Source organism: Pygocentrus nattereri, chromosome 15 (assembly GCF_015220715.1).
Source record: "Pygocentrus nattereri isolate fPygNat1 chromosome 15, fPygNat1.pri, whole genome shotgun sequence".
NCBI classification, from domain to species: domain Eukaryota; kingdom Metazoa; phylum Chordata; class Actinopteri; order Characiformes; family Serrasalmidae; genus Pygocentrus; species Pygocentrus nattereri.
Genome location: NC_051225.1, coordinates 28,683,896 through 28,828,074, shown reverse-complemented (window position 1 = coordinate 28,828,074; position 144,179 = coordinate 28,683,896). Strand labels below are relative to the sequence as shown.

General features: G+C 39.2%; 8 protein-coding genes and 1 long non-coding RNA gene across 12 annotated transcripts in view; 3 read left to right on the top strand and 6 right to left on the bottom strand.

Moving 5' to 3' along the window:
- Positions 1–5,466: 5,466 nt before the first annotated feature.
- Positions 5,467–17,929, bottom strand: opn6a (opsin 6, group member a). The gene is made up of 6 exons (XM_017725658.2): positions 17,780–17,929; positions 16,116–16,321; positions 10,145–10,244; positions 9,196–9,300; positions 7,470–7,693; positions 5,467–6,145 (listed from the first exon to the last, which is right to left on the bottom strand). Exons 1-6 carry the CDS (start codon positions 17,901–17,903, stop codon positions 5,633–5,635), a joined length of 1,272 nt encoding a protein of 423 aa, XP_017581147.1. The 5' UTR covers positions 17,904–17,929; the 3' UTR covers positions 5,467–5,632.
- Positions 17,930–33,378: 15,449 nt separating this feature from the next.
- On the bottom strand, positions 33,379–41,603 carry eif4a3 (eukaryotic translation initiation factor 4A3). Its single transcript, XM_017725661.2, has 12 exons — positions 41,317–41,603; positions 39,738–39,810; positions 39,528–39,594; positions 39,349–39,411; positions 39,089–39,221; positions 38,053–38,133; positions 37,798–37,939; positions 37,293–37,431; positions 35,940–36,055; positions 34,272–34,379; positions 33,972–34,099; positions 33,379–33,580 (listed from the first exon to the last, which is right to left on the bottom strand). Exons 1-12 carry the CDS (start codon positions 41,468–41,470, stop codon positions 33,564–33,566), a joined length of 1,221 nt encoding a protein of 406 aa, XP_017581150.1. The 5' UTR covers positions 41,471–41,603; the 3' UTR covers positions 33,379–33,563.
- Positions 41,604–45,049: 3,446 nt separating this feature from the next.
- rpl37a (ribosomal protein L37a) lies at positions 45,050–47,554 on the bottom strand. Its single transcript, XM_017725680.2, has 4 exons — positions 47,452–47,554; positions 46,431–46,559; positions 45,332–45,414; positions 45,050–45,220 (listed from the first exon to the last, which is right to left on the bottom strand). Exons 1-4 carry the CDS (start codon positions 47,500–47,502, stop codon positions 45,157–45,159), a joined length of 327 nt encoding a protein of 108 aa, XP_017581169.1. The 5' UTR covers positions 47,503–47,554; the 3' UTR covers positions 45,050–45,156.
- A 17-nt stretch (positions 47,555–47,571) lies between these two features.
- On the top strand, positions 47,572–49,437 carry LOC108444480. Its single transcript, XR_005131493.1, has 2 exons — positions 47,572–47,939; positions 49,081–49,437. It is a non-coding gene; the product is annotated as an uncharacterized LOC108444480 (long non-coding RNA).
- A 938-nt stretch (positions 49,438–50,375) lies between these two features.
- On the bottom strand, positions 50,376–66,911 carry pfklb (phosphofructokinase, liver b). The gene is made up of 22 exons (XM_017725662.2): positions 66,652–66,911; positions 65,332–65,405; positions 65,152–65,229; positions 63,913–64,102; positions 61,832–61,997; positions 61,645–61,689; positions 60,853–60,961; positions 59,692–59,787; positions 59,512–59,604; positions 59,240–59,365; positions 58,025–58,089; positions 57,879–57,942; positions 57,199–57,345; positions 56,879–56,949; positions 56,475–56,562; positions 55,844–55,996; positions 55,227–55,391; positions 54,923–54,984; positions 53,508–53,619; positions 53,138–53,237; positions 52,041–52,146; positions 50,376–51,395 (listed from the first exon to the last, which is right to left on the bottom strand). The coding sequence occupies exons 1-22, from the start codon at positions 66,731–66,733 to the stop codon at positions 51,248–51,250; spliced, it is 2,340 nt and encodes a 779-aa protein (XP_017581151.2). The 5' UTR covers positions 66,734–66,911; the 3' UTR covers positions 50,376–51,247.
- Positions 66,912–68,213: 1,302 nt separating this feature from the next.
- On the top strand, positions 68,214–72,673 carry cfap410 (cilia and flagella associated protein 410). Its single transcript, XM_017725679.2, has 7 exons — positions 68,214–68,388; positions 69,996–70,014; positions 70,117–70,163; positions 70,292–70,521; positions 70,828–70,975; positions 71,381–71,477; positions 71,718–72,673. Exons 1-7 carry the CDS (start codon positions 68,312–68,314, stop codon positions 71,865–71,867), a joined length of 768 nt encoding a protein of 255 aa, XP_017581168.1. The 5' UTR covers positions 68,214–68,311; the 3' UTR covers positions 71,868–72,673.
- orc2 (origin recognition complex, subunit 2) lies at positions 72,180–83,582 on the bottom strand. Its single transcript, XM_017725678.2, has 17 exons — positions 83,400–83,582; positions 83,152–83,255; positions 81,370–81,519; positions 81,100–81,186; positions 80,589–80,681; positions 80,419–80,450; positions 79,499–79,556; positions 79,216–79,406; positions 78,173–78,271; positions 77,882–77,991; positions 77,545–77,677; positions 77,030–77,126; positions 76,161–76,307; positions 75,788–75,959; positions 74,570–74,631; positions 73,749–73,867; positions 72,180–73,106 (listed from the first exon to the last, which is right to left on the bottom strand). Exons 2-17 carry the CDS (start codon positions 83,246–83,248, stop codon positions 73,023–73,025), a joined length of 1,731 nt encoding a protein of 576 aa, XP_017581167.2. The 5' UTR covers positions 83,249–83,255; positions 83,400–83,582; the 3' UTR covers positions 72,180–73,022.
- Positions 83,583–90,335: 6,753 nt separating this feature from the next.
- ldb1b (LIM-domain binding 1b) lies at positions 90,336–126,724 on the bottom strand. 3 transcript variants are annotated; one of them, XM_017725664.2, is made up of 11 exons: positions 126,234–126,724; positions 100,947–101,049; positions 99,565–99,609; positions 98,919–98,994; positions 97,552–97,654; positions 97,239–97,411; positions 95,975–96,097; positions 95,792–95,875; positions 93,746–93,869; positions 93,309–93,457; positions 90,336–92,218 (listed from the first exon to the last, which is right to left on the bottom strand). In XM_017725664.2, the coding sequence occupies exons 1-11, from the start codon at positions 126,259–126,261 to the stop codon at positions 91,988–91,990; spliced, it is 1,239 nt and encodes a 412-aa protein (XP_017581153.1). In that variant the 5' UTR covers positions 126,262–126,724; the 3' UTR covers positions 90,336–91,987. The 3 variants fall into 3 exon arrangements, with proteins under 3 accessions (XP_017581153.1, XP_017581154.1, XP_017581155.1); XM_017725665.2 differs by lacking the exon at positions 126,234–126,724 and adding an exon at positions 112,276–112,432; XM_017725666.2 differs by lacking the exon at positions 126,234–126,724 and adding an exon at positions 106,586–106,878.
- Positions 126,725–141,423: 14,699 nt separating this feature from the next.
- The window catches only part of si:dkey-93h22.8 (uncharacterized protein LOC449943 homolog), a 10,324-nt gene continuing 7,568 nt past the window's right edge, over positions 141,424–144,179 (top strand). For both annotated transcript variants that reach the window (XM_017684921.2, XM_017684920.2), the window contains exons 1-3: positions 141,424–141,537; positions 142,899–143,024; positions 143,451–143,600. In XM_017684921.2, coding sequence (XP_017540410.2) covers positions 141,451–141,537; positions 142,899–143,024; positions 143,451–143,600 — 363 coding nt within the window. In that variant the 5' untranslated portion in view covers positions 141,424–141,450. The remainder of the gene's footprint in view (positions 141,538–142,898; positions 143,025–143,450; positions 143,601–144,179) is intronic.

The following is a 144,179-nucleotide window of genomic DNA, read 5'->3' as shown; positions in this document are numbered from 1 at the left end:
TGGTTCTATGTAAAACCATGGGTGCTCAAAGAACCGCAACTCAGTTTGTGAAATAACTGCCCCAGTCAAATGTAAGAGCTATTATTGTGAGATGGAAATATCAAGGAGCAAAACACCTAAGCTATGAAGTCAAATCAAGTCAAGAGGCTTTCATTGTCATTCCGTCTATGTAAAAGTACACAGCGGAGTGAAATTACGTTCCTCCAGGAACAAGATGCAACAAGTAACAAAAAGTACAAAGTGCAAATGTGCAGACATAGTGTGCAAACAAAAAATTACACTAGACACAATATAATAAATATGATAAATAAGACAGACATTTGACACAGTAGACAGACAGGACAGTGCAGCACCGACACAGCACACATTTCTGGACATGGGTGGTGAGAATAAGGTGCAGAGATATTTAACATACTGTGATCCATGAATCTGGCAGTCAGATGACATACATAAACACATGAAGTGGTAGACAACATATATAGCCACAAAATAGTGTGGCTGACAAATGCTGAACTCTGTAGTGTCACTCACTACAAAGTTCCAATCTGCCCCTGAAAGCAACATCAGCACAGGAACTGTGCGTTGGGAATTTTGTGAAATGTGCTTCTATAGCTGAACTATATGCCCAGCATTACTATGCGCAATGCCAAGCGAGCACTGGAATCTGGAGCAGTATGAATGTTCTCTAGAGTGATGAATCACACTTCACTATCAAGCCAAATCTATGCTACCTACCAGAATGCATAGTGCATCAGAGCAGTACAGCAGAGTTTGGTGGAGGAGGGATAATGGTCTGCGGCTGGTTTTCAGGGTTTGTTAGGTAAGGGTAATGTTAATGCTACAGAAAACAAAGACATTTTAATATGCTTCCAACTTTCTGGCAACAATTTGCGGAAGCGCCGTTTCTGTCCCAGCATGACTGAGCCCCTGTACACACAGCAAGTTTTGTAAAGACATGGTTTGATGCGTTTGGCCTACATAGAGGCTTGACCTCAACCCCACTTAAGACCTCTGGGACGAATTAGATCATCTATTGTGAGCCAGACCTTCTCATCCAATATCAGTGCCTGACCTCAGAAATGTTATTTTAAAATAAATGAACACAACTTCCCCTAAACACACTCGACCATCAGCTGAATGCCTTTCCAGAAAAGTAGAGTCTGTTACAGCCACAAAGTGAAGGCCGACTCCATATTAATGTCCATGCTTTTGGAATGGAATGTCCAACAAGCAGAAATAGGTGTGATGGTCAGGTGTCCATACATACTATTGGCTATATAGTGTTTGTCACTGTGACACAGAGCTACAGATTCTGTCATTTCCCTACAGAAAGTGTCATGACATAACTTGCTTGCCTGAATGCCTGAAAAAAAGTTTGTCAACTTGATATGTAAGTTGACAAATGCAACCTTTCTGACAAATCACACCTGTTGGAATAAGTGTTTATACATCGTCTACATCAGTTGCCATGAAGGGCTGAGGAACACTGAAAGTTTTCCTCACTATCTGCAAAAGGAATATCTCTCACTATTATGTCTAGCATATCTGAACATCAGCAATCACGTGTCTGAAGTTGCAAGAGGAAGTTTTCACATGGCTTCTACACTCCTAATGGCTACAGTGTTTTCCTTTGAGGGATTGTGGTTTAAATTAGTGTCTCTAGAAGCTTCTATTTGGCTTTGTCTTCTCTACAGTGTTCTGTCATTCAGCAATGCCAACATAAAGTGACTGAGCAGCAGAAGCAACTTGAACAGCACATGGCACGTAGCAATGGTACCCTTTGAGAACATTATGAGCTTCCTCTTTTCATTCTTCTGCCAAAGAGAATCTACTGAATGGACACTGTATGAACCATTGTTTTCTATTGATTGGTAGAATGCAGGGTCATGTTTCCCTGTTTTCTTGTTATATTTCTGAGCATTCACTCAAGGTTCACTGAGTTATTGTAAGAGCTAGTCACTGCTGCATCACAATCGATACAGAGGTGAACTCAGAGAACTGCAGCACTATGTTTTTTCAGACAAAAATCAAATTTGCACAATCTAAATCTCAAATGTAATCAATCAGTCAAGACATCAATGGTGTCCAACCTTTCCTTCTGTAGGTTTGTACGGGAGCTACATGGCTAATGTTGCTAAAAAGTAATGGAAGCTTATAATCATCAGGCGAAAACCGCATGCCTAAATCACAGACTTCCCTCAAACTGTGTTGAGTTGTTAATTAATGCACTTATAGGCTTATGTGGTTTCTGACACTGTATGACACAAAGTATATCCCATTACTAGTCATAATGACTAGTCATAATATGGGATAGGAAAACTAAAAAATAGCACCTATCAACAGTTCAGACACTGTAGCATCACATTGAGAGGCCCTTTACAACTACAGAAATGAATGAATGAAATGAGCTGTCTAGCTAACTACAAGTCGCGCTCAAATGTTTACATGTTCCATTACCGAATGCTACAGCAAGCTAACAGAACAATCACAGTATATTTCACAGCAGCATCGCACTTTTTATCCACTATAACATGAGTAGAACATGATAAGATTAAACCTCAAATCACTACTGAAGGACAAAACAAATGACCAGAATGTCTATTACAAGTAGCTAGAAGATTCAAATGGCACCACTGGTAGCATGCTACTAGCATAATATTGAGATTCCTATAAGGGTGCTTATAGAAACTAGCATTATTACAGTGGTGTAAAAGTCAGATCTAAACAGGCTTCTTATGAAGCATTGTTCTATTGCCACATAATGATGTGTTTACAATTTCACTGTACATGACAAGTGTTTTACAGTAACTTCAAATATCTCTTGTTTTGGAGTCAGACCTTCCTACTCAAGCCAGTATTGTCTGTAATTTTTAGAGATAACAGTGTCAGCAAATTTAAAAAATCATGTCTGAACATTTTTGGGGTTTTTTGTCTGTTGGTTGGTTGGTTGGTTGGTTGGTTGGTTGGTTGGTTGGTTGGTTGGTTGGTTGGTTGGTTGAACGGATGCTTTAACCAGCAGAGCTTGGTTCATTTCATATGGTGGCAACCAAGGGTGAAAAACTATAGAGAAATTATGCTTAAGTAAAAGTCTGGCTACTGAGTCAAAAATCCTATTAATTAAAAGCAGAAAAATACATACTTGAGAGTAAGTGAAAAAGTATCTATTTTTAAACATGCAGTGATGTGATGCAGTGACTCATGTGCAGTACTGGTCCACACACTAAAGGTTGTGTGCAATCTCATTTTACCCAGACATGGTTTTGGCTGGAATTTTGAACTTGTGTCTCAACTTAAAGAAAGGTGTTTCATTTTGGGAGTGAGATGTGAGCCATCAACCAGTTGGTTATCATTGTGAAAAATATATTTTTTATTTGCACTGCTCAAAAAAATAAATTAACACTTATATAACACAATATAACTCCAACTAAATCAAACTTCTGTGAAATCTAACTGTCCACTTAGGAAGCAACACTGATTGAAAATCAATTTCACATTATTGGAAATTATTGGAAATTAACAAGACACACTCAATAAAGGAGTGGTTCTGCAGGTGGGGACCACAGACCACTTCTCAGTACTCATGCTTTCTGGCTGATGTTTTGGTCACTCTTGAATGTTGGTGGTGCTTTCACACTCGTGATAGCATGAGACAGACTCTACAACCCACACAAGTGGCTCAGGTAGTGCAGCTCATCCAGGATGGCACATCAATGCAAGCTGTGGCAAGAAGGTTTGCTGTGTCTGTCAGCGTAGTGTCCAGAGGCTGGAGGCGCTACGAGGAGACAGGCCAGTACACCAGGAGAAGTGGAGGAGGCCGTAGGAGGGCAACAACCCAGCAGCAGGACCGCTACCTCCGCCTTTGTGCAAGGAGGAACAGGAGGAGCACTGCCAGAGCCCTGCAAAATGACCTCCAGCAGGTCACAAACGTGCATGTGTCTGCACAAACGGTTAGAAACCGACTCCATGAGGATGGTATGAGGGCCCGACATCCACAGATGGGTGTTGTGCTCACAGCCCAACACCGTGCAGGACGCTTGGCATTTGCCAGAGAACACCAGGAATGGCAAATTCGCCACTGGCGCCCTGTGCTCTTCACAGGAAGCAGGTTCACACTGTGAGTGTGAGACCATATGAGACCATATGCTGGTGCGGTTGGCCCTGGGTTCCTCCTAATGCAGGACAATGCTAGACCTCATGTGGCTGGAGTGTGTCAGCAGTTCCTGCAAGATGAAGGCATTGAAGCTATGGACTGGCCCGTCCGTTCCCCAGACCTGAATCGGAGTGAGCACATCTGGGACATCATGTCTCGCTCCATCCACCAACGCCATGTTGCACCACAGACTGTCCAGGAGTTGGCGGATGCTTTAGTCCAGGTCTGGGAGGAGATTCCTCAGGAGACCATCCGCCACCTCATCAGGAGCATGCCCAGGCGTTGTAGGGGGGTCATACAGGCACGTGGAGGCCACACACAATACTGAGCTACATTTTGACTTGTTTTAAGGACATTACATCAAAGTTGGATCAGCCTGTACTGTGTCTTTCCACTTTAATTTTGTGTCTGACTCCAAATCCAGGCCTCCATTGGTTAATAAATTTGATTTCCATTGATGATTTTTGTGTGATTTTGTTGTCAGCACATTCAATGAGAATATTTCATTCATTCAGATCTAGGATGTGTTATTTGAGTGTTCCCTTTATTTTGTTGAGCAGTGTATTTATTTATTTTTACAGTGTTGGTTCAAATCTCAAGACTGACAGGTATTTCTGGTTAGGCCCTTGTAGAAGGCACTACTGTTCCAGGTGGTGCTGTGCTGCTCACAGACTGGGCATAGTTAGACAGCAAAATGCTAAATTTTTCTTATAGTATCAACAGATTTATAACACATGAGAAATATGAGTATATTAATATTTTTAAATTAATGTCTTTATATCATGATAACGTCACAATATGCTTTGTCAAAGCATGTCAAATATATCATTATGTTTCATTGCAAAGAGAGCATAATTATTCATGTTATAATGAAGTGCAGTATGTGAAATGTAGAAAGAAAATTTTTTCCAATATAATATATTTTAAATGTGGCACGTCTGATGTTTTTTCACAGTTTATCAAACCTAGATATTATGTTGCATATCATGTATCAGGAATATTCATGATGTTATAAATTTGCCATACAAGTCATCCAAAATAATACTGAAGTATAGTAATGTATAGGATATTACCCTACAGTATATTTATAGTAACTATATAATTATAGTAAGTATAATTACCTTGATGTCAATTGTTCTCTTTTTTCTGCAGTAATGCTGAAGAACACCAGTGTGACTTATACTGCAGACACAGGGAAAGCCTTCGTAAGATGGGAATAGATTTAAATCGTCCATTTTCAACAGCTAGAACTTGAAAATAATTCCAAAAAGGTTTCTGTATGACATGAATAGAAAAGATGGATGGAGAGAATGAGGTAAACCTGGAATAGAACCTTTATTTTCACATTTTAATGCTTACAGACATCTCATACAAAAATATCCTTTCTGATCTACATCTCAAGTAATTCATTTTTGTCTGGGAAAATCCAATTATTGTTCATATAAAACCTGGAAAAAGAAAATTACAAATGAAACAAGCATCCTACAGTCTGTCACACTCATACTCTGAAGTGTCGGATGCCTGGGGCACCTCAATGAAGAACACCTCCTGATTGGCAGGTGGAGGTGTCGGGGGGCGGCTTCCCACCCCGGAGTCAGGGCTGGGGGCAGGGTTGGGTGGTTCTCTACCAGGCTGGGGCTTCTTTTCCATGTTTTGGTGGGCTGGACCATGCCTCTCCTCTCCCTCAACTCTAGGCCTGTGGCGCAGAACATCCGGGGATGGCCCGTCTCCTTTCCCCTTGATGTGTTTGTAGCGTTTGAGCCGGACTCCATCTTTGCCCTCTCTGGCACAGGGCAACAGAATGCTCACGTCCTTGCGGAATTTGGAGCTGAGGCCGAAGTATATGAGGGGGTTGTAGAAGCTGGCCGACTTGGCGAAGAGGCGGGTGAAGATGCTAGTCAGGCTGGGAACATGAAAGCCCCAGGCTGACCACATGGAAACTACAGCATACGGTGACCAAGCCAGGATGAAAGCGGTGCAAATTACTATAGACACCTGAAATACAGAGAGTGCCAGACAACTGGATTACTCCAACAGAATTCAAAGAAAAATTTCCATTGGATTAGGCCATTTATTTCTGGATTTTTGGGCACAGGTTAGTGAGAATTTACTGCTTACTTCAGATATATTTGATTAGTCAAGATTCACTACATAGCCAAACGTATGTGGACATATGTGTTCCTAATTATTGAGTTCAGGTATTTTGGCCACATCCATTGCTAACAAGTGTATAAAATTGAGTATATATAAACAAAAACTGTCAGCAGAATGGGTCATACTGAAGAGCTCAGTGGCATTAAACATGGCACTGCCATAGGATGCTGCCTTTGCCCCAAGAAATTCATAATTTCTGCACTGCTAGATCTGCCCCGTCAACTGTAGGTGCTATTATTTTGAAAGTTATTATTTTTTAGCTAAAATTGAGTATATATAAACAAAAACTGTCAGCAGAATCGGTCATACTGAAGAGCTCAGTGACATTAAACATGGCATTGCCATAGGATGCTGTCTTTGCCCCAAGAAATTCATAATTTCTGCACTGCTAGATCTGCCCCGTTAACTGTAGGTGCTATTATTTTGAAATGGAAGTGTCTTGATATTTGCTTTCTACAGTCTGAAACTTGCCACCGTTCTGTTCCCAGTGTCTTTGTTTGTGACAAATTACATGGTCTCCCTAAGTTTGGCTAATTTAGTTAACGATTAAGTCAAGTTTATACCTCCCTAATTAGCATTGGGCAAACCTAAATCACCAAACACTCACAGTCACAGTCTCAAACTGTCTACAGCTGTTAAGTAATCCCAATTAGACTTTCATGGTTTCTAACACCACATGTTTCTGTATATCATATAACTAAACAGTAGTAGCATCTTTACTATTTGTATGCTTTTGTCCAATTTTGGTCCATTTTATGTCCATATGGTGTTAGAAACCACATAAGTCTATTGACACAGTCTGTGGTGAGTGTGTGATGATTTGGCATGCAGTTTGTATGATGCTATGTGCAGTTAGCATAATGCTAATTAGTGTGGCCTCCATTACTTATTAGCCACACTGAACTCACTGTTGCAGAAAAACTAAAAAAGCAAACTTCAGACACCAAACATATCTTGACTGATCAACTACATTTGGGATAAGAGAAACTTGATGTAATTTTCTCTGAATTACTGCTTTTAGTAGATGTTTAGGTCATTTTGTATAAATTTTTTTATTAATCTATCTGCTTACTACGTACTTACTATCTGCTCAGACACATACAATATCCATGTCTCACTTTATTAAATAGAAGAGGAAGAACACTGATGAACAAATTGCACTCACAATGGTGACGTCCCTCTCAATCTTCCTCTGTCTGTCTGTCAGGTCGCCCTCTGCAGACATGGCGTTTCCTCTCTTCACCGTGTTGATGATGGACACGTAGGAGAAGAGCATGACCAGCACAGGGACGACGAAACAGAAGATGAGGATGGTGATGATGTAGGATTTGTGAATAGTGGAGTAATTTGCTTTAGCCCAGTCAATCTCACACGTACCATACCCTCGATCTGTAGAAGGACACATTTTACAAAGTCACTTAATTTCAAAATAAATGAAAAGGTATACAAAAAAGCTAAAATATCTTTATTATTAATATTAAAATATCTCTAATATTATTTAACCCCCTGTTGTAGGCATCCCTCAGTTCATCATGCACTATCATGCATTTTTCTTCAATAACATGGACAGAACATAGTTCGAAATGTATATCATTTGCACATTTTTAAAAAACTTTAAAAAAAAACACAAACTGAACTTTCATTTTCATAAGTGAGCATGCAAGTTATTATTTATTCAAAGTGATTTAATTGTGTTTAAATGCCATTTTTATTATGGCAGTTGTAGATGATTTTTTGATATGAGGAAATGCTGCAGCTTCACAGCAGCCTCACTCTTCTCCTTTCACATATCATTGCTCACTAGCAGCTCAACGCACTCACAACATTTCTCACACAGAGAGACGACAGTGTCCTAGTTAATCTCACAACAGAGTTAAGAGAAAATAATATGTAATTTTACTGTATTAAAAAAATCTCTGAATCATTTTCCGCCAGTGCATTGGCCACCATGGAGCCTGCAGAAACAGGTTAAAGTTATGCAATATGTTGAATACTATTTAAGTCAGAATAAAAGTAATCAGGAGAAAAGTTCCTTTCTACTTCCCACAATCATCATATTTAAGCACAGCAGGGATTCAGCAGGGCAGGCCAGTTCTGTATTTGTGCCACTTTTAACTTGGATCCATAGTGAAGGCCCATATACTGCACAGGCTGTGTATTACCTCACTGGGTAGACTGTAACTATGCAGACATAATTCCTTTTTATTGTGAGGAGTCTGGAGGTCATAAGCATAAACTGGAACATTTATACATTATATGGCATACTTACAATGTACAGACATGAACTCATTAGCTGCTATATTAGAAACCACTACCTTGCTGGTGTACAGTTAGATATTGCAGTTAATCTCTTGCCATGTGCAATTTGTGTTGTGTTCCATTTTTCAGAGAAGGCGTGTTCTATCCTAGACTCCAAGGGCTGATTTCTATGCTCATATGTGCCCACTAAACCTGGAAACAGATTAGTTGAATTAGGTATGTCTTTAAACTGTGGCCTCCAGGACTACAAGTGAATTACCCCATACAAAAAAGAAATATATGGGCGTACATTTTTATATGTGAAAAAAATTGGCCATTTATAAACATTTTCAAATGTATGTAATAAATACATTTTGCATGTATTTCTTTTCTGTTTAGGCCCACTACAGACATCATCAGGGCTCAGTTTCTCACTTTATATTTTGGGTGGTTGACCACTCTCAACCTAGCAATGACAGTTGATATATCTGATATACTCACACTACCACCACAGACACTACCATGTCAACACTGCCATAGAGGAGGTCTGTAGTTGTACACCTGCATAGTGGATCTATAAGGTAGACTTCTGATACAGAGAATAGGGAGTACAGATAGACATTGTCCAAACACTGTCCCAGTGTCATACTGACCTGTGTAACTTCCCCAGCCCAGCAGCGGTGCCCCAGACCAGAATACAGCTCCAAACCATATGAATATGATACATATACCTATAGTGGCATTCGTTATACAGTGTGCTGTGAACAGAAGGCACAGTCATTAAAGGTAGTCACAAAGCATGAAATTATGCTGCCATATATACTGTAATGTGGCCAACTCTGAACTGAACAGTGCCTCCAGAATGACTGAAACCCCTAGATTTTACAGGAGAGGGAAAAAATCCTTCATACCTGTTGATGTTGTATGCTTTTAGAATTCGTCATGAAATGTTTACATTTTAATTACAACCCACAGCATGTTCTTAAGATGATGCAATAATGTCTAAATGAAATGCTGAAATTTGTTCATAAAATTTTTAGTGATCAATAATTGAGAAAAATGTTTTGCAATGTTCTTTTCTTTCTTTTTATTTTCTATGTTTATTTTTAATTTGTTAAATTATTTCGGTGTATTTTCAAATCAAATTTTTCAAAGGTTTCGCCAAGGGTGCCAGTAATTCTAAAAGGACTGTAGCAGCAAACACCTGCATTACATTTGCTGCCATAATAAACTAATGAATATATTTTTCCTTTTTTTATTTTTTACACATTTTAAAAAACTCAGTGTAAAAATTTCTCTTCAAATACTCTTTTGATGCAAGATTCAACCACTTGTGGGGGTCTGAAGCTCAACTGACATTACAAAACGTTCTTCCGCACATGGGAAGCAATTACATAGTTCCACCAGAGAGGTCTCCAAATCCCCAAATCTTACATAGTGTCGCTTTACAAATGTTTTTCCTTCTCCTGCTGGTTTTGGAGGAAAGAGGTTTCCTTATGACAGCAAATGCATGTTCATTTAGTTAACGTTAATTGAAATTAATTGTACCAGGAGCTGCCTACTTGGCCAATTTAGTACAAAGCTGCTAATTCCTCGCCTCACCTTTGCTTGGGTGGCATCCCTTGATGTATCGGGTGATGCTAATGGTGGTTAACGTGTTGATACTGCCCAGGCCAAAGAGCAGTGTAAAGAAGCCATCAACCTGTAGAAGGCACAAAAACATCTATGAGAGATAAATAACTGAATGAGAGATTTTCATTCAGCAGCCAATCCAAAGGCAAACCAGTAACTCTATTAGCATGTCAGCACTTGTAAGCATACAGATTTTTTTAAATACAGGGTTATATTATTCTTAGAAAACTCAGCTATTTTAAATGGTCTTATTTGTTCAAAAGCACTTCTTGTGCTGTTTGTTGGGCCTCTCAGTTGGTTGTAAAATTTATCTCCTGAAATAGATGATTCAATTATGCACAAAAAGTAAAAGCGCTTGGTTCTTAATGGACTGTTTGAGCATGATTCAGAAACACATTATAATTGTGCTCTCTGAAAGCTGTGATCCAGTAAGCCAATTTAGAGACTGCCTGATGCTAAATGTATGGGGAATGTCCCAGGTGTCTCACATCTAACAGTGCTGGGAAAAATTGTGTATTTAATAAACCAACAGTTTATTATATTTCTTACATTTTTTAAAGAGACTTAGTACTGTGAAGAAGTCAGGGACCACCTTGTTTATTTAATTTCCAGCCAAAATGGTCATTAAATACAAGATATTCACTTTTTTGAATCAGGAAAAAAACTATTACTTAAAGATAACTATAATAAACAAAACATAGCAATAGAATAATAATAGAAGACAACTAAATATAAACTTTTTTTCACTATTTTGTGTGTCCATGCTTTGGCTTTATCATAGCTTCTATACTTTTTAAGGAGATGCACTTTCAGCTTTTCAAAGAAATTTGTAGGAATGTTTTTCCATACCTCTAAAGTTCAGTCTTAGAAGCTCGCTCAATTTTCAACAATCAATGTTAATCAATCCCTCCCTCTCTCTCTCTCTCTCTCTCTCTCTCTCTCTCTCTCTCTCTCTCTCTCTCTCTCTCTCTCTCTCTTCATTTTAGCCCCTGAGTGACATCTGTCTGAGTCACCACATGGGAGCCAGCAGATTGCTAGAGTCACCAGAGATCTCTGTTGGCTGATCTGCACCGTTTTGACCACCAGGGAGTTTCATGCTGTACAAAGCTGTGCAAACCTCACCTGCATGAACTGACCCTCCTGCTGCTGCATAAACTCAGACTATCTAATTAACCATAGCTCTGCCTGTTTTTCCCCGTTTTGTATTCTAAAATTCTTGCTATCCAGTGTCAACTAGAGGAAGATGGGTTCCCTTTTTTGGGTTCTTGGATGCTCTAAAGCACTCTTCCTCCTGCTCTGAGGGAGTTTTTCTTTGCCACTGTCGCTCATGGGGGCTCGGATACGGATTTTTCTTTTGTGACAACACCTGTTATAAAAAGCACTATATGAATAAACTTTGACTTGATATTGTTTTGTGATAGTTTTGTTGTAACGTTTTGGCCTAAAATGTATTTTTAGTACTATTACCCCAGGATTACTTTCTCTCAAAACCACATTCAATGTGCACAAGCTAGTGCGCTTTTGTTGTTACTAGCCTAGCGAGGTAGATACCAAGGTAGAAAACAATTAGCCACAACATCAGGACATCTGCTACCTGTAAATGCAACCGAAAAACACGCACCGTACTGTATTTTCTCTATTTATTTTTTGCATCCTGGTAGAGTGCAGTTCACCACCATTCTGAACAATCAACCAGCAAAGTGCAATTGTGATCTATCACAACTCCTCTGATGAATAAATTGCTCACATAAGCTTTGAGTTTTGCTGACACCGAGCAGCGCAACACCCCAAACAACAGAAATGCGTGCAGGGCGGAGAGGTACATGCAGGGCGTTGTAAGGAAAAGTAGTTTCCAAAGAAAATGTATTTTCTGGAATCTAGCACTGTTTTACCATTAGCAGCGGGACATATAAAACCTTAAAAGACCCATGTAAGCTCACTGGTCATTTTGAATAACAAATGAAATGGTCATATTTGTAGTGAAGATCTGAGGACATTTGGTTCCTAGTACTGGTGAAAATATCTGATTCTGTAAATTTCTCTAGAAAGGTACGTTTCACACCAAACCACTCTGAGTGATTTTGTTTAGATCTAAACCATCCATCCATTTTCTAAGCCACTTCCATCAGGGTTGCAGGGGGGTGTTGAAGCCTGTCCCAGCAGTCTTCGGGCGAAAGGCAGGATACACCCTGGACAGGTCGCCAGTCCATCGCAGGGCAGACAGACAGACACAGACAGTCACTCACACCTAGGGGCAATTTAGCATGTCCAATTGGCCTGACTGCATGTCTTTGGACTGTGGGAGGAAACCGGAGAACCCGGAGGAAACCCCAAAGAACATGCAAACTCCACACAGAGAGGACCCTGTTCACCCCGCAGGGGAATCGAACCTAGGCCCTCCTTGCTGTGAGGCAACAGTGCTACCCACCACGCCACCGTGCTGCCAGAACGGATTTAAAATGAGAAACATGAGCTATTTCCTCTGTAAGTGGCATAGGTCTGTCATCACAACAAACAAGATAATCAGCATGCAGTGGGGATGTGAATCCTCTCAGGAGGCTTAATGGCAGATTGACTGATCAAGTCTAAGCATATTTGCGCTCTCTCTGTCCAACACACGACCTCTGAATCACCCAACTGAGGCTATTCTTTTCCTACAGTATGTAATCCTCCCTAATTCAGACTCTCTGCCACCAGACACTGACTGCTAGAGCATATTAACAGATTAATCTGCTTATTTGCGCAATTCAGCAATTTGCTATTAAACATCAATTTCAAATTCAATATTGTAGAAAAAGTGCAGTGTAAATCAGCCAGGACACAACTTTTTACACTTCCTATTCACAGGTGGGCAACAGAAATTCAACTAAAATCAGTAGACCATAAATAACAATTATAGCTGTGGAATTAAAGGGGAAGTACAATGATATTTTAAAATTTCTGCAGAATTGAGATATAAAGAAAAATTTCAGATATAAACAAAGTCTTTCTGAGTTTAATGTGAGATGCTGCATTCTATTGAAACTTACTGAGTCAGAATTGTGCCCAGTGGAGGCAATGGGTAATAGGAACAAGGTGTCTAAAGAGTTTAATTCCACTAAAAGCTCAAGCACAAAAAGTTATAGCATGAAATGGTTATGAATGCACTGCCTAATGCCTGAGACATTGTTTTACTATTGTTTTGAAATAAAAGTTTTAGCCTAAATTGTATTTTTTATCTTAGAGAAAGATGTAGGGCAAAATAATGTAAATAATATAAGGCAAAGTTGTCTAAAGAAAACTGTTTTCAAACTAACCTCTTTTTTACTATTACAAATAAAAACTCAGAACACACATATAGATTTACTGGTGATTTTATATGTGTGCTATAGATATCAAGATCCCTGCTTCATATCAATGTGACATGTCTGGGCCCCTGGAAAGAAACTGTTTGGGCCTTGTACCTGAAGTCAGAGAACCAAGATATCGGATCAAGAGTTAAATCCGATATTTGTACTTTTGTAGATAATCGCTGTACAGTGCACACATCAAATAAAGTTAGTACCAATCTTTTTGGGTAAGATACTCTAGGTCGCTATTTACTTTTACTTTACTTTTAACTGCTGGAGTAAAATTTTGTAAAATGTTTTACATTTTTCAGATGTGTATATGTGGTACAGTTCTATATATACACATAAATCATAATCAGACATATATTTCAGATTATATATACATACATGTGTACATATATGTAAGTGTCAAATATTGGACAAATGTGCTTAATATCTGGAGCATACATTATAATTGTTACTATGCCTGCTTGCATTTAAATTATTTAATTATTTAAATGTTTCAGTGAACAATATTTAATTTTACCTCATGTTTTATTGATTTTATTGCATTTTTACTAACTTTCTCTTCATTAGAAAGTATTTGGAAGACACAATGGAGATATGTGGCTTAATATTCTAATTTAAAAGTATGACATTTAAATGTATTTCATATATGTTGAGCTATGTACATTTGTATACATATGTAGAGAGTCTTTTGCACATGTTTGGACTACCAAACACCTTATATTATATTACATGTTGTTAACAAATATATGTTTTCTATCATATAACTCTATGTTAACCATATATGTTATAACTACGTATATGTTTGTATATGTTTATACATTAAATATATGTTGCTTCTCTCAATTTTGAACACAGATGCTGCTAAAGACCGAGTTTATACCAGAAGGCCCAACATGGTCAAAACTGAATCCTTATGGGCAGCCCTGCATATCACCACCACTGTGAGTTGCCGAGTTTCTCTATAATAAATAATTTCACATCAAACCACACTGAGCGACTTTATTTACATGTCTGCAATTAAAGTATGCAGCAATTTTGTAAAATTGGTCAAATTTGCCTTTAATGATGTTCAGATATTACATTTGTTATTTTAAAACCTTTTTTACTATTCAGCTCTTCTGATACACGGGTGTTATGGTGTAGATGCCAAGCACTCAAGCTCAGAACATCTGCTAATCACTTTTTCACAGATCGTATGTACAGAACGAAAAAAGCATTACTCACTTTGATAAATTACACACAGAGCTACTGACAAATTACCTATCCACCGGTAAGAACTGTAATCTCAGGGTTATTCATAGAAACGTCATTATTCACTGATCCATTCTGCACCTTTCAATGAGCACAAAGTCCCTTCGTCACTTTGCTTTTAACAGGTTGTGAAATTAGGATGCATTAGCACTGCCAACACCACACCCTGAGTCAACTTAAAGACGTGTTAAAGCACAAAAAAGGACATCTAGCTTTCTCTTTAAATGAGACTAGCTGTGCTAATGCCTTATTAGCAGAGCCATGAATTGAGAACCATCTGAAAGTAATGACAATTTTTGTCCAAATCCAAACAAAACATCACTTTGTCTGGTCTTTCTGAACAATCAGCTTCAGACAGCAAGAAAAGGCCTTTGATGTTTCTGAAAACCAATAAGGCCCATATCCTGCATTTTCTTGTATTTTTTGATCCTCAGGGGTCTGTTTATGAAATTTGTGAAAGGTCTTACATCAAAACTGTTATAATCAACTTCACCAGGCCATTTACCAATTTTTCTTTATCGCTTAGAAATAAACAGGCTGTTTTTGTTACTTTAAGACTGATATATTTAAATGATCTTTGTTCTGATTGGCTGTTCTGTACTGCATCTTATTCAAAAAGCAATCTGGGCTGAAACGCTCTTTATAGCTTCAATGTGAGTAGGCGGGGTTAAGATGTTTTAAGCTGAAAAGGCAGAAGAATGTAAAAGAACGAGTGACATCCAAAAAACAATTTCAGATAGCATAGTTTCAGTATATGGACTGTCCAGACTGGGACAGTAAATCCAAAAAGGGCTGTTTATTATTTTTCCGTTTATGGACCATATAGGCTTGGGAGTGAATAGGTTTGAAACTTTACTGGTGTTTGCAAAAAGTGTCAAATTCTTTCATTTCTAAAATGCAGGGAAAATATGAATTTGCATGGTATTACAGAGTTTGATGTAGTATGTAAAAACTGTTTCAAAACTACTGATTTTTAAATTTGTAGTTTTTTTATTTCACAAAAAAACAACATATTTTCACACACATATATATATATATATATATATATATATAGCCTATTCAGCCTATAGCAGTTTAGTTCCATGCATTCACTCTGAAGTTATAAGGTGTTTCAGTGCCAACTGCCTTTTGAATGAAACACAGCACATGGCAGCCAATCAAAACAGAGCTCAGTCTTAAAGACACATTGAGTGATGTAAGGTTGGAAATTGGTCAAGTGAAAATGAACTATGACAGTTTTTGCTACATAAAACACAAGTGTCATTAAGGGAGCTCAAGGGAAAAATGTATATCAAGAAATATGTGCCATATGGCATCTTCTGATCTTCATGCTTTAGCCCACAGCGTCATACCTGGCAGGTCCACACGGATGTGATGAGGTAGCCGTTGTCCCGAAACACATTGAAGATTTCGAGGATCCCGCGTGAGTATCCAAACACGGATATGCTGGCGTCAGATATGGCCAGGTTTAGAGTGAGGTAATCTGTGGGCTGCAGAGATGTCCTCTGCTTAAAGAGGATGAAGATCACAATGCTGTTTCCAAACCATGACAGCCAACCTGCCAAATTAACAACACAAAATATTGAATACAAATATACAGAAGAACGCGACTCCAGGGTTATTTTTTCTCTTTGTAATATAAATAGATAATTATTTGTGAAAATGTGTCCTCTTTATAGAACTTCTGCACATTTTAATGCACAATTACTGTTTGCCGAATTTCACATATTGTGAAAAATACATAAAATGTGGCCTATGAAAAAGTTATAGCACATTTGATATGTTTTATTTTTTCCAATATGTTAAATTCAGGGGGGAAAAGATATTGTTTACAAAAATTGGCAGAAAAATGTCCTACTTATTTATGTTCTGTGTAGAGTGCAGTGTGATTTGACCAGAGATGCTCAAGCTTTTGCATATGACTGTAACTTACATATTAGTTTGGCATAAGTCAACAAATCCCAAAAAATGATTAATGCTGAAAACTGAAACGATCTATAATAAGTTCTCTGAGATAAAAGTCAAATAACAAACCCTTTACTGTTCTGTAAGCCAAACCCAGAGAGGGCCATCAAGCTCCAGTCATTGTTCACAAGAACCACAAATAAGCTGCATGTCTTCCACAGTACGCGCCTGAATGAAGAGAACCCCGAAGCTTCTACTGCTCTAACACTAATTACCTGAAAGCTGCACTACAGGTAATCCAGAGCATAGGAAGGATTCAAATGAGCATGACCCTGTGACTCTGAGATCAATTCAAGGTCTTAAGAATCTTTTTTCATCAGATAAACAGCACTTAAAACTCTGATCTTTGAGAGAGAGGAGAAAATCAAGCTGCTTCAGATCTGTAAAAATCTAGAGGTGTTTCTATCTATCCTTTCACTGTGAAGCTGTTACTGAGAAAAGTACAGACAAAAAAGGAAAAAAATGTGCAAATCAAACAAAGAAGCTGCTAAATGTCTCTAAACAATTGACTGACCACCAGAGTCCAGACCTCAACAATACTGAATGTGACTGGGATTACTATGATTGTGACAAATGCAACTGATAGATAGATAGATAGATAGATAGATAGATAGATAGATAGATAGATAGATAGATAGATAGACAGACAGACAGACAGACAGACAGACAGACAGACAGACAGACAGACAGACAGACAGATAGATAGATAGATAGATAGATAGATAGATAGATAGATAGATGCACTGAATCTGTTTGATTCACATATGTTCATCGTTTCATAAACTATTACCAGATACTTTTACTCGATACTTTTACACTGTGCTGCTCGTTTATTCGTGTATCAATAATATACACAATTGAATTAAGTAGCCTTAAGAAATCAGCTGTTGAAACTGAAGCTGTTGGCACTGAAACGGCCGGCATGTCACAGCATACAGTCGCTCAAATATCATATTTACCCTAAACTCATCCAAACAAGCATTTCTAAAGAAGATCAATCGACCGGGACGAAATCGGCGGAAAAACAAAAGCTCGATAAGCTGAAACCCACCCAGCAGCAGCAGGTAAACTCCTATAATGGTCTCGCCCTGGTCGGAAAGCGGAGGGTCTTTGCTGGTCAGGGTGAAGTTGTTGTTCCTCCACGGAATGTTCACCTGTGGCGGAATCAGAGACATGCTGACAGCGTGAGCCTCGGCGCTCCTCGGGCATGAATGACTGAAGAGTGGAGGAGGCGATGAGCGGCTGTTAAAAGCTCCTGAGCCGTTTAGGACACCCTGCTGCTCACACACACACACACGCACGCACACGCACACACACACACACACACACACACGCACACACATATACATATACACACAGGCACGCACGTAGTGTGTAAATCCCCACTATAAATACCTGCCTGCAGCCCGAGAGGGTGACGTGAAGCCTCGGTAATCCAGCTAACCCCCGCCAGCAAGTGCAAGTCCAGTGACAAAGATTAGAGTGGACAGTGTCGCAGGTCAATAGAAAATATTATGCTACCTGTGCAGATCAGCTGCTATAAAGTTCGATCAATATCGAGTTTCAGAAGCGAGTCTTTCACTACATACGCAACAAATCGCTGTCCGTGGTGCTGAAGTGCAGCACAGACGTTGAAGACGTAGATTTAGAGATGTAGAAAACACAGAAAAACTGTATGGACAAAAGTATTGACACCCAGGGGCTTTTATGACAATCCCATACTAAATCCATAGGTATTAATAGGGAGTCGGTGCCCTCTTTGCAGCTATATTTTACTCTTCTAGAAATCTTTCTACAAGATTTCTCTGTTCTGCTTCATCCCAAAGGTGTTTGATGGCGTTATGGTCAGGATTCTGTCCAGTCAAGTTCTTTCACACCAGACTCACCCAAACATACCTTTACAGACCTTGCTTTGTGCACTGGGGTTCAGTCGTGCTGGAACAGAAAATATTCTTCCCCAAACTGTTCCCGCAAATATGGAAGCGTAGAATTATCCAAAATGTCTTGGTCTGCTGAACCATTAAGATTTCCTCCCACAGGAACCCCTGAGAAACAGCTGCATAGTAACTCCATTATCCCTCCTCCACCAAACTTCACAGTTGGCACAATGCAGTCAAGCAGGTAACGCTCTCCTGGCATTCGTCAAACCCAGACTCGTCTATCACTTTAACTGAGCTACCTGCCCCACCCACTTTTGATAGTGTGCATTGGTATTATGGTTGGTAAGAATGACTTCCAGCACCACATAGAGGAAAAGCTGAATAATTGTATCACTGAAATATAGGCTAATGCTGCTGAAATTGCAAAAATAATTATGCATACAATTATGTGTGTGTGTGTGTGTGTATATATGTATTTTTTTTTTTTTTTTTTTTTTTTTTTAAGTAATTTATATATTTATATACATCTTTGTTTAACAAAATCCTGGAGAGTGAGAGGATGCCTGATGAGTGGAGAAGCAGTGTACTGGTCCCCATTTTTAAAAACAAGGGTGATGTGCAGAGCTGCAGTAACTACAGAGGTATAAAGTTGATGAGCCACACCATGAAGGTTTGTGAAAGAGTTGTTGAAGCAAGGCTAAGGCGAGAGGTTCAGATCAGTGAGCAGCAATTTGGTTTCATGTCCAGAAAGAGTACCACAGATGCAATTTTTGCATTGAGAGTGTTGGTAGAGAAGTACAGAGAAGGTCAGAAGGAGCTACATTGTGTCTTTGTGGATCTAGAGAAGGCATATGATAGGGTGCCAAGAGAGGAACTGTGGTACTGTATGTGGAAGTCAGGTGTAGCTGAAAAGTATGTTAGGGTGGTGCAGGACATGTATGAGGATTGTGAGACAGTATTGAGGTGTGCAGTTGGAGTGACAAATGGTTTCAAGGTGAAGGTAGGGTTACATCAGGGATCAGCTTTGAGCCCCTTCTTGTTTGCAATGGTGATGGAAAGGTTGACAGATGAGGTCAGGCAGGAGGCTCCATGGACCATGATGTTTGCAGATGACATTGTAATCTGTGGTGAGAGTAGAGAGCAGGTGGAAGAGCATCTGGAGAGGTGGAGGTTTGCACTGGAGAGGAGAGGAATGAAGGTCAGTAGAGACAAGACGGAATACATGTGTGTGAATGAGAGGAAGGCAGGTGGAAAGGTGAAGATGCAAGGAGTAGAGGTCGTAAAGATGGATGACTTCAAATATCTTGGGTCAACCATCCAGAGCAATGGACAGTGTAGAAAAGAGGTGAAGAAGAGGGTGGAGGCAGGATGGAGTGGGTGGAGATGGGTATCAGGGCTGATGTGTGACAGAAGGATAGCAGCAAGAGTGAAAGGGAAGGTTTACAAGACAGTAAACCTGAGCTGGAGGTGGTGGAGATGAAGATGCTGAGATTTTCGTTGGGAGTGACAAGGATGGACAAGATTAGAAATGAACAAATCAGAGGGATAGTGAAGGTGGAGCAGTTTGGAGATAAAGCCAGAGAGGCCAGGTTGAGATGGTTTGGACATGTGCTGAGGAGGAATAGTGGATACATTGGTCAAAGAATGTTGGAGATGGAGCTGCCGGGTAGAAGGAGAAGAGGTAGACCTCAGAGAAGGTTTATGGATGTAGTGAAGGTGGACATGGAGATGGTTGGTGTAAAAGTAGAGGAGGCAGTGGATAGGGCAAGATGGAGGCAGATGATCCGCTGTGGCGACCCCTAAAGGGAGCAGAAGAAAGAAGAAGTACATATATTTATATACATCTTGTTTCCTTTTGTCATGTATAATGAATAATTACCTTATTTTATGTTATGTTCTTACTTATCACTCAAAATGAAAAACAGTAAGAATAATTAACTTTTCTTCTTCTTTTATCACTATAAGCATGATCATAAAAATCTTACACATGCAGTGCAAAGAAATGCTCTTTTAAAAATTGCCTGGTAATGCCCTCTCAATTATTATTACTTAATTCTATTCACTGTATTTTTATTTTATTGATCCTTTAGAGAAAAATTGGTCAACAGTCTGTGTGCTTGTCTTGTCTGGTGTTCAGTATGTTAGCCATCCTACATGTGTGCACTCACCAAGACAAATTCCTTGTATGTGTAACACCTGTGAAATAAAGTGATTCTGATGATGGGTTAAACTTCAATAAGTGGCTCTTAGAGCTTGATGTTGTCTGATATGGAGTAAGTATGACAGTTATACATAGCAATATGATATTTCCTCTTGAATTACAATAAAAGGAAGACACTGATTTATAGGACCAAAAGTTTGTAGGCACCTGCTCATCCAGCATTTCTTTTTAAATTAAAGCTACTGGTTGTGGGTTTGTCCCTCTTTGCTGCAGAAACAGCCTCTACTCTTCTAGGAAGGCTATACTAGATCTTGGAACATAGTCGTGAGGATTTGATTGCATTTAGCCACAAAGCTAGAGAAGTCAGGGACTGATGCTGATTGATTAGTTCTGGATCACTCCAATTTACCCTAAAGGTACTGCATGGAGCTTCATCACTTCTGAGAATGCAGTTCCACTGCTCCACAGCACAATGCTGGGGGGCTTTGTACCACTCTAGCCAATGCTTAGCACTGGACATAACCTTAGGCTCATTTGCAGAGCAGTGCAAAGAGAGTGCAGAGCAATGTTGCACCTTAAAGAGTAGCAGAATTCACTAATTATAAAGGGTGTCTAGATACTTTTGGGCATATGTATTTTTATTATTCAGTGTTAATATGTTTTGGGTCATTCCAACGCTACATTAATAGGATCACTGAGCTAATAAGTGGAGGATGTGGGAAAGTGCTCAAGGCTTTAGCATAATCCTTGCATGTATTTGATTCCTTAAGGTTCCTAAGGCTGGCACAAAAGCATGCTGTAGGCACTCATACTGGAAAAAAATAAGCTAAAAGGAATATTTCAGCTTTTTTCAGCCTTATCAGTATTTGCTGCAGCTGTAGCATATGGTCAGTTACCATAATGTTAAGACGTTTCCTTGTTCTTAGAAAAGACTTGAAAACCCATTGACTCAAAATTCTCTCACAACAGAGGTCAATGGGCAGGTGCTTCAGCTTCTAGGTTCAGGGAAATTGTATTCTGTGCTCACTGACTATGCTACAGATGTGCAGATAACAATGGGGTAAATTCCCATAAAACAGCTAATGGAAGAAAACCCCAACGAATGACTGTAGTGACGACTTGGTGCTGATCTTTCCTGCTTTTTAACATGCTACTGTAATGATCCACAGAGGACATCATTTACATGGCCCTGTGAGTCATGTGGTGACGGAAGAAGGTTCTGTTCCTGTGCCAGTGAGGTTTGGTGAAGCGCGTCAGTGCGCTCCATGTGTGCTTTGGCATCGTCTCAGCTATCAGTAGTCCAATTGTAGCTCATTATTTTAAAAGCCTCTTCCAGCTTCCTAGAGAAGTAGAGTGCAGTGTTACTTTGGTGTTGGTGTTGTGGTTTTACAAAAATACTCTGGTGAACATCTTACAGCCTACATTATAGGAACAATCTGAACCTAAACGATCAATCACAAAGCTGCTTTGCTGAGTTTAGTCAGTCTATACTGAGTTGGGGGATTAAAGCGATGATGATCGGCCAACAATAAAACATAGACAACTTCTCTTTAGCCCCAAATGTAGACGATCAGCCAAGCCATATTTGGTTTCGGAAATTTGCATCTTCACTTTTGCACTGAAACTACAATGCCAATGGAGTTAACGAGAAGCGGAAACTTACAACCAGTTTAGTGTCATGCTATCTGTTCTAAATCATTTCTGATATTGCATGACATACCGTTGTCTATGGACAAAAGTACACTGCATACGGTACTGAGCAAAGACTATGTTTTTGTTTACATTATTTTCTGTAAAAACCAGTACTGAAAAGTAAACGTTAAATTATTCATTTTTCAGTATCAGAAAATGTGTTTATAGTCTTTAGTGCATTTAGTGTCCACTTAGTGCCCACCATTTACCTTTACTACAGCTTTCATTCTTTTCATTCTTTTCTTTTGTTAAAGAAATCTGCAGGGATGTTTTTCCACACCTCCAGTCTCAATAGTTGGTTGTGTTTTCTGCTTCTCACAGTTATAATATAATAATTGATTCGAACTCCAGTTTTGGAAACTCCTGTTTTAACTTTCCTTTTCCTTTGACTTTCTCCTGCCTTATGATGATGATGATCTTATGTCTAATGACCTCAGAAATTTCTCTTTTAGCCTGTTTAGATCCACATGAATGAGAAATTAATGAGGAAGCTGAAGGTGAATTTGGGTAGCTGCTTATGTGAATGTTAGCATCTTTTTGAAGGGGAGCACAATGTCAGTGAGACCCTTAGGAACAGCTTTTATTGTTAGAACATGGCTATAACAAGTTGGGTTTAACACAGGAAGGATGGATGAGTTAGAGTAGCTCTAGTGTGAACAAAAGTACAAAAAAATGAACAAAAGCATGGACAAAACAAATACTGATAGATATGACTTTTTTATGTGGTTTCTTGCTTTTTCTGACACTGATGTACTGAACGGTTGCTTTGCCTAGAAATTTAAAAAGTGTGGCCTCTTTCAGTCTGAATTTTATCAGTACTACAGTCCACTTTTATAAATACTCACTTTTATACACTTTTATAAATTACCTTTTAGCTACTTTGGCAAAATTAGCTACATTGCAAACCTATGAAGCAAATTTCAGAGACTGAACAAGTTATTTTAGTGTAAATTTGATGTTTGCCTAAACATGGTCTGCAAAGCGGGCTCAGTGTAGCGTTCCTTAGCTTCTGATAGACATCTTGTTTTCTCTCCTGCTATTTAGCGCATAGCTAATCCTCCACTCACTGGGCAGGGCACAGCTCAAGGCTGCTGGGTTATTGTGGGAGAAGATAAGAAGCCACCCGTGGAGAGAATGTGGGAATGGCCTGAGCTGAGATACTGGGCACACACTGGACATGATCAGTAATGAATGACGCCACTGGAGAGCACTGGACTGAGGGAGGTGGTGATTACATTTGTGTTAAGAGTGTGGGGGCAGACAGGCAGCACTTATAGACACACTGAATGAATCACTTCAATAGCCAAATACACTTGCAATGTATGAAGAATATGTCTTGGTGTAACTGGTGACAATACATTAATAGTGATTATATATACACAGCAAAGGGAATCACATAACTATAGATTTCCACAGCATGTAAATTAAATATAGAGAGCATTTATATACAGTAAATCAGGCAGGACATATAACTAGGACTATAAAGTGGGACATGACTAATTAAAGATGTACAAACTACAGTCAATGTTAAATCAAAGGCGCATAACTAATTTTTTGTTTTTTCTTTTCCCACATCAGAGAATGAAATAGCCTGTTGAAAGAAGCTTCTTGAGTGCTGTGTTTTACCCTATTTCTTACATGTCTGTAAGTGAACACAAGGTGAGACAACGTTCTCTGGAAAGGGACTTCAGACTGTATAGGGAGTAGTGAACACTTCGCAGAAAAGTTTAGCCATCCGTCGTTTCACGTCTCTTGAAAATTCGTGTTTGATTATGACCCTGCATAATCATCTGAAGCATGTTTTGAATGAAGATGTTTATCAGCTGAAGTTCTCTTAAACAACATCCTGTGCCCAAGTGTGCAGGGGATGTAAGGGTACTGCTTGGAGACCTTAAATGGAATTAATGTCAAGAGCATCACTAGAGCCAAATAATCAATGGGAAAATTTTCAATACATAAATTACAGTGTTTTAACATATCAACTTTAAACTATACACCACAAATGTTATGATTGAGTGATTTCACTACATTTCCCATAGTGCCCCAGGATCATTCCTGCAAACATGTTTAGTTTCTGTGGTCAGGCTGAAAATCACGTGTCAGACTCCAGTTCTCCTGGGCCAAAACACTGCAGACTTCACCACACTGTCTCTTTAAACACACCAGATTCAGCTCATCAGCTAATTAGCAAGATCTTCATTAACTGAATTCAGAGCGTTAGATGGAGAAAATGCTCATTTGCACAGTACTTTGGCTTAAAGGGCCCAAGTTTGACATGCCTGCTGTACAACAACTAGTGTTGTAGTTCATGCTAGCAGAGTCAAGGCCGAGATCTGGGCAGATCATGAAGCAGTTCAGACCAAGGCTTTGTGGATTAGTACTACAACACTACAGACTACATGCCAATTGTATGACTTTGCTTTCACAACAGTAGTTCATGCTATCTATTTATTCAAATGAAATAATTCAATAATTAAAGGGGGATTAAAGTTGTTTCACACACAGCCTAGTAACCCCAGTTTTAAACTAAAGAAGCAAAACTTTGTTACGAGACGTGATACCGAATACTGTTTTAAATGATATTTGTTCTATGAATGCCAAGATCAAAAAAAAATTATGAGGAAGATTTTTCCCATTTGAGGAGGTGGACTTAGCAAACACACTTGCTCAAAGCCTCACATGGAGTCAGCACTGCAAGGAAAAGCAACTCTCCCTCCTTTCCCTCACCTAAGGAACTGAGCCAGTGGTGAACAGTGGTCCTGCTGTCCTCTATGCTAATAGGAACAAAGACTTTTTTTACCCTCCGATGCACTCTGAATGAGCCTGACACTCAGGAGATGGATCACACTGGGCAGCTCATATCCGTCTGCTGGATAGAGTGCATAATTACTAAAGCAGGGAGGTAAATTGCATTAATAAAACAGTGACCATCACACATGCCACATTGGAGCACTCATGTCATAAATCTGGATTGAGAGAATTGTAATTTTTTTTTGACAACAAAATGAGTAATGTATTTTCACATTATTTCACTACGCCAGAAAATCTTGCTATGATTCAGCCAAGCTTTGCAATCCTGATAGAAGACATTTCACTGCTGTCTATTTATTGTGTATCTACACAGAGTCAATTTAATTATTCACAAATCAAGCACTGGGGACTCATGACTCATCAGCTGCTGCATGAACCGAACCCATACAAAATAAATAAATAAATGAGTCAATCAAACTTGAAAAATTTCCCCTTATCCAAATGTATTCAATTAGTCAAGCAATGTTAGATTCTTTATATTCACAGTGGAGCCTTTTTGCGGGGGTGGGGGGTGAGGGGGAGGGTTCCCAGGGCCATTCATTTGCTGTATAAATAATATCTGACATATATGGACATTATGGTTTCCAAATAGATTCACTTAGTAAAATACACTCTCGCTATTTCAGTGATCAAGAATGGCAGTCTGTTGAGTAATATTCCATGTCATGTTAACAGATTAATAGATTTAATAGTTTGAAAAATGTTCCCATCTAAACCAGACCATATAGTAAAGACCAGCATAACTGGACACTGGCAAAACCAGTATATGTTATGTTTTGCTGGTCAACCAGCATGACCAATATAAACCAACAAAAACCAGCTTCGGAATTTATGCTGGCCTGTGCTGTGTTTTCAGTAGGGTTAGCTGGAACTTATTTTTTTAACTATAACCTTTGGTTACCCCCTGATCCTAACCATGGCTATAAGACATGGCTGCCAAATCCCAGTCCTGGAAATCTACCACCCTGCAGTTTAGTTCAAACCCTTGTCCATCACCCCGGATCCAGGTAATGGAGGCCTTCAGGGGCATCTGAATAATAGAGCCAGGTGTGGTGGATCTTAACTCTTCAGGGAGATAGACTTCCTGGACCAGGACTGGGCACCTCTACCATAAGAACTCCCTTAATGTATGATTTATATCCCTGAAGTATGATATAAAGATCTGAAGGAACAAAGAATCCTCCCATACAATATGTATCTTGGAAGTGTATGACCACTAATTAGTATTGGGAATTGTTTACTTAAATCATGACACACTGGTCAAAGTGGTTGGAAAAAATGACTTAGGTGATTTCTGACACTGTATGACATGCTGTTATCTACAAAACTGGGTAAAAGTATAGCTTAATTATTAAGGGTTGCTAAGTGACATAGGATAGCTAAGTTTGTCCTTTTATAGATAACAGAATGTTTGGTGTCAGAAGCCACATAAGCATGTTTATTTGAGAGTATTTAATGACTGAACAGGGTTTGGGTCAAATGTGTGATGATTTAGGCATGGAATTTGCATGAAAAGTCTTCAGTAAGCTTCTGTTAACTAGCTATATTAGCCTTGTAGCTACAGAGAATCTTTCAGACACCAAATGTCGTGGCCAGGGGTCGACAACCCAAATGCTCAACAGACACTCCAAATGTTAAGACGAATGCAAATACAAAAAAATCTAACCAACGTGGGACCCACAATATTTTATGTCCATTTTACTATCTTGGCTGTGAATGTCTCAGTATGTGCTAATGTCATAGTATATGCTAAAAATATAATACAAACACAGACTTATTTTGCTCTGCTTTAAGCCTAAGCTAGCTAGTTTCTCTCAACGATCAACCTTTCACGAGGCTGAAGTCGCTTCTCATCCACCAGCTTCTCCAGCACCAACTTCTCTGTTCCACTTTAAATGGTGCAGCACAAGTTCGTACAAGAAGCTTCGGCTTCTTGACTTTTTAGCATTTGACAGTTTCTGGTTGCAGATTTAATGTATCAGAAAACCAACAGAGTGCTTATACACGCAAATAAGTCCATTCCTCTCCAAATTCTCAATGTTTGTCTTAAGTCTCTCTTTGCCTTTCCGTTAGCTAGCGTACTAGTCAGGCAGGACTGTTAGCTACCTGCATTGCTATTGTGACCAGCAGTTTACACGCGAGTCTTTAGGGTTAAAGGTTAGTAAATTAGCTACCAGATATAATTAACTCCAGCGTTTGAGACCATTTATTGTTAAAACTGTTAGAATGATCAGCAGAGCTTTATTTTACTGCAGAGGCAGATTATTTTATTTTTTCCTAAAAACCTAATAGACCACTGTAGTCGTGCGTCATTCTGTAGTTATGCCCATCGTGGGACATTTTCTCAGGACATTCGCCAGCTTTTTGTTTGAATTTTCCTGTTCCATCTTAAATAGCACAGCAGTCACGTTCTGAACTGCTGCGCCATTTACGGTGGAGCAGGAAAATTCAAACAAGCAGCCGGCGTAAAAGATGCTGACCTCAGCTTCATGGATGAAAGGAATGATATGGGGAGGTTTCACTGTTAACGCTTAATAAATGAGTAACATTAACTTGTTTTTGCTGTTTCACCGAACTAACAGGTCAGTATTTTGTCTTGCTTGCTAATGTTTGTGATAGTTACTCACAGCTGCTGTGCCATTTAAAGTGGAACGGGAATATTCAAAACAAGAAGCTGTGAAAAAGAATCTAAATTCAGCCTCGTAGTTTTAACATGGGTAGTATTTTTGATAAGGAGTTTTAGCCCATCAAACTATGTGCTACAGTAGAACATGTCGTCAGAGCACCGGCACAGCCTTAATTTCTTGTGGCTTATTGATCTCAAATTGATGCGCAGTAGCTTTAGCTCTCATGTAGCAATATTAGTATTATAGCTCTTTACGACCTCGTATTTCGGAGGATCCCGTGGTATTCGGAAGAAAAATGTACACAAGACAAAACGTATCGAGTTCTGAAGATTTTTATTTAATACAGGGTGCGATAAAGGTGATTTTTCAAAAACCCTATTCATTCTGGCCATGGGGCTTAGACCCGGAGTTCCTAATATGAGCATAAGGAGGACTACAGAATGATGCATCACTACAGTGGTCTATTCTGTTGTGGAGCCGCAACAATACGACAGCCGCATGCGACGACCCCTGGTCTTGGCAGATTCACTATAGTTAAGGTAAATGGTAGATTGTACTTCTTGGTAGATTGAACTTCTGCTTTCGATTAAATGGCAGCATTGTAGCAAGACAGTATGGTTAGTTTCTGTCTGTTCTGGGAAGGAATTGGGGTTCTAATGGCTGCTTTTGCTGTCAAGCTTACTACAAACAAACCATGTGCTGGGGAACACAAATCATTCAGTCAAAGGCAATCGAGCGTTCACGTCTACTGTTAAAAGTGGGGTTAATTAACATTTATTATATGACTAATAGTAACCTCTACATAATAAAAAGGACTATGTTCAGTTAGAAATCAAACTGAGCTGAATGCAGTATATTTGAATGTTTTATTAATTGCATTTTACACAGTTTTGGTTGAATAAAATTAGCTGTGATACATTGAGAAGAATTTACTTATGTTTTATGAAGAACAACAATGATGCAGAAAATTGATAGATGTTACTCTTTGGGAGATCATTGGTTTTAATCACTTCACACTTTTGTTCCTCATGGACACCAGTGACTAAATGTTTCAGGGGTTGCAGTCCCCCAACTTCCCAAAGGTAAGACCTTTTTAATTATTGCTAGGAAACAAGTAAATTGCTGTAGCAGTTGCCCATTCTTTTAGGTTACTGCAGCTACCAAACATGCCAAATTTCCTGTGCTGTAAGTGAAATTTAAGCTAGAAGCTAGCTAATTTTAGTTTTGATTAGCCTAGACACCTGGCTCTGGACCTAAACTACTGACTTTGCTGTTGTACGGATAGAGGCGAGACTCTCTGATGTGTTGGCAAAAGATATACTGGAAGATACCACCTGTATTGAGGAGAGCAGAACACACCCGTATTGAGCTCCAAGCCGTCGCCAACGTTTCACCGCGAAGGCGATAACTGCGCGCCTAGAGCCGATTCAGGAAATTTCGAAAGGATTCAAAATTGCGTTTGGAGAATAATTTATTGGCAAATTTGTCGTAGCAGCTTCTTTTCAATCGAATATTTACTCAAAATTGTGTAAATTGTGAATGGTGAACTCAATAAGCCAATAAGACAAAAATAAGACAATAAGCATCACTTGCTAACAGTTAGCTAAGTTAGCTCGCTAGGGAGTCACAACTTTGAAATGACTGCTGTAACAAAATATTTTTAGCTAAATTACACATTTAAAGTGAGACGGTGTCGAATGTATGTTATACTAAAGTAATGTTTAGACATGTTAAAGAGTTGCTAGCTAGCGAAATAACTTAGCTAAGATAGTGTGCACGAGCTTAGGCCAAGTTAATAGCTCAGTTGGACGACCAGTTCACTCCGGCTAACCTGTGCTGACCATGATGGGCTCAAATCTGAACGGGAGACATCTAGAGACTGACTGGCGTTTGAATGATAGAAAAGCAGAACCTAGCTAACTACTGTCTGTGATGTGTGGGGCTGTTAACTTGGTGGCCAGCAGTCTAACAGTCTCACACCACAGAGCATGTTCGATGCTTCTTTCACACGGGTTAGAAATGTCCAGTGACTGGTACAGTTAAAGCATTAGTTTAACAAGGTCAACTGAACTTCTATTTGGCAACTAGCTGACCAAGTGATTTCAACCAAGTGATTTTACATGCTAACAATCCTGTATCACACTAAAGTTTGTGAAATCTGTTCTTCTCCTTATGTCCCTATTTTCATGCTTAACCATATTTCTGGTTCTTGCAGCTAACTTACCTACACGTTTCCTTTACGCTTTATTATGCTTTCATGTACCTTTCTCAGGCATTTTGCTGGTTTGTTTATGCTTATTTTTCTACGCTTTTAATCGTCTAAGATGAATATGTGTGTCTTTAATTGGACTTTAATTTAATTGGTTAATATTTAACCAAGAGTATTTCTGTTTTTACTCAAAATTACCAACACCTGTCTTACACAACGACTAAGAAGCTGTGTATTTTATCCACCCTGCTTCTCACTGATTACCAACTCCAGAATAAGCCAGAAAAATATCTCTAAGCAGCATGGTTACTACATTCAAGAGGCCCCTTTCCCTTTTTACAGGAGCAGGTATAATTCATGAAACATTCTCAGCACTTTAGTAACACTGATGTGGTGGTGGTGTGTTAGTGCATGTTATGTTTTTACAAGTGGATCAGACACAGCAGAGCTGTTGGAGTTTTTAAACATTGTGTCCACTTACTGCCCACTGTATTAGACACTCCTACCTTGTTAGTCCACCTTGTAGATGTAAAGTCAGAGATGACAGCTCATCTGCTGCTGCAGTTTGTGTTGGCCTAGTCCTTCATCAGTGGACTAGTCTCGGTCCAGCAGTGACACTGAGGTGAGTAAAACATTGCTGTATCTGATACACTGTACCACACTTATTATGTCAGTGTCACTGAAGTGCTGAGAATTAACCAATAATACTTGCTTTGTGGTGGTCTGGGTGGGTCCTGATTATTGATGAATGATGTGAAAGGGGACTAAAAAGTATGCAGAGATAAAGATCAGCTACAGTTTGCAATTACAGAACTACAAAGTGCACATATATATTAAATAGACCTGATTTAAAAAAAAGTAAATACAGGGCAGCATTACCTAATAAAGTGGCCAGTAAGTGGATACATATAATCAAGCACAGTGATGTAATTTAATTTGTATTTTTTGTTAGCTGTTACCTGCTTTTCCACTCAATATGTCTGAATTGTGTGCAAGTTGTATATACACTATATTGCTAAAAGTATTCGCTCGTCTACCTTCACACACACACGAGCTTGAGTGACATCCCATTCTTAATCCATAGGGTTTAATATGATGTCAGCCAAGCCTTTGCAGCCGGAACAGCTTCAACTCTTCTGGGAGGGCTTTCCACAAGGTTTAGGAGTGTGTTTATAGGAATTTTTGACCATTTTTCCAGAAGCACATTTGTGAAGTCAGAAACTGATGTTGGATGAAAAGGTCTCCACTCTAATTCATCCCAAAGGTGTTTGATCAGGTTGAGGTCAGGATTCTGTGCAGGACAGTCAAGTTCTTCCACACCAAACTCACTCATCCACGTCTTTATGGACATTGCTTTGTGCACTGGTGCGCAGTCATGTTGGAACAGGAAGGGGCCATCCGCAAACTGTTCCCACAAAGTTCGGAGCATATTGTCCAAAATCTCTTGGTCTGCTGAAGCATTAAGAGTTCCTTTGACTGGAACTAAGGGGCCGAGCCCAACTCCTGAAAAACAACACCAAACCATAATCCCCCCTCCAACAAACTTTTAACTTGGCACCATGCAGTCAAAGAAGTACCGTTCTTTGGCAACCGCCAAGCCCAGACTCGTCTGTCAGATTGCCAGATGGAAAAGCATGATTCGTCACTCCAGAGAGCACGTCTCCATTGCTCTAGAGACCAGTGGCGGCACTTTATACCACTGCATTCAACTCTTTGCATTGCACTTGGTGATGTAAGGCTTGGATGCAGCTGCTCAGCCATGGAATCCATTCATGGATCCATTCCATGAAGCTTTTTTTTTACAATGTACGCGGATTAAAACTCCATAGTGAATTAAGATGATTTAGACTTGGGGTCGGCTCCAGTTAATCATAGCCCGTTAGAAAGAATTCAGAGATGAACGATGAGTTTCAATGAAAGCATCTTAAGGTGTTCTCAATCCATTTTCTAAATTCATCTCTCAAGTCGGCTGAAAGTGACATCATTTTGCTTTTATAATACAACACATGCTTTTCTGAGTGAAAGCAGTGTGCTGGCGAAACAGCTTCAAAAAAAGGGAGAAGCCCGTTTTTAATTCAAATATATTCAGCAACTGGATGTGACCTCAAAAGCAAGGCCCAGCTACACTCATCTGTCTTGTTGCTGTATATGTAATTGTGAGTGGCTACCATTGCTTAACAACATACACCACTTCCAGGAGGATGACCAGGGTGCAGGTGTCAAGAATGAGGTTATTCATCAAATCAGGGTTACAAAATAACAGTGGTGGTGCAGCACAGATCTACAGACAACCCTAATGCAAAAGTCACCATGTTTCACCAGCTGCAATGAAAGCTTCTTTTATTGGACTTTGTGACAAATATATGTAAAAAATCTGAGACAATCCTTCATTTATGCAATTTGCAGCCAAACCAGCATTAAATAAAATTTCCAGGAGATATTTCTGACAACACTCAATATAAGATAATCCATTTGTATAACAGTATCATATAACTCAAAGGGGAAGATTTTTTTAAAGTATATTGATAATGTGACTCCAAAACTGTACCGGCTTTTGACTAGTGACTAAGTACTGCATGTGTGTATGTGTACTTAACTACAGGCTTTTGAGTTTCAACTCAATACATTTTTGATTGTTCTCTAAACAGACACACAAGTATAACTTGGATATGTTATCCATGGTAGCCAGCTTTATGATACAGAACTGACAATTCTAGATGAGGGTGAAAGAATTGTCATTTAATATTAGTATTATTTCAAAATATGTAACTGGTAGTCAATTTACAGGCAGGCTTTATAGAACTGATATTTAAGAACCTGGAGCAATGCAGCACAGCCTAATGAACTCATTGCTCATCACCAAACCTATTTAATCTACTGTTTACCAGTAGTAGCAACCTAAGACCAGCCACTGCATAATGCATTTACCTGCTGGACAAAAATACCACTACAGGATGTTTCCCCTCACCTTCAGGAATTCAGACTGCAATATACAAGCTGATGAGAGCATTGAGGGGATTTGCTCCCTCCTGCAGTGCAAGAGTATTAAGACAGACTTGTCCTGCAGTTACTCTGTGAGATCAAGAGTTAAGAGTGAAGCCCCAGTGGAGATTGGATTCAAAGAGACATGCCTGTACATACAGAGGGTGTTGGTTAAAGGTCATCCACTAGATTCACAGTAGTGAATATGAGGGTACCCCACTAAAACATTAAGTGATTTTCAATCTTTCATAGAAACTGCTTTTGAGTGAGAGAAAATGAAAACAGGTAAAAGATTCCAACAAAGATTCTTTATTTACAAAATCTCAGTAAATGTATACGGAGAGAAATCCACCATGAATATACTGAGCTCAACCTACATAAAAACACAAAAGTAAATAAAACAAGTTAAACCAAAAAAAAAAGGGAACGTGACCAGATGAAATGCCCCTCAGAAACTCGCTCAAATAACCACTTCAGATCAGGTCCGCCACTGAGGGGAAAAAAAGAGAAAGAGTTAAACATCTCATGGAATTATATTATGATGCAGTTGTTTCTGCAAAGCTGACAAAGATGACTAATTAAAAAAAGACTTAACATGAGGGGCACAGAAGAAATGGCCTGTTTGATACGGCCTGCCAGAAAGTTACCCTAAGCGCACCCTCTCACCCAATGAGAGAATAGTTTTATACTACATAATTTATTAAATTCTTATTTTCCTTTTTAAAAAGTACTTTAGTAACAAAATAGTGTAGTGATAAAATGCATTTTAATAACTCATTTTGGCCTTTAGCCCACCAGAAATATGCAACTTTGGGCCCCCCAAGACAAAAAGTCTGGTCTAGGTTTGTGTAAATGCAATCAGCAAATGGACTGTAACATACCATTCATTGGCATTTCATCAATCTGCGTTGAGTAGTACTGCTCAATATCACGAAGGATGCGGATGTCATCGTTTTTCACAAAGTTGATCGCCACACCCTTGCGGCCATAACGTCCTGATCGTCCAATTCTGCAAAGGGAAAGGTCATTTATACGACTGTCGACGTTCTACACAGAGATATTCTGACATTAAATTTTAATCCAAGAGATAAAATCCAATACATTTAGTTTTTCCCAATTTTTCCTCAATCATAATTTTAGGAATTCATTTATCCGCAGTGTGTCTGCTAAAGTATTCATACCTGTGGATGTACAACTCTCTGTTGTTGGGCAAGTCATAGTTGATGATAAGGGAGACTTGAGGCACATCCAACCCTCTGGCCCACACATCTGTAGAGATTAGCACTCGGCTACAAAAGCAAAACAAAACAAAACAAAAAAAACAACATCAGTGCATGAAGACCAGAAGCCTACAGATGAGAAGGGTCTGGCTGCAGCCATGCACTCTCAGCCTGGCATGCTCTGCCACGACAGTGTTTTTGTCAGTTTTATTTTTTAACAGCTGGGCAACAAGAGTAACACTGAATGTATATTAACATTGCCATATCGATAATGAGGTAATTAAATATAGAAACTTTCACAATAAAACCTACCACGACAGTAAGACATGAACGTCGGGTTTATTAAAATTTGTAATATCAAAAATATTGATATTGATTAAAATAGAACTTAAGGATTCTAGGAGGTTGTCCGCATAGTACAGATTACATTTGCTGTCTCGTCAACATCACAATCTCCTAGAAAGTTGTCAAGACAATTCATAACTTTATTAGGAATTACATTGCTGACAATGTTGTGGGCACCAAAACAGTACATTGTCACCACGTAACTGTGTTTACAGGGCTGTTATGAGTTATACCTGATGGCTTTGCTTCTTAACAGGAATTGGCTTGATGGTTGCCATTAGAGGCCATTAGGAAATGATTGAATGTATGTGGAATCAGTCCCAAAACACCTGATTAACCTATCAGAATCGTTTACAATGTGATGTCAACCCATCAGGAAAACAGAACACCATTAGAGACTACTGAAAACCACCAGGAACCAACAGACATTTTTAATGGGTTCTATGATTTTTTTCATCAGGAAGGTACATTAAATGTAATACTCCAGCCATGTTATGGATGAAAAATAGATTGTGATGATATCACTAAGCAGCAGCAGCAGCCAAAAGTCACTGTGCTGTTGGGCTGCTTCTGTCATTGTGGCAGACAGTGCCTGTGCACATGACATCGCTGGGGCTGAGAGTGCATGTCTGCAGTCAGACACTACTGGTACAGACCCTGACATGTCATTCAGACAATTAACCTGAAACTGAGCTGCAGAATGTCACTCCTCAATAGTTTCACTACATTGGCCTTAGTAAGTCAACCAACAATACTGACATTCAAAGTAAATACTTTGAAAGTACAATATGCAAATGAACATTGCGTCAAATCACTGAATGCTGTGCTATGAGCACCTTAACTAATCACAGATGTTTTTGGGTGTTCTGATAAATAAAGGCATACTACACAATTCAACAAAACTAATATTTAATCCTTCACCACGTTACATCAAAAGTTTACTAATGTGTCTTCAATATACTTTAAGATAAACTATTCCAAAATGGAGCTAATTGTCAATCTAGCAATAAAATAGGTGCATTCAGGGGTAATTAAGACAATAGTTTAGCTGCATATTTCACATTTACTGCAAAATCATAAAATATTGCAATGTGACCTCATTTAATTATAACCTAAATCACTCTCCTGTTCATATTTAGACATACTAGGTGCTAGTACTTTGTAGGACAGACAGTCAAGACAAAATGGATGGATAGTCCTCTTATTCCTACACTAATCACTTATCCCCACAACACAAATGTGGCCCTACCTAAAAAGAGCCTCAGCTTATCAGGCTGGTTTTACCTGGCTCCAGATCGGAACTCCTTCATAATAGAATCTCTCTCTTTCTGTGGCATGTCTCCATGCATAGAAGACACCGTGAAGTTTGCCTCCCTCATCTTTTCAGTCAGCCAGTCCACCTACATAAAATAAAGAAAAACTGTGGTCAAAGACTCAAGGGAATACATCAATGAAGATCACACTGGTTAGCACTGTGCAAACTTCATGCCTAAGTCATGACGTGTGTGCTAGATGTATTTTTGTGTGTCCTCAGAAGCTTGCTAAGCAAAGACTGTTCTAACTTCTGTATTTTTTTTTCTGGTAAACATGGTAAAAATCACATTTTTACTACCTATAAATCGCTTCCTGATAGAATAAAGTCTAACGCTACGGTCACACTGGACGGCCACCTTGCTATTTTCTTCAAGGGTGGAGCGAAAATGAGGTGAGTACAATCAGTACTGCTATGAGGTGGTTTTGAAGGGAATGTATAGCTCAGCAAGCGATCAACATGATCTAGTTAAGTAGTTTGTCAGGGTTTTTTTTTTTGCAACTGTGACAGTTTTAGCATTAAAAAAAAAGAAACAAAAAGAAAAACCCCAGCTCGTTCTTCTGACTTCTATTGGCTGCCATTTACGAGACTCACAAATTTCCAGGGTTAGAGTTCATGTAGATGAACTCTGCACAAAGCGAAGTAGATCACAAATGAATGCAAACTTTTTTTTTTTTGCATTTTTCATCCTTTCCCTTTCTAGTCCTTTTCCACCAGGCAGGTTTTACTCACATTCAGAGCTGCATAAATGCAGTTTTTAATTTCTAAGAACAAGGTTACATAAGAAAGTGTCCCAACTAAATATTAAAACAATTTATTAATAAGTTCCTACTGAACACAAAAGCTGAACAGACCCAATCTGCATCTAAATATAATGATTTTAATTTTTTAAGTTGGTCTCACCAAGTATGTAAATAATGTATACCTATGCATATTTCATTCTTTAATCCTGATATCCTATTTCATTTACTGACTGAAAGAACAATAATATTAAGATGGACCAAAAGTTAACGAAAAAGGTGTTTTTTGATAAGTTTGTCTTATTTCTCATCACATACTATTTGACTAATCTATATGGGTTTGGTCGTCAAGAATCCCTAATTTATGTCATGACAGACAGATACACAATAATAAGCCTGTTAGCAGTATAGTTCTATTAACTGTAGCCTCATAGCCTCAAACTTCAGCCTCATAACTGTTGCAAACTTAAAAAAGCAAACTTTGAATATTGCAGTTCTGCACATGAAGAACGATTGAAACAAAAATCAATCACTGAACCACTCTTTCCATGTAAATATTTTCTTGTTAAGGAATGTGGTACTTACCTTTCGTTTAGTGTTGCAAAAGATGACTGCCTGTGTGATGGTGAGGGTGTCATACAAGTCACAGAGTGTGTCAAACTTCCACTCTTCTCTCTCAACGGCCACGAAGAACTGCTTAATGCCCTCCAGCGTCAACTCATCACTGCACATAGCAACATCATTAAAATTTTATTCCTCCTCAAGGAGATATAAATAAAAGCAAATAATACAAATATAAGAAGCAAATAATACAAATCCTGGAAACCCTGTCAGTGCTCAGCATGACCATTCAAATTAACAACAACTTCACAGGTGAGACAATGAGTTGGCAGTGGGAAGACTCTTATACATAACTGAAAGGATCAGACTATGAGCACATCTCAGCTAGAGTTAGAGTTAATGAGACCACAAAAGACAAAACATACTATACAACAATCCAATCATACTATAAAAATGCAGCTTAATTGAGGTTATGTAGACAAATATTACTTTTCCTGTGTTAGATACAAACAGACATTCTGTTCCTTACCGCTTGACCAGAATGCGGATGGGATCTGTCATGAACTTGTTGGTCATCTCCAGGATCTCGTGTGGCAGGGTGGCACTGATCAGGACCACCTGAGTGGCAGGAGGCAGGTATCGGTACACATCATAGATCTGCTCCTTAAAACCTAAAAAACACAGGAAAGAATTAGACCACAGGAGGTCACTATACTAACAACTGTGCTCCAAGTTCATGTAATTTAAGAACAAGTACTTTCTTCAGTTTAAAACAAGTCCTTGCCTTTGTTGAGCATTTCATCAGCTTCATCCAAAACCAGCATCTTAATAGCACGGGTCCTGAGACTTCTCCTGCGGATCATATCTATGGAAAGTAAAGGATTTTATAATCAGTCAATCAGTGAATACCTTTTTAGTTTTACATTGTGTATTAACATATATACTGTTTCATTGTTAGATATTTCTATACTTGATATATTTTCGTTGTACATTTCACATGTGTATGAATTAAACCAGGGTCACAAAACACAATTTTACCTACATTTTAGTCCTCGTTCTCATATGGGCCTAATCAGCACTTGGAGCATACTCACCTGTGTGTTCCAAGGCAGTATAAGTCATTGGTTGCGTTTCAGAGCAGGTTTGGTATCAAGTGTTAGAACAGTCAGAACATGTTACACATTTGATCTGTTCAGCCTGTTCCTGGTTGGCAGCCAGAAATATAATCAATATTTTATGGTTATCTTCATGTATCATGATATATTTGTCATATTCCTCACGCTTAATCTGGATGTAACTTCATCTGAATAAATCCCACCAATAACCCACGAAAACTGAGAGCACAAACACTTGAACAGTTAAGTGATACTTTTTTAATCGCACAAACGGGGAAATTCCACCTCCGCATTTAATCCATCCGTGAAGTGAAACACCACATACACACTAGTGAATACACACACACACACTAGGGGGCAGGGAGCACACTTGCCCGGAGCAGTGGGCAGCCCTATCCACGGCGCCTGGGGAGCAATTGGGGGTTAGGTGTCTTGCTCAAGGACACCTCAGTGCAAGTAGATGAAAAAAATGTCATTTAATCAAGTAATTAAAAAAAACATATGAGCAAACTTATACACTTCTGTGTTTGTTTTGCCATCTGGTTTTGTTTGGCTCAGCGACTACTTAGTGTGTGATCCATAATATTTCAATCACTAAAAAAAATTGAGAAAAACAGTGTGAGAGAGCTTGTCTTACCATTTATAAAAATGTTAAAACTTGTATATCCAAGTGTAGTGCACCAAGACAAATAGAAGCCAACTCACCAAACACTCTTCCAGGAGTTCCTGCTACCACATGCTGACCATAGTCCAGCTTCCTGATGTCTTCCCCTACGTTTGTACCACCGATACAGGCATGGCACTGGACGTTCATGTAGTCACCCAGCGCAAGAAGCACCTTAAAACAAAGGGAAGACACTATAAGACACTGACAAGGAACTACAGAGGCATGAAAATTGGCTGGACAGTAAACAGTAGACACATTTAATGTATTTACATGTAATTAACTGCTAATTTGATGCTACCTTTTGTATTTGTCCAGCTAACTCTCTGGTAGGAGCCAAAATTAGTGCTTGGGTCTCACGCACCTGTACAGAGGGAAAAATAAACAGGTGTTCAAATAAGCAACTGATAAAATACATCTCAGTCTCAATTATGCGAGTTGACAACTACAGCAATGGAAACAGAATTGATGCTTAAATACCTGAATGTCCAGACACTGCAAGACTGACACGCAGAATGTGGCCGTTTTACCAGTACCAGACTGTGACCTGAAGATCAAAAAAGTAAAAAATAAAACCACACAACCCAATAGAACATGACGTTAGACGTACAGCTGAAACAGCTACATATCCAAGAGTTAAAAGAGGTTTAATGAACAGATCCAAAGTCAGAAAAAAGCTGGAGAACTCACTGAGCAATCACATCTCTCCCCTTTATGATTTGCTTGATGGCTCTTTGCTGGATTGCTGATGGTTTCTCAAAACCTAAAGAAAGGAGCAAAGGTATGCGTAACGAAATGATCAGTCCATGTATGAAGTGATTCACCTTGACTGATATGATGAGCAGTAAAAACCTGCATTACCATATAGTGAAGAAACAACAATGGCTTTTACAGTCCTTCTGCAATAATGTTGAATTCAGGATTTTATTGTGTGAAACTGTAGTCCCTATAGTCCTGTCCTCTTAGCCTGTTTTTATGGTGCCTGGGACCTTTTTTAATACTGAAGGACATGAGTTTAGTTCCTACATTCCCCCAGAAACAATTAGTAGTCACATGTACGCAATAATCTGCATAGAATTTTGCATTTTTACTTTAAAATTAAATACTGAAGCAACGTGCAAATAAATGAACAAGGTTTTGTTTTAGATTTATTCTAATTGTAAAACCTTTGGGTGAACTTGCAGATGGTACGTTTCTGCACAAAGGATATGTCAATGGTGTTGGCTTCTCAAATTTGTTCACCATCAAAATAATATACATTCTTTCTAACCATCTCTCGTTTGCTGAAACTTGAACTTCTATCACTGATCTGTCTTTTTCTGTATACAGCGTATCAAAACATCTTAAAGAAGTACTTCACTTTCTACAAAATATTTAGTAAATGTAGGTAAAAGACATATTTTCATTCCTCACATGAAATGTATAAAAACCATCTAGAGCCACACAAACTGGCCAAAACCAGTGTGTCCTCTGAATCTTTAGACTCAAATTGATGAATAGCAATATTAAAATGTGAAAGGGCTTGACTAAGCAAGAGAAATCTAATTTCACAACTACAGCACCCATTTTTCACAACAAAGCATGATTTCTGCATTCTTAATAAGACGGTCATTCAAAGGATCTTTAGTTAAGTTCCATATAGAACCGCTTCATGTTTAAAGGGTTCTTTGCATGGTGGAATGGTTCTCCAGAGTGCTTCATAATGTGTATAGCGCTAAATAAACCTTGATTCTATTTGTAACCAAAAAGGATCTTCCCTTGTTACGATGTCACACCTTTAACAAGAGAAGCCCCTATACAACAATTTTCAAAGAGGTTCTACATAGAACTTAGAATAGAACATGTACATTAACTATATACAACACATGTCCCATCAAACCAGAAGAACCATTTCACCCCGCAAAAAAACGTTTCGGCATGAAACGGTTCTGTATATAACCAATTCCAGTTCTAAACAGAACCATTCTCTTAACTTAGGAACCCTTGAAGAGTCGTTTTAAGTGTGTAACATTGTTAGCATAGCCGCTTCAGGCGGAAGCTAACAACACAGCTTGCTAACTAGCTAACGTTAGCCACTGTGCTAACACCTACCCGGAAAGCCACCGAATTATATATTAAATAGACAAAGACCGTCTCACAACCGCTTAATATAAACCTCTGCGTGTTTATAACCGCGACAGGACGCTCTGTTCGGCCCTGTAAAAGCCAGGAGTGACGGCCGGAGACCGCGTCTGCGCGCGGGAGCCGAGCCGCGATCCGCGGCCTGTACCGTAGGCGTAGATCCCGCGGAGCAGATCCTCTCGGAGGCCCATCGTATCGAACGTTGGAGTCACATCCACCTCCTCGCTCGTCTCGAACTCGATCTTCGTCATATCTTCTTCCTTCAGGATTCGCTTTCTTCCACCTGCCGGAGCCGCCGCCATGTCTGTACAGCAGTAATGTAGTGGATCTGTAACGTTAATAAACTAAACCGGTTTAAATCGCAGCTGGAAGAGAGAAGAGAGCGAGCGAGCACAGACGGCGCGTGTGGCACAGAAATGACGCACAAAGCACGCGACGGACTGGGGCTGCGTGTCGGCTAGGGGGCGCATTCCAATATCCGCATTTGTGCTCGAACTAGGGCACCTAGTTAGTGCGTTGACGTCTGTAATGAGATATATATATATATATATATATATATATAGATATATACTTTCCAGTCTCTCTTTATCAATTACAAAGGCATTTTTGCCTTAAAAATGAAAATATGTAAATGACATCTGCTCTGATTGGCTACGCTGTGTTATACCTCATTCAAAAAGGCACCCAGACTGAAACACTCAGCACACTAAAACATTTAAGTGAGGGTAGGCAGGGCTAAATTGCTGTAGACTGAATAGGCATCTATATGCATGTATTATATATATATATATATATATATATATATATATATATATATATATATATATATATATATATATATATATATATATATATATATATATTAAAACTTTTTTAACAGCTTAATTCCCATGTATTGACTGGGGTGTGAATTATATCAAGTGCTTTTATTTAAAAAAAGTGAGGAATTCAAGTTTTCCATGATATGAGCCCTTGAAAGTTATTTTGCAGGTATATTTTTTCATGATTTCTTGCATCATGGTTAGAGTGTGGAAGTAAGGAGGCCTTGAAAATGATTTTTTCATGATTGATTCCTGCACTGCACTGTTTTAATAATTAATAAAGCCAAATTCAAGATAATCAACTTCAAAGTCACTCCCAAAATGTGGAGCGCATAGAAGCAACTCAGTCATCAGTCAAATTTCAAACAGGGTTCATAATGAATAAATGAAAACATCAACACACACACACACACACACACACATTTTCTTAGCCGCTTATCCTTTTGGGTCGTGGGGGTACTGGAGCCTATCCCAGCAGTCATTGGGCAGAAGGCAGGATACACCATGGACAGGTCAAAAACAGCAACAGACATGCGCAAATAAGAGTTTTCAAAAATCTCAACCCTAAACAGTTTTTTTGTTAAATATCTTTTTTCAGTGAAAAAAAAGTAGTTTTTGTGTGGATGGGAGGCCAAAACAAAAAGAACAACGTATGTTTTTCAAATAATCTGTATACATGCAGAAAAGGCCTCAGCCTTCCATCAACTTAAAACCAACTATTTTTCAAACTAGTTTGAAAAATAGTTGGTGTGTGTTTAAAATTACAGAACGTAGTGCAGGTTGACTGCAGCTGCCCATTTCAGTACTCTTACTAACATGCCCTCGTTCACATGGCCTCACCATTTACCCTTTTAAGCACTGTGTGTGTTCTGAATACCAAATACACTGCTGACTGTCCCCTCCTCTCTGTGTGCTACGCACGGCCACTTATGTAAGACATTTAATGCACTTCTGAGCAGTGAAGCTGAAGCTGGCGAGGCCATTATTTGTGACAGTATATCATGTAAAGCGTCTGATTTGAAGTTTGTATTTTTTAAAGCTAGCGATATGATGTTAGTGTTCAGTGTTTGAGGACAAAAAATATAAAGTTTCTCAAATTACTTTAACTGACCCTAATTACTGTGTAGATTTCTAGCCTTCATTGGTAGTGTCTTCCAAAACTACTGGGGTACCAGAGTCACCAGAATTAAACTTTCATGTTTAGAGAGTTCAGTTTGTGTTCTTTCATTCTCATTCTTCATATCATCCTCTGTCCTGTGCAAAGAAAAACTGTGATGACCTTGATGTGCATTCCAAATGCAGCAGTTTCAACTAAATTGAATACAAGCAGACCGGTAGGTTAACACATGTATTTTTACAGTGGGCGTGCTTGTACTAGTTTAACAGTATTTGTTTTTTTTTTAATTAAAGACTATATCATGGAATTTATCTACATAATACAATTTTTTATCTGTAGTATGATGTAGTATGCAAACTGTAAAAGTTTAAATCGTATCATTCATTCCTCAGCGCATTTATGAGAACCAAGATGCAAAATAGTTTTTGTGATGTCATAAAAACACATTCACATACAGTATATCAATCTATTTAGCTTACAGCAGTTTAGCTCTACCCATCCATACTGAAATATGTATTGTTCCAGACTAGACTGCTTTCTGAATGAGGCACAAGACAAGCCAGCCAGTCAGGCCAGAGCTCATCTACATACAGCAGTGTTAAAACACGTTCTAATGGATAAAGAGAGCTTGGAAAGGGACCACGTGAAACGAGGGTTATTTTTCAGTACATAACCTTGCACAAAAAAAAGAAAAATGTAGCATGTATCCCTTAAACTCAAGATACAACTAAAGACTGCATTAAGGCCAAGAGGTACAAATAATACGTAGTAATTTGCAAAGATTTGGGTCAAATTACATGTTTTGTTGATTTATGTGTAAACTTCATGCAAGTTCACACATCCTCTACAGAGAACACACTTCTGCACATTTTAATGCACATTTCACTGTTTATATGCAGAATTAAACACATTAAAAATAATATATAACTTGTGGCCTGCGCTATAGTTATGGCACATTTTATAATTCCCATCTGCATGAATAAAACAAATACAAGGAATACATTTTTTTAGAAGCTAAAATATGTGTATATATGCATACCTGATGGGCCCCTTGTGGCATGTGGGATATGTTCACAGGTTTTTCATCTTGCTGATCAACTACAAAAACACAGTTAGGCTTTGGTGGGACATGAGAACAGTCTTAAGTTTGGCCTAGGCTTAGACTTGGATCCAGGAAACTGGCCCAAAGACAGATAAAATGAAAAGGCTGCACATTAAAATGGAATGCAACCTCTTCTAGCATAGTTTTAGATGTCTGCAATTTAAGTGACCTAGTGTCAGCAAACTTGCACTATACTGCATGTTATTGTATAAGGGAATCCACAGAATGGAAATATTCAGCTAAAACCTCAGACGAACTTAGAGGTTTCCCTCAGCTTTTACACTACACATTTACATCTTTATGAACTGTTTATTAGCTGTTCGGTTTCAAAACGTACTTTTCACAATAGATTGGAGCAGGATGGTGACATGCAAGTCACTTCTCTCCAAGTCCATGAGTTTATCTGATAGTATCCTTGCTGACAAAGTTTCCCCAAAGCCCTGCAGACAGGCAGGAAACCATCAGTCCATGTCATTACATGTTTACAACAGACTTCATGTAAACACCCCCTTCATAAAACCACGTCCAGTTTAAGGACAGCAACATTAATGAGACTGGCTATTATTACTGATTAAAAAGTACCTCCCTCCAAACTAATTCAAACAATTACATGAAAAATTATTTGCAGAAGCAGGCATCCGCCCAAGAACTAACCAATTTTCAAAATGTAAAATGCCTTGCACTTTATTTTTGTTGGCCCTTTTGTTTTCGTTAAAACTTTAAAGCCAGCGTGTCCATTAAATTCATCATATTCTTTCACACTGCATCCTCGCAGACCTCTTGTATGACTCTGGTCTTATATTGCTGTTGTTAATAAAGAACAAAGACTCAGAAAACAAAATCCTGCTCGAGACTCATGAATTTATTGTGAGATGTTCCAATGGGCCACAAAGAAAAACAGAGTCCAAGACATGGAGGTTTTAATCTGTACAAAAACTAAGTCCCAGCCTACTGGTCCTTCATCTCCTTCAGTCTCTTGATGGCAGACTTGACTGTGACGGCAGATGTTGTGCTATGGAAGAACGGTAAGAGCGTGTTAAAGAAGCCCAACAATTCAAGACTTACCACACTATGATAAGTGTATACTTAATTACTAAAATCGGCCATCATTGAAGATACTTACTTGTACGTCCAGGCACCTCCAGCTACAGTCTTCATGCAAGACCCACAGTGCCAGATGCCAACAGCCCGTCTCTTCATCTTGGTCTTAAAGTATACAACAGTCATTAGCAACATAACACGCTGTAATCATACAAACAGAACAGCAACTAAAATTGAATGGCTTAGTGAACATAATTTAAATATGCCAGCCATTAAATAATATTCCTCCTAATGAGGCATTACTGCTTCCAACAAAAGCCAGTAGAGTCAGTGATTTGGTCAGAACTAGAGCAATGGTCTTCATAAGCAAAATAAGTAGTGTAAAACCACAGCCCATTTTAGGTTAGGATTAAACGTTTTATTGTCCCAATACGACCAATTAAGTTTTAACTGCCTTACTTTGGTCAAGTAACTAATTTGTCTTGTATCTGCAAAGATCTTAAGCTGCTTTCATAAACCTGTACCTGAGAACAGCCCACACAATATGCAAAAAAGTGCATGTGGTAAACCTAACCCATGTAATCATCAGTGTGCTACACTATTTTGATCCCATGCTCTGCTTCATAAAGACTCCAGCTTTTGATAAACTCACTTTTTTATATAGTTTACTAGCCAAGACATTATGTACCAAGTGTCCCCTATCAGGGTACTTCATGCGTGTGTACACAACCTACATAAATCTACAACAAATAAAGTCCCAGCCAACGGGAAGATGCAACTTTGTGAAAAGAGACAAAAGGAGACTCTGCAACATTTACACAATTTACAAGCCACTAAAACCACTACAACTGGTAACACAGGCAGGAAACATGGTTATTATTATACCATAATAAATTACAATAATCTTTTCTGAGTATACTGTGGACACCGGTACTGAGCGTTTCTTTACACAGAACAGTTAGATCTGTTTAACTGGATACAGTACAGTATGCGAAACGCTAAACAAATTTTTTCATGTGTGTCATTACTGGTTGTTTATCTGTTCCAAAAACAAAACGCTGCGATTTACTGGTTACCCCATCAAAACATATGCCCTTCATCTTTCGGAAAGCTCAAAACAGCCCGTTTGAACAATTACTGATCGAGGCTTTTAACCTGCAAATATTTCACCCAATACTCACCTTGCCGCAGAAGGAGCAGGTGTACTTAGAATGCTGGCTGATCTCAATTTTTTTCACCATCTTCCTGAGGGAAGCACCATAACGGGTGCCGTATTTTCCCACAATCCCCACCTTCTTGGTGCGCTTGGCCTGTAATAATGAAAAGCAAGACAAACAAGAACAATGTTCCACATTTGAATGAAATCTGAAGAAACAAATACATGCACATGTGTGTTTGAGTTTACCTGTAGCTACTTCATTTTGTCAGTACTTCATTACAAATACTAAGGTACCACGCTCAGTGACCTCTGAACCCTCTTAAGTAAAATCATTATACACGTCACGGACCTCACAAGACCGCACAGCTACAGTAACCAAGGTTACAATGCAAAACCCTCCAAGCGCCGATTCAGTCTCTATCTCTTATCTAACACTGAAGTTGCTCCAGAGCAAAGGCTTCTCAGTCCGACCACCATTATCTTGTGGGACAGTGATCTCCGGCTACCGAGCTACACTAACTTACCTTACTTTATTCGGCCCTAATGAACGGCACAATCCACACTTTTTACCATTTCATAAACGCCACATTAACTTTCCTGGCCGGTGGTATTTATCACATAAAAACCGCTGAAACACCTGCGTCCACTTCTCCGTCACTGACGGTAGAGTAACAACACACCGGGTTAGCCTAGCTGCGGCTCGGCTAAACGCCCTAGCGCAGACGATAAACCCCGGCAAACGCGAGAACGCTGCAGCATATACGAGTACGCGGAGGTATGCTACGACATGCTCCAGCAGTTACATCCGCCGGCTTATCTTACTTTCCAACACCGCTTTTATTAATGGCCTACACCGTCCGCAGATATGCAAAAGGGGCTATAAAAACTGTAGTTTATATAATCATTACTAACATTTGCTAATAACTACTTGGACGTAGTCACTTCGTACACTTTCCAGATTGGTATAGTATCTGAAAATAAAGTAATTCGGACAGGATTGAGTGGATTTAGACGGATTTTCCAATCGCTGTAAAATCACTCACCATTTTAGCAGGAGAGGTGCGAAGCCAAAAGAGGGAGGAGAAATTGCGCATGCGCGATTTACCATCGTTGTGAACATTGCATGCTGGGATATGGGAGGACCAACTCGTCGAAGTCCGGCGAGAAGAACGCGGTTGTAACGGGCGCGCGTGCTGCTCGCTGTGCGCGCGGGGTTTTGTGAAGAAGGACCGAATTAAATTCATTATTTAAAAAAAATTCTGGTCTTATCAACATATAAAAAGCAGAGGTTTGTGTTGTGTGCCGTGTTAGTGTGACACGCTTTCATTGCGAAGGCTTCCAGTAAATACTGGGTGATTTAAGGGGGATCAGATCACATCTCATCTCATTTTCTCCACTGAAGGGACACTTCTCCATGAGAGGAGCACCTACTGGCCACTTCGTGTTCTCCCAGCTGCAGAGGTACCCAATACAGCACTGCACCCAATTTTATCTACTGCAAAGTGCACAATTTGGGACACTCCCCTGTGGGGTAGGTATAAAGGGCACTTCTATTGACTGTAAACGCAGTTACGTTGTGACAACGTACTGTTTAGGTGCCCTCTACGTTGTCACAACGTTGAAATATAGTATCTTAGAAAGTTGTAACAACGTTGTGCTGACAACTGTCTCGGAGGTTGGGAAGATCTTGACACAGCAAAAGTCATCCGTACTGCGTTGTCTGTCTGTGTCATAACCTACTAGAATCCTTAATAATAATAATAATAATAATAATAATTCACTCAGATAAACTGATACTAGTGCTGGTGTGATGCGGTCGCGCCGTGTAGTTTCAGCAAAATGGAGCAGCTGATATAGAAAACTACACTTGTTTTAAACTATTGGCTGTCCCACGATTGTATCATAAAACTTAACGCAATAAATAGTTTAGCGGAAAATTTTTATTCTTTTGCAAGATGAAAAAAGTTGTTGTTTTTTTTCCGTAGAATAACACAAACAGGGGCAGTGCAGACGGTGACTCTGAAAAGCTAAAGGAGAAATTTACACAGGCTCAGTGTTGTGAAACATTTTGTCTGTTTAGGTCTATTTTCACGGAAACAAATCAAGTCAAAATGATCGTCATGGTGCGTCGCTATTCCTGCCCCCATCCCAGGTCTTCCAGTGAAACCTAAGGTTTATGAGCAGTCTGGCCGCTTCCTGTTCTCCCCGTAAAACAGCAGAGGGCGCCCGTAAGCGGTGAATGGGGCTCAACGGCTAGAAACGAAGAGTTAAAGCACAGCGTTTCTGACCACTCGCCCAGAACTGTCCTTTAATGCTGATTGGTTGATGAGCGGAGCAGCTCATTGGCTGTTCACACTCGCAGACGTCACGAACGAACATGAGGCGCCGTTTTAAACCCCTGTAACTCCAGTTAAAAACGCTTAAATATAACAGCGGTATTAAAATGTTTTATACTGTTCTGTGTTCAGGAAATGAGTGTATTCTTTTATATGAAAAATTTAGGCATTTATGAGCTATGATTTTGCTCAAACGCTCCATCTTAACCCATTCATTCTAGACCCAGGAGCGCCATCTAGCGTTTGAGAAACCCGGAAGACATTACAGAGTGGTACTTCTCTCTTCAAATTCTCTGATATTGACAAGCAAAATATGTACAAAATCATGTTTTATAGGATATTTTCTAATGAGAGGTGGCTACCCCAAACCCTAACCCAGTGGTCTGCGACCCTGGACTCCTGGAGATTCCATGCTTATCTCTAATTCATCTGATCCATCTTTGGGAAGAGATTGAGCAGCAGGTGTGGCAAATCGTGGTAGCAACTAGGATCTGCATGAACGTAGCTCTTCAGGATCAGAGCTGGAGACCTCTTCCTAAGCCCTAAATTTCCATTTTGTGAAAATTATGCTTACATTTTTTGTTTGTTTTTTCTGGGCATCTTATCACGTTTACACTAATAAATATCAAACAATTGTACTGACCATTTACTTATGTCCCATTATGTACTATTAAAGGGTCCATTTCCTACATCTTTCTTGTGTTTTATATTTTCTCTCTCTGAGGTCCACTTGTAACGTTAGTGAGGTTCTATGTACCGGTTTTATGTAAGTCAACAAACTCATTTCCCTGACTTTACAATAATGTTATACATATTTAAAGACAATGATAGGGTTAACAATAAGTCTAGGAGTTTGAGTAGGCCAATAAAAAGCATATGCTTGGTCATTCTCTTACTGGGCACTTTTAAACTCCTTTTTTTAAATGTTCAGTATACATTTTTTTTGTTAGATTTTGCAGAAATATGTTTGTTGACTAGTAGTAACATTGTGCAACAGTGGAATGGATTTAGACAAGTAACAAACCAGGTCTCACAACTTCAAGGAGCACAGCTCTATATTATTTCTTCTCATTGTCACACAATGTTGCCTCAAGGCAACATGCTCCAAAAGGACACCTGCACACAATTTTTAAAAATGTTTTTGAATTTAATAATCGAGTCTGAAAAAATAAATCAAGAATAATTTTATGCAACAAAAGTGACCCAAACATGTTCCTTTTTATTGCTCTCATAATGCCTGCAGTAGAGGGTTTAAATTCAACAGGCACTTTTTGTTGCTGTCGCTTTAAGAATGATTTATGTAATAAGCTCCTTTTATATTGAGCCTCAAAAAGCAATCCAGGCTAAAACAATCCTTATAACTTCAGTGTGAATGGGTGGGGCTAAACTGCTGTAGGCTGAATAGGTGGACTTTTTTTTTTTAAATGTGTTGGCTTTTGTGACATCACAGTAATGCTGAATTCAAAACAGGCTGTTTTTTGCAGCTTAGAATGCAGCTCTGAAATCACTGGGGAGTGAATGGTATGTCTTAAAACGTAGCAAATGTCTAAACTACATAAAAGTGTTATTTTTAAAAAAGAAAAGTGAGAAAAATTCAGTTTTCCTAAAAATGAGCCATTTCATTCACCAACTTTATCATTATTCATTAGTTCTTCTTTCTTTATTTGCGATAACATCCCTATAATTGTTTTTTATACTAATTAGAATAGCTTGGATTTGACCTAGCATTAATAACAGCACAAAGTTATTGTAATTGATACAACACACAACTATACTGGTCAAAGTGATTATCAGAGCAACACAGATGGAAGCAGAACTATAATGTATTTGTCCAAGAGCAGCATCAGAATTTCAAGTGTTACTTTTATCTTCAAAGACAACGATTTCTAGAATACAAAGAGAGATGAGTTACAAACATACATGTATAGAGAAAGATTCAGGTTTAGGCAGGAAAGTTTGGATTGCTATTAAAAATACTGGATAGTCCCTTTTGGAGATTAGATCTAGTGCATACTGGCATATGTTAATTTCACATAAAGAAAATACAAAATCTTTGTTACTTTTAAATACATTTGCAGCATTTTGATTACTTGGGTTACAATTACATTGAAAAGAAACCATAACCAGTACGGTGAGTGCCCTAAATGCTACTGAGTGCACATGTACTGCAATGGCATTTAACACTAAATGTACAACAAAGGCACAGAGGGACCAGATGGCTAACATTTCAAACAGATTCACATCAATCACGTACTGTAACAGTGTAAATAAGAAAAACTAGTGTTCAAACTTAATCAAGAAGTGAAACATATCTGCACGATTGGAGGGGGCATCACTGCAGTCATTATGTTAATGGATTATTAAATGTGCTACTGAGGTAAGATCCATTTTTAGGAACTATAAAATTCACAGATGGGAAAGAGGTATTCGGGGTTAGTCAGTACAGGAATGGCAGGATTGTTAGCTGGGGCACCCTCTGGTGGAGGGAGTGTATTTCATCTCTTCAGAATCCAGTTTCTATGCTGAGGGTCCGGCGGGTAACATGCTCTATATCCCCGGTCACATACTCATCAAAATGAGTCTGGTACTTAGCCAGCATTTTCAGCATGACACGCAGATTTATCCACCACTGCTCCTTTGGCATCCTGTGCCTGCAGAGACACAAAGCACGTTGTTAAATGTGCTAAAATACATCCCTCGAGTGCAAATGCTTGTTGCAATGCAGTGAAACAAATTAAAGCTCCAGATAAAACAAAAATATTTTCACTTTTGCTACTAAAATTAAATTTTATTCTAAACATCTAGCAAATGCTTGACTGACCTGTCCCAAACCCCAAGCCTGCTTTGCCAGTAAGGAGACATGCCCCCTCTTGAGAAATGTGTAAAACACATATAGAGGTGTACATGTACACGTTCACGTGCACATACACGCATACATATACGTCTACATATATATGTTCTGTAGACTATCCCCACTGTGTCCCTAACTCAGTAAAATCAAACTCCAGCTTTTATATGGTAACATCTTATAGAAGATGAGGTTCTTATTTACGACAGGGGTGGAACAGAATTTGAACAAAGCCGCACCAGTGATCTGTAAAGGTACTGCTTATGTAAGCACTATCAAAAGATTAGTAGTATTTACAGCACATATTTTGTACATGCCTACCGTGTTCCTCAAGTGCAAGATTAACATACTTAGAAAGAAATTATGGATTTAGCTTACATGGAGCTTGGAGCCTAAGTAACACTCCGAGACACATAAACGCTAATCTAAGGAGAACGGTGCTACTCACTCAAAGTCAGTGTGGTCCTTGAGCTCCGTAACTGGGCTAAAGGACATCACTTTCCTGTTCATGCCTATGACGCATGCTGTCTCTGGAGCGTTGGCAAACACACGGCCTGGGATGGGGCAACATGAAAAGGTTGACATGACATTTCCAAACACTTCCGAAACTTGCCTCATACAAAAGCAGGCTGCCTAAAAATAACTTGACAAAGTTGGTGTTTTCATTTCCTTTGTTTGCTAAATGATAAAATCACAAGTATTTCATTTTAATAATAAGAAATGTCACACAATTTTCCCAATTTTAATTTTTTTTTTAAGAGCCTATTACACTTCCTATTAAATAGTTTTTGCAACAGAAATCAAACAATTTCTGTAACACGCTGTCAAAATGGCTTTAAAGACAAGTTTTGTTTTTCACATATTCCTGAGAGGATATAAGAGGAAAGTCCATTTCCACATTTCCAAAACAGGAGAAATTTGAAAAAGTGACTGAAAGATACAGAGAAAATAGGATTTCTAACAGTGCAAGACCTAGTAGACCACCACCTGTAGATAAACAGCCCTTTTATCTTTGAGAGGAGAAAATTAAACTCCACTCCTGCCTCAGATCTGAAAAAAAAATCTAGTTTTATGTCCATCCTTCCACTGTGTGAAGACAACTCAATGCTGAGTCCAAAATGTGTAGCTGTCAAGCAGCTCTTACTGAGAAAATGTTATGGTGTACTCAAAACAATGGACTGACCACCCCAAAGTCCAGACCTTAACATCAATGCATGTGTTTGGGATTACTTGCATTGTGAGAGGCAGAAAATGCAGCCAATTTCTAAACTGAACTTCAAAAAAATATCATTACAGATTTCTTTGAAAAACTGAAAGCATGTCTCCTGAAAAGAACAACAGCTGTAAAAAGGCTCTTCAGTGTATTTTTCTGTTAAGTATGGTTTCTTTTTGCTGATGCTGGAAAAAAATAACCAATTAATGAGCATTTTGCCTGGAAAGTAAAACAAATGGTGGTCTATGGACGGTACTTATGCACAGTACTGTATGCCACTAAATACTATATTCTTACAATTGTGAGGGAACATGCCATATTTCTTGCCTTACCTTGTCTGTGGGTCTCTTTCATTTTCTCAGTGAGCCACAGAACAGCCTTCACACCCATTTTGGTGCCAAAGTTCCTGTCAAAAGGTGTTGGGACCCCACCCTAAATTTTTTTTAAAAAATAAATAAAAGAAAATCAACTCATCAGAAATGGTTAAAGTCAGTTGCATTTCAGGATTAGACATAAATCTCAATCGATTATGGGAAAAAATATCAGTTGGCAAACCTTTCTGGGCAAGTAAAATATACAAGTGCAAGCTTTTAACAAAAAACAAGTCTGCATAGCTCAGACACAAACATGGATCAGATGTTCTGTGTATGATGATACAGTTTAGATGCTGGTCAGATGGTCAAACTGCATCAACTTCCTCACCTGCTGTAAGTGTCCCAGGACATTAACCCTGCAGTCGAAGATACCCTTGCCCTCAGCTGAGTACAGGTTGTGGATAAAGTCTGTTGTGTAATGTTTGTGGCACTTCTCATTCCTGAAAAAGGGAATCAGCACTCAGTATCTCCACTCTGTTAACATAAGATATTACCAGCATCAGACTTCTTTTGGAAATCAGCCTGGTCCATAAATATCATTCCCCAATCTGTTTACATTGAACAGGTTAAAAATGTAAAGAACAATAGGCCTAATTTATTGATGTATAAATTGATTGTTATACAAGTGTAATTACAGGAAGAGCTGGGCCAAAAATGCTTATGTTGATAACAATGAACAGAAGCTGGAAGCTAGTCTTGAGGGGCCAGACGCGATAATGAGTCTTGGGACAACTATGAGAGATTTTCACCTGCATGTGGGTAGGTACGTAGACTTGTTAGGGTGGAAACAAACTGAGAGTGAAATTTATAAACCAATCCAATGCCCCATGAAGGTGGAGCTCAAAGTTAGGGGCAATGATGCGTTCGTCAACATTGTTTGACAGACAGCAAACCTGTCTCCAGCCCAGGACTGTGACTTAAGTTAGCATAGCTTAATAGTCCCTCAGAAAACTCCAATTACATGTATATGTGTGTCAGGTGTGCAGAGAACACATTACTCATGGTGAAAATAAACATTACTTTCAAAAGGTGACAAAAAAAAAAGGTTTAAATAATGATAGCGTTTTGCTAGCTAGCTTGATTTGCTTATCAATTATTCCAGTACAACTAATGAGAACAGACTAGAGAAATGTTTGGGGTGTGTTTTAGAGGGGGTGTATCCATGGGAGCAGCAGATTTAGCAAGTTGTCCCCAGACGTGTATTCTTGCCCCACAAGACTAGCTAGTAGCCACCAATTAGCATGACATAATTTACACAGTGTTAAATGATGGCTAACTGCTGTCATTCAGGTGTTAGCATCATTGGCTGAACTATTCCCTGAAGTTATGTAAACTATACGCAGAGACGAGTTATTAGCCTTCGTTTTGCCTTGTTAAGCCGTGGTCACACGCAGACTGCCGCCTCGCTGTTATGAGGTGGTGGAGGGGATGTAAAGTTCAGTAAAAACAGTTAACGTTAGCTGGTTAACAAGTTTGTTTTTTTTGTGCCAAGTGACAGGTTGACAGTGGAACGTTTCTCTGTTTAGTACTTTTCAGAAAGAAGACGCAACAGTTTTTCCTAGTGGTTGATGCTTCTGAGGTTTGCAAATTCACAGAGTTAAAAGGTCACCTAAAAGGTGAAATTTACCACTACTGGAAGCGATTTTTCGGGACCTGGCGTCCTGTCCCATTCGAGTGAATTTGCTTTTTTGCCAAGTAGATTTTACATGCAAGGGGTGTGACTGCTTTAAAGGGAAAGATTACCTCAGCACTAGGCCTCGCTGAATGTCCTTCTTCATCTTCTCTGTCAAATGCTCCACATTCATCTAACAAAACAAAAAAAGCAAATCAAACATTTTTTGTAGGTCTAAAATGTGCTTGACTGGTGGCACTAGCATTAAAGCTTTTGTATTAGTGCACATTCATTCCTATGAAAATCCCTCTAACCAGCATTAGCACATACTTGACTCGAGATGCTAGTGGTTATCACAGGGAGGGTAATCTGGGTCCAACTTAAAAATTCAAATATTGCACCTGAAAAATGTAAGCTTCAAACAGCAGAGTTTACCTCCAAGTCACGGATGTTGAATGATTCTTCAAAGATGTAAGCTGCATCTGCCCCCACAGCAATGCCTGTGGTGGTTGCCAGGTAACCACAATATCCTCCCATGGTCTCTACAATGAAGACCCGCCTCTTGGTGCCAGATGCAGATTGCTTGATTTTGTCACAGCTCTAAAGGAACAGCCAACAGACACAATTTTATTGCTTATCTCCATCTTGTGTGTCTAGTATTGTCAACTAAACCAAAAAAATAAGCTTTCAAAAATAACTGTGAAGGATTTCATTTTTGCGATAAAAGTCTTATTAAAGCCCTAAATGAGACTGGCCTGAAATCGAGTCATGGTCACTCCAAGAATGATGCAGCATTCACTGTTTCATTGATTTACAGAGTGCACTGTTAATATGTAAACCTTGCATTTTAATGAGAGACTTCTTTTTTTTTATTTTATTTAAAACCTTCTGCTCGTGGGCAACTCAATTGGTGCACTAGCATTTCTCAAAGTCATCACTTGACTCAGACTTAGACATGTGGCAGTTACAGACTTTGATAGCATTAAAACCATAAAATTCAAACAATAACCACATTTGTCAAACAACATTGCTGATATACGATTACTCATTACCTCCATAGCAGCGTTGACGGCTGTGTCTGCTCCCAGACTGAAGTCTGTGCCTGGCACGTTGTTGCTTATGGTGGCAGGAATCACACACATTACAATACAGAGTTCATCATAATGCCCCCGAGCCTCCACCAGCTGCAGAACTCCCTCATAAGCCTGAGGAGGTTTAAAAACAGGGGGTTTTAATACTAAAGGTGTAGTATTAACCCCAGAAAAGAGTAGTAGATTATAGACTAGAAAACAATAGACTAGTAGTAGCGTTGTATATTATATTATGACACCTGAAGACATCAAGACATGACTGCATCTTGATATTTTGTTATTCTAAGGTTCCAGTAGACACAATGTACCAGCAGTGCCAATGTAAAGGCATCATCAAGCAATTTTTTTTTTCAACATTTCACATTGCTCTCTTTATAACAAATCCAGTTGTGTGTATTAATGTAACATAATTTATTACATTATATACAAAAACAGTGAAGTCTAGACTGCATAATTTACTCAATAGTACTATATTCAACTGTTCCAAAATTGCTGTCACTGAAACACTTCTAAAGATGAAACAACCTTCAGATGGACTGTGGCATTTTCACACCCCTAAGAAAGTCAAGTCACAGATTTGTAGTTTTAATACCTCAAATCCCCCGATCACCAGAAGGGACTGTATATTGTATTTGCTGATAGTCTCCACTATTTGTTCCATGCAGGAGTTGGGGAGGGTTCTAAAATTCAGAAGAATGAAATTAGTTTTATAAAGCAGTTCAAGTTAAAAAAAAAAAAAAAAAAAAAAAAAAAAAAAAGAGAGAGATGAACAGAAATAAAACATACATATTGGATAAATAGATATTTCACATATTAGAATAAAATAAAATATAAATGTGCACATTTTGCACTTCATTCTTGTGTTAACCTAAGCATATAAACAGCAAATGTGCAGAAGTGCATTCTCTGTAGATGTGTTAACGTATTTTCATTTACAAAAAATAAACAAAACTGTATATTTAATCTTACAACTCAAGACAGTCTTTATGAACCCACCTTTTAGTCCCAAGCAGTGACCCTCCCTGGCCAGTCCAGCCTGCTACATCATGCCAGTGCACCTCAGTCACCTGCAGAAAAAAAAGCCTGTAATGACCCTCTAGTGACCCTCCCTCCTCTAATCCAGCTGCTGCCATTTATGCTTAATTGAAGTGCCTTAAAATGAAGACAAATGAAAGACATATTGATTGTGACAACCGTGTGTGTGTGTTTTCAGTATTGCAGCAATAAATTACAGCAGAGATTTCCGCAAGTGCAGGCAAAAAGTCTGTTGTGCCCTTTTCTAGATTAGGAACCCAAAAAAGTTCATGTGAACTCACCATGCCTTTGGCCAGACCTTCAAACCCATCATTGATATTGTAGACTCTGAGACCCTGGGCAAGACCCACTCTGACTGCTGACCTCACAGCTGCATTCATGCCTGCTGCAGGAGCACCCACATTCAGAATAGCCATGGAGTGGTCACTCTCGAGAGAGAAAGAAAGTGATAAGTGAGTATCTTTCTCTGCACTTAAGACCACCTCCTTGTTTCTACACTCATTGTCCATTTTATCAGCTCCACTTACTCTATAGGTGCACTTTGTGGTTCTACAATTATAGACTGTAGTCCATCTGTGTCTCTGCACACTTTGTTAGCCCCTTTTTACCCTGTTCTTCAGTGGTCAGGACCCCCAAGGACCCTCACAGAGCAGGTACTATGTGTGGTGGATCATTCTCAGCACTGTAGTAACACTGATGTGGTGGTGGTGTGTTGCGCTGGTCTGAGTCAATCAGACACAGCAGTGCTACAGTCTACAGCTACAGACATAGCAGTGTGGATATGCTACAATATGTAATTGTATAACTTTTTCCCCAAACTGAAAAGGAAACTCCCCCCCCCCCCAAAAAAAATCCATATTGGAAATATTTTTCCAGTAAAATAAGTCCATTACACATAACTCTAACATCATGACAGAAAGAAAGACAAATTAGCTCAATTTAGGCAAGAAAAGTTACTTACTTTTGATTGAGCAGGTTTCTGATGGGCCAAAAGCTTGTAGGTGTTCCAGTTGTTCTCAAAGCTCCTGCAGTCAAAAAATGAATGAGGAGTCATTCACAGACACACAGACACACCCACCCCAAATAACATCCATTTATCACACTCACTTTCCACGGAGTTGAATGGCTTCTTCAAACCGCTTCTCGTTCATGGCTTTCTGTACCTCCTTTGTCTAATCACGGGGTAGAGGAGTGACAGACTCAAAGAACTTTTAAAATTGTGAAGTTGGACAGTAGTACAATATTTTGAAAAATCAACCTATATCTCATATTTGGTTCAGCACAACCCAAGACCACCTAGTGGGTTTTATTTAGTCTAATAAAATGGGATTGAGCAGACAAATATTTTAAATACTGTGTAGGATATAGATCATTATTAAGTTACCCTAAGTAAGTTGTCAACCTACAACTTTGTCAACCATTATCTTGTTGCAATATTCTCGAACAAATCTTAAATCTTATACTACAAACGTCAGATCAGCATACTAATGCTGAAAGTAGGCCAAAAAGGCTGAGCTGCTGATTAAAGTTACAAAAACATCAGCCTAAACATGAACAAAATGGCAAGAGCTAGGAAGGGATTTGGCATTATGAGAATGGAGGTCTCATGGAGTGCGAAGTGGTTATGGAATGATCTGATATTATTTAAACAGGAAGGGTTACAGAGTGATTTGGGATTATGAGAATATGGGTAGGGTTATGGAGTGATTTTGGATTATGAAAATGGGAAGGGCTAATGAGTGATCTGGGATTATGAATATGAAAAGTGTTATGGAATGATCCGGTATTAGGAAGGTTTAAGGAGTGATTTGGGATTATAAACACATGGAAGGGTTAGGGAGTGATTTGGGATTATGAGAAAGGAAAGCATTATGGAGTGACCTGGGATTATGAATATGAGAAGTGTTATGGAATGATATGGTATTAGGAAGGGTTACTGAATGATATGGGATTATGAGAGTATGAGAAGGTTACAGTGTGATATGGAATTGTGAGAATGAAAGGGTTATGAAGTGTTTTGGGATTATGAGTACGGGGAAGGTTTTATAGTGATTTGAAAATATGAGTACGAGAACTGTTATGAAATGATCTGGTATTATGAAAATAGGAAGGTTATGAAGTGATCTGGCATTATGATAATGGGAAGGGTTTTTGAGTGATTTAGGATCATGAGTATGAGAAATGTTATGGAATGTTCTGGTATTATAAAAATGGGATGGGTTAGAGAGTGATTTGGGATTATGAGAATGGGAAGGGTTATGAAGTAATTTGCGATTATGAGAATGGGAAGGGTTATGGAGTAGAATTAAATGCAGGTCTTACCATATTGACACACTCCATTAGAGGGAGGCGCATGGCCTGGTTACCAGACAGTCCAATCACACAGGCAGAGGTTTCTGGAGTGGCCTCCAACAGAGCCACGACAGCCTCTACTCCCAACTTACTGCTCTGTGGAGAGACAGACAGACAAACTGGCAGAGAGATTTTTTTAAATACACGTTCACTAAGCGTAATGCTTATAAACCTTAGCTAGCACTACACAGAGCTGTCAGATCATCTGTTATATCACTGACCCGCAACCCCTGATAACTCACCAGCACCCTGTCGAAGGCAGAGGGTGTCCCTCCCCTCTGCACGTGTCCCAGGACAGTGACTCGAGTGTCATAACCCAGTCTCTGCACCACCAGCTAAAAGGCAAGTCAAACTGACAGTGACTTTCAGAAGATAAAAACATAGCATATAATGCTGAACTCAGATATGAATTATCATCTTACATCCTTCACATAGTTAGAGGTGATGGGCTCGCCATGCTTATCAATGGCTCCCTCTGCGATGATCACAATGTTGAGGCGAGAGCCCTTACTGCGGCTCTGTAGAATAAAAAACATGCTTACGCTACTGTTCAAAAGTCTGTAATCATTGATTTCAAATCATACACCACTAATCTGGTTGCAGATAAAAATCTAAAAAAATAAAATAATAATAAATTTCTAACAATGAAGATCATGTCAAATTCACAGATCATTTAGAAAGCTATGAAAGCTGTTAGAGAAAAAAAATAAAAGGAAATGTTCAATGTCCAGAATGATGAATGAAGCTGAAAATGATTACAAACAGCACTGTTATGATAAAATTTCATTTCAGGACCAGATCAGATTGTTTAGTACATCATGACAAAAAGCAGATTACAGTAACAGTATTACAGTAACTATATAAACTTTAAAGTGTACTTTCAATTTTTCATTTCTAGTTAATTTCAGCACAAGTTCTCACAAGTTTCAGGAAAAAGCAGGAACGCTGGATAACTACAATAGACAGAAAATTACACAAAGTAATAAATAATAATATATATATATATTTTACAGTTCCCACACTTTGCCTTTATTACAGCTTCCATTCTCTGTGAGAGACCTTAGTGCTTTTAAATAAATCTGCAGGTGTGTTTTTCCACACCTCCAAAGTTCAGTCTTAGAAGCCGATTGCCTTTTGTGCTTCTCTGCATAGGACTTCAGTTTTTGGAAACTCCAGTTTTCTACTTATTTTCCTTTCACTTTCTCCTTACTTCTTCTATGTCCTCAGAAATATCTCCTTAAGCCAATTTAAATGCACATGAGAAAGAAATGTGAAGTCAGTGAAGGTGAGTTTGGGTAGCTGCCTGTGCGAATGTTAGTGTCTGAAGGGGAACAGCCAGTGACTTCTTTGGGAACAGCTTTTACTTTTTATATTTCAAGAGGTGTTAGTTAAATATATGTTTCCTGCTCTTTATTTCTGACAATGGCTGTATTGGCTGGAAATTAAATAAACAAAAGGGTGGTCTTTAACTTGTGCACAACCTGCAGTCCATATGAAATCACAACAATGATTAATATGACAATTGATTCTAAACATTTATGTCCTGGGCGACCCTGCCTAGAGCTTGTGACCTAATGTCTCACCTCTCCCAAGCGGGCACACATATGGTCCTCCCACCCTTCCTCTGGGGGAGCTTCAGGGATAAAGACCCAGTCAGCACCAGAGGCCAGAGCGGACACCACAGCCAGATATCTTAAGCATGGGAAGAAAAAAGAAAAATCACTATAATCCCATCAACAAGACTGACTGGTACACTGTATACAGAGAACTAGTAGGGGGGTGTTAAGCTTTTCACTGAAATCAAAGACAAAATCAACAACCACGTGACTTTTCCCAAATAACAAAAAATTTAACATAAGCAGTAGCACATGCCATTATCAGCTCAAAGTGAAAGGCTAAAAGGCTGTATTGTCCATGTTGTCATCAGTGCAGGACAGTTGTCTATGATGTTATCTTACCAAGAGAAAACACATTAAATCTAATCAATATATTTAATATTCCTTATCATTTGTTTTGTTATCTAGAGAAAATGTTTTATTATATTAGTTGATTCAATGCAAATAAAAACTTTATTTTATCTGGAACAACAATTTATCTACATGATAACATTAAATAATTAAAACATTTTAGAATTAAGTTTAATAAACATCAAGACAAACTCAAAATGAGAAATTAGAGATTTCAGGAGGAATTTAAGCGGTGCATAAAACAACTTACAAAGAAAACTAAAAATGTGACACTATGATGACATAGCAAATCAAATAATACAATATGTTGCATTACTAATAACAACCTTGTTTTATTCTGAATGACATATAGAAGCATGTAGGCCCCAAAGTTTACACAGCCAGTAAAGAGCACTAAACAGTACTTACCCACAATGCCGTCCCATCACCTCCAGCACAAATGTTCTCTGATGACTAGAAAAAGTAAACACACATTTATGTGGCAATAGGCACCAATAGATGAGCTGTGTTACTATAAATAGCCTCAAACAACACAGTGAATAACCTCACGTTATGCCTCTGGTCATGTCTAAGGCGTGTCTCTATGACCCCTCACCTCTGTGCAGTAGTGCTGATTGCATCGATGACCTCCATGATGCGATGAAGGGCAGAGTCTGCTCCAATGGTCATGTCTGTGCCGCAGAAATCATTATCGATGGAGCCCACAAGGCCCACAATGTTCAGATGGGTGTACTGCTGAGCCAAGGAGTCAGTGATTCTCCCTTAAAAACACACATGTAAAAGTGAAATTGAGACTTGTATACTCGCTGGAATTCAAAGTTCAGCTATCGTAAAACCAAAATACTGCCGCATGCTGGTAAAATTACGTTCTGTTGATTTTCTAACTGAAAATAAATACATACCCTCTTCAGAGAAGACATTTAAATATGGCATTTTCCTGCACATGGGGGGAAAAATGTAAAAAAAAAATCTATAATTAATGTGATTAACTAAATGTACTTTTATGTCAGTTTTGGAATATTCAATAAAAACAACACTGAAATTAGTATACACTAAAAATAATAATGTATATTTTTATTGAATGTTCCCAAATAAAATGATTAATTGAATTATTTCTTCAATTGTTTATTGATTTACTACTTTGTATTGTAGTCCTCCACTGTCTCTTGGCCAGTGATCAATTTTTAAATGCTTTAAAAATCCTGTGATCCAAGGTCTAAACTAAACTGATCAAAATTTCATATGATTTCCAGTAAAGAGCAGAGCAGTCAGGCTATCTAAAATTTGGCTGCAGGTTTCAGTCTTGGTGCCATGAAAGGCTATGAAGTTCAGCATAGCCTGAGTTAGCCAGCGCAGACAAGGCAGCTATTGATGGTGATAGACTTAAGTAAATGGAGCGGAAATCTAGAGCTACACAATGGAAGGAGAGGATGTTAACAAACAGACAGAAATCCAATACAGAGAGACACAGTTTCTCCTTTTTTCCGTCAAATCCACTTCTGGATTTTTTTAGTATGCTATATTATATACTAACTTTTACTGCTCATATATTTTGCAAATGAGGAAACAAACAGTCATATGCAAAAGTTTGGGCAGTGTTGTTCACATGAAATATTTGATTTTCTAATTGAGATAATAAGTGAACACATCCTCTACAGAGAACACACTTCTGCACATTTTAATATGTCATCACTGTTTATCTGCTAAATTTAACATTAGAAACAAAGCTTTTTTCCAGCAAATAAATACAACTTGTGCACTAAAATATGCAGAAATGTGTCATATTTAAGTGTGTTCGCCTCAGAGGATGTTGAACATGTTTACACCTAGAAAATCAACAAAACATCCAATATGACTGGGGGTGTTCATTTGTAGACAATTGTATGTACACACAATTGCTGTCAGCATAAAAACCTTTTATCTCCATTTTTTCTTTTCTCTGCCATTTGAAGAAATGAGTTGTCTTTTATATCACATGACCATTTTATAATGAATGGACTGACAGAAATTGTATGGTACATTAACTTCTCTTCAAAGGTTACCATTTTAGAAATGTTCTATGTGCTGGTTGTCTGTACACTGGTGTATTTTTCTTCGTAATTATGTTTCAGATGTAGTTACAGTTTCTGAGCTTACTGACTAAAAAATGCAATTAGCCTTCAATTTCCTTCCCTTTGATTGGCTACATTCTTATTCACTTACATTAGCTACACAACTGGGACAATATCTTGGACTAAGGCAAGTGGAAACATCTTAAATCTATAGCTAACATCTTAAATATATTTAATATTTCTCATTTTGTGACTGTTTCAAAAATATAACATCGTAATCGTTCTGGGGATCTGCAGACCTCTCTGGAAAAAAGGCGTAATTGCATGGAATGTGTAGAGTAATACATAACAATGGCTGTACCTTGGATCCCTTCCCCAAATAAATAAGCATGTTCAAAGAGTAAAAAAAAAAAAGAGTAAAAAATTCTTCTGTGGACATAACTGAATTATCTACCATTGTCAATATATTTTCATCAGTGTAATGTTGATTAACCTAAAATCCAACCTAACCAAAGCTGTACTTTGCAGTTGAAAATTTACAGTTGAATTATTGCCAGAGTTGGGCTTATGTTCCCTAGATAAAACCTCCTTCTTTCAGAGTTTGAATGTTTTTTCGAAGCATTACCTTCCTGCACCAGCTGGGCCAGCAGGTCACTCCACTCATTGCGGAAGATGTTGGCTCCAGTGAGGCTTCCATCTCCACCACACACGCAGAGGTTTGTGATGCCCCTCTGGACCAGGTGGAACGCAGCTGCCAAACGACCCTCTCTTGCGGTGAAAGCTTTACAGCGGGCACTCCCAATCACAGTGCCACCCTAAGAGAAACAGGATTAAGAAGGGATGTAAAAATGCACTGCCACAACACTCTAACACACCTGCTCCAGCTAGTTAACTTCTTCTGAAGCCCATAATTGGCTAGATCAAATGCATTAGTGCTTGGTAAGTAGGGGCAGCAAGTTAAATGGAACTAAAGGCTGGAACTAAACACTGCAGGAAAGCAGATCTCCAGGTGGAGGGTTGGTGACCACTGGTGTAAACAGTTTATGTCCAGTATGCAAAAGCATGTAAATATCAGATACAACCATTTCCAGTCAAAACAGCCAAAAAGGGCAAGTTATTAATTTCTCAGTGCAATTTATATTTTTTATATATATATTTTATTAATTAATTTTTTTAATAAAGCTGAATTATACGAAAATCATCAAATTGAGGTGAAATAATCATGTTTTATGAGGTCACCCTTTAAAGCTAAAGTTATTCTTACAGAGGTGATGAAAGGACCATACAAACAGATTGTATGCGCAGACAGTTCATCCCTTTATTTCCTCCTTCCTTTTTAAATTTCGACTATGACCTTAAGGTCAGTGTCAGGAATTACAGAGAAATCCAATTTAGAATAACTCAACACAAGCACATACACAGATTATCCCACTTCTGTTGATGAGACCAGCAACACACAAGCAGTCTGAACTGAAAGGCCTCTAAACCTTTCGGGAGACATGACTAAGGACATGCAAGTGTCCAGTGTGTATGATCACATGACCCGAGTGGTGTGTAGCTGCTGCAGCAGAGAAGAGAAACTGGACTGTGCTAAAGACCGCTGTGGTAATCTCAGATTTAATCCCCTCAGTCAGCACTCCCTCACATAATCTCAGTCCCACTCGCTCTCTGTCACCATTTAAAACCTTCAGCAGGTCAAGACACAGCTTTGAATACAGAGGCGCTCACATTTATTGCCCCCGCTGTAAATAGGCGGACATCTTAACAGTTCAGTGGAGATGTAGGGCAACATTCTTTATCTGTCTGAGACTTCTCTCATTTTGGCAAATTGCACGTTAGAGTACAAAATGAGGTCTTTACCCACCAGCTGGATGATGTTGCTCACGCTTTGCCAGTTGGCGATTTTGATGTTGTCACCTCCATCCACGAGCCCTTCATAGCCCTTGAAAGAAAGCCAGGTTGTATGATTGTACAATGGACTAATGCAGATACTATGAGCAATAATCATTCAACTGGGTTATATGTACTAATAAATTGACCTTACCTCATAGATCAGATAGACCTTGGCCCCCACATAAATGCCCATGCGCGTTACAGCACGAACAGCTGCATTCATTCCTATATATCATACACATACACTTTGCATATAATGCACCGTCACAGAAATCCACCTGTTCAGTACAAAATTGTAGAATATGGGCATCTTAATATTTAATAAGCTTTGCTGAAATGAAAACCCATCTTTTAACAAGATTACAAAGCAACTGGGTCAAAAGAATGACGTTTCATTCAAAAATGCTCCAAAAAGCAAGCCAAAAATGTATTAGTAAAAATATGAAGCCAAGATAATGGGAAAAACAGCACTGTGGCTTGTTTAAGCGATGTGCCGTTTACGTGTGGGCAATATGGCAAAAGTCTTGGTATGTGCAAGCATGTTTACAAACCAAGACTAGTGAAGAAAGTAGTGATTTTTAATAGTTTCAAAAATATTTTAAAATTAAGCCAATTTGCCTCAACAACAAAAACATTTACTGACATCTTGTGATATCACGATACTTAGACATTTTCTCCAGACACAATGTGCATCATGTTAGTTTTCCATAGGCTTGATTTATTAAGAACAGAGTAAAAAGAACCACATTGGTCAAAAACCATGACTACAACGATGATTCAGCACTACACATATTGTAATGCACTAAACATACAGGACTAATTCGTAAGGAGACATGCAGTTGGTCAGTTTTCTTTAAATCCTGACACAATGTGACAGTTAATCACCATAACCAAGAATACCATCATACCATATTGCCCACCCCTGGCTCCTGTGTGTGGAGTGTGAATACGCCCCCTGCACTGCTGCTGCCCACGACATGGGGTTACATAAGAGAGCAGTGCTCTCATACAATCCATCCCCTTGAATACAGAACTGTATAAATTAAGAATAAACCACTTTAAATAAACTTCAGCTCATGAACTATTTAAATATGCAAATGTATTCCAAAATTGGCCTTTGTACCAAAAAAACGTAGTCCAGGTCAAATTTGCAGTGTCCAAACTGAATCAGATCCAAGCTGATTAAATCTACGGAAACGAAATTCCTCAAATTCCGCCACAAACCGCCAGGCTAAAGCAACGGACCTGAACCGCAGGTCACGGACTTAAACGAAGCTGAAGTTCGCTTTATGCGAGCTTATTGCGGCACCATTTAAGGTGGAACGTGAAAATTCGAACAAGAAGCAGACGAATATGAGGCCAACTTAAGCCTCGTTAGACTTAAGCTGATTGGGGTTTACAAAGCAGGAGAAAGTGGACAGAGAGGGAAGCAAATGATTAGCCGAAGCAGTGCCAGCTTCATTAACGTTACCCTGTGCATCTCCACCGCTAGTCAAAACAGCGATGGCTTTTCCAGCGCCCGCCATCCGGAGCTTCTCAAAATCCAAAAACATGACGACTGCCGTGTAGATTATCTGCTAACGTGTGGTTTCGGAGATTCAGAGTCTACAACTGGAAAGAACGCCTGCAGCTTTCAATCCGACTTGGAAGCTGTCTCACTAGCCCTCCGTCCTGCTCAGTATGCGGGAGACATGGCAGTAGCTGTGTAAAGCAATGAGGCGATTTTGCTCTGCTCCGCCTCTTGTTTGCACTGGCGATGTCCGATTCATGAACGAATCGGTTCTTTTGATCCTTCCATACATTTAGACTTTTATGACGTCTAAACTGTTTTGTAGCGTCTTATAAACAAAATACCAATTTACCAATAAAATGAGAATAATTTAACTGCATAATTAATAAAAAAATATGACAGTCTTTGGAGCTTTTGCATTTTCTTTCTGTATTGTGTAGCTTCTTTCTCCTTTGTTTGTGTTCATGCTTCGCTCTTAAAGATGTGAGGTGAGTTCCCTGGTTTGTGGTCGTTTTATGAAGATGAGAATAGACTCGGTGAATCATCAGTGAATCACTAAATAGGACATTCAGTCCATTAAAACGTACAGTTCAAAATAATCAGTTCGGTAAGCTGAATCGAACTTCCTATCACTTGTTTGCACGGGTATGTTTTTTGAAACTTTGCATGCAATGTGCAGCATGTTATCGTACCACTCCAGCTAGAGAAAACTACCTTATAACTCTGATCAGAAAGCAACAGCATTAGATATTTTATAGAAATTCGGTTTCTATTTTTCTATTTTTTGTTCTATTAAGTATGTGCTGTTTTCATATTACTGCTTGTCTAACCTTCATTTTGATAAAATATCTAATTTAAGTTGTGGTTGTGGATACCATAGCAACCACTTAGCAACATCCTGGAAACCATCTGGGACACCACAGCAACTGCTTTGCAACCAACCACTTTGGATACCATAGCAACCACATAGCAGCACCTTAGCTATAACTTGGAGTACCATAGAAACCACCTAGCAAAACCTTAGCAACCATAGCAACCATAGCAAGCTTAAGATGCGCACTAACTCTGCATTTTCTTCTGGAAATGCGCTATTCTAGAGTAAGGTGTTGTGGTTGAACTGACGGGAATTACATGGTTATTGGTCGCCCTGCACTGTGGAGATATTATGACTCAGAAGAGAACGTAAAAATGCACCTTAACGTGGATGAAGGGATTTTAAATGGGGCAACAGAGCCTCTATCTCTAACAATACAGGCCAGCCTCTTCATAATGAGAAGCTCCTCTGTAGAGCCTTCTCGCCCATAGAAAACAGTGATATTAAGAAGAGGCTGTTATTTATTTATTTATTATTTAAATTATTTCTGTTATTATGATTATTGTTATTATTATTACTATATTTATTATAAAGTCATGCAGAATCTAAAGAACATAAAAATGTTTCTGCACCGAATAGTACAAGCGATGCATTGTCGCCATCTAGCGGGTGTGTCTGGAGGTGACTGGCCGCGCATGCGCATTCTCAGCTTGTCAGTGAGGCTAAATGATGCGATGGCAGGTCAGCTTATGTGCAGTTTCTTGGACAGTTTTGAGCCAATGAAGTAAAATAAAGTACAAATTTACAATGAAATTAACTCGGAAACTTGTTCTCGCTCGGGCCAAAGCGTCGGACCTCGACAGCGTAAAAAAACTCAATTGCTGGTACGTTGTGCATGTGTTTAGCTGCTCGCTAACATGTTAGCAAACATGACTGGTGTCTTAGTAACGGCCTGAAACCCTAAAGCTTCTTTACGACACGGTTTGTTTGGGGACGGTTCGATATTTTGGCAGTTCGATTTTTCCAACTGTTAGGATTCACTTATTGAATAAACCGTCTTTTTAGTCGATATATCCAACCAGCAGTTTTATTTTTAACTTTTAACTTCCAGATCAACAACAAAATCAAATTGGTTGTAAAGGTATATTAAGCTATGGTTGAATATAAACCCTTATTATGTTATTATTGTCAAGTTTCAACATGGATCTCAAAGAACAAAGTCTCACCAAATAAAATTTTGACTTAATGAAAGGGTTGCTCGATTATGGCAAAAATCGATTATTTTGGTCAGTATTGAGATTTATTGAGCTTTTAAAAAAACTATAACAATGTATTTCTGTGAAATATAATTTAGCTGAAAACAAATAAAACTAGCCCTGCGATGGACTGGCGACCTGTCCAGGGTGTATACTGCCTTCCGCCCGAAGACTGCTGGGATAGGCTCCAGCATCCCCCCCGTGACCCTGACGGAGAAGCGGCTTAGAAAATGGATGGCTGGATGGACAAATAAAACTAGTAAAAAAAAAAAAAATGTGATGAGTTTGGGATTTTAGAGAGGGGTGAAAGCAACCCACTATAAAGGAAAGGGGTGTGCTGGACTTGTAACACAAGACAAAACGAGAGCATCATTTCAAAACAATGCAACACATTAATTGCTTTGTCTTGATTATCTTGTTTTCAAAATCGCTTCAAGCCAAATCGTAATTAAAAATAAATCTTGATTAATCACCCAGCCATACTTTATAATATTTATACACTGGATTAATAAAATCACATCGTAGCTAGTAGAACTATGGATAATGTAGGGATGTACAATGTTGTCTGACTCAGTACCGGTATATTGTTCAAAAATGATCAGCTGTTTAGCTGACTGACATCTCAAACCAATACTCGATGACGTATATCTTGTGCTCTGAAAAGAAGAGCAGAACGTTTAGGCGATGCTGAACTATTGCAAATGTCTGTAGTATATTAATTTTACTGCATCTGTATCCCTATGTGATGGGTTATAGGTTAACCCTATATGAAGGTTATATTTCTCTGTAAGGCCAATTCTGGTGGATTTAGTCTTTTTTTGGATTTGTTTCTATGTTTTATTAATGTTTATGTATCAGCATCCACATATGTGTACATGAAAAATGTCTGACATTGGCGTCAGCCTACACTTGCTGTATTGTGTAACTTTCAAGTGAGTGGCATTTGCATCCAAGCTAAGTATGTGTGCTTTTCTCAGGACATGGAATTTAGCTGTTACTAACTCTACCCTTCCTATGAATAAAATCACACTGACTTGGCTAACATAGTGTATGTTGTCCTGTATACTGTATTACTGTGTATATCTTCAGCTATTACAAACTTCCCAGCCAGTCAGCTAAAACTGTCTTTGTAGCTTTACTGAAGATAAATTAGATTTTAGGCAACATGTCATCATTTACTAAACACAAACACTCAGTCTGCCAACATACTCAACGTAATTATTTATATGTTGTAGGGGCTGCAACCTGACAGACGTAAGTATTGTTTCTATCCAATGTTTATGTTGCATGTTTCAGGCCTTTTCTCAAATACCATGTTTATTATTTTCATAACACTTTGTGTTTATATGTTTTCAGATCTCAATATTCTCAGAAATACCCAATATTGAAGTCTTAACATTAAGGTAGGTTGGCTTTACTGTCTTTGATTCTAATATATGAATAGTAGTTGATGGTCAGATTGGTTACGTTTGTTGAGTTCCTTGTTTATAACCAACATTATTCTTTTTTTATACACATTTCTGGTTTTCAGTGCCAATAAAATATCCTCTCTGGAACACATCTCCAACTGTCAGAATCTGACAGAGCTCTACTTGAGGCGAAATGACGTTCAGAATCTCTCAGAGCTGGGCCACCTTAAAAATCTTGCCTGCCTTAAGGTTCTATGGCTGGCAGAGAATCCATGCTGCGAGCCAGACCCGGTTAAGTACCGCCTAACCGTGCTGAGAAACCTGCCTGGCCTACACAAACTGGACAACCAGGGTGAGTAAGATGTCAAAGCTGAAGCTTTAGTATTACTGAATTAGACCCAGGAGTATCAACAATTTTATTGCTGCAAGAATTTATATTATTTATGCCAGTATTCTCTGCGAGCATTATTAGTAACCATTTAAAGATTAAAATTTTATGCTGAAAGTCTTCTGCTGGCATGGCTAGTAACAACAGAAAGATAACAGCATCACAGGTAGAAATTAGCCTACCAGTAGCTCTTACTTTACAGTAGCTCAAATTTTTCTTTGGCTTGTAGATTCAAACTGTTCCTTTAATAACACGTGTACCATTTTTCAGTTGTGACAGAGGAAGAACTTGCACTTGCTTTGGAGCAAGGAGAGGAAATTGTCACTCCTCCAGGTCCCATTTCAGCCATTTCCACCAATGGCCTTGCAGAGGCAGACTCTGAGAATGACCCTCTTAATTACAGTATGGAAGAAACCAAGTGAGTTTTTAACCATTGTTCAGTGTCCATATTCACATAATTCAAAACAAATTGCTTTAGGTCAAGGATGAGCACACTTCCGGAAAATAATGAACCTACTTACAAGCTTAAAGGAACAGCTTAGCAAAAATCTATTTACAAATTTTTCCAATTACCCCATCAGTCAAAACATGTTGGTTGTCAGAAGTTTGCTTCTTTCGTTTTGCACTGGAAATAGGTATCCTAATATAGCTAACAAGTAATGGAATCCTGTAGCCTCCAATTAGCGTTGTGCAAAGTTCAGTGGTAATTTTACACTGAAAGTTCTGTTAGGCTTGATTTGGAAAACAAGTCCAGTCTACTAACATGCTTGTAGTACAGACTATAGAGACTGTCAGAAGTGACATGTTTTGTTTGGTTCCTCAGTAAAATTCGTGCACAGCTTGGGATGAAGCCAATACCTAGAGATAAATTCCCATCATTTTCTTCCCCACGAGAACCAGGGGCTAGTCCGAAGAAAAAGGTCAGTTCACATTTTACATTCTCATATTTACATTACATGACATTTCCTAAAACTAAGCAATGAATATTAGGTTCATTGTTCTGTATATGATCATTTTTTACTGCCTGAATTTACGTTAGGATCTACTGACTCACTCTGTGGTCATTAATGATGCATGTACTGTCTAGGAAACTACCTTAAATAGGGTCAGTAACGGTCAATTTAGTGTTTAATGTTTCTAATAACGTTATCTCTCTGTAGAGCCACTCTCTGGAGGCTGTCCTGTTACTGCTAAAGGATCTGGACGTTGAGGAGCTGAAAATTGTTCAGAGTGCCACAGAAAACAAGCTCAGAGCACGCAGTCGACAGAAGGAGAAAGAGAAGGAGAAAGCTCTGATCACCCAGAACTAATGCTGCCAAAAATACTCGGCGACTACCATTGTACACAGCTTAACCAGCAATGATGTAATAATCTAGGGCTACAGATTCTTCTGATTTTTGAAATCCAGGTAAAGATGTTTACAGACATCAGCCCATATTATCAGGTGTCCAAGATTAAAATCACTGACCCAATGCCTCAACGTCCATGTAATCCTAGACAGTGCTATAGCCAGGTGTAAACTGATCCCAGATCAGCTTTACTACTCTGAGAGTATTGTAGGTCAGCCTCAAGCATCCCAGCTCAGCCATAAATGTAAATGTAAAAGTTCAATGAAGCACCAACAAAGTGCAGCAGCTTTTTACTATTCATGAGCAGTGCATACTGTGACTGTGTTAATATTGTTTCACAACTGCATCTTACACTGTTGCCTTCAGCAGAGACTGAATTATTCTGGAGACAAAGGTCTCATGTATAGACATGTACATTACTGTTCAAAAGTTTGGAATCAATGTTTTGAGCAATACAGTAACAAATGTGGTAGATGCGTACTTAAAACGATGTTAAAAGTCTGTTAGTTTGAAACAACATGTAGGAAGCTGAAAAAAATGACACAACATAAATAGTATAGCAAGTGATTCCAAACTTTTGAACAGGGCTGCAAGTGCTAACTGTGTTTCATTAGGGTTTGTCTTGCATCCAGTTGTTACCAAATCACAAAAATGTTTGCTTGTATTATTTTGCTTTAATGAAAATGTTCCACCAATGTGTATATGCAAATTGTTTGAGTCTTTAATATTTGTATTTTTTTTATGTGAATAAATTGCAGTGCACCTTATTTATTACACCTCTGTACATGGCAGTACATAAAGAGAGCACTGTATACAAAACAATATAAATTATTAACCCGCAAAAGGCGACAGTACAAGTGCTATGGACAGCAATATCCAGTACTTGAAAGTTCGACATCATTCCAATCAGATGGTTCCTGTTCCTGACAACAGAAATAGAATCCTTAGAAGTCACATTCTGAGTCTGTTCTACTGAATCTCATTCTGACCAAACTGGGCAGTAGGGCAGTGTATGCCAGATTACTACTGTCTATCCAGAGTTTTCCAAACAGGTACAGTCAACATTGATGAAAGAAAGGCAGACACTGAAACAGGATTCTTCTGACTCAACCCTGCTCACTCGACATCCTCCTTCTCTAGGAAGTCTGTGAGAGTTCCAGCATCCACAGGGATGAGAAGGTACTCTACTCCATCAGCCCCCTGCAGAGAGGAAAGGGGGAAAAAAAGACATCTTGAAGAAGTGGCATTTGTATACATTTCGTTGCTAATTGGGTACACCTACCTATACTTATTCGCTGTTTAATCAGAAACACCTATCATACATCACATTGTTGCTTTACAATGTCGCTGTTTAGGTTGAGCAAAGGAAAAAGATGAGCTATAGTTTCTAACTGTACCACTATCAGTCCAAACAAGGGATGCACTCTCCCACTACATTTCATAGTCAAGTGTCTATAAAGGTTAATGAACGGATAATTGGTTAATTGCTGGTAAGGAAATGGACAACCCCCCAAAAAAGTTTAAAGGCTGAGAAAAACACTGGGTTGTAGGCTTTCTTTTTGTTCCCCCCCACTGATAACACTTTTGTATTAGATTAGTAACAGAAGCTGTGTCTTCTGATGAGCCATCAGCTCATGTCATGTCTTTTTTTGGCCTATATATTTCCTCCCTGTGTAACACATAGCCAAAGAAAATATTTTACATTAAACCAGCAAGCAACTACAGACATATCTGCGGAACTGCAGTCTAGGACAAAAACAACACTGCTTTCAGTAAAGTGGGTTATTGGCATGTATTCCATGCTGATTCCATTCCAGTCAGTGAACTGTTTGTGTGATTCACCTTCTTGGTGCGAATGAGCTTGTGGTCTCTGAACTCTGTGAGCTGAGTTCTCAGCGTGATGTCACTGTTAACCAGGAACGCTTCGCGACAGCGCTGGTAAAAGTCTTGAAAAGACAGACCTGAGTGCAAATCACAAGACAGATGTTTGGATAGCAAACAAACCTATAATTTATAACAGAATCAAAGAGATAATAGAACTGTTTGGTCCAAAACATGAGCTTAAAATTTCCAACAAAAAGAGCATATGAAGGGCATCCTGACTGGTTTTACCTAGGGCTGAGTAGTGAATCAATTTGCTTGAATTAGCATTACAGAGAAATACAACATTTACTTATGCAGTGTTACAAATGCAGTAGAATGAATAATGTCCTCATATTTTAGCACAGTAGTCCAGCATTCCCAAATCTTCTGCTCTTCCAGAGGACATCAAACATAGGTTTGTAATTGTCAAATATAAATTTCTGTCTGTTTTTCTGTCAATACGATATGATTCCAATATCATTACTGGGTGTTGTTCCTGATTTTACAATCCCAAAAGGGTACTTTTTATTTACCTTCTTTTCAATTACAAATCAGACATGGTTGTATTTACGGTTTGTGAAGGACTACAGACAAATAAAGAAGCACTGATGCTAATAATGTGCATATGGAATGTAATTTTGACACCCAATCAGCAGTAGAGATTTTGTATAAAAGCATGTTTATTGGACTGACTACTTAGATTGAACACAAACATACTGACATTAAAATTTGGTTTGAATGACTACATTTTTTTGGTACTCTAAAATAATGAAGTGATTCTGTCGGTATCCTAGTCTTACCTGTATACGAAGGGTTGTCTTTGTTCTCCAGCTGAAACTCAGCAAGCAGTCTGAAGATCCCTCTGTGGACACACAGCACAATATCACCAACAGAATTTGGGGTGCAAATATTGAGACCACCACTTTTCCAATTCAAAGATCACTAGAACACTGCATCGATCAATGAGACACTTCAAAAGGCCCATTTTGGTCCCTACCATTTTTTGTAAATGTAGTCTCAGCATTACAATTCTAAATGCCACTAGTTGGGACACAGATCACTGAAAATAAGTAAGAACGGTACTGCTGTGTATACTGAGATTATGGAGATATCAGTTAAATGCTACATGTCCTTATAATCACAGACGAGTACAGTGGGTGAGATCAGGATATGCCTCTTCCTTTCTAGATCAGAATAATGAAAAAAAAAAAGATTCTAAATGCGCAATATCACAGAATGCATCCTGATCATTGGTAACTATGATTGAGTTTGTGGTGAGTGTAACCTCACATTAAAGCAAGAAAAAGCCAGAAGAGGTCCAAAAAAAGTCAAAGTTATCTCAGGTGTAAACAGCATGCAGTCAGTATTTACTATCAATCTTGGTAAATCAGAGTGTGCTGTTCATTCCAATAACCTCCAAGGATTTTATGCTTTGATGGAGAAACTCCTATATATGCATATGCACTGATATAGCAGCAGCTGTCCCTTGCTATAAAGTAGTGCCTATTTTGAAAATGACCACAGAGAAAACACAGTAAATCACAAAATGTTAGTAAATCCCTTTATTGGGATTTCATGGCTGTATAAGCAGCACAGAACAGAAAGGAGACTAATCTACTCTCTGATCTCGTTTTAATGCTATAAGAGATCAGGATGTTATGCATGTCATGTAAATGCATACAGGACAGCTTTGTGTACTCCTTTCTGAAATTTCAGATGTATTACTCCAGCAACTGAAAACGTTTTTTCACCCCTTGTCAAGTTACATGTTGTATTGAAAAGCTGATATTCTAAGTAAAGAATAAGTTACACATTCTCTATGGAGTGTGTGTGTGTGTGTGTGTGTGTGTGTGTGTGTGTGTGTGGCCTGTTCAAAAGTTTTTTCAACTTTTGCATGCAACTGCATGGCCTGAATACAAACAAAAAATCGTACACAACTTAACAGCAATAAAACAATTTGATGGTAAATATGAATGTGTATGTGTGAGGTGATCCACTTGACAGGTGTGGTGCTGTACCTGGCATTTGGTGTAAGACTGCGCAGGACATGTGTGAGTGAGCTGAGAGCCAGTGCGCCCGTCTGCTGCACCAGCAGCGAGTTCTCATACGAGGTCTCCTCTGTATACGGCAGGAACGAAGTAGTCTCATACCACAGCCAGTTAAACCAGCTCATCTTCGTGTGGTCCCACACTAAAACACCCACCACAAACAACAAACAATGGAACACTCAAATACATCACTAGTACCTGTCAAAGTAGTTTTGCCTTGTATTAAGAAGTTAAATCACAAAAACAGATGCCTAAAAATCAAATCAAGTGTGACCAGATATGAAAGGATGACATTTGTGCAATCTGATGGGGAAAAAAGTAGCGTTAAAGTGTGAAAACACACCAAGAGGGGCGTTGATGTGATCTATGGAGGCGAGCAGGTGCATGTTGGGAATGGAGGCCAGCTGTCCTAGGGCCTGCTGGTTCTTCTCACCCCGCAACATGGGGCCATCAATATTGTGGATGATAAGATAGATGTGGTTGTCTGGATCTGGTGAGAAGACAAAATTATTAATGTGACTGCTACATTATCAGGCAGCAGCATCAAAATTCTGTATTAAGGCTTCTGTCTGCCACACACAGGAAACAGACCAAATAACATTCAGCACTGATGTTTGCCCTTATCATCTAAAAATATACAGTACTATGCAAAAGTCAGAGACCACCATTAATTTATTACATTTCCCAAGCAAAGCATAGGAGACATTTCCCAAGCAAATGTCAGGAGACATTTTTGGGGAGATTAGATCTGACAACTGAATAAAGAGAGGGAAGTCAAAGAAAAATAGGCAAAAAACAGGGAATTTCCAAAACTGTCAAAAAAGGAAAAGACTGCATTTATACAGCCATGCACAACCTGGTGGACCACCAAAACTCTCCCCATCAGATAAACAATGCTTAAAGCTTTCATTTTTCAGAGGGAGGAGAAAAACAAGCTGTACTCTTTGTTCAGATTTGAAAAAATCTGCAGGTGTTTCTGGTCATCTTTCTACTGTGAGAAGACAATGATGGGAGTCTGAAAGGATTTGAAATCAAACAATTTGTAAACTGCAAATAACAAGCTGCTGGTGTTCTCAGAACAAGTTTTATTACTTAACATTACTGAATATTGGATCGTGAGAATGAATGAATGAATAAATGAAGTTTGTTGTCTGACATTTGCACAGATGTGTATATTACGTTCTTTTACAATGACGAATATTTAAACAGTACCTTTTTTAAGGGTTTTCACAATGAAGTCTATTTGGTCCATAGGGGTACGAAAAGTCCCTTCATGCTCCAGCATCTCACCAGTGATTGCGTTTAAAATCTGCCAAAAAATGAAAGACATAAACCAACACTGAGAAATATCAGAGTAGCAAACTGATAATGTCTCTGCTCTAGACGCATAAGGAAAAAAGGAATTTCTGAACAAGGTGACAGTGTTTCCTAAAACTCTGATGGAAGATCAATTATAAAGTGCTACAACAATCTACAAGCTGATTTATGAATTTATATACAACTAAAACAACATTGTAAGATAAATGTTACAGCTATACTAGAAGCAATGTGATAGAAACATACTAAAACAATACAAATCAATCTTAAAAAGTGCAGTTATAAAGAAATGGCTTTCATACTTTAGGATATTTCAGTAAATTAAACATTAATAATATAATGAAACAGAAATCTAAAGCTGTGCGTAACCTATCTCAAAACAGAGATTTGTAAAAGGAGATGAAACTGACCGATTTGAGAGTAATGCTTGGAAAAAAGCCATTGACCACCATGTGGACAGAGTCTGACAAGATGGTGGTGCGGAACTTCTCCAGTAAAAACTTCTTGGAACCCAGACCATAGAGAAGTATGTTGAATCCCATGCTGAGGAAATGTATGCAGAAAACTGTAAAAATTAATACAATTCAAATGCAATACATCTAGTAGGGGTCACCAGTTACTTTGGAAAAGCTTCTAAAACATCAATAGTGGTGATATTTTAAAATTTCATGAAGATCATTTAACCATCAAAACCATATAAAACACATTCAGAAATGCACTGCGCACACATCTGACACACAACTCAACTGTAACTGCAGCATCCACTTGCTGAAATTCTTCTCGTGCTTTTTGTTAAGCTCATTGATCTCATCTATGTAACAAGAGGGCTTCCCACCCAGCAATCTGAGCAGTGTTTCCTGCAACACAACATGCAAAATTTTATCAGATACAAATAAATAAGTCTAACAGTAATTGATCCTCCTCCTACTGGATGAACTTCACTTTAAGCCTGAGCTTACATGATCTAGCTAACTGAGAAATATTACTTTGTTGAATACTTCTAGGTGTGTTAACTGCAGACAGTGGAACAGCACTTACCCGATCCAGTTTTGGAGTCTGGAGCTTCTGGAGAGTCCGGTCTGACGTCAGAACCTTCGAGCTGCTGTGTGCTTCAAAGTATTCCTCCACCAGGTTGGACTGAAAGGAGAAATGTTTACATAAATGCACACATACATTCTTATACTACATGGATTAAATTCTTTGAATCTAACTTTTGCCTTAAGTATTTTAAAGATCTGCCACCTGTCCCAAGACCAATAGGACCAGACAAAATATCAGGTTTCAGGCAAAGTTAGGGCCAATATTTCATGTACACTAAGTTTGGGATTGTTTTCTAATGAGTGGTTATTCTCAATAGTAGGTATGCTTGCATTTGATTGAACACAATTTCATGCATCTCATTTTCTCTCTCTCCAGTATAGTTTAGTGTGTGTGCAACAATTGACTCAGGGACATCTTAATTGTGGAAATATCATGACCTGGTTGCTGCATCAGATAGAAAGCTCTACTGTTGCACTAGTGTTTTGAGCTATGACAGCACAAGGGCTGGCATGTTGTCTCTACCATGTTACATTTACCACAGATGCAGCCTTTCCACAGCAGCTACTAGCCAAAAACAAATGTTAGTAATGTGAGCAGTGTACTTTCTTATACCAATTAAGTCAGTATAAGGTAAAGCAAAAGCTCAGTTGCTGGATAAGTTTATAGAGTTTTTTTTCTCATTTTCTATTGATCCACTCAAGAGTTAAGTAACAAAGCAAATCTCTTTAAAATTGTGTCTACAATAATCCGTCTTTTTTAGTGTGTGCAAGTGGATTCAGATCAGGCTTTTTTTTCTTTTTCAAATTTAGCACCAGTACCAATCAGGCCTCAATGTCACAGTTACAGTTTGGGGTTGGACTTCAGTGTCATGCCCATGCAGACCTCTTAAATGGTCAGAGATAAGTTTGCAGCACCAACTTTTTTTCAAACTTTTGTTTAGTTGATGAATACGTGAAGTGAGTGGGGAACCAGCTAGACAGCATGTTTATCCTGGAAGATAAAGTCACAGATGGCTGTAACACAGACAGCAAGAATCCCACCTCAGGCGCTTTCTTGCTCTTCTTGGCCGGTGTCTTGTAAAGAGCAGCGGCATCTGCTGACGTCTTACTGGGCGTTTTCGGATGAGCTTCAGCTTTTGCCCCCTTTTCATCATCATCTTCCTCCTCCTCCGCCTCCTCCTCGGAGTTTGAGGGGGAGAAATCACTGTCACTGTCTGACTTCAGGTTTGGAGCTGAAAAAACAAACAAACAAAGTGATCACCTTTTATCAAAACAAGAAGAGCATCTACCACCATTAACTGACATGAGTTTAATTTAACCAAACCTGATATCCTCTTTCTCAATCTGTGAGGAGTTGTAGAGACAAACTGCACTTTCTTCCCCTGGGGAAAAATAAATAATCAGTAAAGAAGTTAAAAAAAAAAAAAAAAAACACAAATAATATATGAAAATTGATAAAATAAATGGAAAACAGGCTGCAAAAACAGTAATTTACTGTTAGTGATGTCACACAAACCGTATTATTTACATGTATTCACTCATTCAGCCTTCAGCAGTTTACCTCTGCCTAATTACACTAAAGTTATGAGGAACACTAACTGCTTTGTGAATGAGGCACAATACAGGGCAGCCAATCAGAACAGAGCTCATTTACATATATCAGGCTTAAGGGCACAGTTGCAAAAACAGCCAGTTTAATTATGAGAGGTAATGAGAGGTTGGAAAATGGTTAAGGAAACATGAATTATGACATAAAAGCAAACCTTCACAAAGCTTACAAGAAATAAAAGAACCCAGGATATTGGCCCTTTAAATAAACAATATGTTCATTTTCCTTTTTAACTTTTATTCATATTTGTAATATTTTACATATTGCAAATTTCTCTTTTTTGTTTTAAATTATTAAAGTGTTTATTCTTTGACATAAATGGTTGCAACTGTTATAACTGCAATTTCCCTCTGGTTCTGATAACAGAAATAACTCCCATATATATATATATATATATATATATATATATACACATATACATATATATATATATATATATATATATATATATATATATATATATACAGAAATAACTCTCAGAAATAACTCTCATATATATATATATATATATATATATATATATATATATATATATATATATATATATATATATATATATACCCACACATACATAAAAAAGGTGTGTAGATGGAGTGTTCAGTATTCTTTCTTATTGTGGAATTTTTTGGGATTACCTTCTGAGGAGTTTTGTTTTCACTGGCCAGCTCTGCAGGGGGGTGGAGAGATGGAGGGGAATATACAGAAGAATTATTATATATTACAAGCACATTATGCAGAAAAGTAAGACAGAAAGTGCAGTAAAGAGAGCAAGAGAGAGAAAATATTAAATGAGATGATGACTAACTGCAAGTTGCACGGGTAGGGCTGAGTGCCTCCTCTGGACTGCCGGGTGTACTAAAGGTGACACTTTTCCCAGGGGTACGAGCCCACTCCGATGCTGAAGAGAGGGAGAGAGAGAGAAAGGCCTACTGAGGAGTGTATTACAGTATCTAATATCTCAACACATTCACCTGATGGCTGAACAACCTCACACAAATACATATTAAGTATAAAATTTAAAAAAGCACATTTATCCCCTTGCCCTAAATAAATAAATTTTTAAAAAGCACTGACAGGTAAATCCTATGTACCGTCTTTGAGCTCTAACTATGGAATGCAATAGAGTGGATCTGACTGAATTCAATTCTTGTCTTGTTACTTGAATGCAATTTTTTCTGGCTATATAATATAGAAATAATTAAGAAATCCCTCAAGAAGCAGTGCTGATTCTACAGAAGTTGTTGTATATATGCAGGCTATCCAGGAACTCAAGGCAATCCTATGTATAGATGATTTTAAAAAAACTTGTATCTTACCAATCTGAGCCATTTTATTGGAGCGTTTGATGGTCTGAAACGTGAACACTGAAGCACCTGCAGTGACCGATCCATTCTCCTCTCCAGCTGCACAACAGAATATTACAAAACAGTAACCACAATCACCACAAAATGAAAACAACTGAAATTAAAGTCCAACAACTGATCTCTTCAATAAAAGCTAAAAGTACATTGCTTAACGTCTGCCGTGTTGGTTTATCATTAATTTTATTCGTGAACTAATTTCAAACCTTAAAATAAAGGTCAAACCTTCAGCTCCAGTTCCAAGGGCTTCCACATAGTTTTGCTCATTAAAAACTCCATCCTCCTCTTCTTCTTCTTCAGCAGAGTCTGCCAATAGCTTTCTAGAGCTCTTCAGGCTCACTAGAGTTTGTACTGAACCTCTAGATGCTTTAGATCCTAAAACACAATCGCAGGAAAAAGTGCAATATTGACTTTAGTCTCCTTTGCTCTCACTGGCCAAAACTAGATGTCTTGTGAAACAGGCTAAAGTATCCAGACACCTGCACTCATTCGTGAACTCTACTTTAAGTTGCAACCATTTCTTACACAGGAATTCAACTTCACACTCACAGCTTGTATAATCTCCACAGAATGGGATGCTATGTAAGTTATGTTTGAGCAAAAATCTTGGCTGTCTTGGGGTCCATCCAATCTGGTTTAAAACCAGGGGTATAAAGCCCCCCAGCACTGGGCTGTAAAGCAGTGAAACTGCATTCTCTGGAGAGATGGAGCTCTATCCAATACCTTTTATATCAAACCTGTGGGATGAGTTGGAGTGATCCAGAACTGATCATCCAACATCAGTGCCTGACCTCAATGGAGTAGGATAAATATGCAGCCACGGATGTTTTACATTAAGTAACTGTAAACCTACAATGTTCACCTAAATGGCTTTGCTTTCCTATAAAATGGCCAATGAGGCCATATTCAAAGTTGATAACCTACACACTTAATAAAAAAGGGTCTTCAAGCATTCCTTAGTAAAGGCAATGGTTCTATTTAGAACTATACGTTCTACATATAAACACTTGCATACTAAAACAGTTATTTGCATGATGAAATGGTTCCTGAGATTGAGGGAGGAACCTTTTGAAAATAGTTCTATATAGTTCTAAAGAGTTCTTGTACACTTTTAAAGAATATTGTTCTTCTATGGTTCTTTACTAAACACAATGGTTCTATACAGTCCCATGAACACTCAAAGAACCCTTTGGATGCCTAAATGTTTCCCTGCATAGTGAAATGGTTCTTTAGACTGCTGGAGAAGGTGTTGTGTATATGATTCTATACAGAACCTTTTTAAGAATAGTTCTATGTAGCATGAAAACGAGATCTTCTATATTCTTAATAATATGGTTCTTCAATAAAGACAATGGTTCCACAAAATAATCAAACACTCAAACAACCATTTGCACGCTTAAATGGTTCTCTGCATGTCGAAATGTTTCTTCAGACTGGTGGAGAATATGTTGTGCATGGCTTTATATAGAAGCAAAAAGGTTTTCTTCTTACTACACTTTTCCAGTGTAGTTCTGTAGTAAAGAAAACAGTTCTATAAAGAACCAAAGGGTTCTTTGCATCATGAAAGGGTTCTTGAGATTTTGCTGTAGATGGCTCTATATAGAACCTTTTTGAAAAGGGTTCTATACAGCACCCAACAGGGTTGTTACGAGCTTGTAACAATAGAAAACATTTTGGGTGCTATATAGAACCCTTTTCAAAAGGTTCTATACAGAATCGTCTACAGCACATTTTCCATCAATCTGGAGAATCCTTAAAGCATGAAAATGGGTCTTTGCGTGTTCACGGTTCAGTACAGAACCATTTTCTTTACTAAAGAACCTTTGAAGAACTACTTGTTAAAGTGTGTATGTTAAGCTTGTAACAACAGAAGAACCCTTTTGAAAAGGGGTCTATACAGAACCTTTTCCTCACTAAAGAACCACAGAAAACGCTGAAGGGAAAGGAATAAGCGCATTAAAGCGGCGTGTTTTCGCAACAGCACAGAGAACAGATGTGATGTCACACCTTCTTGTTTCTCAACAATGTGATCCAGCACATCTTCATCTCCCACGAATCGGACCTCCAGAACCCCTGAATCAGCGGCGAGTTTCTGTGGACTCATGTCAGACCTGTCAGTGGGGGAAACACCACATTTGTCGGTCGGTGCTTCAAAACACAAAATCTCACAGATTTCTTTGTCTAGCCGCGTCAGTTAGCATAACACAGCGATAGCGAAGCTGCTAAAGTGAAGGCAGCAGTGTGGCCGAGCTCACCCTGAAAAAAAGTGAATTTCATCCAAAACTGACAGATTTTGCGACACTTCTCCACAACGTCCTTCAAATTCAAACAGCACGGGCCACTAATTTCCTGGAATAATACGTTTATATCAAACGGTCCCGCATTTTAAAGCGCTGCGGTGTCACTTCAGCGGTTCAGCTCTGATTCCGCGCCACCAGAAAAATATTCATACCACGTGTGTGAAAGTGGCGTGACGTCACCGCTTTCGTTCAGGGCTGTGTCCCAAATCGACTAGCTGTCAACTAACTAGGGTTTCAGCTCATACCGCAGTACAGCGGGATTTAGAACGCGCTTAAGGAGCCTGTTTACGCTCAGACACTGAATGCGCCATGGGTGTAAATGCTATCAGACACAGTGGAGCCAGACTGCTGTCTAGTCACTGAGCACACCAGGAGGTGGTTTGAGAGTCAGTGTATCCGTTTCTTCTGAACACAAGCATCTTGCTTACTCTGCGTCAGTGGTGTTTAGCTGCTGTTAATGGCTACCACGGGTCCACTGCCAGGTGGAGAAATTCCTTCCATTCAAAGAAATCCAGTTGATATCACAAGTGATCAAATTATGCAGAAATACTAATTATGCCCAATCGCATAACCACAGAACAATGAACAGCTACATATATTAAACCTATCCTTTCATCACTTTAATCACTGAGATGTTATTATCTCATGTGAATTCCGCTACAGTTCAGTTTCCTCTATTACTTATTATTGGAACAAAACCTTGAAAATCTCCAGTTTTGTTGGTTTTTTTAACATTTTCCTGAAAGTTTGATAAGAATGCCAACTGCTGCTTACAATATGTTACCATGTTTTGATAAAAGGACCAATAGATAAAAAAAAAAAGTTTTTTGCAGAAATGAGGTTTTGTTGCAGCACGATGCACATGGCATTGTTATGGGTAAAAGTATTTTTGTTAAAAATAATATATATTTTTAAGTTCTAATGATAGATACCAAATTTGCTTTAGTGTTACACCCCATTAACCCTTCGTCACAGAAGCCATAGAAAGCAATTTCTGCCTGTTGTAGATGAGGTTCCTCAGTTAAACTGTACATTTTTTTCTTCAAAAATGTTGAAATGATGAAAACTGTCCCAACAGTGTTTTGTGAATGCCTTTAGTGGCATATTGCTTGCAACAAGCAGGAGAATTGGACTATATAAAGTCCTGCATTCATGAATTTGACACCGTTTAACACTGGTTTTATGGGGGTTTGTTGTGAAATGAACCTGAAGTGTAGGTGATATGCTATGGTCTCTGTGGCTCATGAATGGGACCTGGAGGTGAACGGAACAGAGTTTAAACACAGCAAAACTATCTGCAGCAATGCACAATGGAAAAGAGACATGTGAACCATTTTATAAGTGAGTAAACTCTAGAAAAAATGTTAGATATCTTTAAAAAAAGGCAAAATGTTACATATGTGTATTTCCCATCTGTTTATCCTGTCCTCCATCCCTATCCCTAGATAGTAATTCACTGGAACTGGTATTTGAGACAGAGACCTTGTCAACAACATGAAAAACTCCAATTCCCATCACACCACACTTCAGCCTGATTTTTTGAGTAAAGAACAGAAGAAGACTAACTTACAGCAGTGGTGTAACTACTGTGGGGGTCAACAGGGGCAGTTGCATTGGGGCCCATAGCACGGGGGGCCCATGACAACCAGGCCCCCTAAAGTTTAATACACATATTGTGACATAATATGGAGACACTGACGCAACTGTACATTCACGACTCACAGACAGACCCAATTTCTTACCCATATCCCTCACCAGTTAGCTTTAATCAACTTTACACTGAGGGTGGCGTGGTGGGTAGCGCTGTCGCCTCACAGTGAGGAGGGCCTGGGTTCAATTCCCCGGCCGGGCGGTCCTCTCTGTGTGGAGTTTGCATGTTCTCCCCGTGTCTGTGTGGGTTTCCTCCGGGTTCTCCGGTTTCCTCCCACAGTCCAAAGACATGCAGTCAGGCCAATTGGACATACTAAATTGCCCCTAGGTGTGAGTGTCTGTCTGTCTGCCCTGCGATGGACTGGCGACCTGTCCAGGGTGTATCCTACCTTCTGCCCGAAGACTATTGGGATAAGCTCCAGCATCCCCCTGCGACCCTGACGGAGAAGCGGCTTAGAAAATGGATGGAACTTTACACTGACATCTGTTTTCCTCCTTTTTATTAACAATGCAGTTCATCCATGGTAACTGCTTTCATGTGGACCCTTCATGACCTGCATCATTTATTCATTATAATTTTTAAATCTTAAGTAGGTAGTCTAATGTAACATTTAGGTTAGGGCTAGGGTTACATGCTAGTGGTTGGGATGGCATACCCTGAGACATACTAGCAAGTAAAACGAGCAAATTACATGGTCATTTGTTTCGTTGAATGTTATTATTGTATTGGGGGTGCTGACAGTTCTAGATACACCACTGGCTTACAGAATGTGTTTAGTGGACTTGTGCTATTCAACCAATCGTTAAGTATTGAGACTGAGTATTATGTCTCATTTATACAACAGTTAGTTCCGGCCACGCGAGCTGATTGGTTGAGAAGCGTTCTGTTACTTCGCCATAAAATCACAGGGTTTTCCACAAACACTGTATCACTCCGCCGTTGCTAAGGAAAAGTTTGAAGCTATAGAAGACGCTCACGCTCAATCCATTTGAATGTTTTTACTTCTTACTTTGCGAACAAACAGAAAATGGATATATTTAAGACCACGTTTGACCGACAGCCGATTTTGGTCAGACTCTGAAGATGAAACTACACTAAATTCCCAATCTGTCATTTTCAGGGGCAGCTGTGACAGAAGAACACCTAAACAACCTGGAATCAGCCAGAAATGAACCGAATAATTCCCCAAACGTGTAGTCTGATCTTCAGAGTCTGACCGAATCAGACTGAGCCATAAAACTGCCGCAATAAAAAACAAAAAAGCTGCTCAGCGATGATGACGGTTTCATAATTTGGTGCTGACTGTGCAGCGAGTGGGCGGAGCTCGTTACTCTGACGTAGCAACAAGCTGCTTGTTAGGGAACTATAATTTGGCGGAGGGAATTGCCAACATCAAAACATATTAAACGACACGTTCAGGGCATCATTTACTCATTTCCTACTTTATAATGGTGTATTAAAGCAATAGCCGTGATGTTATTTCCATTTTGCAAGGACTGGTTTAATAAAAGCCGCTGCGCTCATGCGTTGAATCTACAGCGATGTCTGAATGTGGAAAACCGGCCGTGCAAGACTGAATATAAGGAGAACATTTTAATGAAACTGTCTGGCTGCTCCACGGCTTATCGATACGAAGCAGAGCTGAGATTTGCCACTCAGGCCTGCGCTGTACTCTTTCCCAAAATGTCACGCGATAATGGCCTGAACATTTTCAATCAAGCCAACACACGGCGCTTTGTCTCTAAATGTCACTGACCAGAACCGAAAGATCAAATTCAGCCGTTCAGAATGAAAACACTTAAACTACCATGGTGGTGAAAAGAAAACTTCATCACTGCTTGGACTGCTTGAAAGAAAGTGCTGTTTCTGTGGTTCACTTACACGGATCTTCTCCATTTTTAGTCAAAACGGCCTTTATTTGTTGTTAAAAAGGCAGTTTGTGTCCATTTTTGTCCTCCTTTTTTCTCTTTTTTAGGAAACCCACTGTCAGTTTTTAGAGAAATTTGCTGGAATGTTTACCACACCCCCAAAATTCAGTCTTAGAAGCTGGTTGCAGTTTCTGCTTCTCATGTAATGCCAAATTTAGACTCAACAGCTCATAAACCTCCTCCACTTTCAGTGTTCTAGTCCAGATATTTATTTTTTTGTCTTTGCTTTTCTCAGTAACGGCTTCTTGACAGCTACACATCCTTTCAGACCCACAGCGCTGAGTTGTCTTCTCACTGCAGAAGGATACGCTGTGGATTTTTTCAGATCTGAACCAAGAGTGGAGCTTGATTTTCTCCTGATGAAAAAGATGAAATATAAGATGAAAGCTTTAAGTTTGGAGGCCTACCAGGTCTTGCAGGTCCTTGCTCTGAATCTTTTCATCATTTTTTTAATTGCAGTTTTGGAAACTCCTGTTGGGCGGCACGGTGGCGTGGTGGGTAGCGCTGTTGCCTCACAGCGAGGAGGGCCTGGGTTCGATTCCCTGGCTGGGTGACCGGGGTCCTCTCTGTGTGGAGTTTGCATGTTCTCCCCACGTCTGCGTTGGTTTCCTCCCACAGTCCAAAGACATGCATTCAGGCCAATTGGACATGCTAAATTGCTCCTGGGTGTGAGTGACTGTCTGTGTCTGTCTGCCCTGCGATGGACTGGTGACCTGTCCAGGGTCCTGCCTTCCACCTGATGACCACTGGTATAGGCTCCAACACCCCCCTGTGACCCTGAGGGAGAAGCAGCTTAGAAAATGGATGGATGGAAACTCCTGTTGATCCATTTATTTTCCTTTGACTTTGTTGCATAGACTCAAAGTAGAAACAATTAAATCACAGGCATTGTTTCACCTGCCTCACGATACAATAAGCTCTACACATGTTCACATTAGAAGAATCATCACAATAGGCTTCTCACAGTAGTCACTGAGTTTAAGGATGTAGCTCATTTTGCTGTGATACGCTACTAGCAGCAGTCACTGGTTTTCACTGGTGACAGTGACTGATTTTCATGAGTATGTTTCTCACAGTTACTCTTACAGTAGTCATCGTTATCACTGGTTAATCTATGTTCTTCTGTCCAGTGGCAGGCTGTTTTTTTCTTTTTCTCTAGGTTCAATATGGTATATTAATTGCAGAATCTTTTCTCAGTTGTGTTATTGTTTTGCTATGTGATGTCAACCAGAGGAGATGGTTTTTTCCTCTTGCTCTTTGGGAATTTTCTCGTTCATTCAGGCTGAGACCTGGATTTTCTGTAAAGCTGCTTTGTGACAGCAGCTCCTGTAAAAAAGTGCTATATAAATAAACTTTGACTTCACTTGATCATTCAAGTGGGTTATTTGATCTAATCTCCTCAGAAATATTTCATTTAGCCTCTCGTTTAGATGCATGAGAAAGAAAAATGGAAGAGATCAAGTGGCAGTAAGCGCAAAAAAGTAAAAGGTGCACAAATTATATACTGACAGATTTACCGTTACATCTAGTGTTGGAGGTGTTTGTGTAATTTAATGTGAAATATATGTTTATTGCTTTTTTATTCCGACACTGAAAATGAATAACTTCTACTTAATAACCGCTTGAATAGAATTTAAATAAATGAAAGGGTGGTCTCTGAGTCCCCCGTTGTTTTTTTTTTTTGTCTAAATTCATTTTGTTGTGTTAGTTCAGCGCCTGGACTGCTTTGCAGTTGCTTTGCTGTCTCAAACCCCTTAAGCATTTTAAAAGAATCTCAAAAAGAGAAGAATAGCAAAGCTATCAAACTTCAGCTGCTCTGTTGAAAGATGCTGGATGTACTAAAAAGCTTTACTGTAATCCTCTAGGGAATTTAGCCCTTACCTATGGCTTCTGGCACATCATCCTGGCAAACGCTCATTGCATAAGAAACACCATTGTAGGCTCTTTGAATGTGGGCTTTGTGTTTATGGCACTAACGGCTGTAGCTCTCCAGTGAGAATTGAACCTATGACCCTGTACTCATAGGTCCAGCCCCAGCCCATACTGCTAGCCCCAGGCGTTCCCTCTGAACAGTAAGGAATCATCTGTTTTCTGAGAGGGTCCAGTTACGTACAGGCCAAGAGCAGATGGCTCTTTCAAACTCTATCTGGAACCTTTCCAACACACTCAGGCAGTCTCCTACAGTCATTTTAACGATGTATCCTTAGTTGGGTTTGAAACCTCTGTTAAAGAGCCTATTCCTACATTCTTGTAATTAATGGCTGTTGTCTACTGACTCTATATTCATTACAATTAAACAGACTGTCCTGCATTGTGCCTTATTCAAAAAGCAGTTCAGACCAAATCTCTCCTTATAATTTCAACATGAATAGAGGAATATATAACATGATCACTGAAGGAAGCAGACATTAGATGAATTTAATGCCCCTAAAAGCTATATCTCAGAAAGTTATTTCACAAATTGGCTATAAATATGCTGCCTGAAGTATAAGACGTTATTTTACAATAGCTTTGTAATAATTTTTAGGCGGTAATGTAGTTTTCAAAATCCATTCACGGTGGAGAGGTACATGCAGGACAAAACAGTCCCCAAAGAAAACTTATTTTTCAGATTTTACACTATTTTATCATCATCAACACTACAAGACACAGATAGGTTCACTGGTGGCTTTGGACAGTAAATTCAATGGCTAAATTTGTGTTGCAGACATCTCCAGCCCTGGTTTCTATCACCATCACTGTAAAGAAATCTGAACTAAAGTTTCTCCCAAATGGAACCATTTCACACATCAAACCACTCCAAATGACTTACATCTCTAAAAATAAATTATGTAGAAATTTCAAAACAAGGGTGGATTTCCCCCTTATTGATTTAATTATACAGAAATCTTGAAAAAAGAATTTCATTGTAAGTGTATCCATGTGGAGCTATATGTTATTCACCTCTGCCAGTGAGTGATAGCATGTGCTACAAGATCAGGCCAAATTAAAATCAACCCACTACCACATCCTGATTTTCACGACCAGAAATTAGAAACTGCTGGTTGTTTGAAATTCCACTAGGGGGCAGCAGAGGACTGCAGGGGCAACGAGGCTCCAGTCAGTCATGTAGGCAGGGTGAACGAGCAGGTCATGCGGATTTGTGGCCTGTATGACTCCATTATCAATTGACTGTCTCACACAATTCTCAGGCAGTGGTTTATAGGATCTTCGAAACTATACTATAGATGAATTGTATTGCTAATTTACTTCAAATGACTCAATGCAATGTAGCTGCAAAAAAAAAAAAAAGAAAAGCAAAACAGGCAGCTCTTGTTTAAAGTGAAAATTCATATTTTATTGGTACATACATTAATTTAGTCAAGGGCAGAAACTAAGAAAAAAATAGATATATCAAAGAAGGGGTGTCTACGGGGTTAGAAGAGGGACAGATCACCATTTAGTTTCAATTACAAGTGCAGGGCTGGCAGAAATCTCACAATTTCAATGGAAATGATTTAAACTGGGCAGGGTACCAATTAAAAAAAAAAAAAAATACAAAAAATGACCAATGGATTTAATGACTAGGTAGACTTTGATTTCTGTCTCCACATGATAACTGAAACATGGTCCACACAAGTTAAGGACGTGTCTATGCCGACATGCACTTAACAAAATAACCCATTCATACAGGTTATTTGACAGAACGACCTGAAGACAGAGACAATGGATCAATAAATCACATTGGCTAATATACATAGTGGAGTGATGCTATCTAATTTGCTCGTACAGGCCTTGAAATCCTCATTTTCACATAATGGCTGGTGCCATCATTTTTACGCTTTTGGCTGGCCTTCATGTACAACATACACTCAAACCATGGATACACAGATCAATCCAGCATGACAGTGCCCTTCATCTGAATCAATCAATTACACAAGTTCATAAAATTAGGGTAGAGTGGGGGTGAAAAAGAAGACAGGTCTGTGTTTTTTTCTTTTCACTTTTTTCTTTTTTTACACATTGGATCAGAATGGCTTTAGGTAATGCTAAGGAAGAATACATTTCCATACAGTTATACAGAACTTTGCTACTACCTTAAATATACAAGCACAAGTACACAAAATGAAACAAAAGCCCACACTAAATTACTCTCTTTTTTAAAAATAATACAAACCAATATAATTTGAGGGTTGAGATTTTAAGGACCTTGAAAGTCCTCGTAGCTCCTTGGTCTGTAGCTTTCAATGTCGGTAAAAAAAAAAATCAAATAAAAACATTCTAGGGAAATAGAGGCTGGTATAAAATGCAGATAAAATTTTCCAAAATGCTTCGTTTTTAAATGCACTCTGTCTCCCCCTTTTTAAAACCTTGACCATTTTCGGGCTGTTCTACAGCATGGTGGCGGTGTACTGGGTTTCATGTGTTGCGACATCAGTCCAAATATTCCCCCCAACAGCAGGAAACGGTATGAATGAAAGTATTCCCGCTCCTGCTCCAGAATGGGTTGGGTTTCAGAGCACGCGGATATCAGCCTTCACCTTTTGCCAGTTTTGAGAGTGTGTGTATGTGTGCGCTTTGCTGGCGTTTTATACGTTGGTCTTCTCCTCTGAGGATGAAAAAACCAACTCCTTCCTTAACTTAAACAATATGAACTATCTACACCTTCCTTGGAGGAGCACTCGGACCATAAAACGCCAACAACTTCACAGCTACCGTATTAATATTAAAACCCAATACGATTATCTGCTTCATTCACATTTAAATGTCCCAGCTTTCATTCCTCTGGCCCTCAGTCTCCATCTCGCTCATTCCTCCAGCGCACTGAGACGGGGTGAAATGGATGGCCGCTGTTTTTTGTGTATGTGGTTCTTGTGTGTAGATGAGTGAGTCAGTCTTCCGCAACCTCGCTGCCACCTCCTTACACCCCACCTCCTCCATGACCCCACCCCCCCTTCACTTTCCCTCCTCTCCCGCCCTGAGTCTCACTGAGAGGCTTGCGAGGTGGGGTTGTCACTCTTGCTCTCCTGACTGGATGGAGCCTTGTTGTTCCAGGGGCTGTTGGCACCCAGTGCGGGAGAGTTGTTGAAGCTGTCCTCATCATCAATGCCATTGGCTGCATCAAACTGTGTATTCTCCAGCCGTGTGATCAGGCGTTCGTCTTCGTCGCCAAACTCCCCTCCCATCAGAGTGGGCTCACCCACGACCATCACGTCCTGCAGGACAGTACAAATCATTAAAATACTTGGCAGGAGAAAGTGAAAGCAAATACCCACAGGCACTCATTATAAAGGATTCTACCCTTTGCCACCTGATGTCTGTGGCTTTATTCATCAAAACCAGTCGTAATTAATTTAACATCTATCAGAAATAAGCACACCATTTGATTACTGTGCTGGGAAGACTGGTATTTGTAGAAGAGTGGTCTTTCTGAATCATGTTATTCTGTGTTCTATCTAAGCATTGCAATAAGCCATGAGGAATCCCTGCGTTACTGTGGTTTTGCTTAATGCAAAGCAGGGTGAAATAATTTTAACATAGCCATAGAGTGGATCATTTCTTTTACAAAACAGAAATATTGGCACCAAAATACATTGTGTATGCAGTCAAATGTGTATATTGAGAGTTTTACGATGACTTCAAATGTGCTCAGCCTCATTTAAAATAGTCCATTCTAAAATTTCCCATTCACAGCTTAGGAAAGGATGATTTGAAACATGCATGTTTCAAAACACCATCAGAAACTCATCTTTTCCATATACCAAAGACATTCTACAGAGGAGACAATGGATCATTCTGCCTTTAGCCTTTTAGATGTCTTTGGTCCATATTGCTTTTATACATTAAATGAACCACACCAGAGTTTGTTTTGAAGCAAACAGACTGATCTGCTGAGGGAATTCATTCCACTTATTACGCACCAACAAAGTGCACTAACAGAGCAATCACACAAACCTGCCAAGTCTGAATGCTCCCGAAATCATTTTTCCTACATCTTCTGCTGCAATAACTACAGCCTGTCTGCAGCAGTACTTCAGTATAAATAGGCAGAGCTAAGATGTAGGGTTTATGAATGAACAAGTGCAAATATTCATGGTTGACCGAGCATGATGAATTAAGAGCCGTTTCCGTATATGAACCATACAGGTTGGAGAGTAAGTAGGAGTCGTTGAAACCATGTACCAGTACATCAAAATAATAATGCACCTTTTCACACTAAATCACTCTGAAATTCCCCTTTAACACATGTGAAGTAGGCAGTGAGAGCAGCTAATGTCAACATGTGCTTGTCTGAGTTGTGCTTACAGGTACTTGGCTAGAAAGAGGGAAGCTGCCAGCGGGGCTTTTCTTCTTGCTGTTGTTGGTGGTGGTGGTGCCTCCTCCTGCACTCATGGTGCTGCCGCCTGAGATCTTACGCTTCCGCCGCTTGTTGGGTGCCTGCCGTGCTGGTTCAGCTGAGGAGAAACCAAAAGACCAAATTTCAAGTTTTAGGGAAAAAGTCCAACTATTTGCATTAGTCTGTTCTGAACAGTGAGGAACTGAAGAATTTATCAAGAACCAGAAACAGATGCTGAACATCTCCAACATTTGTAGTTTTTTTTTGCCATGGTGGGATACTGGGCAGGAGGTTTCCTTCAAATCCAAATACTACACAGAAACTAATAAGATTCTCTACAGAAAACACATGTGAGAGCAGGAAGAACGACAAAGCCCAGCCTGATGAAAAGCAAATGTTTGCCTACCTGGTGGAGCTACCATCCTCTGCCACTTCTGGAACAGGCACGTCTTTAGACAGTCCCTGGGGCTCAGGCTGTACGTCTTATGCCTGGACATGAGCTCCTGCATTGGCTCCAATATCACACACAACTACAGACACAGAGAGAGAAAACATTCTGGGTCAGAATCCGCTATACTGTGTTTATTTTGAGTAATGACAATAGGCTATATAACAACCAGATCGTGCAGAGCATGAAGAAAACTGCACAGTTGAAATTTTACAAGGGGCCTGTACTCCAGTAATTTTCAGAATGTTTCTTGGATATTATGGTAGCAGCAGGTTTCACATGCAGCATTTTCTCAGCCATAAACCAGATTATTCGAGCCATGAAAACACAGTCACAGGGGGTCTTCGCGACAAAAGCCTATGCAAAACTTTTGGCAGTGGCAATTTTGATAAATAAAAACTTGCTTTGTTATAATCGGTAAGGTGCACGTTTAAAAAGCTACTGATAAGATGCAGCGTGAAATAATGCACAACTCATGTCTATGTGAAAAAGAGACATGATTAATAAAATAATAATTTAAAGTTATTTACTAGCGTGCATAACGCTGCTGTCGGAACAAAACCTTGTATCTCCATTTTTGTCGTTTTACAGTTTTTGACTTAATTTGAAAACACCTCGTCCATTACATTTTATGTAAATTTAATGATGAATGGACCAAAAGAAATGACCCAAAATGACCAAAGCATGGTTCCACATTGACTTACATTAAAAGTAAAGAAGGTTTTTTCTTCTCCTTTAAAAGGTATGATTTCAGAGATACAAGGTTTTGATCCGAAGGCAGCGATATATTAGCCCAGCCAGGCTTCACTTCACATATATATTGTTGCTGTCAGACAAAAATCTCATTATTTCTGAAGACCTTTCTTAAATTTTGGTCAAGTCCAAGCCAAGTCCAGCGATGATATACATTATGTTTGAATACCCCAGTCAAATGACATGTTTTAATGATTTTCTAATTGAAAAAATGAACACAGAACAACATTAATAAGCCATTCTCTGCAGTTTTAGCACACAATTTCTATTTATTTGTCATTGTGTTGTATTCCACAAATAAACAGCAACTGCACATTACTGAACTGAACCATGTTCTCTGTAGAGGATGTTAATTAATTTTCACTAAGAAATGAATAAAACGTGTAATTTGACCCAAACGTTTGCATATGATTGTAGCTCCAAACTCTTGCCGTGTGCCTTTCATGACAAGTGTTTTTCATCAAGAGTATTCTGGCATAGACATATAGGTACTGAATCTTTATCATATAATCTGACTTTATCACAAATGATATTGCAGTTTGTCAAGAGATAACTTGCAGTGTTTTGTGCGGTGTGACATTCAATAAACTACAAGACCTGAGTTCACAGTTGGCTAGCCTAATTATAACCAGTCCAACAACATCTCATTAATTTGGAAAGGTCATAAACCTGCCGGACATCCTTTTCTGTAATAGATGTAACAACTATTTCCTTACAAGATCATTTCATAACTCTCAACTAGATCGGACTTCCACTTGAGTGTGCTTTCAATGGTAGTAGGGCTGTTACTATGAAGCAATATTGTGATCTAGTAACGTAATCCAAACTCAACGGAGCAATATTGGACAGCCTTTCAAATTTTCCCAAAACTTTCTAGGAAAAAGAAACCACCAAGCCTTTAAAAAGAACTTAAACGAAAAAACATTGAGTATTCCGGTAAGAAAGACCCGTGGGAGAAAATAAAAATGTACATTAACAACTTGCAAACCACCAGCTAATCACTGCTGAGTCATCAAGAAGGTAGATTTTAATAAATGAAAAATTAATTCTTTTTAAATAAAAGAATTTAGTCAAGTAATTGTGACTACACAGTACATAAACAGCAGTTTAATGAGTACGGTGTAGGTGTAACAAAATAACCAATTTTAATTCACGTTCAGAAAAGTGTAATTTTGTCACTATGATGTTTTATGAGAACAGCCCTATGACTGTGAGATGGCTGATGCATATGGATGCAGGATGATCACTCACTCGGAGGTAGTTTAGAGTGGAGTTGGAGAGGCCGCATCTCGTGATGTTCTTAGACAGCTGGTCCACCATCTGCGGGTCCTGGGCCTGGAACACCAGACAAGACAAGTGACTTTTCAATATCAATGTTCTGAAAAGATGACTATATCCACATTTATAGTTAAGGGAGCAGGGTTTGGCACATACATGCATAGCCAGGATGCTGCGGGGGATGAGCTCTCTGTGCTGCCTTATGCTGAAGTGCCACGTCTTTATCCTCATCATGTCATCGAACATGAATTCCAAGTACAAACGCCCCTCCACACAGACCTGCAATGGCACACAGCTGTGTTATGGTAGGCTTATGTACATGCACAAACCAATTCCAAGTAGACAACTGTTGAAGTAATGTAAATAAATGTAAAAACCAATGCTAGTTGCTTCTCATTACATTAATCATCAATGTAAACTAACAATCATTAGTCCACACTATACATTTGCAAAACTATAATTTAACACTGACACATTTTTCAATTTTTATTACGACAATCCTGAAATAATGGAATGGATTAGGAGTCGTATATAAAAAGATTATATATTTAACTTGGCAGCAGTATCAGGAAGGATACTATTACACTACTGCTGGTGCCAGTGACTCACTAGCTGTTACAGCGACTAGCTACAAAATGCTCTTTAAATTATTTAAGTTACCATTAGCTACCACAAGCAGATAATGGCATACCCTGTACTGAGATCCAGTGGCGAACCTTGGCTATTAGAGCTAGGCCTTCTGTTTGGGCCCTAAATGTCAAAACAAACCTCTACAATCAGGCTAATTTATGCTAGTGTCTTTACAGGATACTAGTAGTATGTCAGCTAAGCTAAAGGTGATTTATATAAACCTTTTCTGGTCTAGATGCTCTAGATTAAAATATGGACATTTGTAAAAGACATTCTATGTCTCATTTCCAGCTTCTAACATACCATGCCATCATATCTTACTTTGTAGCAGTTTTATAGAGACTCTCACAGTAAAGAGTCCTGACACAGAGCTGCTGCTGCTGTTGTCCATTTCTAAAAATGGACTGAAATGCACAGCACAGGCTACTCTTTTTACTTGTGATGCATATAATGGAATCTATTGCAATCCAAAGGATAAGCTCTCTTGGCTGCGTCTATTCAAATACCATGGAGAAAAAAAATGTTTTTCCATTGGCCATTTCAAGAATTTAACTAATTTGTTTCCATCCAAAACTTATCAATGGAATAAGAGATTTACTACAATTCACGCAGGGTTTAAATACAATAAGCATGAAATAAAATTTGCTGCACAGATTGTGAATATCATTAATTATTTTGAATGAACAATGTCAAATGTACTACACACGGTCACCTTGAAAAGCTCTTATATTTACCATGTACAACTCTCATCACCACACAACTCCAACCAGTCTGCTGTGGCATGGCTTACCTGTGTGAACATAGGCTTGCCATTCTGAGTGACCATCGTACACTGGTCACAGTCCAGAGAGACAAAGTTATTGTGGAAGGACTCTTTAGGGTGTTTTAGCACATAGTAGAGCTCAGTAGCCCCTCCTTCAAATATACTGCGGAAATAACGTGGAATCAACGTCCGGCCAATTGCTGGAGGAGAGAAAGTACAATTTCCCTCTATTAAAATCATGCAATACCAAATAATAAACAACTTAATTAACAAAGTATTACACAATATTAAAGAAAAGTACATGCCCCGTCGAATCAAATATCTAAAATTTCAGTCTTACTGTATCGCTTGGGGCCGTCCTCTAGACAGAAGGTGATTGTCAGCATGGCATCATCTTCAAAAAACTCTGTGGTGAAGGCATCCCACCACAAGTTATCACACTCCTGGAGGGAGGCAAGTAGAGGGAGAGAGAAAAGGTGAGAAAGAGTGAGAGAGGGCTATAAAAGTAGACAGTAACAAAATTCTCAAGATTAAAATAACATTCATCATCAGTAGTCCGTGTTCTGCTGTTTCTAACAGCTACAGCCTTTATGTAATCTTCTCTATATCTGGGAATATAAAGAAGATTTCTCCACATTCATACTTTAAGGTCTGCTGGAACAGGCAACTAGTTTCAATTTGGTCTACAGAATTTATTACATTCTAAGAAATAATTACAGTTGTCAAATAAAAAAGAATTCAAACATATTTTGTGCAGTTAATGTATGAGAACAAAAGAAGCTTCATCTGAATGTCTATTACTTTCAATAATTTAATGCTATTATTTTAAATGCATAAACGCAGGGATCACATGAATCTGAACATGAAAATTGAATAACACTGGTTACAACCAGTGTGTGTGTGTGTATTTACTTACACACATACACACACAATCACATAGTCGCTGTTGGAACACAACCTTGGGTCCACATTGTTTGTATTTATGTTTTTATCAATCGTCTTGATGGTGTCCAAAGTGTATGGTGAATGGATCAATAGAGACAGCCCAAAACTGGTTTGTATAATACTTCATTAGATGAATTACACTAGTTACAGGAGTTTTTTCCTTCTCCTGTAAAGCTGCAATTTTAGACGTACAACATTTCGCTGGGTTTAACGCCTTTGTGACTGCAGCCTCTTGCTCTCATTCATACAGCTCATGAATTCTTGTTACACTTGAGGCTCTCAAGGGGAACTAGAGCTTTCCACTTTGTTTTTGCTCCTTAGTTTGCTTGCTTTATCTCCCTTTATCTCCCCTGAGCACTGTCCAGTGCAGTCTGCCCAAGGTACTGCTTCAAAAGCCGTTTAGAAAGCTGCTTTTGAACAAACAGGCTACAATCGCGGGTTTTATCATAGCAACATATGGCACATGAACAGCTAAGCTTCAGCCTCGAATTAGGAAGCCAAGTTACAAAACTATCTATAGTTACTAATCTATAACGTTAACTTTGACATCCCTAAAAATAATACTTTTGTTTAAAGTATAAAAGCAATACACAATAATAAATGTTGTAACAAACCACGACATACAGAACTGTAATCATTAACTTGTGAATTGATTCTGCCCTCAAGTTCCGCATACAGGGCCCAGAAAGGGTTTAGAAGTGGAATTTCCCCTCAGGCATGTAGGACTCTAGGATTTTTTTTTATGGTTGTGCCTTTGCTCACCTCTGTCCAGTTCTGTAGCCGTTTGTTGAGCTCAAATATCCTGTAGTCTGTCTGGTTCCCATACGGCGTGTGCCTCCTGACAGACAAAGAGAAGGAGTGGAAAACAGAGACACTTTGATCCTGGCCACAGCTCTTAATGCCTACATAAACACAAATGAAACTCTGTCCAGGTATTCTCAAAATAATTTCTCTGCTGGTAATAAAAAGGTTAGGTACAAGTTACTGGTGGGGGATATGGAAAAACTAGTATCACAATATTTGAAAGCTTTGATATTTGGCACTTTGATACTTGGCAGCACAATATTTGACTGCATGATAGACAGCTGGAAAATGGCAAAAAAGTAGTGCCACCCTTGAAAAAAGCCATTAAACAAGCCAGTAAAAAAAGCCAGTACACTGATGACTACTCAATCTTTGCAAAATAAAATATTTAAAAAGAAACACAATATAAAAATAGCAAATGGTAAAAATATATATTTTTGTTTATTATATCCAGCTACATGTAACTATGCAGTTTATGTGTTAACTGTCCTCCGCTCTAGGCTCTCTATAATTGGTTGAAATCTGTCTTTTTTATGATACATGCAGGTATTCAGTGGTGATATCCAATGTATTCTCAGGAAGGAGGATTATAACATTAACTTACCCTATCCCGGGCTCTAGGTATGTTGGTGGGTACATGGGCGTTGGGCTGCAAAGCAAGACAAAAAAAAGATATGAAACAATTCGAGACAAAATAGCTTCAGCCACAACAAATGCCTCAATGATCACTGATCATGGCCTTACAATAAAATATTTTTCATATAATCAGTGTGCTTTTTTTTTAAATCATCAAAACATTGAGAATGCTGCTGAAATCCACTGATGTGTGTTTGCACCATCTTTAGCAGAGCTGATGATTCAGGATTAAGTCTTATTCCCCCTGTGGGCGCCATTTCAGACAGGAAGGGGATCGTTTCCTCCCCAGACACATTTTTCCCCTCTTATCTCTATGGTGCAGTGAAGGCAGACACACATGGCACCCACAACACTTTTAGCAACCCCCTCCCCTCGTATGTCCAATCAGAGCAGAGGCTGTTGACTGACAGCTCAGTTTACCACAGACATGGCAGAATCAGCACCAGCAATTCCTTAGCCCACTATCTTCCTACAACCAAACCACTGTTGACTGACTCAGCAAAACACCACGAAACACACTGACCAATATGTTTTTCTACTTTTCACAATTTTTGAAAAGTTGCATCACTTAAATAATAATAATAATAAAGAACTGGAGGAGTCCCTGCAAATTCTCACTTTTATAACTTGCTTGTTAGTTTCATATTAATTACTGAATAATTTATATTAGTTACTGAATAATAAGCTGTTCAAGTCTAAAGACTAAGATTTTTTATTATGCTGGTAATTGATTTACCAAATATTTAGACAAATGATTCTCAATTCAGTCTTCAGTGCCCCCAGATGGTCCATAGTTTTGCTCCAACATGACTCATAATCCATACGGATACAGCAAAAATGTGGACTGTTAGGAGGGCTCTAAAGACCCGTTTAAAAAGCCCTGGAAACCCTTTAAAAACACCAATTCAAGAATACAATAAACATTATGTGTCAAAAAATGTGTGTCCATCAGGCTTTGATTCTTAATGCAGGAGAAACCAGCGGGAGACTATAAAATATTTATCATCATGCAAACTGTGAAATCACTGGCAATTTACAGTGAAGATCAATTTCAATCCATTATTTTTTTTAAATTGAGTAATCAAATTTAATCTAAACAAGTCTAAATAAGTCTTAGAACTAATAACTGTATAATAAGCATACAGTTTAAGGGGTAAACTTAAATACAGCATGAAAAAAATATATTATTATAAAAATTATATTATATTCAGAATAACCCAGTACCCATAAAAGCTGTAAGGGCTGAACAACTGCTGTGCAGGAAAAAGTAACAACAAAACACACTGACAGAGTGATTATTATGGAAACAGTCAAAACTGATTATATGTAATTTAGCTTAGCCTGACTCACCCCACGTCTCTGTCCAGCATGGTGCCGGGATGGAAGGGGGGAAAGGCGCTACCGTTGGGGGGCTCCTTTGGGGAGTACAGCTTGAATGACTTGGAGGAACAGCCTGAAAGAAATAGAAGGGAAAAAGAGGAGCACTGATGAACTATAAGCTAGGCAAAACAACTCTAATGCTAATGTACCTCTGGAAAACTGAACGACTGTATCATTAAAAAAAGAGCTTTTTGTCTGGGGGCGGGGGGTTGGGGCTATGGGCACTTTGGGGAGCCCCGTTTTAATGATTACACATATAAACAACAACAACAACAACAACAACAACAACCATAGCATGGTAACCAAACTTCATAGTAACAAATAGACTGAATGTCAAGCCACGGACATTCTTTTACTAAATTATTACCACCAATTTTTACATTTTCTCAAATAGTTTGTTTTTGCAAATACTGAATTAAAAGATTTTTTTTTTCTTCTTCTTCTTTTTTTAAAATATAGTACTACTATGTTGCTGGTTCCTTTATGGTCTGTTCCAACTCCTTTGCAAATCTCATAAAACAATGTCAAAACATTTTAGAATCATGATTTTAGTGTCATCGCCTACTCATATGTTAAATGTTTATACACGGATTAAATTATTCCCCATATTGCGGCTCATGAATGCATTATCATCACTTCACTAACTGTAATGATTATGAATGATACTGTGATTTCAATGGTTAAATGCTTCTGTAGGTTTAATCACTTGTAATTACACTTAATCACCTTGCTAGAAATATTGGAGATTGACCAGCACAGACATAACACACAGTGAAAAGTCCTGCCTGGTTTTAGTGCATATATTTATCAAACTACATTCTTTAAACCCAAAAGAGTCTCAAAAACAGTCCATTAACAATACTGTTAACACTCAAATAGTTCACCTGAAAAATATACAAGATTTACCTTAGTTCAAACACAGTGGATCAACAAAGACCTATGCAGCTTTAAAAAAAACAAAAAAACAAAACGGACGTCTGTCCTTTTGGGCGAAACCATTTGGAAGACATACATCTATTATAGAACTTTTTGGATGATCAGAATTTTAGACATTTAAAATGAGTACTGGTATCAGCCTCAAATGTTGGACACCAAATATCTTGGCCAACCAACTGCATTTGGGGTATGGGGAAATTTTTGTATATTTCATTCTTTGGTGAATCATCTCTATAACAGTGCAGCATTACAGCCCTACTGAATGCCAGTCATAAAGACTAGGTTATAACTTCATTTACATTTGATGATTTACATCTGAATTCAGAAAGCTCTCTGACTGTGACCATCCATGAGAGCAAGGGTCATTTTGACAGCGTCTGTGGACAAGACAGTGGCTGCCAGATATATAGGGCAATATAGTTTGCCCTCATTTCAATCTACTACACAGGTCACGTCCACACACACACACACAGAGCTATAAACGGAAGGCAGGAGGGGGTTGTGGGGTGCAGACACACCCCTCACTCCATCTATCCCGCCAATTAAAAGGATCTACTGCACAGCGTATTCAGCCACGACAGGGTCGTGACCTCTGCCGTCACGGGAACGACTCCGCCTAATAATGACTGGCCAACGTGTCTTGCAAATAAATCCAGGGGATGTCAATGTCGCTCAGCCATCATAAAACCACTCGCATGGTTTTACAAGGTTTGTCTTTCTGTGTCCGAGTTATAAAATACAAATACTGGCTAAATCAAAGCATGCTCTCTAATTTCTATGGCGATCCTTTTATGATCCGTTTTTTACGTAATACAAACGTTTTTCTAGGGAGATGGACACTGAATGACCAGTAATTGACTCTTCATAACAAAAAAAAAAGAAAAAAACTAGTCCCCAACCAGTAAAGTGTCTCTTGCAGCAGACACTGATTTTAAGGGAATGAAAATGACAACATTGACCGACAGATTTATACTTACATTTTAACTTTGCACTACAGTAGTGAAAACAATAGTTTTAAATACACAGTGCTTTACTACTTGATAGGATGACTGACCCAATCTGCCATCACTTACCACTCAACTGCAGGAAGTGTTTGAAGCAGAAAATAAAGTCTTAGAAAAGGAAATCTTAGAATATAAATATGGGTAGCTCCACCCCCAGTGCTACACGAAGTCTTTTGGCAGCTTATTTTTCATCAGTGCTCTTCATAATAAAAGATTTGGATGCATTGTTTGTTCGTCATTCTAACCATGGTGGCGTTTCGTATTCAGATTTAACAGTTCAGTCTATATTACTACAATTTATTTCGACAAGGGGACCTCATATTGGGTTCCCCAACGGCACAACTGTAAGGTCCTGCTCTACAGTCGGGATTTGATCCGCTATAAAGTGTACCAGTAAAACAGCACATAGTTAATAGCACCCAATATATCGGCCAACCAACATATTAGTCAGGCCTTGCAAAACACACAAGACAAAAGCAATTATTCGTGTGAAAATGCTTTACATGTGTAGTGCCGTTGTGATCGCAATGCAACAGGCATAAGCACGCACTGTATTAACCAACTGTTAAGTGCAAAATTTACAAGATTAATTCTGATAAAATTCAACCAATGCTGCCTCCAACCATGTGTTTTTTTTAGCACATTAAGGCTTTGGGCAAACCATTGTTAACACGCGACACACAACTACCAATAAACCAACCACCTCCTATGTATTTAACCGAATGAGCTTGCATTCTGTCATTATAAGGATGTGATAAACAGTCATCTAGCTTTTTTCACCTCACAGATGCTCTTCATTAACCCTATATAGTAGATAGGAGGGGACAGAGGGTTAATGAATCAAAGGCTGCTCACTCCACAGTGCTCCATCAGAAAGGTGTCCACCCCCAGTCACACTGAAGCTTTTGTCCATCTCCCTGTGCTCTCCATTAAATGGACCTCTGTATCACACCCACCTCTTACGATAACTCCCATACACACCTGCTGCTACTACACAGGTGTTCAACCAATGCAGCAAATGTCAGCTAAATGTCTGAGCGTATGAAGAAGTAAAGAAGTCACAATGTCATCAAAGACTGTTCTTGTTATACCTGCACGAAAACAGCACCGTCACTGTCCATTACAGAAGTAACTGGGTACCAATTTTGTGACAAGCGACCATTTTGATAATTAATCCAGTAATCAGAGTTTTAAAAATGGACATTAACCTAAACAAATAATAAGAAGGCATGTATATTTCCAAGGTAATGCCTTGTCAACATTTTAGAGATTTCAAAAGATAAAATACTGGAAAAAGACAAGCTGATAAGCCTTTTAAAATGTAAAACTATAGCAAGAAATGCACATACACATCAAAAAACACTGTACTTTTATAAGAATTGTAGACCAATGCATATATCCCGACCTTTTCATGTGTATATCTGATGATGCCAATACATAAACGATTCTAAAATATCGATTAACAATATAGAGAAATTTAACACATTCATGAAGGGTTAGAAATGCAATAAAATTAATAAAAAGTAGACATTTTGGTGCAGTTCTGCTCTTACAGCATAAATACATTATCAAATATTGGTTTGAAACACTGGTCAAACTGAAACACCTGTCCAGTGGTGAATTTTTTAAATCAAATATTTGTTGACATAAATGCAATTATAATATCATTGTGCATCCCTACAAAAACACATAATTTAACACCTTAAATGGGCAGGGTCTGCTGATGGGCCTAGTGTTTTATTACACATTTCTATAACCTAAGAATAGGTCAACCAGTTTGCAGTGAAGTCCCTGTAGTTACTGAATAGTATGTGTTAGTATGTAATAAGCCTGGAATTTTAAGGGACTGAAACATGCATCATTTCTACGCAAACTGCTAACTCAAATCTAACTCACCTCAAATCTAACTCAAAACTAAATCAAGCTTAACTGATTAATCGTGACAGTCTTACGTGACCATCACAGATATCTGTATGTGTATCTTACAAGTGTAAAGTCTAAAACACAGATCTGTTTGAAAAATATCAGTTACATGCACGTGCACACACAGGGAAACACATCCTGCATCAGTTTACAGTCTTCATGAAACATTTAGCTCTGGCTTTAAGACATTAAAAATTAAGGGAGGTTGACATTGGCCACAGAGCTGTCCTGTCCAGTGGCACCCTGCTGCACAGTGCATTTTGCTAGCTTTAAAGTCCTCAAGTTAACACAGGAGCACACATTCATATGGAGTACATATCAATCAATTTAGCCTTGCCAGATTTCGCAGGACTGGTTACTTTTGTGAATGTAAACTTATTTTTTTGCATACTTTACGTTCAAATCTCACAGCTTGTCCAAATGAAACCTTCCTCTGAATCAGAGCATCTAATTAAGAAGTGATGTTTCTTGCAGGGTGGGTTAGAAATGACTACAGTATGGCCATTAAGAGAGATAAGCAAATAAATAAATAAGCAACAGTCCATTAGATCTTAAGAGCATACCATTAACAGAGATCGCTCGGTTGGTGGTTAATGACTGTCTGTCTAAATCAAATCAAGCAACAAACACTAACTTCCTGTGCAGTAAATTGCTTTCTTCAAAACAACACCCACCCCTCTGACAAACACACACGGCTTGCACGCACACACACAATACATCCCACTAAAGGCTCAAATGTGGCAATAATCTAATTCAGCTCAAAATATGCCTCATTACAAGTTGTGCTGACAAGACCGAGAGGAAGCAAAAATCCACTAGAGTAGCCGCAAAAGCTCCTGCAAAGGACATTTGTCTTCCCTAACATGATCCATTACTGGGATGGGGAGACAGCCTAGGCTGTCCCATACTGGAAACAATACACTAACTGCTTCATTAAATGTGAAAACAATAAGTGAGTGCTGTGCAGATGTGGAAATCTCTGACCCTACAGCAAGGCCACACACGTTAACACTTAAGTTAAAGGGCTTCAGCATATAAACGTCAGTATAAGCAAATCAATAACATATCTGCAAAACTAACGTTTGGGGGCAAAGTTTCAGCACCGTCCAAAAAGCTTTTCGTTGAAACTGTGATTTACACTATATTTCCATTACTTTATATTATCATAGAAGTTATCAACATTTTCCAAAAAAGAAAGTGAAATGTCTCAATGTGACTAACTGAAAAAAGATAAACATTCTCGAACCTATAACACTTTAAATGAAGGTCAAATAAACGCGTTTTCACAACAAACAAGAAAAGTTTCATGTGAGGTGTGAAATTTTTACAACTGGTCACAAGACAGCCTCTACTGATAGTCAAGAAGGCTAATAAACAGTGAGCTAGCTAGCCAGCTAGCTCCGTTTCGCTAGCGCTACTTAGCGAGCTACTGCACTTTTCAATCAGCAGGAGTAAAATAAGAGAAAGGCTTGGCATATAATAGCATATATAACCTTTATTAAAAACTGGTTTGCTTTGAATAAAATGACATTCTTGGATCAAGAACTGTTCGTAACGTTACTGCTCCCCTGTCTGCTAGTTAGCAAGCTAGCTATCAGGTTAGCTACTAGCACGAAACGGACACAATAAATGCAAAAAACGACGAATTTCGTAATAGCAAAGCAGAGCATAAACCAACGCAGTCTGGGTATATAATATCAACATATGCGATAAATAAAAGAGGTAGGATGAAAAACAACATTTTACCTGCAAGAAGTATTTTCGGAAACGAGTGTTTACGGAGCCAAACGGAGTTCCGTAGCTCCGCTGTAGAGTTACGACGGAGCAAAACGAACCGTCCCACAGGACAGAATTCACTCCAACAGTGGAAAATACATTGGAAATAAGTATTTCGGGATAAAAACCCTGTCGGCTAGCGTGATTTCAACACGACGCCTTGTCCCATTTCCAACAAGCCAGGCTGTGCAGGCTGTGGTCTTACGAATGGACCCCGGTTTAAGCCCTTTGTTCCAGGGCAGGCATGAACAATAAGCTGTAGGCCCTCCTCCTCCACCACCTCCTCCTCTTTCTCTCCCCCACCAGCCTCTCACCTCCTCTTTTCTCCCAGAATGAAACCAGAGAGAGAGAGAGAGAGAGAGAGAGAGAGAGAGAGAGAGAGAGAGAGAGAGAGAGAGAGAGACGCACAGTCCACCGCCCTTCATCACCCTCCCCCCTGCTGTAAGGTTGTTTGCTGAGCAGATTTGTCCGTCTCCTCTACACACTTAAAAAGGATGGTTTCTCAAGGGTTCTTTAGTAAAAGCAGAGGTTCTATCTAGAACCATGAGCTCTATATAGAACCAGTTCATGCTTAAATGGTTCTTCAGATTGATGGGGGATGTATTGAAAATTGCTTTTTGAAAAGGGTTCTATATAGCACTAAAAGAAGTCCTGCTATTCTTCCGATATCAAGCAAAGTAGAAGAACCCTTTTTGGTGCTTTATAGAACCATAAAAAACACATTCTCCACCAATCTGAAGAACCATTTTATCATGCAAAGAAGCATTTAAGCATGACATGGGTCTATGTGGAACTCATGGCTCTAAACAGTACCATTGCTTTACTGTGCTGGCGACTTTACAAAATTTGTTTCCCAAAATAAAAATATTTTAGAAGTAAGACAACCCTGCTGCTTTATAAGCACCACTACTTAAAACCAAATACACTTAAAAATAGAAATGATCTAAGAAAAGCAACAATGAGAGGAATAAACCAGTTCACTAAACTCTGATGAGGACAAGCGATTTGCAAATGTAGTCAGGTTCTATTAATAATGGCATTAATTTAAAAAAATCGCAAAGACATATAATTCTATTCTTCAAGTGTTGTTCGTGTTGCTGTTTAAATGTAACCCTATGCATATCCCAAAGAGATTATGGTCATCAACATGTCTAAACAAATCAATAATTCAATTACACACCCAAACAGCCCCACTGCATTAGCCCACTTCATAGCTTTATGCTCGATGGCTGCCATGTGTCTGATAAAAGACAAAGCAACTGGGAGTTTTAAATGATCAATTCCGGACTCAAGTCGATAGCAAGCCACTTAATGTCAAGAATCGAAATCAATAAATGTGGTTTCATGACGTACAGTGTGGATCCTGGTCCAATGCTACATGTTCAAAAACCAAACGTACTGGAGATGCCTCCATCAGTAATGGTAAAATAAACATTCTAGCCAACATCTCTCCCACTGTGCCAGCAGCTCATTTCCACTGAGATGGAACCAAGTAATTTCTCAGCTTTAAATAAGTCAACAGTAAGCTACACACCTGAGAGCTTCCCAATACCTACAATTTGAGTACAACCCAGTTTCCAAAAAAAGTTGGGACAAAATGTAAATAAAACAGAATGCAATGATGTGCCAACCATTTGAACCCTACATTTTATTAAAATAATACAAAAACAAGTTTTTTTAGAAGTACATGAATTTAAAGTTTGAAATATCTTGCTGGCATCAAATTGAAAATATATGTAAAAGATGCAACCAAATCTGGTAAAGTTGTGTAATGCTAAAAAAGCACCTGATGATTTATAAATTAATGTATAAAATGAGGCTGAGTCTTTGTAAAGATAAAGAGGGGTTCTGCATCCACAAATGCAAGTTAAATCTCCATGTAAATAAAAAACCATATATAAACAGGATCCAGAAATGCCACTGCCTTCTCTGGGCCTGAGCTCATTGAAGATGGACTGAGGCAAGTTGAACCCCAAACTGCTGAGCAGCTAAAATCCTATATTAGGCAAAAGGAAAATATATTACTTTAAAAACTACTGCACTTGGTCTCCTCAGGTCCCAAACGGTTATAGAGTGTTGGTGAAAGAAGAGGTGTGCAATGCAGTAGTAAACATGTCCCAACTTTTTTGAAATATGTTCCTGGCATCAAATTCTTAACGGGCATATATATTAAAAAAAAAAAAAAAACACACACAATAAGATTTCTCAGTGTCAACATGTTTGTTTGTTTGGTTTTTTTTTTTACCATTTTTATATTACAAGACTAGAAAGACTGTCTGATTGTAAAGGGACCTTAGAAATCAGGTTTACAGATAGAAGGGGGTACAGTGATAAATCATTGACTTGTAGTGACTCCACTAGTTTTGACACAGCCTCTTCATGCTGTGGGGACACAAAGAAACCTTGCCCCCAGGCCTTTAAGGGCTCCAGACAACTGACTGCACTGTTTACAATGACAGCATGAATAACATAATTAGAGCTTCAGAATCTGAGTCTTCATTTTGTGATTGGTTCTTTGCACTGGCTTGAGTAACTAGGCTGTGTGTTATTAAGTCCTTCAACTTATTCATTTATTAAAGTAGATTAGCGCCAAATCACGTTTACACAATTATCTCTTTACCCCCAGTATATTCAATCTGCTAAGACATGTTTGGTGTCTGAATTCTCCTTCTTTAGTTTTGAACTGGGAAGAGGCTAATATAGCTAGCAAATACTGGATGCTCATGCCAAGGTAGAAAGTAACAAATGCTTTCATTAAAGTAATTTAAAGTATTTTTAGGGTATAATTAAATCACAGTACTTTTACTCTCATTTGAGTATACTGCAAGAAGAAACCATGGTTAAAAAATGAAGAGATTCAAGAAAGCCAATCAAAGCAAAGCAGTGTGGAGCTCCAAAATGATGCCTGTCCAGTGCTTTATGTGTTCAGAAACTGAACAGAGAAATTGGTACCATTGTACATGAAGGGTGTACCAGACCCATTTTCTGAGCATATGTCTGTGTGATCTCAAGCTATTTTGCAACAGAACTTCTATCCTTAGATAGCATGTAGAAAAGTTAGCACCGCTGGCTAACTATCCATCCATCCATCCATTTTCCAAGCCGCTTCTCCATCAGGGTCGCGGGGGGGTGCTGGAGCCTATCCCAACCGCTGGCTAACTAATCTTAGCTAAATAGGTACTGTTGTTTTTTTTGTACCATTTAATTTTTACGTTTTTGCTTCAGAATAGCAAGTACAACTTATATGAAACCTAAAGCTGCTTCTTAAATGTTCTACTGCTAGTGCTTGTTAGCTAAGCTGTATTCTACCTAAGCTAACGGACAGCCTAGCAAAAGCATGTGGCTCAGACATTACATAGAAAGATATGAATAATGTGCACTACTGACTGTAATCAGTCTCATGACAAACTTTCAGAGTTTTGGTTTTACAGGTCATTTCTACAGACATAGCTAACTGAGGAATATTAGCAAATTGTGATTGAAGACAAGCCATTCAACGGAGTTAACATTACTCAATGAGTTTTATTGAACTTATTTACTCCTACATGAGTCTATTTTACTAACAATTGATTAAGTAGGAGTTTTCATTACTTTTTCTATCTCTGTTTATACTCACCAATTAGCAATGTGAAAAGTAAATCAATGCATTCTAATGGTGTTTCTGACACCATATGACATTCTTTTAACTATAAAAATGGACAAACACATCCTACATTGCTAAAAACTGTAACAGCCATCCTTATTATTGACCATATACCTTGCAGTATCAGAAGATATGACATTTAGTTAGAATACATTATCTAGTAACTACTTTGAATGCTGATTATTATTAATTAATGGAAGTCGGGACCCATGAGCCTGTCATTAAGGGCGATTTTGGCATAATTAATAATTCATTTTAAAAGTCATTTTTGGCTTGAGGTGAAATGCTCTGTCCTAGAGAAACTCACCAGAATTACCAGAGCAGGAATTGTTTACAGTGGTGGCGACAGGAACCAGATGTCTGCAAGCCTTAATGGCTCTAAAGGTTATCCCTCACAGAAAGTTCATGAAGATTTATAAATATGTTGCCTGATGCATGAGAGATTGTTTTACAATGGTTTTGGCATAAAACATGAAAAAAAAAATCTGTTTTCAAAGAATGGCTATTTTAGCATCATAGTGGCTCTTATCACCACTATTAACAGCTGTAAAGTTTCTCCCCAATGTGTTATTTCACATCGAAATACTCTGACAGACTTTATTTACATCTCACCAATTAAACTATGCAGAAATTTTGAATGATTACTAGTAGCTACGTCTCAGTGTAGAAGGCTCATGTCTCCCTCTGGCTGTCAGTCCAAACTGATAATACTGCCAACCTAACACTAAGCCATGTGCTCCCTCCACATGCACGTAGCCTATCAGCATCATGCCTGTACTCATGGTTGACACTCAGCAGCATTTTCTGTATGTATTGGTGCAGAATCTGCAGTGTGCTGTGTTTAAGCTTCTAACCCACCCACGACACTATAGAAGCTTTCAGTGGTGTCCTTACTGCTAGAAGGGCTGTGATCAGCTAGTAAAACGGTTCTCTGGGGTTAATCCCCTCATGGGGGGGTCAAACTCTGACCATTGCTTTGGCTTTCAGCTGTCACAGTGTGACAGAGGCAAAGGCCCTTCTCACAATGCCTTGGCAGTCTGAAACACATGCTTAGGGATGCTTATTAAAGCAGGCCTGGGATCAGTTGTTGCTGGCAAATTCTTGTTGATAAGGATGTAAAAATGCAGCACTGCATCATGTTGCCTCTTTTGCATTTATTTTGTAATATGTTAGTATTGATAATAATAATAATAATAATAAAAATAAGCATTCACATTTTGTGCAAAATAAAATGTGAAAGAAATCTGGAATAAAATACATTTTCAACCAAACTTATCACTGTTTTTTTTTTTTTAAATATAGCTCAAAATCATACCAAATATAACTGAACAGTGGTGAAGATTTTATGATTCACTGACTCATTTACTAAAGAAAATAATGGTTCAGTCATAATTATGATTGAATCACAGTGAGGTCATAAATTTACACCCCTATAGTCAGCAGAGCGAATGAGAGGGCAGCTGATCTAAAGTCAGCACTTTGCAGTATGACCCCAGCTGGGCAGACTGAGCAATGGCAATTCCAGCACAGCATGCTAGCCAAAGCATGCATACTGGATGGCTTCAGAACTTCATTAAAACGTTTGAAAGAATGAGACGCAGCAGAAGTGCGCACAGCAGGCCTGCCACCGAGCCTTTTTCAGACTCTAAAGCCAGAAGTCATCAAGGAGACAGAAGAGAAATGCCACATGAGGAGAGCGGAAGGGCTCTTTTCTTACTGGCTGTTTCCAGTTGGTCAGTCATGATGAAAAGTCCCACTGTTCCCTACTGACGCACACTACAAATCCGTACACTTCAAGTGACAAGGCACTCTCGCTTTCTCTCTCGTTCTTCCGCAAACTTACTCCCTTTTCATCTTATAGGTGACAAAATGTTTTTGTACCATTGTTACAGATTCCAGTATGTCATACAGTACCAGAAGTGTTTTTCGCACACCAAACGTGCAACCTGGGTAAATTTGGTGTCTATCAAACTATCACTTTAATCATATTAGGAGAGCAAATGTGCTCTTTTCTTACCGGCTGTTTCCAGGTGGTCAGTCATGTTGAAAAGTCCCACCGTTCCCTACTTCCAATTCCAACCCTGCACACTATAAGGGACGGGGTGCCTACCACATGCTCTTAACTTTGGGTCTAACTGTTTCTCTCTCTTTTCCTCTGTTTTTCTCCCTCACTCACTCATACATTCTCGCTCTCTTTTATATCTCTAATGCCCAGCCTGCAGAGAGAAGGGCTGTAGCGAAGTGATGGAGGGGGTTGAGGACTCTCTTACCCACCTTCTGTTAACTAGTCAACAGGAAGTCTTGAGGCACACATCTGCCACAGGCCTGATAACAGTCCATACTGCCCCACAAGTGCCCCCCTACCCAGCTAACCTTTCAGGTTCTTACTCAGTGTCAGTCTGGACATGTTCTAAATTAACTGCACTATAGGCCCAGAGTATGGAAGCAAGCAAAAATAGGGTACAATTAAACCTGTTTAGAAGTAACCTACAAAATGTTGTCAAACCAAATAAGTTTAAATTGGTTTGCAGTGCTGTATTCTTACCTTACTGTATATTGCAGTATACAATATTCCTTTTGAAGAGCCCATATCACGAAAACCTGAATTCATGAACCTAGTATGTATATGTATACTGTTAGAGTTTCAAAGTGTATTGTTCATATATGTAAACAAATGGGCCGTTTTGAATTCATTATTTACATATGTTCGCCGATCCAGCCTGAAGCAGTTCCATGCTGAAAACATGTCTTTGTCAATCAACTACGTTTGGTATGAGAATATAATATGATGAATGTAGAACTTAAGAAAATAAGAAATTAAAATCGACTTAAAAATTGGTGGGAGGTGACATTGTGGTTTTTCTCAAGATGGAAAAATGTGAGGCGTTTTTTTCTCTTAAGTGTTCACACTGATCATCTCACTGTTGCTAAGTAACTATAGCCTTTTAACTATCAATCAGCTGTGCTAGCCGTCTATCACATCGATGTGTACATTCAGAAAGCTCTGTCAGTTGCTCTTTTACAAAGTGATCTACTATTAACTAGCAAGTGTGGCGCTGCCAGCAAAACTGCTGCTTTTTGTTTATGTTGTGCTTTTGGCTTTTGTTTGTTACTTTTGACCTATACTTTAATGGCAAATTCTGATAGCGCCCCTATGGGATTTTAACAGTGTGTTAGCGCTAAGCTAATAGCAATGTACATGAACACTTTTTGGCTTATTAAACGTCATCAAAACGTGTGAATCTGAAGCATTCAAAAAACATTCAGTGCCTTATTCAATGCTTGGAACAGACATTAGCATATATTTTACCTTCTATGCAGCAGTTTTACAGTGACTTTTTCAGTAAAGACGCCTGTCATGGAGCTGCCACCACTGTTTTACATTTTTTACAACTGACTGAAACACACTAGTCGGGCTGCCACTTCTATTCACAGTCAGTGATGTATCTAGAACTTCCACATGGCCTGGACTGCAATTTTACCTCACCTCACAAAACGGGTCACATCCACTGTAAATCAAAGCGTGATTCCTTGATGCCTCTGTCACTTCCTAATTACGCTGGTGGAAAATCTGCCTCAGTAGGCCTTTTGGCTCTTGAGTTCGCTTGGATGTACCTACCTAGATAACTTGGACAAGAAAACCCCAATTCAACATTTTTCAGTTGAGCAGTTCAAGAATTCAACTTTTCCAAGTTTCCAATGAAAACTTAACAATGAAATACGGAAAGTACTCATAACTGAATACAAGCATGATTATTTTGTATATAAAGAACTAAAAAATACAAACAGACCTCTGAAAGTCCCGAGGGTTCTCCTTATGTCAGCACAGAAAAACATTTTATATGTCCTTGACTGTGCATCCCAGTACACATAAACAGTGCGCAAAACATCTCTCCCATTAAAAACAACGCAGCAAAAACTTCTACAATGTAACCCCCCCATACCCTTGCTACAGACTGTCAATTAATGTTGCTTCAAAACATCTCCCGTGTGTCTGGGCAGCAACAGATTTAATTCTATGAAATCATCTAGATGTAACAGCATTTCAGATAACAGTTGACTTGAGAATCCCATCCTCCAAAGCCCCATTTAAAACGTGTGGTTTCCAGTATGTATATGATGGTAACTGTTATACTATTGCAAAAATAAAAGTTTAGGAAATACAAATGAATTATAGCTTATAGAAATACCAGTCATCATGCATTACGCCTCATTGACACAAAGAGGGGGGGAGTGTTATCTGAATGATTGACAGGACTCCCACAGGGGCCGCTGTATTTCTGTAGCGTTAAGCCTCAGATCAATGCTGTTTTGAAGTGCTGATCACAGCGTTCGGCTTTGGCTCTGCCAAGCTGGCGAGGCTACAGAAGGATGGAGCTGGTCTCAGATGACATCCTCAAGGATCACACCAGTCATTGTGATGTGAGATCAGAATAGATGGGCTAAATGTAGTACAGCAGTGTTTTCCAGCTTCAATACTTTAGGCCCCACCTGTTCTGCATAGTTTCATGTGTTTCTCTGAAGTTACATCATTTTGCTTATGATCACATAATTCTAGAGTTAAATTAGGTGTGCCCAGAACTGAAAAAACGACATGAAACAAACATGAAACTGTTCATTTCTGGTGGACTACAAGACTGGAGGAAACTAGGCTTAGATGCTGTCAAACAGGCGCCATCTTGTGGTGAGAGATTCACAGCTGTTAATACTATGAATATATCAGGCATTTGTAAAGTATTACATGTGTGCAAACCTTGAAAATGTGTCAGTATTTAACAATTACAACACTTTAAAAAATACAAAGTAAACTGGCTAAATAGCATATTGTCCGCTTTTATTTTATATCTAATGTTTTTTTTATTTACATTTCTATACATCATACATCATTTTAAAGCATTGTCAACAGCATTTTCATTTGTGTTTTTAGTACACTAAGTTCAATATTGGACCACATGGGCAATGGATACTTCTGAGTGATGTTTTAAATTAAAAAGTGTAAACAATCTGAACAATATGGACTGTGATGGAAAATTAAATCATTTTGAAGCTTAGATGACAAGATGTAGATCAGAAAGCAAACTATGGCCACTCAGAACCACTGCAGAGCAACTGGGCATCACAAAATCAACAGCATGGAATAAGAAAGCGCAAGCACTTTGTACCGGGCCAGGCTATACAAAGACCACAGCAACTGATCACCGAAAAATCATTGGAACTCTGAAGAAAAACCTCAGAAGAAATCCCAAATAATCTGCAGACAGCAGCACTGAGAGTATCAAAGGTCACCATTCACAGAACGCTGTAAGAGGAGGACTACAGAGGTTAAAACTGCAAGATGCTCAACAGCACCAAGAAGGTCAAGTACAAAAAAGTACCAAGATGAGGTTGAAATAAAGCTTTATTACAGTGATGGTATGAGAGAGGTGTGGAGAAAAAGAATAGCTGTAAATGAGTCTAAGCAGCTTGCCTCATTTGTGGAGCATGAAGTAGTGTAATGGAGTGTAATGACCAGAAGCTGGTACAAATCAGTGGTGTTCACTGGCCACTTTACTGGAAACAGCTCCCTTTTAGCTCCAATTTGCTGATGTCCAGGACGAGACTGCAGCCCATCTGTTGATAGTTGATGCAGAATTTGTATTAGCCTTTCATCAGTGGTCAGCTTTTGACACAGAGCTGCTCTTGGCTGGATATTTGTGGGGACCAGTCTCAACATTAGCTGTTTCCATCAACTTTCTGTGCAAACTGTTACAGGAGAGATCACATTTCTCTTCCAATAAGAACTGTTGGAACACTTTCCATTTCCTTTCAAAAATGTTCTTGTCTCATTCTCTGTCCAGCTATGCCTCTCTACCATGCTGATTTTTTGTATTTCTTGTTAGAATGATATCAAATGTATTAGTAAATACATTTTTCCAGCAAAAATGTCTCCATTATAGGTTTTTCAGGTACCACAAATTTATCTGCTATTATTGAACAAAAAACTGCTTTTTCATCAGCCAGTAAAAACAGACAGTTACATCACTAAACTTTCTGAAGACTCATGATGGAAACTCCAGCATCGCTGTGACTCATGCACTCGTAGAAACACCACACACACACACACACACACACACACACACACACACACACACACACACACACTACCACTGACCAATGATGAAAGAAATAGAGGCCAGCTAACAAACATATACATGACAACAGACTGGCTACAGTACAGTTTGTACACCTAGACCGTGGGCCCACAAGGTACATGGAACTCATAAAGTGGCCAGAGAATGGAAGCATATGGGAAGTGTTTCCAATAAAGTGGACTGTGAGCATACAACTATTCTGCACACTTAAACTGAGTTGTCAGAAAGACAAAGTGAAGATCAGTCTCCTTATTTAAACCTGACTGAGCATGTATTTCACTTCAGGCCTCAAGATAGCAGCAACTGAAAGAGGCTGGCTGTAAAGTATCTTAAAGGAAAATCTCAATTGACTAGATGTTACTGGATGTAAGGCGTGAACAACTAAATACTATTAAATTACAATTGCTTTATTTGCTTCACACTTATTTGTTCCAATACTTATTCTCAGCTGAAACTGAGGTGCTAAGCATAATAAATGATAGCCCTTGTCTAATACGATTGAACCTAGAGGTGGCACAATATCACGTTTTTCTCATATTCCGATATTCAACCCAAGAATATCGTCCGATACCGATCTAATGTTTCTTTGTTTAAAAACTAAAAAATTTGCTTTAAAGTTAGCAACTTTTTTTAACTGAGGCTGTTAAAAGCTGCACTATATAATTTTGTTAAAACTGAACAAAGTAGTTTTACTGAGTCAGGAGAAAAAATCACTCAAAAATAACAGCTTCTATACTTGAGTCACAAATTCATAATGTATTTCATGTAAAATACAATGCAAACTTTGAGAATGTGCAATAAAAATAGCCAACTGTATTTCACTGTCCAAATACTCAGAATCAAGCTGTAAACAAATACTAGTGTCTGTCAAATCTCAGCCATTCTGTAACATCTTAACACACGTGCAGTGACATGGCTCTATGGCTGTGATTTAGAATGTGTTAACATCCATCTCTCTCTCTCTCCCTCTCTCTCTCTCTCTCTCTCTCTCTCTCTCTCTCTCTCTGCAGTCGCGCTGCCTGGGGGCTGATGGGTAAGTGACATTGCCCTGATGCTGCTGTGTTCTTGGCACAGGAAGCCATTTTGTTCCAGATCTGTGGCTGCTGGGAGACAGGTCTGATGTGTGGAGACAGCCTGGCCAATGACAGATCAGTCTGCCAGCCAAACACACACATGCTAAGTGAGCTCCTCTCTCACTCTCTCGCACTCCCTCCCTCCCTCTCTTCTCGCTCTCTCTCTGTGACACAAACACCCTCATGCCGTCCTCCTTGTTCTCTTTCGTGTGTCCCTCTCTCTCCAGCCTGTGTCTTGTGTAACTGCGCTGGGTTGCCATTTTAGCACTGCCGCTGCGCTTTGAGTGATTTTTCTCTAATCAAGCGCACGCCATGTGACTACCCACATGAGAAAGCGCACCAACCTCTGCTCACAATGCCACAGGAGGGGTGGCGGGGAGGGGTGGGAGGGAGAAGGATGGTAAGAAAAGAAAGAGAAAGAGAGGAGGGGTCAGAGATAAAGGGGAAGAAAGAGAAAGGTGGGGAGGAGCTCGTGACCTGTGGACGCTGAAGGTGACAGCAAAGGGCCGACATTAACAGCTCTGTTAAAATAAAACCTGTTTTCACTCCGAAGCATGTCAAGACATACAGTAGATCCAACAGCATGCACTCATACATACAGTCGTATCCAAAAGTCAAGACACCCCTGGACAAATGGCATGTTTTGTTTATTGTTGAGGTGAAAATAAATTAAATAACACAACATTGATACAAAAAAAACACTTCTGCACATTTTAATGCACAATTACGGTTTATTTGCTCAATTTAAGACATTGGCAAAATGAAAATACAAAATTTGGCCTGGCAAATATTATGGCACATTTCATATTCTCCAATATATATACTTTTAGCAAATAAATAGAAATCATTTGTGCACTACAAACAGCAGATAAACGCCAAATTTGAGTTTGTTCCCTGTAAACCAGGTGTCGCAACCCAAATGTTAAGAAGAGCCATTTTGTCCTTTCAATGATAATCAAACCACCTTGGGAGCCACAACATTTTATGTTCATTTTACCATCATGGCTGTAAATATGTCTCAATACACGCTACTAGCATAGGCTAAAAAATATAAGATTCTTGTAAAATGTCTCTCAACATTTGACTTTTTACATGCTTAAGTTAGCTTGTCGTTCACCAGCTTCAATTTTCCCGTTCCACCTTAAATGATACCTGAGGTGTCCGAATGCAACTGCGTCACCACTTAAGGTGGAATGGGAAAATTCGAACAAAAAACTGGCGAATGAGAAACTTACCTTCAGCTTCACAACTTCTTAGTCTTTAACAGTTTCTTGTTGCAGAGTAAACATAACAGGAAACCAGCTGGAGTAATTATAAATGCAAATAAGTCCATTCGTCTTAAAACGGTCAATTTTTCTATTAAATCTTTCCTAGGACCAATTATTGTTAAGACTGTGTTAGAATGAGCACAATTTTATTTCAATAGCAAAGCAGGATTACTTTATTTTTACCTAAAGAATTTAATTCTACTGTGGAGCTGCAACACGGCAGTAAACAAGCCTCATGTGGCTCCAGAGCTGCCTGTTGCCGACCCATGCTGTAGAGGATGCGTTAACTTATTTTCACTTACAAAATCTTTGAACCATCTAATTTGACCAGGGGTGTTCTAACTTTTGTATATGACTGAACATATGGTTACAGACATAAAGATGGGCAATATAACATTATGCCATTATTCTCAAGCAAGTTAGTATCAAGTTTTTTTCCAAACATATTCCAAAATAGTATTTGTACCGCACTGAACAACTGCATGTTTCATTAAAAAGAATCCAAGTCCAAGATAGACTTGTCACGAATATTACATAATTGGTTGATCACAATTATTTGAGCTGATTGCAATCATTTAAGGTAACTGCAATCATTTCCCACAGTTGTTAGCTTTGAAAATGATATGTTTGTACTGCAGAACCAGAGTCTGTGATAAAATATGTATAATGAAACATGATGGGTTTTATAAAACAATAAAACTCCTACTTTCTGTTCGTTCCTATATCACCCTTAGAGGGCAGCGGTGAGTAATGTTTGTTTATTTGGTGTTTGTTAATAACACCTTCAGAGAGCTGCGGTGCATAACTTGAGCTGCTGCCATCTCAGTTGGGAGCTACTAACAACAGCTTGGAAGCAAAACAGCTAATCCGCCAATCTGACCACATAGTGAAAGACGACAAACAAAAAAGACAAACTGTTAATCATTATTATTTATATTGTAATCACTGGATCAACTTCATGGCTGTGAGCATTTGTGAGCATTCACAAGAATCAAACCACCTTGGGAGCCACAACTTTTTATGTCCATTTCAACATCTTGGCTGTAAAGGCTAAAATATAATATGAACAAATAAATAGTCTTACTTTGCTCTGCTATAGCTTAGCTATAGCTGCTTTTCTCGCACCATTTACAAGTTTCTTGGAAAAAGTATCTAAACATTAAAGTTTTTATGAGGCTGACGTCAGCTTCTCATTCGCCAACGTTTTAAGGTGGAATGAGAAAATTCAAATGAGAAATTGTCTTTTGTGACTTTATAGTTTTCATTAGCTACTAGCAAGACAAGATCGTCTGCGTTGCTATGTGACCAACAGTTTGTCAGCCAATCTTCAGGGTTAAAGGGTGAATTAGCAGATATAGGCTACATTACCGTCAGCGTTTAAAACCATCTAGTGTTAAGACTGTGTTAGAACGATCAACAGCTTTATTTCACTGTAATGGAGGATCACTTCATTTTTACCTAAAAATCTAATTCTGCTCTGGAGCAACATGTTGCTGACCCCTGGCCTAGTCCAAGAGGTAATTGGCCCTGTGTAAAAAATAAAGAAAAATAAATATTTATAGCTTTTTGGTTGTTTTTTGCTGGTTGGTTGGTACACTGTGTCTATATCAACTGCTGACAGCCTACACCACAATGCAAAAATGATACTGCATTTAGTCTCTTGTTTTATTTGCAGATAATTTAAGTTGTTTCAAGCATAATTTTTTTTTGTAAAATGATTTACCTACAGAAGACTAGGTAACATGCCTATAAATGAGTAAAACATCTAAAAGTAAGACAAAATATGCTTACAATATTAGAAAATTTGATATTTAGACAAAATTTAAGATTTCACTTGCCAAGATAGAATTTTTTGCAGTGTAAATATCACACTTTATATATTGCCTACTGTGATATTGCAGTATTTCACATTTGTCAAATTGCCCACCTCTTACAGACTAATGTAGAACCCAAGACCACACAAGGAGGCAGTTCTAAACTCTCAACACCACAGAGGAATGTAAACACACCGGGGTTACATAGAATGTGCTACTCTCTCTCCCTCTCTCTCTCTCTCCCTTTCTTGCTTAATACTATTAATACTAACTCCCTCACTCATTTTGCTAAATTGACACTTTTCTGTCTCACCACAGGCCATGAACAAAGCCCATTCTCAGACCGAATACGACAAATGCAACCAATAGACACTCATATACTCCCGTACAACCACCAATCACATAATTGGGATGCAGCCACAGGCCATTAACCAGCCACACTCGCTGTATGCTCTGCACTTCTCACACCCACCCACACAATGCCCACTCCGAAACCACAAGGATGCAAAACAGTCCAGAAAGTCGTTCACCTTTCCAAAATGCATTAATAAGATGGCTTCATTGTTTACACTTATAAAGATGCAAATTTACTGCCACTTGTAGGCAGTATGAGTGAAATTAAAGCTCCTATTTGACTGACAGTCAAAAAGACATCTTGCTCCAAATGATACAAACACTCGTCAGGTTCATCGCACACAGGCACTGAACAAATGAATCATATGAACCTATTTAATGGTTCATAAAACTTTATTGATATGATATTGCAACAGAGCGAGTGAGCAGATGCTCTTGAGAACAAGCAGGCGTGCTCACAGAGACCTCCGCTTTATGAGGAGGGGAGGAAAAAAAAAGAGGGACAAGGAGGCCATCTTGTAAACCTGCTGGGACAGTGTCATAAAACAAAGTGAAAAACAACACAGAATGGATTTGAGGGATTTATTCTTTTTGTAATGTCCTTTAGGCCCTCTGCTGAAATAGAGAAAAATGAGCACTATGACAAAACTCTCAGGCTGTGGAGATGACTGAGAGCACATAATGTTATCAGTTCTGGATTCGGGGCGCAAATGTCATGGGTCCGCTTGATTGACCGCGGCTCTGGGAGCCGGTGATGGCATCGCCTGGGTGAACTCTACAATAACGGGAGTCAAACACAAATGCTTGTGTGGTGGCACAATTATAGGCAAGGCGCTGTTTATCCTCTCTGATGCCGGTGTTCAAAAGCTATAACGTGATTAGGGCTGTCAACATTGATCATATTAGTAGTCGAGTAATAAAACATAAGTAAAACATTTACAACAGCAAACATTTAATTTTATTTAATATACAATAAATTTGGATATTACTGAAAACATATATGCATTAGTGAGATCCTGCTGGTGTGGGCTTCCTCCCTTTCAGGCTATGTTCACATCACCAGGCTAAAGTGCCACAAATCTGATTTTTTGCATTAACATGTCCCAGATCTGATGTTTTCGGAGCTGTGTGGACACACAAATCTGATTTTTTTCAAATCCAAAGCACTTTCATATGTGGTCCTAGATCAGACACCGATTCATGGTTATGCGACTTTAATGAGAACACTCAGATTGGAATTTAAATGTTTTTATTTTACCATGTATGCGTCAATCATTCAGCATTTATGAAGCAGCAGCACCTAGTCTTATGCTAGTGCCAGTTAAAAGGGCAAAAACAATGCATCTGACCCTTTTTGCATTTGTCTTGCTCTGTCAATGAACAGCTAAGAGCTGTTTAGAGGTAATTTTCTAATTGCAATCTCTTAGAATTGAGCAGTGAGGCTTGTAATGTGAATGTAGCCTCAGTGACGTACACAAAAGTGATTTGAGTGCTAGTTCCCCCTTGTGGAGAAACTACAGACTACTGAACGCTGCTTTATCATGACCTGCAGATGCCCTGGGGCCATTTTACAGACACATCCTAACTTTGAAATCTGTTTAGTCACCATGACAACTTCAGTTGAATTTAGCTATTTACCAAATTTACCTATTGCAGAATAACAGTTCCTAACTTCATTATCTTATTCTAACTCCAGAAAATACAATAATAATGAACATAAAATTAACTCACCAAAATTTCATAAATATCTTCCCAACTTTAAGATAACCCCAATACTAACTTCTGTTCTTCTAAAGTCTGTTTCTACTGGTAGCCAATCAAATTAAAACAGAATGTTCTCATTTTTAGGCAACTGAGGTAGGCGGTATAACAAGTTCACTAAAACTAGCATAATAGCATTACATTTATTCATATTGCAAAATGCCATTTTCACTTGTGAGTGATTTTTTTTGTAACTCTGTGATTGAAAGCATCCTACAGACACATTCGCTCTCATTCCCTCCCATTACTTGTATGTGCATTAACATTGATTAAAACTTGCCAAATAAAATACTGCAGCAATAATGGTGAATAATGGGAGAGTTGAATGCATGGTGACTTGGAAACTGAAATTGAGGTGGTGACCCATTAAATCACGAGGGGTTTTTCACTTTATCAAACTTTAGTTTGGTCACATTTTTAGAACTTTTTAAAATTATTTTTATTGCATGTATTTATTGCTTCTGTTTCTTGGCAACAGACATAACTGATTATTGACCTCAATTTAATGGTTTAGGAATTCCTAACTTGAGATAAGATTCTGTAAGATAAGAAAATTTGCTTCTGTAAATTTTCAGAAGCAAATCTCAACCAAGGACTTAAGATAGAAGGTTTCTGCAATACGGCCCCTGATTCATCAAAAACGTAAATTTCAACTGATTTTTGTTTTGTTTTGTTTTTTGTTGTGATCTGTTTTAATCAAGTAATCATGACACACCTAAAAGCAATAAAGCAATAGCTTAGAAGAACAGGTGATATTAGCAGAGATGTCACAATAAAACATTTTCTTTTCTGATGCTGATACTAAAACCTTGAGTATTGAACAATACCATTGCAATATTTCCCTAAAAACTACTAAGCTTTAGTACTTCAGATGAGCATCTAACAGTAGGCCATCATGCTCAAACTACTTAAAGCCTCTACCACCCAACAGGACGAATTACATAGCTAACACCACATCACACAGCATGAGTGAGTGCTATTTCAGGATTGATCTGTTTCTCCCCGCCTTTCCTTCTGTTTCTCCCTCTCCCCCTCTTTGCTCCTTTGTCTCTTCTCCTTTCTGCCTATTTCTCTCTCTCTTTCCCTTTCTCTCTCCATCTCTCTCTCTCTCTCTCTCTCTCTCAGTAAAGGATGAGAGAGTGGTGGAGCTCAGATTTGATGGGCCGTCGCCAGGGCGACTGTCACTTTGCGCAATGAGTCTGAGCGACAGAGCGAAGATATCAGTCGCACACGACTGTGAAATTACATCAACCCAGCAGAGAGAGAGAGAGAGAGAGAGAGAGAGAGAGAGAGAGAGAGAGAGAGAGGGAGCGCATGGGGCATATTTGTGGCATCGCCCCCTGCTGGAGGCACAGTGTGTGTTCACAAGTTCCCTCCAAAACATTTATCTATCTGGACCACCTGCAGCGTTATTTCTCATGCTGTATCTGAGCATTCTGAGGGTGTGAACACTTCACCCCCAGGACCTTTTAACAATAAAGTACAAGCTGATCATTTTAATGTTTTTGAATGGGAATTCTACCAATGTTTTAAAATAACCTTATTCAATGCTTTAGATTTAAATAAAGTCATTCAGAGTGGTTTGATATGAAATGGTTCATTGTGGAGAAACATACTTACAGATTTCCTGACAATGGTGGTGACAGGAACCGAGGGCCACAATTTCCACAGCACAAAATAGTGATTTTATTTACTTTCCAAAACTACCAGTTAAACCAACACAAGTCTGAGTTTTCTGCGTAACAGTGATGTGGTGAGTCTAAAAAACAAGCTTTTTTATTAGAGACTATTTTGCCTTAGAACATCCTGGATGTAGCTCTCCATCATGAACAGTTTTAAAAATAAACATTTTAGACAAATGTCTTAAAGTCACTAGAGTCACTAAACACATCAGATGTTTAATTCAATTCAAAAGGTTTTTTTTCAATGTAAATGTTTTTGTTCAATGTTTAAAAAACAGTTTTCCAGAAATGCAGGGCCAAGCATCTAATGAGCACTGCTGCAGGAGACAGAGGCAGGAAAAACTCCCTAAATGCTTACAGAGAAAGAAACACTGAGAGAAACCAAGGTTCAAAAGGAAAAGTCCCTAACAGCATGAGGACGAACCACTACGAGGAACCGAGCCTCAAAAAGAGAAACTCACTAGAACCATGAGGAAGAAACACTGAGAGAACCAACACTCAAACAGAGAACCACAGAGAGGAAACAGCACTCAAAAACATAAACACTGAGAGAACCAACACTCAAATAGAGAACCACACAGAGGAAACAACACTCAAAAAGAGAACCACTGAGAAGAACCAACGCTCAAAGGGAGAACCACTAAGAGGAACCAACACTCAAAAGGAAAAACTGTTTAAAAGCATGAGGAAGAACCACTGAGTGGAACCAAGACTCACAGGAGAACCAAGCTTCCTCTGGTTGACAATGACAATTTTATAACTAACAAATAAGAGTTAATAATATCAATAATGGGAATTATGATTCAGCATTGAACTGTTAGAAACCAGTGTCACAGACTGATCCTATTCATATCATTCAAGGACCTGAATATGCTCCAAAACACAGAACCAAAACCCAAAGCTTGCGTTGAGGGTTCCACTGTGAAGCTGAAACAGACACTTGTTGATGTGTGCAGACACTTAATACCAAAATAATACATCTTACGGCAGCATGTGGGCATATGAACTCCAAATCGGATTAGTTAAACCTAGACGTGCAGACGCACAGACATTCAAAAGATAAATGCTTACAAGACCACGTATTTACACAGTTATAAAGAGTACTATTACAAACATATGTCTCCTAAATGCAATGGGCCATGACAGCAAGAATCGCCACATAATTTGTAAGTTATAAGACTGCTATGACTATCTGGTCTCTTACCAATGCACTGATTAGTTTTAGCATAGGTATCCAAGAGGCAAAGGAGCTTCCATGTGCCATGACAGCAAAGGCTGCCACTTAACTTATTATGAATATTATGACCTTTGGCCTTGTACCAAAGCACTTCAGCAAACGCCACTCTATTGATTCCCCACCTCTGCCTACCAGAAATCCTCTACCTAGAGGATTTGCACATCTGCTTCCAGGCATAAAACTGGCAACCTAGATGAAAAAAAGCAACACAACAAAAAATCCTCCTCAGCCTGTTCAGAATTAAGGCCATGAAACGATCAACAACAACAGGAGCCACAACAAGGCAACCCGAGCCATGACTGTCCCCAATGCAAACCAGCTGTGAGCGCTGGTGGGAAATGAAAACCACCACCAAACTCTTTCTTTTTTCCACTCTTCCCCCAAAGCCCAAGAAAGCAGTTAATGGAAAGCAAAAGAAAAAGCAAAAAAAAAGTCCAAAGCGCGCACCCACAGCTCCAGAGAGTACAACAGGGGGCAGCCATGTTTCCCCAACATGTTTGTACCTTCTGTGCTTTCCCATATGTCATTGCAACAAAAAAGGCCCAGGGCCGCCTCCTCTCTCCTCTCGCCACGGAGACACACTTGACAACCCGCTCCTGCTCTCTCTCGGCGCCTGGCGGTAGTCACGGCGACGGCTCAGGGGGCGCTTGCTTACCCGGACACGCGCAGCCTCCCACGGACATCTTCTCACATGCCTGTCCCTGCCGCCGCTGCTCCGAGCGAATGGTGGTACGATTCCCTCACTTCGTCTCTCCTTTTCTCCTCCTCTCTTTTTCCTTTCAGCTCCTGCTTCAGCTGGTGCCTGCCTGCCTGCCTGCCTGCCTGGCTCCGCTGCTGCTCACATGGGCGTCTGTTTTCCAAAAGGTCCACACACGCACGTATGCACACCGAGGAGGGAGAGAGAGAGAGAGAGAGAGAGAGAGAGAGAGGGAGGGCGAGAGTGTGTGAGAACGTGAGAGGGACGGAGGGAGGGAAAGGTTAAAAAAAGAACGAGAGCACAAAGGAACGAGAGCACAGAAAGAGAGTGAGAGAGCGAGAGATCGAAGAGAGAGAGAGAGAGTGAGAGAGAGAGAGAGAGAGAGAGAGAGAGAGAGAGTTGCAGTCCTGCTGCTGCCTTGACTGTACACTCTCACTTATTAGTGTGCTGATAGCAATGCAGGTACGAGGAGAGTGAGAGAGAGAGAGAGAGAGAGAGAGAGAGAGAGAGAGAGAGAGAGAAGAGAGAGAAATAGAGAGAAAGAAAGAGAGAGATTATGTGTGTGAGGCAGAGAGAGAGTATGAGAGAAAGAGCGAGGGAGGGGAAAAAAGGAGGGAGGGAGAAAGAGAGGGGCTGTCAAAGTGACCTGAGCAGCAGATTTCAGAGAATAACAACCATGTGATGTGGCTCTCTCTCTCTTTTCCCTTTTAAAGATGTACAGGCTTATTTTCCCGCTCGGCTCTGCTGTGCCGTTTCCAGATGAGCTGTGTCAGTGGGAGTCTGGTGGCAGGCAGAGCGAGGGGCGGGGGGGCCTGTCTGAGTGGCTTGTTACTGCCGACAAGCGTCCACTGCAAACGGGCGAGGGAGGGGAGCCAGTGTGCGGTCATCTGACATCTTTCTGCTCATTTTCTCCCTCTCTCTCGCTCTCTCTTTTCCTCGCTCTCTCACTCTGTCTTTCGCACTCCTGGCTGTCCGCCTGCCCTCGCTCCATTTGTTAGTCCCCACACCTCTCTTTTGTCCCATTTCTCTCTCTCTCTCTCTCTCTCTCTCTCTCTCTCTCTCTCTCTCATTCTGTTACCCATCCAGTCTTACACAACAGCTCTGCAGGCTGGGGGTGGGCGAGGGTAATATAGAGCACTGAAATGGGAGGAAGTCACCTAGAGCGAAGCCCCTAGTACATATAGAGGTCACACCTGACCCGTCTAGCCTCATGACCAGAAGAGCACATGGAGGTCGTGACCCATACCTGTCACTGATTTTATTTAAAGCCCTATTCAACCTGGATTATGTTTACCTGGTGGACGTGCTGTAATTTAAGTGATTACCAACAAGATCTGTGATTCTAATCCATGATAGAGTAAGTTAATCTGTATATGTCCAAAAATATCCAGACAATCCTTTCTATGTGGTGAATTCAAACACTTCAGCTTACATTAACTGTGTACGCACAGCTTGCATAATCTCTAATCCTCTAAGGTGAACATTGAGTACAAGAATGGGATGATCTGTAGTGGTCGCACAAGCCTTTAGGTCACCATGCCCATCAGCTGTGGCACAGTAGGAGTGATGGAACTCTATCCGATGCATTTGGAATGAGCTGGAGTGGCATTGGTGATTGTAGTTACTGAATAACTGACAGCAGTTAAAATAACATTAATAAAAATAACTGGATAATAAGACTGAAGTTTAAGAGTGATTAATCCTGGGCTGATGTTAAATCCATTTGTTACTGTCCGACCTGGCCTGAGCATGCAGCCGTTTTACCTGTGTGGTTGGATTGTAGTGCAAACAGCCACGTCCTCACTACAGAATGATCTGTGCAGGAATCTGATGTAGTAACTTTGCAGATCAGTTCAGTCAATACAGGTAAACGAAACAAAGACTTGACGGTACAGCAGGATGAAAAGAGAGAGTCAGAGAGATGAAATGGAGGCAAACTGCTGAGAGAGGGAGAGATGGAGAGATGGGAAGCATATTTGGAGGAGTGTACGCTTGCGTGACAGGAGCCAGAGTGGCGTAAACATTTCCCTGAGGCAGTGGAGGGGTGAGAGAGAGTGAGAGAGAGAGTGAGAGAGAGAGAAAGAGAGAGAGTGAGAGATAATCATAGAAGGAGAGAGGGGAAAAGAGCAAGAGAGGGAGGGAGGGGAAAGAGAGAGAAAGAGAGAGATAATCATAGAAGGAGAGGAAAAGAGCAAGAGTAAGAGAGGGAGAGAAGGAAAGAGAGAGAGAGAACGAGAGAAAGAGAGAGTGCAGGCTCTCAGCCTGTGAGTGTCTACCTCTTGCAATGTGTTTCACATTCACTGCACAATCAGATCATCTCGCCTCTTGTGTGTTCTTACACACACACACACACACACACACACTCACTGGACTTTATATTGTACACTAGCACTCCTCTCTCACTCATTTACCTTATCTCTCTCACTCTCTCTCTCTGGCTCTCATGCAGTATTAGGAAAATAAAGACAATCTCTGTCTCAGCCTTTCCTGCAGTCTTTCCTCCATCTCTGTCTCTTTCTCTCTCTCTCTAGCTGTCTCTCTCCCTTTATCTCTCTGTTTTCCTCTCTTTAAACTGGGAATAATGACGATTTATCATTATTGTAAAACAATAAGTTTTTCTGGGCATGTTGTGGGTATCATAAATACTTAAGGAACACTGACCAACTACATCTTTCCTTACGAAGAAAACTGAGTTAGTCCTGTTTAACTAGATTCAGTGAAGTACAGTTTGTAAATATGAAATAAAATCAGTGTCCTTAGACACTGTTTTTAAATGTGGTATTACTAATATGTGGTATGTGTTTTGCCGTACTACCCGTTCTTTCTCTCCCTCTGTCTCTCTACTTGTCTCTGTCTCTCTAGTTGTCAAATTCAAAAACTCTATTGGCATGAATTGTAATTAACAGCTACCACTAAAGCATCCATCCATCCATCCATCCATTTTCTAAGCCGCTTCTCCGTCAGGGTCGCAGGGGGGGTGCTGGAGCCTATCCCAGCAGTCTTCGGGCGAAAGGCAGGATACACCCTGGACAGGTCACCACTAAAGCAATTAATGCATAATATTAATAGGGATAATATTAAGTAAGAAAATAAAAGCTTGTCTTTCTTTCTGCCTCTGTGTTCATCTGCCTCGCTGCCTCCCTGTCTCTCTTTCTCTCTCACACACCAACGCTACATTTTCCTTTCTTTTTATCTGTACTTTGATGCATTTGGAGGACTCCTGTAGAAATTCCCTCTCATCTGCTGGAAACTGGAAATGTTATGCCAATTTGGAGATAAAGGTGCCACATAATGAATGACTCTTCATCCTTCACTTCTCCTCTCCTTTTCTCTTCTTTACTCTCTTTATCCAACTTTCTCTCCTCCACTCTCTCTAACCCCCCCTTTCTGTCCTCCACTCTCTTTCTCTCATCTTTCTCTCCTCTACTCTCTTTTCCTCCTTTCTTTCCTCCACTCTCTGTCCCCCCTTTCTGTCCTCCACTCTCTCTTCCCCATTCTCTACTTCACTCTCTCCGTCCCCCTTTCTCTTCTTCACTCCCTTTATCCTCCCTTTCTGTTCTTCACTCTCTATCACTCTTTTCTCTTCTTCACTCTCTCCCCTTTCTCTCCTCCACTTAATTTGTACCCCTTTCTTTTCTCCACTCTATATCCCCCTTTCTCTCCTCCACTCTATCTCACCTCCTCTCTCTATCCCCCTTTTTCTCCTCCACTCTCTCTATCCCCCTTTTCTGTTCTTCACTCTCTCTAGCCCCGCTTTCTCTTCTTCACGGTCTTCCCTTTCTCTCCTTCACTCTCTCTATCTTCCCCTCCTTTCTCTTGTTCACTCTTGCTCTTGCCTCCTGCTTTCTGTCTTTACATCTATCTACCCTCTCTTACTTTTTCTTTCTCCCCTCCATTCTCTCACTCTCTCTTCCCTCTCAGTTTCTCTCTTTCCTTCTTTCATTTATTCATTTCAGCCCCGTTGCAGACTTCTTTTCCTCTTTTTGTTTCTACGTGCCCAACACACACACACACACACACACACATACACACACACACACACACACACACACACATATATCCCCTCCCTCATCAGTAAGTTCCTGCACAGCACTATATAGATATAGAGAGAGAGAGACACAGAGAGTGAAAGAGAGAGAGAGAGAGAAAGAGAGAGAGCAGCAGAGCTAATTAGAGGGGCATGGGGACATGGAGTGAGGGATGAGAGACAGAAGCAGAGGAGAGAAAGAGGGATGAGAGAGGGGAAAAAAGAAGAGTGAAAGAGAGCAGCGTGAGGAGGTGGGGGATTAGCCACAGAGCCATCCCACTTTACCCATACAGGGCACCGTCGCCATGGCAATGTGGCAGAGCTGTGATCACATACGCAGGACAAGAGTGCGCACGCACACACACACACACAACTAAACACACACACGCTTGTGCACATATGCTTATCCAGACAAAAATAAATAAATAAATGCAAGCACACATAATCTGAAAGGGCACACATGAATGTAACTACATATAAATCCAAACAAAAAGCAAGAACAATTCAAATAAATATATTACAAAATTTCATAAAAACAAAAACAATTCAAACCTTTATTTTACACAAGTGTACATGCACACGTGAGTATCACATGAATGCAGCACACAGTATGTGTCATACTTTGGGATGAAACTAAACTATGCACTTCAAACTGTTGCTTTTAAACACACTATATGGAAAAAAAAGGACACACCTCTTAATCTTTGAATTGAAGTGTTTCATTCAGTCCCATTTCCACAGGCATATAAAATCAAACACCTAACCATGCAGTCTACCTTTACAAGCATTTGTGAAAGTATGGGTCATTCTAAAGAGAGTGTGGTACTGTAATAGAATGCCACTATCAACTGTGATAGTCAATTACTATCAATTACTAAAAGGTGGAAGCGTTTAGGAACCACAGCAACTCAGGCTTAAGTGTCAGACCACGTAAAGTTACAGAGCAGGTCACTGAGTGCTGAGGCACATAGTGCATAAGAGTCACCAAAGCTCTGCTGACTCAATAACTGCAGACTTCCAAACCTCCTCTGGCATTAAGATTAGCATGATGACCATGGCCGAGCAGCTGCAAGCAGGCCTTCCATTACCAAACACAATGGCAAACGTTGGATGGAGTGGTGTAAAGTGCTCCACCACTGGACTCTGAAGCAATGGAAATATTCTGTGGAGTGACAAATCATCTATTTGTCAGTCTAATGAATGAGTCTGGGTTTGTTGAATGCCAGGAGAAAATTACTTGTCTGACCACAATGTGCCAGCTGTAAAGTTTGGTGGAGGAGGGATAATGCTATGGGGTTTTTTTCAGATTCCATTTCCAGTGAAAGGAGATCTTACTGCTTCAGCAGACCAATACATTTTGTATGGACACCAACTCCTTATTAATGCCTATGGATTTAGAATAAGATGTCATAAAAGCTTCTGTAGCTGTAATGTGTAGGTGTCCCAATACTTTTGTCCATATAGTGTTAATGAATCAATGCACAGGGCTGAATGATTCAATGTTATCTTAACATGGTTTAATTGGGGGAATTTCATCTAATTACCAGGAGTATGTGAACTGGCAGTTTCATGTTCAAGCCTAAAGCCCAAAAAATGGGTGTACTGGTTTTATTATTACATATAAGTATTTACACATATGTAATACATAAACATTATTATGTACAGTGGCTTTCCTATATATAATACATATGGCACATTCAATTATTATGTATGGATACATATTGTCCATACAGTACTGCAAAAAAAAAAAAGTCAGAGACCAACCTTCATTTATTAAGTTTTGAGTCAAAAAAGCTATTAAAAGCAATTAATTTTTAGGCGATACCTCTGAGGAGATTATAAATTAAATGATCCACTTGTGTAAGGAAGGGGAAAGGAAATGAAGTAAAAAGACAGGACGTCTAACATCCGCAAAAGACCTGGTAGACTACCAAAAGTGTCTCCATCAGAAACATTGTCTTTAAAGCTTTTGTTTTTGATAGGTAGGAGATTCTCAACTCCACTCTTGCTTCAGGTGTTTCTGTCCATCCTTCCACTGTAATACCTATGACATTATATATATATATATATATATATAATCTCAAATGCTCAAAAAAATAAATAAAGTCCAAGTAAATCAAACTTCTGTGAAATCAAACTGTCCACTTAGGAAGCAACACTGATTGACAATCAATTTCACATGCTGTTGTGCAAATGGAATAGACAACAGGTGGAAATTATTGGCAATTAGCAAGACACACTCAATAAAGGACTGGTTCTGCAGGTGGGGACCACAGACCACTTCTCAGTACCGATGCTTTCTGGCTGATGTTTTGGTCACTTTTGAATGTTGAATGTTTACACTCGTGGTAGCATGAGGCGGACTCTACAACCCACACAAGTGGCTCAGGTAGTGCAGCTCAGCCAGGATGGCACATCAATGCGAGCTGTGGCAAGAAGGTGTGCTGTGTCTGTCAGCGTAGTGTCCAGAGGCTGGAGGCGCTACCAGGAGACAGGCCAGTACACCAGGAGACGTGGAGGAGGCCGTAGGAGGGCAACAACCCAGCAGCAGGACCGCTACCTCCGCCTTTGTGAAGGAGGAACAGGAGGAGTCCTGCAAAATGACCTCCAGCAGGCCACAAATGTGCATGTGCAACGGTTAGAAACTGACTCCATGAGGATGGTATGAGGGCCTGACGTCCACAGATGGGGGTTGTGCTCACAGCCCAACACCGTGCAGGACGCTTGGCATTTGTCAGAGAACACCAGGATTGGCAAATTCGCCACTGGCACCCTGTGCTCTTCACAGATGAAAGCAGGTTCACACTGAGCACATGTGACAGACGTGACAGAGTCTGGAGACGCCGTGGAGAGCGATTTGCTGTCTGTAACATCCTTCAGCATGACCGGTTTGGCAGTGGGTCAGTAATGGTGTGGGGTGGCATTTCTTTGGAGGGCCGCACAGCCCTCCATGTGCTTGCCAGAGATTGACTGCCGTTAGGTACTGAGATGAGATCCTCAGACCCCTTGTGAGACCATATGCTGGTGCGGTTGGCCCTGGGTTCCTCCTAATGCAGGACAATGCTAGACCTCATGTGGCTGGAGTGTGTTAGCAGTTCCTGCAAGATGAAGGCATTGAAGCTATGGACTGGCCCACCCGTTCCCCAGACCTGAATCCGATTGAGCACATCTGGGACATCATGTCTCGCTCCATCCACCAACGCCACGTTGCACCACAGACTGTTCAGGAGTTGGTGGATGCTTTAGTCCAGGTCTGGGTGGAGATCCCTCAGGAGACCTCATCAGGAGCATGCCCAGGCGTTGTAGGGAGGTCATACAGGCACGTGGAGGCCACATACAATACTGAGCCTCATTTTGACTTGTTTTAAGGACATTACATCAAAGTTGGATCAGCCTGTAGTGTGTTTTTCCACTTTAATTTTTGTGTGTCACTCCAAATCCAGGCCTCCATTGGTTAATTAATTTGATTTCCATTGATTATTTTTGTGTGATTTTGTTGTCAGCACATTCAATGAGAATATTTCATTCATTCAGATCTAGGATGTGTTATTTGAGTGTTCCCTTTATTTTTTTGAGCAGTGTATTTTATATATATATATCCTCTGCAGGTCATACACTTATGCACATATTAATGCACAAGTAATGTTTATTTGCTGAATTTAACATGCTGTGGCTAAAAATAAAACATAAAATGTCTCATGTGCAAAAGTTATTTTATATTGTATGTGTTTACCTTTTCCAATATATGAAACCTCTTCCTTATAGATGTCAAGTCAAGAGGCTTTTATTGTCATTCCATCTATGTACAAGTACACAGTGGAGTGAAATTACATTCCTCCAGGAACCACACTGTGCAACAAGAAACAAAAAGTACAAAGTGTGAACATGCAGACATTGTGTGCAAACAAAAAATTTAATTAGAAGCAATAAATACGATAAACAGACATTAGACACAGTAAACAGACAGGACAGTGCAGCACCGACACAGCACTCATTCTGGACATGAGGTAGTGAGAATAAGGTGCAGAGATATTTAACATGCTGTGATCTGAGAGTCACACAGTCAGATGACATACATAAACACAGCAGTTACTGAGGTAGAAAAAACCTGAGTAAAACAGTGTAGCAGCAATGTTCCAGATAGTGCAAGTAGAGCATCAAAAGAGGTGTGTGTGTGTGTGTGGAGTATGTGTGTGAGGGATGGGGGGTGGGGGTTAGTTCAGTCCTTGTGAGTTTAAAAACCTGATTGCTTGAGGAGCTAAGCTGCTGCAGAGTCTGGCAGTGGTGGCATGGATGCTCCGGTACCTTCTGCCAGACGGCAGAAGTGAAAAAAGTCCATGTGAGGGATGGATGGGGTCGTCCACAATGCTGGTGGCTTTCCGGATACAATGTGTGGTGTAGATGTCCATGATGGAGGGGAGAGATGTGTTAACTTTTTTTTCACATAAGAAATCAACATACAGTGTAATTACAACAAGGGTGTTCAAACATTTGCACACGACTCTATTAAATACATATATTGGTGGTCAGTGCACAACGCACTGTTTCAGGGGCAGTCGTGGGCTGGAGGTTAGGGAACCAGCCCTGTGACCGGAAGGTCGCTTGTTCATTCCCCTTTGGCTGATAGTCCGTGACTGAAGTGCCCTTGAGCAAGGCACCTAACCCACAATTGCTCCCCAGGTGCCGTGGATAGGGCTGCCCACCGCTCCGGGCAAGTATGCTCACTGTTCACTAGTGTGCATGCTTGTAGGTGTTTCACTGCATTGATGGGTTAAATGTGGAGGTCTAATTCCACAGTCTGCAAACACAGTTGGCAAAATTGTTCTAAAAAAATCTAAATATAGAACATATTATTACTATAGAGACTTTTATATATTGCTAAATCATAGTTTTATTTTAAATGTTTATTTTATTTACCTGCACATATGGACAACTTACTGTACATACTGCACTTGTGCACACCTTAATGCACATCTGGACACTTATACCAATATATGCACATATTTATTCAGTATTGTCATTATATGCTGTCACCTGCACCTCCTTGTACATTCATTACTGCACTGCCTTTTTAAACTCTTTTTCTTTGTATATATGCCTGTAGATTGTGTTTTTGTATATATATTCTTCTTTCCATACTGTTGTAAATATTATTATTATATACTGTACTTATTATTATAACCGTGGTGTGTTGTGTGACTGCTGCTGGCTGCTACATTTTCTTGCAGGATCAATGAAGAATCTATCTATCTATCTATCTATCTATCTATCTATCTATCTATCTATCTGTGTGTGTGTATATATATATATATATATATATATATATATATATATATATATATATATATATATATATATAATACCTATTTAATGTATCACCATGTCCTCGCATTATATAAAAACAGACCTGCGTGTGTCTACTTGCACAGAACCTCTGTGCTTACCGCCAAGTGACTGAGTGTGTGTCTATTATAGTCCCTTACCTCTCTGAAGCTCTACCACTCTGCAGTCTGTGATGAATTTGTCTGTTAAAGCCAGTCGTCTCTCTCTAGCTCCTCTGCGGCTCCCTAACAGATGTTTCTGCCTCCATGTGGGAGGGCATTCCTTTTTTTTCAAGTGACAGAGAGAGAGAGAGAACAAGAAAAAAGAGGGGAAAAAACAACTTCAGGAAAGGAAAACCGTATAGGGAAAGCAACGGCCTCTTCTTGCCATGCCCTGTGTGCTCTGTTGGCTCTGCCTTAAATCCCTTCAGCTTTTTACAGTCTGTTTACACATCACCTCATCTGACCCATAACCTGATAGTGGTCATTATGTATGAAATCTCATCTACTGACCCCAGATCAGCTCCAGTGGTGGCGCACGTTGACACCGTTGGCACCCAGTGGGGAATGGCAGATGTGGTATCAGGTTAAAGGTCAGGGTTTCTCTGCTTTCTTTATGATGTCCCAGGACGTACTGGTGCTGAAACTAAACAAACATATGCACTCTGTTAAGGTCTACATAGTGTTATGAATAGTGCATGTAATGAGTAAACATTATACTTGAATCTTATGGGGCTGTTAAAGGGAAATTCTACCAAATTTCTGCATAATTCCATCATTAACAAAGTCATTGAGTGTGGTTTGATGTGAAATGCAGCCTTCTAGAGAAATGTCCTCAGTCAGAATTGTTGGGGTGCCATAATGGATAATGCTGCTCCCCTCTGTGTAGCCAGACTGGTGTTCAATTCCCTGCTCGGGCAAGCACACCATGCTACAGTAAGAGTCTTTGGGCAAGACTTCTAATGCTACATTCGCCTACATCTGTGAGATGATTAAATTTAAGGGTGCTCTGTAGAACAACATCTGCAAAACCCCTAAAAATTTTAATTGTAATTGTTTACAGTGGTGGAGATAGGAACCAGACGTCTGAGGCACTTGATGCTTCTAACAGCTCCCTCAAAGAAAGTTATTACATTAAGTAGTTAAGAACATGCAGATGCCCAGGACACTGTTTTACAACAGTTTTGAGAAAGTTATGGCCCAGAAAAGTTTTTTTTAAATTGAATTATGATGAAGAGGGTAATTCATCATAATTCACTGGAGCTGGAGCTGATTTTTTTTTTTTTTTTAATTGAATTATGATGAAGAGGGAGGGGCGGCACGGTGGCGTGGTGGGTAGCGCTGTCGCCTCACAGCGAGGAGGGCCTGGGTTCGATTCCCTGGCCGGGCGACCGGGGTCCTCTCTGTGTGGAGTTTGCATGTTCTTCCCGTGTCTGCGTGGGTTTCCTCCGGGTTCTCCGGTTTCCTCCCACAGTCCAAAGACATGCAGTCAGGCCAATTGGACATGCTAAATTGCCCCTAGGTGTGAGTGTGTGAGTGACTGTCTGTGTCTGTCTGTCTGCCCTGCGATGGACTGGCGACCCATCCAGGGTGTGTCCTGCCTTCCGCCCGAAGACTGCTGGGATAGGCTCCAGCACCCCCCCGCGACCCTGACGGAGAAGCGGCTTAGAAAATGGATGGATGGATGAAGAGGGTGTCAGATGTACCACTACTTTACTGTTATCAACATGACTTATAAAAACTCAGAAGACATGTGGACACGTAGGTTTAAGGGTCATTTAGGATAGTAAATGAAATGGCTATATTTGTGTTGTAGGCGTATCAGACCTTTATTGCTGTCACCACAACTGTAAAGAAATTGGTCAGTACATTTCTCTACAATGAAAAATTCCACATCAAACCTTTCTGAATGACTTAGTTTAAATCTCAGCCACTGAATTATGAAGAAATTTTGAAATGTCTATGGAATTCCCCTATGTGTAAATGGTTAAAACAGTGTAGTTATATGCGGAAGGCCTACAGCCAATGTCAAATCCTGCATGAGTGTCTATGTCAATGTATGTGAATTCCCTTTTTCCCCTCTCTCTGTCTTACACACACACTCTCTGTTCCATTTGAGGGGCTCTCAGAGTTTCCTGCCAAATTCTAAAGAGGCCTCTGGTGATAGACTGGGAAAAGAGTGAGGAGAATGCCAAGAGCGTGAGTGAGCATGAGACAGAGAGAGAGAGAGAGAGAGAGAGAGAGAGAGACCAAAGGGAGCTTGAGAGCTCAAATGTATCTGATATTTAAACTACGTTGTTATACTTACGTGTGTGTATATGCGCGTATGTGTACAGGGGGAGATAATGGAGACCTCTCAGGAGAGACTAGCTGCAGAATGGCAGGGAGTCCGGATAGAGCCGGAAGGTGACCCACTTTTCACAAGGCTCCCTCCTGTCTCTGAACACGCTCTGGCCCCATTTCAAACAGTGTGTGTTTCAAGATGTGGAGCGAAGGAGGGGGGAGAGAGAGAGAGAGAGAGAGAGAGAGAGAGAGGGATGGAGGAGAGCAAGACGGAGGAGAATCAGAGACGGAGAGAGAGCAAGACTCTGAAGGGGAAATTTGATAGCATCATCTCCCTACTTTAAAAGAGAGAAATTTTACAAGAATTTTCGACAGCGACTCAGCACATTCCGTCACTCTTGACGCTGTGACTATGTGCTGTGGTTGCCTACTGAGGAGAAAGGTCACCGAACTGTCCTCTCTGTGCCGTGCTCTCGCCTACATTTATTACCGTGAGTGCCTGTGACAGACGTTTCCATCCTCATGTATCTGTAGAGGAACAATGAAAGGTCAGATTACATATGATACAAGATCTGAGCACCTTCCATGATAAAGCATTGCAGCAGAGCGAGGAGAATCCCTGATAAACACGCCTCACCTGAAACCACTGCTTACCTGGAGGTGGGTGGGGGGGGGGGGGGGGGGGGTGAGGGGGAGTGACTACTACCTACTGCTATCATTATAAAAGCTATGGAAGTCCATTTCCACCACTAGAAAAAAACATAACCATTCAGTAAATAATAATACTGAGAAAGTTTCCCATAATTATGACTTAGTATCTCACACTTCCTATTATAACTATTGCTATCTTATAATAATGAAATTCTCTTGCATTACTATGACTTAGCATCACATTTTATGATTTGAAGTATTATAATTATGACATACTATGTCATAATTATTACCTCCAGTCTCATAAGTATGACTTAATATAAGTATGACTTAGCATCTCATACTTATGACTTACCATCTCATTGATACAACTTAGCATCTCATAATAAGATTCAATCTTAAAATTATGACTAATTAGCTTATGAGTATGATTAAGCATCTCATAATTATCACATAACTCATAATCTCATGATCATGACTTGCTATCTCATAATAATGAAATTCTATTGCATGACTGTGACTTAGCATCTCACAATAATGAGATTTAATCCCATTAATTTGATTTAAAATCTTATAATTCTGATTTAGTACCAAGTAATAATGACTTGCTATGTCATTCACTCACCGGCCACTTTTTTAGGCACACTTGTTCAATTGCTTGTTAACACAAATAGCTAATCAGCCAATCACATGGCTGCAACTCAATGCATTTAGGCATGTAGAGGTGGACAAGACAAATTGCTGAAGTGCAGAACGAGCATCAGAATGGGGAAGAAAGGTGATTTAAGTGACTTTGAACGTGTCATGGTTGTTGGTGTCAGGCGGGCTGGTCTGAGTATTTCAGAAACTGCTGATCTCCTGGGATTTTCACACACAACCATCTCTAGGGTTTACAGAGAATGGTCCGAAAAAGAGAAAATATCCAGTGAGCGGCAGCTGTGTGGACAAAAATGCCTTGTTGATGTGAGAGGTCAGAGGAGAATGGGCAGACTGGTTTGAGATGATAGAAAGGCAACAGTAACTCAAATAAATAAACAAAATCGCTGAGGAATGTTTCCAACACCTTGGTGAAAGTGTGCCATGAAGAATTAATGCAGTTCTGAAGGCAAAAGGGGGTCCAACCTTTAACTAGCAAGGTGTACCTAATAAAGTGGCCGGTGAGTGTAAGTATGACCCACAATCTCATGATTACAACTTAATATCTCTTAAGTATGACTTAGAATGCCATAATTATGACTTAGTATCTTATAACAATGACTTACTTTGTCATAAGTATGACTTACAATCTCATTACGACTTATTATCTCATAATTCTGACGTACCTTCTCGTAAATGTGACTTACTTTCTTGTAATTACGACTTAGAATCTCATAAGAAGATTCAGTCTTAAAATTAATTAGCTCAATGAGTATGACTCAGTATCTCATATGAGATTCTTTCTAACACTATCTCATTATTCTGTTTACTATAATTTCATCTCTCATAATGAGTAAGTCATAATTAGTTATTACGGGATACTAAGTCATAATTATGAGATGATAATTCATACCTATTAGAAAGCAAGTCATAACTAATTTAATCATAATTATGAGACAAAATTTCATTATAGTGAGATGCTAAGTCATAATTATAAGATACTCATTTTATTATTATGAGATAGAAATTCATAACATTGAGATGTTATGTCATAATTACGAGACACTAATTCAGAGTTATGGAAAAACTTGACTTACTGAAAGGCTATATATTTTTCGAGTGGCTGAAACGTTATGGCCTTCCATAAAAAGCATTATGAACAATTATAGCAAGTAAATGTAGCGTTATCTAGATTTAGATATGATCTAAATTTGGATCATTTCTTCCATTTAGATCTGTCTCATCATCAAATGACTATCGGGTTAGTTAAAAGTTTGCCCTGAAAACGCTGCATTTCAGAGAGTTTATAAGTTGTGATCTAAAATTGTTGGTTGTTTGCACCACTCACCCTGGATTGTACACTAATGACGTGAACGCGTAATGTCCACTAGATGTCACCAAACACCGTTCAGATACCAACGTTTCACATTTGAGCTAAAATCTCTCACAGACGATGATTCTTGCTATAAACATATCTACCGTAAACATAATTCACAGATATTAATCCTAGTGTAATATTTGTGTAATCGTTTGTAAAAATTCTCAAATCTTCTACAGCTTCCTACTGAGTACAGAATGTTCTACTCTTCGGCATTTTACCGTTTCCCGGGAAAGCTCAAACCCCGGCTGCGTTCCAATATGCATCCTTGTTAGTGCACTTACAATACTCAACAGTTATTAAATCTAGAATGCTCGGCAGCTACGTGTAGTTGTCGATGGTGGAAGTTGGTTTGCCCTTTCCCTTTGGCTGTAAGAGGACTCTGAAACGTTTTCTCCTCGTTCGTTCTGGTTCCTTCTGTTTGCCTATCCATTTTAAGGCAAAATAACTCAAAAATATTCGATCAGACATATTACAAATGTGTTTCATCTCATAACTATCATGAAACAATGTATCAGAAACCAGACAGTGTACTAATGACCATTTAAAGTAATACCTTTCTGTGAGGGAGCTGTGACAGGCATGTAACTTCAGAAGTTTGGTTCCCATCACCACCGCTATGAACAACTGTGATTCGGAAAGTTGTTCTAGAACGGATCATTTCACAACAAACCGCTCTGAATAAATATGTTCACCTCTCAATCACTTAATTATTTAGAAACATATTTTAAAAATCGGTGGACTACCCCTTTAATGTTCTTTAATGCGCACTACCCAAGAGCTCTAGTTGGAACGCTAACTAGTTGTTTCGCATATTGGAACAGACCCCGCGCCCCCTCCCTCCCCCCTCTCTCTCCCGCTCTTCTGGTAAGTTTCAAGATGGCCGCGCCGCGTGGCGACTTACAGAAGAATTTAAACGCTGGTTTCACTGAATTTACATCCTCAGATGCGACGCAAGACACTCAGGTTGGACTAATATGTTCTCTTCTTTAATGTACGCTCGAATACTGTTGTTATTAGCGCCCGCCTGGAGTCGTTAGCACGACGTGGCGAGCTGAAAACGTGTCCATGCACGCCGGACACGTGGATGTTGAATGTATTAGCGGAGCGGGTTTGTGGACAGATATGGTGATAGTTTCGACAGTAAATAGACATACATGGATGGAGGTACATTAACGGTAACGGTAGTTAAATTAGCGGACGGGTATTCTTGTTCGAATTTCCCCGTTCCACCTTAAATGGTGTAGCTGTTACAGCTGACTATTTAAGGTGGAACGGGAACATTCGAAAAAGACGTTGGCAAATAGGAAGCTGACTTCAGCTTCGGACTTAGTCATCCTCCTCCAGCCTTATGGGAATTAGTCATAAGGCGGAGTAGACATTTCAGCCCATTTACACTGTCTGTTAAGTTGATTTCAGCTCGCCGGTCGGCCCCAGTCAGCGTGTGCTGGGAGATTTAGTCATGATTCGAGCACATGCTTTCATCTTGGACAGTATAGTGGTGGTCTAATGAGGTTTTACCGATGCTTCAGGCGAGGCTGAACCACAGACTTGGGCTGCTGTTCCCCCATGAGTGAACAATACGACTTTGTTTCTGTTTACAACCTGTTGAAGGGCTGCTGGAGGGGGGCTTGGCATTAGGGGTTCAAATTCAGACTTGTGGTCACTAGAGGAAAGTATAGAAGCCCATTCCTGTAAAAATCCAACAGTTTTATTTTTTTTCCCATTCTTAAGTGAATGTCTGTGCCATACCAAGTCGTTATTTCGAGATGCTATCTCATCTTTCCTGTCTCTCAGAAACTTTATTTTGAAATACTTTGTTGTTTTGAGATACTTTATTCCTCTCTTGAAATGCTTTCTCATTATTTTCCAAAGCTATTTCCTTATTTGCAGGAATCTTCTTGTTAATGCTTAAATATACATTATATTTGCTAATTTTTAGCTCAAAAGGAGAAAGCTTCCTAAAATAGTGCGATTTTCTGAAATAATGAGAACATCTCAGAATAATGAAATCATATCTCAGAATAGTGAATCAGCTTCTCAAAATTACGATCAGCTCTTAAAATAACAATAACAAAAATGTTTCTCAAAAATAATGAGGTAGTATATAAAAATAATGAGAGCTTCTCAAAATTACAAGTGTTTCTCAATATAATGACTTGGTCCTGAAAAATAATGGTATAGCAGTTCACATAAAATAAATAAATAAAGTTTAAAAAAATTAGGCTGGATTTTTATCAAATTTTATCACACTCTTTTCATTATGTACTTAATTACTAAGTTAATTATGTGATTGTGTTTACCTTTTGTTTGTCTTTTATTTGCAGGGCGAGTTTGAAAGAAGCCATACCCCTGGATTTGGGCATGATGTTGACAGTACCTCAAGCAACCTTCATGGCATCCTGGAGCCCTCTATTTTATCCATCTTTGAGGACACATCCGCCTCCGGAGAGGTGAGAAAAGTCGCGTTTTGTTCAGAACAGTTACTTTACTGTGCGTCTCTTAGAGGTCCAGCAGTTTCATAAGAGATGTCCATGTACACAGAAGCTGAAATATGTAATCAGTTATGTCTTTTTCAAATTTTTGTAATGAATGAATCGATGACGAAAATTAGTTTTTAAGAACTGCGAAATGTTGTATTCAAAATTGTAACTTTACAGGTGTCATTTATAACAGTCAGTCTGAAGAGAGTTTCTTCCAAGTGATTTTTGTCTGTTTCTGTTGGTCCATTCATTATGAAAATTGTACACCATGTAAAGGGCGGTTAGAGGTTGTTTTTTTTTTTAAACTAGACAATAGGATTACTTTTTTAGGACCATGGATTCTGTTATTACCAAGTGTCAGTAACTGAGCTTAAGGTTTTGCGTTCTGTTTTTCAGGTGAAGAACCTGATAGATGGTGAAAGTGAGGCTACACTTCTGTCTGCACTTTCAGAGATGTTGGACAGTGTGATTGAAGACACCTTATCACCCTTTGACACACTGCCTGACACTGACCTTTTTGTGGGTCAAAGGAGTCACGACTCCAAGGTAAGATATCCACAGACCAAAAGTGGTCCGTGTAAAAGCCAAGTACTTAACAAACTTGACATGAATAAATGGCTGGAAATACAAAAAAAAGCGACCTATGCGAAGCAGTGCTTTTTTTTAATTATTACTAAATTGTCTGCACTACAAAAAATGTTAGGCAGAATACCCACTAAAAGGTTGTTGGCTTCTCAAAAAAATGGGCAAATTAGCTCTTTGGTGCAGGTTGCTTTCCACTTTTACACAAAAAATGTCTCTCAGTTTGAGCTGCTTTTGGAGATGCACCTCGACATAAGAGAGTACAGAACAAACATACTAAATGTTTAAGTGCAAATGGCAAACGTGGACACTGGGCTGCTGTCTGTTTTGGAAAAAAAGTTATTTTTGGGAATTATCCTTTTTAGTTTTTGTGAAAATATTCTAGTTACAGCCATTTCATTTATTTGTCATCATGCCAGTGCCAGAAAGTTTGCAAAAATCAGAGGGTGTATGAAATGTCATGTTTTTGATGTTCAAAAAATTGTTTTATGTGCAAGATATCAGTTATGTACATGCTCGAATTAACATACTTTCATCCAAATA

Coding starts and splice junctions, on each gene's coding strand:
- opn6a (XM_017725658.2), bottom strand. CDS start 17,903: ATGTCTCTGATTCCGCCACAGGTGAACATTCCGTGGAGGAACAACAAC. Junction 9,301..10,144: donor GGGATGCCACCCAAGCAAAG/GTGAGGCGAGGA, acceptor TTCTGTTCACAG/CACACTGTATAACGAATGCC. Junction 7,694..9,195: donor GGGCTGGGGAAGTTACACAG/GTCAGTATGACA, acceptor GTCCTTCTACAG/ATCGAGGGTATGGTACGTGT.
- eif4a3 (XM_017725661.2), bottom strand. CDS start 41,470: ATGGCGGCGGCTCCGGCAGGTGGAAGAAAGCGAATCCTGAAGGAAGAA. Junction 37,940..38,052: donor TGATGAAATGCTCAACAAAG/GCAAGGACTTGT, acceptor TGTGTTTTTTAG/GTTTTAAGGAGCAGATCTAT. Junction 34,380..35,939: donor GAGTTCCGATCTGGAGCCAG/GTAAAACCAGCC, acceptor TTGCTTTTGTAG/CCGAGTGCTAATCTCTACAG.
- rpl37a (XM_017725680.2), bottom strand. CDS start 47,502: ATGCGCAATTTCTCCTCCCTCTTTTGGCTTCGCACCTCTCCTGCTAAA. Junction 46,560..47,451: donor GCACCTCTCCTGCTAAAATG/GTGAGTGATTTT, acceptor TCATTATTACAG/GCCAAGCGCACCAAGAAGGT. Junction 45,415..46,430: donor CCTGCTCCTTCTGCGGCAAG/GTGAGTATTGGG, acceptor GTATACTTTAAG/ACCAAGATGAAGAGACGGGC.
- pfklb (XM_017725662.2), bottom strand. CDS start 66,733: ATGTTTTTGGATTTTGAGAAGCTCCGGATGGCGGGCGCTGGAAAAGCC. Junction 61,998..63,912: donor GGCCCAGCTGGTGCAGGAAG/GTAATGCTTCGA, acceptor TGTGTTTTTAAG/GGAGAATCACTGACTCCTTG. Junction 59,366..59,511: donor CTGCCTTCGACAGGGTGCTG/GTGAGTTATCAG, acceptor GTCTCTCCACAG/AGCAGTAAGTTGGGAGTAGA.
- cfap410 (XM_017725679.2), top strand. CDS start 68,312: ATGAAATTAACTCGGAAACTTGTTCTCGCTCGGGCCAAAGCGTCGGAC. Junction 70,164..70,291: donor ATTGAAGTCTTAACATTAAG/GTAGGTTGGCTT, acceptor TCTGGTTTTCAG/TGCCAATAAAATATCCTCTC. Junction 70,522..70,827: donor ACACAAACTGGACAACCAGG/GTGAGTAAGATG, acceptor ACCATTTTTCAG/TTGTGACAGAGGAAGAACTT.
- orc2 (XM_017725678.2), bottom strand. CDS start 83,248: ATGAGTCCACAGAAACTCGCCGCTGATTCAGGGGTTCTGGAGGTCCGA. Junction 80,451..80,588: donor CCCTACCCGTGCAACTTGCA/GTTAGTCATCAT, acceptor ACCCCCCTGCAG/AGCTGGCCAGTGAAAACAAA. Junction 77,992..78,172: donor AGACTCCAAAACTGGATCGG/GTAAGTGCTGTT, acceptor GTTGTGTTGCAG/GAAACACTGCTCAGATTGCT.
- ldb1b (XM_017725664.2), bottom strand. CDS start 126,261: ATGTCCGTGGGAGGCTGCGCGTGTCCGG. Junction 93,870..95,791: donor CCACTCTAAACTACCTCCGA/GTGAGTGATCAT, acceptor CTGTGTCTGTAG/TTGTGTGTGATATTGGAGCC. Junction 92,219..93,308: donor CTCTTTCTAGCCAAGTACCT/GTAAGCACAACT, acceptor ACTGTCCTGCAG/GACGTGATGGTCGTGGGTGA.